At 42.3% G+C, this 119,343-nt stretch overlaps 5 protein-coding genes across 7 annotated transcripts; all 5 read right to left on the bottom strand.

The window, feature by feature from the left end:
* Positions 1-11,147: 11,147 nt before the first annotated feature.
* On the bottom strand, positions 11,148-51,285 carry oxsr1b (oxidative stress responsive kinase 1b). Of its 3 annotated transcripts, none has more exons than XM_075452106.1 (18): positions 50,948-51,285; positions 40,999-41,111; positions 35,931-36,039; positions 28,528-28,669; positions 21,570-21,625; positions 20,872-20,981; positions 20,484-20,585; positions 20,192-20,325; positions 19,875-19,923; positions 18,878-18,943; positions 18,667-18,789; positions 16,254-16,289; positions 15,928-16,098; positions 15,751-15,806; positions 15,556-15,608; positions 14,989-15,057; positions 14,105-14,169; positions 11,148-13,923 (listed from the first exon to the last, which is right to left on the bottom strand). In XM_075452106.1, the coding sequence occupies exons 1-18, from the start codon at positions 51,015-51,017 to the stop codon at positions 13,849-13,851; spliced, it is 1,599 nt and encodes a 532-aa protein (XP_075308221.1). In that variant the 5' UTR covers positions 51,018-51,285; the 3' UTR covers positions 11,148-13,848. The 3 variants fall into 3 exon arrangements, with proteins under 3 accessions (XP_075308221.1, XP_075308223.1, XP_075308222.1); XM_075452108.1 differs by having other exon boundaries at positions 50,955-51,285; XM_075452107.1 differs by lacking the exons at positions 21,570-21,625; positions 28,528-28,669; positions 35,931-36,039; positions 40,999-41,111; positions 50,948-51,285 and adding an exon at positions 21,095-21,561.
* A 651-nt stretch (positions 51,286-51,936) lies between these two features.
* On the bottom strand, positions 51,937-55,402 carry myd88 (MYD88 innate immune signal transduction adaptor). The gene is made up of 5 exons (XM_075452249.1): positions 54,937-55,402; positions 54,324-54,455; positions 53,208-53,385; positions 52,813-52,904; positions 51,937-52,714 (listed from the first exon to the last, which is right to left on the bottom strand). The coding sequence occupies exons 1-5, from the start codon at positions 55,244-55,246 to the stop codon at positions 52,560-52,562; spliced, it is 867 nt and encodes a 288-aa protein (XP_075308364.1). The 5' UTR covers positions 55,247-55,402; the 3' UTR covers positions 51,937-52,559.
* A 287-nt stretch (positions 55,403-55,689) lies between these two features.
* On the bottom strand, positions 55,690-61,239 carry cry-dash (cryptochrome DASH). The gene is made up of 14 exons (XM_075452229.1): positions 61,072-61,239; positions 60,314-60,486; positions 59,836-59,929; positions 59,593-59,723; positions 59,296-59,444; positions 58,809-58,897; positions 58,609-58,682; positions 58,432-58,521; positions 58,249-58,328; positions 58,097-58,156; positions 57,830-57,987; positions 57,536-57,655; positions 57,184-57,360; positions 55,690-56,127 (listed from the first exon to the last, which is right to left on the bottom strand). The coding sequence occupies exons 1-14, from the start codon at positions 61,132-61,134 to the stop codon at positions 56,020-56,022; spliced, it is 1,566 nt and encodes a 521-aa protein (XP_075308344.1). The 5' UTR covers positions 61,135-61,239; the 3' UTR covers positions 55,690-56,019.
* Positions 61,240-62,721: 1,482 nt separating this feature from the next.
* Positions 62,722-100,235, bottom strand: map3k22 (mitogen-activated protein kinase kinase kinase 22). Its single transcript, XM_075452735.1, has 18 exons — positions 99,844-100,235; positions 90,916-90,999; positions 90,235-90,279; positions 83,374-83,483; positions 82,038-82,075; positions 77,238-77,337; positions 76,141-76,257; positions 75,767-75,881; positions 74,175-74,308; positions 73,234-73,307; positions 72,115-72,176; positions 70,621-70,692; positions 69,905-70,057; positions 68,468-68,616; positions 68,223-68,354; positions 67,179-67,308; positions 65,742-65,919; positions 62,722-64,840 (listed from the first exon to the last, which is right to left on the bottom strand). Exons 2-18 carry the CDS (start codon positions 90,932-90,934, stop codon positions 64,612-64,614), a joined length of 1,857 nt encoding a protein of 618 aa, XP_075308850.1. The 5' UTR covers positions 90,935-90,999; positions 99,844-100,235; the 3' UTR covers positions 62,722-64,611.
* A 5,843-nt stretch (positions 100,236-106,078) lies between these two features.
* Positions 106,079-119,092, bottom strand: dlec1 (DLEC1 cilia and flagella associated protein). The gene is made up of 38 exons (XM_075452729.1): positions 118,881-119,092; positions 118,665-118,805; positions 118,427-118,583; positions 118,125-118,241; positions 117,858-118,042; positions 117,316-117,536; positions 116,624-116,708; positions 116,450-116,537; positions 116,092-116,265; positions 115,469-115,605; positions 115,230-115,322; positions 114,880-114,970; positions 114,611-114,773; positions 112,714-112,906; positions 112,520-112,596; positions 112,232-112,394; positions 112,033-112,129; positions 111,770-111,900; positions 111,520-111,681; positions 111,308-111,438; positions 110,524-110,674; positions 110,193-110,309; positions 109,926-110,047; positions 109,639-109,824; positions 109,481-109,548; positions 109,237-109,388; positions 109,016-109,131; positions 108,859-108,929; positions 108,350-108,570; positions 108,072-108,221; positions 107,850-107,972; positions 107,642-107,736; positions 107,396-107,483; positions 107,087-107,284; positions 106,838-106,999; positions 106,598-106,748; positions 106,404-106,521; positions 106,079-106,274 (listed from the first exon to the last, which is right to left on the bottom strand). The coding sequence occupies exons 1-38, from the start codon at positions 118,962-118,964 to the stop codon at positions 106,148-106,150; spliced, it is 5,106 nt and encodes a 1,701-aa protein (XP_075308844.1). The 5' UTR covers positions 118,965-119,092; the 3' UTR covers positions 106,079-106,147.
* Positions 119,093-119,343: the final 251 nt, after the last annotated feature.

The raw sequence follows: 119,343 nt of genomic DNA, 5'->3' as shown, positions 1-119,343 counted from the left end.
TAATTCCTGTGGAAGCAGAGTAATTGCGTTTTTCAAACACTTCTTCTGCATTTTGGGTCAGTGTTTCTTACATAAACAACTCAGTGTAAGATGGCCTGAAGTTGCTGCACATCTCAGGTTGGATTGTACTAATTTCAAGACCAAGTTCCTATTAAATTGACTTTATAAGACATCAACCCTAACCCTAACCCATTAAGCTGTAAGTGTTTTCTGCAATTACTTTTTGACTTGTTCAGGTTAAAATGGACAGCACATCAGACAGATGGAACATGTTGGACATCTAACACATTAACACTAAGTCAACGCTTCGGGAGGAGAATGTGTGAAAGTTGTTTTCTGTTCTTTGGTGGTGCCTCTTGTCTGGTGGTCCTAGCTGTTCCCAAAGGTACCTTTAACATGCTGAGCATAACTTTGTTTTGAAAAAATCTTTTAAAGTTACAGTGTAATGATCCCCCCCATTGTTCTTTAATGTACATGCCAATCTTATGTTTATGGTGAATATTCTTTACCTTTCAGATCTTCCTGTAGTGGTGACAGTCATAGCTGTGCTGGGGAAATTTGCTGCCACAGCCTCCTTTTCTACAGCCTACGTTTATACAGCAGAATTATATCCAACAGTTTTAAGGTATTGTCTATCAGTCTATCTATTTCTATTCAGGATTATGTGATTTTGCACTTGCATACTACAATCCTGTTTAATAAAGCTGGGACACAGTTAAATAGGAAATACAAGAAGCAGCATAATTCCAATCATGTATTCAACTAAAAATGGTACAAACACAACATATCACACAACTGCATTTTAACAAGCTCTCTGGATTTAGCTGCTTGACAGTACAGGGCCTCTATAGTCATTTTTTCACCAAAAGTAACAGGGAGCCAGTGCGGGGAGACCAGCTCAGAGGGGATGTGTTCAAGCCTTTTTGTCCTCGTAAGATGTGTAGCGACAGCATTTTGAACGGGAGATGATGAAGAAGCCCTGACTGATATATCTAAGTATGGTGAATTATAGAAGGTGGAAACAGCAGTACGTCCTTCAACCTAAATAACTGCCCCTTACAAGGGGCAGGAGGGAAAAACAACTCGAATGAGCATTTCCACAGCAGAGCAGGTGGCACTCTCAAGTCTTTCATTTAAGAAGCCAAAAGGTTCTCATAAGGAGGAAGGATAGGTGGTAGGATGGAGCTGCAAAGCACTGCGCTTTCAGCCATGGGTCTTTGTGTGCCATGAGATCAAGACCAACATATGTTCCATCAATAACAAGGCAACACTTTGTTAAGGGTTAGCAAACAATCTGTTAGGCTTGAAATACACTCTTTCAAAAAACAAGACCATCACCATCATGGGCGCCATTTTTCTGGTTGCTTTGGTTACATGTAAACACGACAGGTAACGGAAAAAAAAAAAAGTCCCTTTCTGAACGGCTTTGAAAAACATCGCTTGGTCAAGGTTATCAAGCAATCATGGTTAGAGATGAGCATTCTTTTTACAACTGGACCCGAGTGCTTAATGAGACACACAACTGAGAGGCAGGCTGTTGAGGCTGACCGGACTTCCCTGTAATAATACTTTGTGCTATTCGATGAGGTGCGAGTTCTAGAAGCGTCTAGTCTCCTCTGGAGCCAACAGAAGTAAAAGAGGAAGCTTTAGCAGGTGCTGGCAGAGGGAAATGAATAAACTGCCCTCTAACAGAGCATGGAGATGAGTTACTGCATTTACAACACTAGTAAATGCAGTGTTGCTATTAGATTTCCATTGCACTTTATGTAAATAATTATGTATATTGCACTTCTAGTTAGATGCCAACTGCATTTCATTGGCTCTGTACCTATACTCAGCACAATGACAATAAATTTGAATCTAATCTAACTAGTAGAAGCACCACCAGTCCCTCCCACAAAGAAACCTCATGAACCAGCTAAGATACAAAATGAAATAATTTTTTTTAAAAAGAGCCAAAACATGTGCAAATATATTTTAACTTTTTTTTTTTTTTTTTAAACCATTTGGGAAACAAGGTTGTAGCAGTTACATGGAACATCTAAAGAACTACAAATCCCAATGATTACACTTTATGTTTGAGGGAATATTCTGTAACTTAATCTAATTAGTGGCAGAAGCATTATATGATATTATTTTACAGCCCTCATAAAAAGAAAAACTAGGATATTTAGTGCCTTTGTAGCATCACATACTGAAAACTATTTATTGTGACGTGTAAATTTTTTTATATTGTGTGATGAATACATTGTAATTATATGGCAGTTACTCTTAGAGAACGCTGTAATTTTTGCCACCAAAATAATGTCAGCTTTGACCGTGCATTCTTGCAGACACAGTGGTGTGGGTATAAACTCCATGTGCGCCCGTGTTGCGGGCATCCTCGCACCAATGATCAGGCTCCTGGAGGTCCACCATTATGCCATTCCTATGTTAGTTTATGGCATCATCCCAGTTGCTGCTGGTGGTTTCTGTTTGTTGCTGCCTGAAACCCTCAATGTTGAACTTCAGGACCACGCCGAGTTAAAGTATGAGCTGATCACCGCATCCAATAAGCAAAATATTCATGCACAATGTGATTTGAATTATCTTTCACACTTAATATGTTGTGTTTGTTCCTTCTTGTGTTTCTAATTTTAGAAAACCAGACAACGGACAGAATTTTGTTGTGTTGTCTTAATTAAACTGAAGAACAACTGAAGTGTAACAAACATGCACCACACTCTTCTTTTGCTGCACCTTTGGAGGTCACTAATAGACCGAATGCATTTGCTAGCTCCATCCCTTAACGTTAATCATCCTGACTTAGTTTTTAACTCTAGACTGCACCCAATTCTAAAAAATTATTCTAAGATTAAGCCTTTCCATAAACAATTCAGCAATAAAAAATGCTAGCCAATCAAATCACCTCAATTACATGCCTTCTATTGTGCGTTTTGGGGTAAAATAAAGCGACCTTGAAGAAAGGACTCAGGACTGGTCGACTGTAATAGGTTTGCTGCAAGTAGACTCAGAAGCAGTAAGCTAGTTGTGCTGAAACTTGCACACCCCGTTCCTGTCTTATCATGAATGCTACCGACTAAAAACAAGCCAGCCTGCAAGCTCCTCGAGGTTAACAGCAAGTAATAATAACTCAAAGACACAAGACAAGGGCTGAGTGACTAACAGTGGAGCCCCATGGCAAGAAACATTAAAAGTAAAGAACATGGATGACTGCACACTTTTTAAAAAAAAAAAAAAAAAAAAAAAAAAAAAACTGCGGTAATGACACTTATAGTAAGATAAACTGGTAGATAATTACACAATTAAGCACTGGTAAAACAAATGTCTAACCTTCAGGGGAATATGCTGAGTGAGAAAAATATAATGCATCAGTTGGCAGAGGAATGCGTTTTTCACCTAGTTATTACGAACTCCCCCGCGACACCAGGCCTGCTGACACCAACGCTGAGATTAATCATTTCAAAACTCTTGATATTAGGAAAAAAAAAAAAAAAAGTTGTTTGAGCACCTTTAATTTGTCCTTTTACACATTTTGAGATATTGTTCTTTAAGCTTTTAGGCCTGTGTGTGTTTTTGTTCATTTCAACTTCAAAAATGGAAATAAGTTTAAAATTTGGGAATTTAAAAAGATGAAAGAGTACAATAAGAGGATGAGACCTAGACTGAGAAATCCCATTCTGATTTTTAGGTGACATATCTTAACCTTAATAGCATTCTATTGGGAACTCATTAGATGGGGAAACATTAAAAGAATCATTTCAGTAAAGTTCAGGCTCCAAAAAATAATAATATCTTAAAGCTCCAAAATGGAAACAATATGATCAAAATATAGCCCATTCTGGGATTCTGGTGTCCAGGTTTTATGTTAAACTGCATTCTTGTGAATTTTGAGGATTAAACAGAATTTATGCTACAATACGGTGCCGTTTTATTCTTCTCCACCAGGCAGCAAAACACCTCAGCAGTTAAGAACCACAGGTTGTCTTGACCTCATCTGCCATTTGTAATTTAAAAAAAATATATATATATATACACACACACAGATCCTGTTTCAGTTTTTGGGGGGGGCACATGACTAAAATCCACCACAGTAATATGCCAATATGATGGAACCCATGAGAAAAATTATCGCACTCAACAAAATGGCAGCCAAATGCACACCAGCAAGCTCCTGGCTTCATTCATGTTGGTAAAAGGCAAACAAAAATGTCTTAATTTAGCCCCAGGATAACTCCATTCATCTAGTTATACTTTCACCCAGTGTCAGCTCTTAATCATCCTCTGTCTGTTTGATAATCTGCTGACTCTAAAGTAGCGGCGCCAACGCGGCTTTGCATGTCACTTAGTCCTTGTGAAATATTCATGCAACAAAAATACTAATGTTCATGCAGTTTTGCAATGAAATTGGGTTGAAGGTGGAGTGTTTCAGTTAGGACCGGACAGATTGTACCTGTTGAGGAAGTTTAGATCTTTAACTGTCTGCCACAAGATGATCTTGCCTGCATCTTTTATTTATCTTTTGTGGAAGAGCTTATCAAGGAAAGGTTAAACTGCACCTTTTTTTTTTAGGGTTAACCAGTAAAATCGTAAAAATAAAAGATAAAGTAAAATGCCTTGATTTTATTTATGTGACTTAAAAAGAATTTACACCAATTCACAAGATAAATTAATACAGATAAACTTCCGTCAGTCTCTTAATAAATGATTATCCAGATTACAGATGTTACTTCAGGATATGGGCTTTATTAAGCTCACATTGTACAAACTTGTAATTCAGCTCACCCCGTTGTTCAGATAAATTACAAACTGAAACGCATACTATGATGGGTAGAGAATCCATCCTATAATACAATCATTATGCCAACTTCACTTTCACATAAAAAGGAGTGGAGGAGGGTAAGCTGGGTGAGTCAAAGAGCAAAATGCATTTATACAACTTAGAAAACAAATAACCATTGTACCAGCTGAGAGGAAGCCCATGTAATAGAGACTCAATAATCCCTATGATCATCAAAATTACTATCTTGTGCCCTTTTCTCATGTCATTCATGGTAAATCTCTTAGCAGTCAGAAAAATATAATCATATAATCACAAAAAATATATATATATAAAAAAATTCCTTTGATTTTCTTATAGATATACCAAGTACGGTGTTGTTACAGGTTTGGCAAGTCATGCAATTTCAGCGTGGCCCTGAAGATCAACGTTGAGGGTTTCAGGCAGCAGTACAGAGACCCCCAGCAGCACGAGGAGTGTCTCATGGTAGATGGCCAAGTTGGAGCAATGATGCCGCCCACAAGACGGACCATGGAGTTCAGTCCTATACCATTCTGACTGCCAGTATGTGCAACGAAGTCAAACATCTCATTGCAACTTATGACAGACATCACATCTTCAAAACTGCACCATTCCTTCACTCAGTCGCTCTAAAGTTCTCAAAATACAACTATACAGATATACTGTGCTATTATATCTAATATCAAAAGCCGTTTTCATACATAAACTCTAGACAGTTTTGGAAGAAACAGGTCAGTGCACCATCCTGCAGAATGTTTAGGTGCGAAGTGTCCCATCTGCTGGAGAGTTACTGAATAGCTTAGGTAAGTGGAGGCACCCAGAGCGAGCGAGAGGTATGGCATGACATGAGTGTCTGTATAAGTTAGCTCTTCAAAACTTTGTTTCTCCACAGCTTTTATGAGCACAACAAGAATCATATACACCCGAGACTGTGACCCGTCTCTGTTTTTGCCCAAACAAGCTTATCCTGATAATATCCCGCTGCATATAAGAAGTGACTTCACATTTTGCCACTATGATTCAACTGTTTCATCTTAGATTAGTGGGATATAATTCTCCAGAATAAACAGACTGTGGTAAAACTGGCAGCTGAAGCTAGTTATTACTTAGGGAAGCTCTGCTAAACAAAAATCTTAGTCTAACATGGATAAAGTGTCAAAGTCAAACATATAGATTATTTTGAGATTTCATTGTTTTTAAAGTAGCAAAAGAGACCAAACTGTGCAAGAAGCAACACGATGCATGAAAGTCTACAGAGAAGGGGAGCAGGCCACAGCAAACCCACTCAGTAACTCAAAGTCCAGAACCTCAAGCAAAACCAGTTGCTAAATCATCTGAAATGACAAGCTGCAAACTACTCTTCCAGGAATCTGAACTAGAAATAGATGTCAACTCCATGCAATTATAAAACCTGACCTAAGATCTGGACCACTGCAACACCAGGACTCTTATTTTTCAGACATTCTGTTGTAGATTTGATGCTGTGTTTGGGATCATTGTCCTGTTGATGACCCAGTTTCAGCCAAGTTTTAGCTGTCAGAAATGGCCTCACATTAACACTACAGAGGAGATCAATGTGGACTCCGGGACTGCAAGGTGTCCAGGTCCTGTGGCTGCAGAACAAGCCCAAAATCATCACTCCTCCACCACCGTGCTTGACAGTTGCCATGAGGTAATCTGTTTTCTCCAAATGCGCTGCCATGCATTTTGACCAAACATCTCCACTTTGATGTCATCTGTCCAAAGGACATTGTTCTAAGTTTTGGGGTTTGTTCAGATGCAACTTTGCCAACCTAAGCTGTGCTTCCATGTTCTCTTAAGAGAGAAAAGGTCTTCTCTTGCAATCCTTTCAAACAAGCCACACTTGCTCAGCATTTCTGTCATGAACTTTAACATTCAACATGCCAACTGAGACCTGTAGAGACTGAGATGTAGCTCTCAGGTATTTTACAGTTTCTGAGCATTGCATGATCTGAGCTCAGTGTGGACTTGCTGAAGCATCAACTCCTGGGAAGATTGACAGCCATCTTGACTGGTGTGCAGTTGTGACTTATCCTTCACTATAGAATAATGGACTCCTAATAATTTGGAAAGTACCTTATATTCCAGCTGCAACAAATGCTTCCCTAAGATCATTGCTGAAGTCCCTCTCCCTTGGCATCGTGTTAACGGCCACCAGGACGCTCCAGACCAGCAAACTGCTCACATTTGTTAATCAAGTGCATTTGATTAGTAGCACCTTGCTGCTAAATAGCCACCCGATTCCTATGGAAACAGTAAGAGTGGACTTTTCACTCACTGCTTCTGCATTTTGCAATTTTGTTATATAAATAATGACAGTGTACTAGGTCGTGTGTAGGCGTTTAATAAAGGGTCGTGGTTAACCAACTTTAAGACCTGGTAAGGACCAGAGGATTTTTAATATATTGTATGTGATACTAAACTATAAGATTACAAGTTAATGTGAAAAGTGTAGCTGGTCATTTACTCAATCACGAGCTCCTCCGAACCCGATCGTCACCTGGCAAGTGGGTGTCAGTTGCAAATAATATAAGTACTGACACGTTTAGGAAGAGAAAAAAAAGTCAGTGTGTTCTAGACTTAAGACAGTCTAATCTCCTTTTAAAATAGAGGCTTTGTAGGTTTCAATGTGACAGGTCAGCAAGTTACATACATGTACCAGTGTGCCCCTGTTGGTTGGTCTAGACTCTGAACATTTAGCCTATTTTAAATGGAAAGAATCACGTTCTTGGGTTCATTTAAGCAAACTTATTTTCAAGGTTAAAGGTTTCACAAAAAAAAAAAAAAAAACGCATGTTCTTACCCTCCCTCAAACTCAAATAATGAATAGCTTCAAGATTACAACAAAAATACACTGTAAACCCGGAATTTGTTTTCAATTAAACGTTTTAGTGTTCATTACTTATTCTATTATGTTTTGTAAAAATCTATGTAATTACTAAATCAAATTAGTTCTTTGGATTAGAAATGTGAAAATATACACTGCAATGATCATGTTAAGCAGAGATTACATATAAAGTTACGTTCTGTGAGGGAGGGGCGGAGCCTATTTGAAGTTCGACTGAGAGTCAAGACCCGTCCTGTGTGAGAGCGTGACCAGCTCGAGTTTTGGAGAAAACTGAATTGTGTATTTAAAAATAAACTGTGGATGTTTTAAAGTAGTTTTAACGACACTAAGTAGACGGAAGAGTGTGTAAAGCAATTATTAAGATCGGTCTGGTTGCTAAACGTTTGCTAAAGGTTAGCTTAGGACTGCACCAGTCTTAATTCATTATTGCTGCAGTGAATTATTTGTGTTAATTTTTATTTGTTAATTTCAATGTTTTCTGAAATAAAATAACTTGAACAATTTAAAAGTATTTTTTAATTTCTTCCTTCCCATACAAATTTCTTTTTAAACAATATATTGTGGCGTGCTGTGGGTGTGTTGCCGCATTGCATTATGGGTGCTCTCTGTTCCCCGTTATGTGCTGTATTTAGTGCTGTGGTAGAGTTTGTATGTGTTTTATGTTTATGTTCTGTACGCAGTGACGGTGTAGTACAAGGTTTTTGTTCGTGTTGCATTTTAACTAAATCTGCACCATAACTGAAAGTGGTGAGATAGAAAGTTACCACCACTTGTTCGAATACATGTGGGTTGGTTGAAATTCACTATAGTTCCTGTGAATTGTCTGTCAAGATAAAAGTGCTTACTGCAGGAAGAAGTCTGGACTAAGCCTTTTCTTGCCTCCACCTCTACCATTACTACAATGGTATATACAAACTTTAAATCAAAACAGTATAAGTCATTAATTAAAATTTGAAGACAATACATTACTTATATCAACAAATGATGTTAAGAAATGCTTTTATATATATTTATGTGCATTTGACCTAAAATGGTTGGCTAGACCTCAGAAAAGAGATAAGTTATGTGAACTAATGGTTTTGAGTAAAGGTTACTAATGTAAACTTGAATATGTCTAAGTTATCTATGCCAATACAACTTAAAAGGTTTAGTTTCATGTTTTGTAAAAACTTAAACGGGATAAGGCAACGGGTTTCCACGCGATTTTCTAGTAAACTCAACTAGTTCGGGTTAAGAGTGTATGACAATATGAAAGGATATTATCTTTTTCCTACAGTAGCAGCACTCATTGACAAATTTTTTCTTCCAAAGTTGGTGGGGAGGCAAGTCTCAGACACGTCCAAGAAATTGTACTATCCGAAAGATTTCAGCTTACCTTTTCCTCAAAACTTCTCTAGTGCATCTTGAAAATGTAAAAGCTTTTGTTTCCATTGCCTTTGTAGTGTCACATATCCAACATGAGATCATATGCAGCCGTTGGGATAACAACTAGTTAAACGTTGGAATGTGGAAAAAGAACAGTTGAATCTCAATTACAAGAAGTATACATAACGGCCTCTTGATTTACACTAAATGATCTTGCCAACTTTTACAGTGATCAGTTTATTTGCTATTTATTCACTTTCCCATGCTAAGTTGTTTCAACAGGAGATTTGGCTATTTTCAGGACAGTAGACTACTCAAATCTTCATTCTATGACTTTGCAACTGGAGAAAAAAAAAAAACATGTTTAGTGCATGCCGGATTCGAATTCCCAAGACAAAGTGTCACTCAATAGGATGCACATATCGTTTTCCAGAGTTGCATTTTTCCCTGTTTGTTTTGATGTCTCCATTCAGATGAAACGGATATCTTCAAAAGATTGTTAAGTTCTGCACAAGCCTGCGAATGATGCATTGATCAGAATCAGGTGTGTTGAAGCAGGGAAACATCTAAAACCTGCAAGTCTCCGGCCCTCGAGGACCGGATGTGGACATCCCTGACCTAAACGAAGCAAAATCAAATGAAAATGATGATCACTTACCTCCCTGGTCTAACAAAGCTGGAAAAAACTAATGAAAACAATATGGCCCATTATTACCAGCATAAACTAAAATGAATGTGTAACGTTACGCAAACGCTGTTTGGGAGGAGAGAGAGATGAGAGAGTAGCTGCCATCGTCCCAGGTGTTTATAGGAAATCCGTTCCCCGGTAGCCAATCCTCTGTGAGCTCTTGGCGTTTTAACCAATCAGAGCTCCGCACCTGCGCAATGTAATTTGCATAAAACAGACAAGGCACAGTAGAGTCTGACATCTACGTAGGAAAGTTTTGAAGTCTTTCTGAGGGTCACGACTTTGTTTTAGGGTCATCAACACATTCAGCTGTGTCAACCAAGGTTCCCTCTTTAGCAATATTTTTGTCATTGAAGTCATTTTCTCTTCGCTGCCAGAAACACATGGTAAATAAAATATAAACTAGTTTTTTTAGAGTACAGCGATACCTATGAGGGCCACAACATGTGAGATGTGGTGTAATCTGGTGTTAATAGATTTGTTTATGTGCCACTGAGTGACTGTTTTTTTTTTTTTTTTTTTTTAGATGAACACAGTACTTTGAGCTAATTAAAGGAAACTCTGATCTATTCAAGTTTGGTGGAGGCAAAAGTGGGTCCCCCAACTGCTATGAAGGAAAAAGTCACGTATGCAGCAGGAGTCTAGTTTAAGGACCAGCAGCTGCCATGCTGCAAACAGTAGGAGACATGAGTGATTATCATATATATCTAGCGTTTGGTGTAAAAATCCTCTCCTGAATGTAACCAAACTCAAAAACAGATCGCACACCTACGCAATCCTGAGATTTTGTTATGAAGTTTTTGTGCTTCTACAAAACAGTTTTTAAGTTTTTAGGGATTCCGACACATAAAACAATGCTATCAAGGTGTGACTTCAATATGTTTAGGCAAAATGAAAGTACAACTTTTGTGTCACGTGGTATAGGTTATATTGTTCCTAAACAGTTATATTAACTTAATTAATATGGACGCTCGTGTGTAACTTAAACGCAGCTTTCTGGACTGCGACATGAAAGTCTGAGCCTTGCTTAAAAACCCATTCATCACTACTTTTCGTACAGATAATCTGCTCAGTTTTACCATCAAAAGCCTGCAGAGGAGGTGCGTTTGGGGACATGCAAGCTTTTCCCCATATGATCCACATCAGAAACTTCAAGTCTGCACGTGCTGCTTTACAGATGTGAATACAACCGAGAAATGTTTAAAAAGGTTTGGGCTTTGGGAAACTCTGAGGTAGTTCTTAAGTAATGAGAGTAAAGATCACTAAATGCTGCAAATGCTTGGTGATCAGTTCAGGTGTCGGCGTTCATGTATGACCTTTTGTGCGGTTATTTGGTTCAATTTCTCACTTACTCTTCATTAAAAAGTACTTGCTCCAAAATCACAGGTGCACATATGGAAAAGAAAAATACATATATCCCAAGAGACAGATATGCTTACTCTTTATTGATTAAAAACAATCAAGAGAAACATGCTTTGAACTCCAAAATGATCCAAAAAAGAAAAGCAAAAAAAGCAAATGGAAGAATGAAAAAAAAAAGAAAACAGGTGGAAAAATAATTCAATGTTGATTAGTTATTGCCTGGAGAAACAGGTTTTCTCCGGTCGTCTGTTCAGTTGCTACAGTTTTGTGAGACTGTGTGTGAGCAGGACAGAAGAAACTGTTGGAGGAAGGATGAAAACAAAGCCATTAGATCTTCATCTTTGTCAGTAGTAGGGCTCAACGTATACAACGCGCTCGTGCTTCTCTCTATGCACGCGGATCCTGATCCTGTCCCAGTCTGCTGTCAGCCAATCAGGACACACCGGCACCAAAATACTGCAATTTCCAAACTGAAAGTAACGTCGGCTCACTGACTTTCTTGCTTCCCCTCCCAAGGAGAACTTATTGGCGGGTATATTTATTTGGGGTATCTTCACAACACCGAGGGTCTGAATAAAAGTCCCAAAGTAAAAACAAAAAACAACTACACATGATAATTTTTTAAGGCTCGAGTAATTTAACATCATCATCAAAATACAAAGTTTTCCTCTTAACAATTGATCTGCAAGCAAAATAAATGCATTCAGTTTGGTTTTTATATGGCAACTGGAGGGTCGTGACACCATCACGTGAAATTGGATAGTAAAACCTCGCTGGCATCTCGTGTCTTCGTATTAAAGCAGGATAGAAGATGAGCCTCTTGCTGTGGTTGGTGCCAATAACCGCAAGACTAACACTCCCCATCAGAGCATGTCATTAATGCAGATTAATGCGAGGGAAAAAAGCATCCAGAGAGCGGATTACAGGATGTGCAACATCTGTGTTGAGAACCACCGATTTGCTTCCGGATTCAATGGAAACTTCTGATCAAACTGTTTAGTCACGTGACCTTAATTTTTAAAAATATAAATATATATATATATATATATATATATATATATATATATATATTCGCCATTTAATAAAGTGAACGGCAAAAAAACAAAAGAAAAGAAAAAAACAACTGTGTGCCTTCAGGTGTCGGTTAAAACAACTCGAGACTAAACAGGCTCCGCCTGGGTGGGGGTTCATGACAGCTGGGGGCAGTTTCTCGGGGGATAAACGGTGCACGAGGACAGCGGTGGCTCCGGAGTAAAAACAGAATCAAATTCCTCAAAGGGGCTAAAAGCTGAGGGTTTCTGAAGCGTGAATGGCGAATGAGCGTCATTCGAGACAAAGACGGCAGCGGCACCTGAGGCAAAACGAGGGAATTCGAAGCCAAACGCGCAGCGCCGCCTCGCGCTTCAACCCACGCGGCCGCGTCACGAGAAGGAGAAAGAAAGGCAGAGTGAAACACACACAGTATAAAAACAAATCAAAGCCAAATGTCATTATTTACATACTAGAAGTTAAATCAAGTACTTGTTTTTTTTTTTTCATCCACATAAAGAAATATGCCTTAAGTCTTTTTTTTTTCTCTTAAAGGATTTCTGAAACCGATTGCAAACAGACAAACTAATACCAGACACAAACACGTGCGGCTGCAGCTGTCAAAAAAACTTTCTGCTTCAGTTAATCATCACATGAAGGTGGATTGTTTTTAAGGATTTTAAATTGGGACCTGGTCACTCCAAGGATATCAGTTGGCTCATTTAAAACAGCTTAAAAAACTAAATTATCAATTATCATTTTGTGGATACTCTTATTTTGCCTTTTTTTTTTATTGTCAACAAATCCCATGAAAAAGACCAATGACTAACAGATCACATTATTGAACACTGTCTGTACACACACAGATGCGAATACTTTAGCTTATTCTTTTATACCATAAAACAGTAAATCATCAACAGTAAATCTGTAGCCTTCATTAGGATGTATAAGTCCACTGCTGAAAATAGTCCCCCCCCCTCCCCTACACACACACACACACACACACACTGCATGTGTCTGATAAAAACGACGGCGCCTAGTTGTTTTAGGAAATTATCTCACTTCTTAAAATGACACAACAACAAATCCGTTTTCTGGGTGCAGCATCACAGAGTGACGAAACTTCAGTTGCTTTTGATCCTTTCATGGGATTTGCTGCTATAACCAGCCCTACTGGCATTGCTTGTTGAAAAACCTACTGGAGCTCAAGTTAACGTGCAGCCCACCTCCTGCAGAGATGAAGTAAAAAGTTTGACAGCCGTAGCCATAAATTTGTGCAATCAGGAAAACATTATGCTCCACATGGTAACTGGGGCTGTCCCCAAAAGCGTGCATTCAGTAGTTCTGATGAATATAAGGCATTGTTACATTTATCAGGATTCAAGGGCGTTAGTTCAGATTGTGCAAATGCATCACATATTAGAGAGAAACAAACAGAACGAGGGAGATCAGAACGGTGAATGAAAACAGGTTGTCGTAGATGCTTCTATGTATACACTGTAAACTTGTCGATTCTCACACTGCACGCTCCGAAACTTCAGCCGACTGTCCGATTCAACGAGGCGGTATTTTATAATCCTACGGGTGGCAAAACGGTACTGTTTTCTTTGGCAGTAGTGGTTTCTTTACAGCCATGGAAAGGAAAGGAAAAAAAAAAAAAATGCATTAAACAAATTTTTTTTTTTTTATTTTCACATTTTTTAGGCAAGTCACGGTCCCAGGTAGAACAACAGTTTAACTAATGCTGAGCTGAGCGAAGCCCATCAACTTGACGTCGTCCGGTATTTCAGAACCCTCGATTCCAGAAGCCTGCGAAAAGAAATGGGGAAAAAAAACACAAGTTTTCCTACGTGAACCTGGTTGTCTGGAATGTATATTCTCAAAGTAACTATCAGCTAAGCAGTGGATACTCCAGTTACTTGGATAAAAACGTAATTAACAATGTTTCGTGCGACGACTGAACCACCAGGAAAGACACCAGCGAACTCACCAGTTTGAAGGTGACATTTTTGTTGCCTTGAGGCTCATCGACTATTTTCTGCAAATTTGCAGCAACTGGAAAGAGAAATTACGACTCAGTTCATTGGAAAACAAAACAGTTTCTACTCAGATAACAGGATACTCCGGGGCTTCTGCAGTACTTTTTACTGCAAGGCTTTCTCGTGATTTACTACTATTTCGACAAACCTGTTGTGTTCTGAGATATGCGGCACTTTATTTTGACCTTTACTCAATGGCATGACTTCTTTGCTTTCATGTCCACACACTGTAATGCGCTCCCTTAAAACTGCCTCACCACTGCAGAGTTGCCAAATTTGCTCTGCTCTTCTGTACGTTTGCACAAAGTAAACGCCACACTCGGAGCGACAGGGTTGTATAGCACAGAAACACCGAGGTCTTGCTGACTGATGAACTAAAGCGATAAAAGTTTCCTCGAGCTGGAATCGGCATGTGAAAAAAGAAAAAAACAAAGACATTAGAGATGTTGACGATGGATGTTTCCTACATATGTTTCTGAAAAATACGACACCCCAATTCGTCTATACCCTTAATAAGTATCAGTGGCACATTTTTAAATCGGCCAAAGATGCTAAAGATGTCCTCCCAAAGTGAGAGACCTGGACACTGTCGCAGATAAAGGATTGGTCCAAAGTACCATGGCGACATTGTCATGAACTGCCACTGGTTTACTTAATTTCCAACCCGAAAATACCTGTTTCTTTCTGTCTAAGTGTAACTGAGTGTTTCAGGCAGGAGGCCCAGCATCTGTTCGTACTGCACGTGAAAACGTTAAACGATCGTTTTCAACCTTCAGATGAACGGGATGAGAAAAGATGGTAGTTGAACTAGATTGGGAAAGTTTACCCTACTGACCTATTACCAGGTCCCTCCCGTCCACCAGGCCTGCTGACACCAGCTCCTGGGAGACACCGTCTGCTGTGTCTGAGAAGCAACGACATGACACCACAATCGGAAAAGGAGGAGCAAAACGGGCGATCTTTACGATATATAATATTAAACATCTACTTAACAAAAAAAAAGTAGGAACATTAAATTGTATAAGCGCTTTCTGTTCTCAGCACGAATGAATTCTGAAAAGCTTTCAGGTCTTTGTGTATTTGTTCATCCCAGCCAACGTACTATATGAGGTTTTATAAAATGTATGAACTGTCCTTTCCTCCTACTGATTACCCAGTCTCAGGATATCTTATTAAACTACCTGATGGTGCAACACAGACTCAAACATCCCGGCTGTGCTGCTGGTGGGATTGATGCCCATGTGACATATTACGTGTGACTTATTTTATGGAAGCAATAACATTAAGATCATTAGGGTTTCACAACACAAAAGGCACAATCAGAGGACAGCAAGGGACATTTCCCCAAGTTTTTTTTTTTTTTTTAAACCGATAAAAGAGTATTTAAAAGAGACCCACTTACCTCTCCCAGGCATGAATTCAAAGCGGATGTCATTAAGCTCCTTCTTTGAGTTTCTGAGGGCACGAAGGAAGGAAAGAAATGAATGCAAATGAGGTGCAACCTTTATCCAAAACGTGCCAGGAAAAGGAGATGATTTAACCAAGACTAACAAATCACCTTCAGATTTTCAGATGTTTAAATGCTGAAGAGACATACCTTAACCTTAATACCAAACTAATGGGAGCTTTAACGTCGCCCGAGGCAGCTGGAATCTGTCAAAACAAATTGTAACCGCTGAGTAAAATTAAGGCTGAAGCAGTATTTTGCATTGCTACAAGATCTTTAAAAAAAAAGTTAGGAGCAGAAAAGTGATGGAAAAGTGAGGAGACTAGCCTGAGTGGGAACAGCAGCAGCGGCAGGAACGGCGGGTGAAGGGCTTCCGGCCTGGGCAGTGGGTTGAGTGTTGACTGGAGTGGGCTGCAGTGGAACTTGGCCCGCAGCCTGAGGTAGTTCAGCTTGACCTGCGGCCATCGGCTGGAGTTGAGGCTCAGGAGTCTGGAAACTCTAAAAGAAAAACAGGTTGTTTGACCTATTTGCTCTTATCCAAACATTTCAACGACGGCGGATATATTTAGGTTTTGAAACGACATTCCCCAACTCCCGAGGTTGGACTTCTCTTTTATGGAAATGCACTCAAACTGACCCATATTTGAACTCACCTCTGAATTCTGCGATCCCTCCTTCACTCTCGGTGACTGTTGGCGACGCACAAAAGAAGAAAAGGTCAGAAGAGAACCTGGACGGCTTTAATGAAGCAAAAACGACACGCTAGGATGCAAAGAACACACAAGTGGACAAAAAGAGGCAGACGGATTATAAACGGGTTCACTCGTTTACTTCCCTCGCTTATCTGTGCAGCAGATATCTCACTTATCATTCAGCTGAGGCTGAGCCTATTTTTCTTTCTTTATTGTCTCTGGTTCTATCACAGTTATCCCCAGCAATACTGCAAATCAATGTATAGATCTGATTTATGATCATATTTAACTTAATGGATTTTGTTTGCACTGATGCGGTTAAGAAATTATTCTTAAAGATATTCAATAGACTGAATTAGAAGGACAACAACTGCTTTTACTTAACATTTCTATTCTTTGGGAGAACTTCACTACTGTATGTACACTGATAAGCCACAACTTTAAAATCACCAGCCTGATGTGGTGTAGGTCCTCCTTTGTGCGACCAGAACAGCTTTGACCTGTTAAGGCGTGGACTCTTTGGTACACATGGCTGTTTGTTCACCACCTATCTTTCCTTGGAGACAGTAACATTCAACAAGGCCTGTTGTTTTAGAGATGCTCTGACCCAGTCATCAAGCAATCACGACTTGGCCATGCGTCAAAACTCAGATCGTTACGCTTGCCAAATTTTTCTGCTTCCCGTGGAACAACTTCAAGGGCCTGCCTTTTACCTTGCTGCCAATTTATCTCACCACATGATGGGTGTACAGTAACAACACATTGGCATTCACATCACCTGTAAGTGTTTGTTTTTGTTGTTGTGGCTGATCAGGGTATGTGATAAGGGATGAAAAAAACAAAACAAAAAAAAAAAACCAGCACAACTGAGATGTAAACGAGTGACGGCACATTCTTTACAACTGTTTTTAGTTGGAAAAGCAGAGAGGCATTATAAGTGAAAGCAAAAATCAGCTGGAAGTCACACTAGCAGCAAGTCAAACTGATGAACTGAGAAAAGAAACGAGTCAAATTTAATCCAACTCCAAAGAACGCAGAGACCAACAGAACAGAACTGAACAGAACTGCAGGCTAGATGAAGACAAACTGACGTGACTGAGAGGACACGATGATGTCGGGACTCACATCAGCCCCGTAATCTGCCGTCTGACTCATAATAAGAGACCAGCTTTTCAATCTCTGTTCATCTCCACAGCACAGTCCGACCCTCTGCAGCCACTCTGCCAGGCTCAACTACAGGTTTAAGTATAGTGATAAATAAGACGTGCATTGTTTGAATTATCGCGCATCAGTTTATAGATGTTTTGGCATGTAGCATCTACTTTATGAGAGCCGGTTTAAAATTCAGTTTGCCTGCATGTAGCCCATTACAAAGCCGAACGAAAAGAGGCGAGAAACAGTCAAATTTCCAGTCCTTGATCATTACAACGCTGATAAGTAAATTGCCTTGTTTTCATTAATATATTTGGTCAGTATGAAAAGGTGAGTTAGAAAAAGAAATGGAAATACAGATGGCTTCCAGGAAAGGTAACTCTCACTTCTTTGATGCAACAATACTCTCACAGAACAAAGTAATAATCCTTTTCTAAACTCTTAAGTGAGAAAGTCACTCAAACTTTTTAATTTTCAAATCAATCTTTAAAGGGAAACCTACAATACAGACTAATGGATTCTGACAAAAGGGTCACATTCCAATCGCACGTGATGTGCAGCATTCAGAGTTCGGATTTGCACTCAAAGCAGTAAATCTCTCCTAACGATCCTGTTGCATAACTGTATAATTATTAGTCCTTTTGAGTTAGTGTTGAGATATAAAAACACAAAATTAGCACAATCTGACAGACAGGAGCTTAGCGGTGTGTGTGCCCAGGCAAAAAAATCTAATCTATATTCTCCAAAAACCTCTTAAAAATGACATCTGACATATAAACTACACTATTTTTAAGCGCTTCCAGCATCTGCAGGTTCTTCTGCTGTGCAGCCCTCACACTAATGACAGGCTAACTGCCATTCTGCTCCTCCCAGCTTTCATTGCTCCCCAGCTATCATGTGAGAGTCCTTCCTTGTTAAGGGAGTGCCATCTGTATTTTGGTGGCAGGTGAACAACCCTGGATGCAGGCAGCTCGAGTGGGTAGGCGAAGCGCACTTGTCGCCTGGGGGCACTAACAGGCTTCCCCTGCTGCTCCTTGGCCGTCAGACAGAACATACACACACAGGGGAGACTCAGTGGAGAGACAATGGACAAACATGCTACTGCACAGACACGAGAATGACAATTTAAACACAGTACAGCGACTAAGAGACATGACAATGTGGAGTAATGACAAAGTGTTAATGTGTGCATGAGAGGCACCAACAAGCAGGATCCCCTCACCCTTAAAGCTGCAACAGCCGCTTTGCCTTCTTCACTTTCTTCATCGAGCTCATCGTCGCTCCATTCCCATTCGCCATCTTCTGTTTTATGCAGCCGGCCACTGGAACCTGGCACTCGACGTACCTGATGCACATAAGTGCAAACTGCTGAGCTCAACTTCTTATCGTAGTAATAAAGCACAATCAGTAGAGTTAAACCTCTGCTGTCTTACCCTTTTGGATCTCTCCGTTATTGTGGGAGCCCTCTGAAGTAACTTCTCGTGCAAGTACTCGTGGGTCTGTCATGAGAGGAAAGATATGGGTGTCACTCCCCAATCCTTTGCATATGCTTATCATGTTTCCTAATTAGATATTACATCATTAACAAGTTTAAGCTCTAATGAGCTTTACTAAGACTCATCGCCTTGCTGCTTCCTGTCAAATATGGCTTCTAATCATTTTTACTGCGTTCTGTAACTCTGCTTCACTACTTATCAATAAATTGTTGACCCCAAGAAGGCCCGTGTCCAGGCTATCAGAACTAGGGCTTCTACTTACTCTACCAAGCCTTCACAGCTTATCAGTCTCCCACTGAAAGTCAGGTCCGCAAACATTCAAATGTTTTTTCCTTACTGGATTTGTCTTTATTATTAATTGAACATCATATGAATTATGATGTTATTTGACAGATATTTAAATCCCTCATACAGGCTGAAAGTTTACCATTTTCAAACAAAAAGAAAGCCTGCCACCTGCTGTTCTTTTAAAAGTGCTGCAGTTGTTGAGGATCACATCCAGCCGAGCCTCAGATCTGCTGAGCCTGCACTCTAGTTGTTCCCGTTGCTATGGTATTGGCGTTACACTGCTTATCCCTGCCTTTGTTAGAAACAGCTCTGCACGTTCAATAATGAGAGGAATGCTGCAGTGACGTCAGCTTAGGTCAGACACACTGACAAGTTGAGAAGTAACCTGAATCGCACAAACATCTCAGGGTTCCATCTTTTATTGTTGCTTATTTTCATCTATTTCTACAGTGGACTGCGCTGCAGTTTTTCATAAGGAGCTAAAAAAAACATTAAAATGAACAAGAAGCAGTTTCATTTTAACTAGAACACAATCACTGCTGCGGGCACAGATCTTTGCTCATCGGCTACAGCCTGAAACAGGGATGATGCTGACTCACTGTGTGGCTGATTCAGGGTAAAGTCTAGAAAGAGCTTAAGCACCTACCTTTGCTTTCTGAAAGAATTTATGTTTCAACAACTCTAAGGATGTTGGCCTGAAAAACAGAACAATGACACTCAATCAGTTCGATTAATTGGACCGTTAGCATTCATGTATGATTTATATGAACAGCGCTGAGGACAAACCGACTGCACGGTGCTTTCTTTTACATGAGCTCACAGTGTTAATCGACTGTTCGCATGCTGCTTTACAATAAATAATTAAGAGGAATGGACGGAGTTGGTGCAAATATATCTGCTGGAAGTCATTGTAAAGAAATCTGTGTTGCTTTAGACTTTATGTAAAGCTAACCCAATCAGCACCTTTTCTCTGGGTCCTTCTGTAGACACAAGGAGATCATCTTCCTGAAGGATTTGCCATATTTCTTGAGCATCTCCTTGTCTGTGATGCCAGTCTCCAGAGTTGGTGGGTCATTCTGCAGTGTCAGCATCAAAACCTGAACACACCGGAAACAAAAATGCCACCGATTGTTTTGTTCAGTGTCACTGGTCAATCATAGTAATAATTACTTTAATAACTTTAACTTTAACTTTAATAACAACTTTTGGTTTTTTTGCTCAAGGTTTAGGTTAGACTGGCCCACAGTTTTTGTACCTTCATTGGCGGGTATTTGTGATAAGGTGCAGCTCCTGTAGCAAGCTCTATAGCTGTGATCCCAAAACTCCATATATCTGCTTTGAAATCATAACCCCTCACCTGTGGAGGAGAAAATATATTCATTAAATGTTTCTCCATGCTACTTTTTCATTTCCAAGCAGGCTGATTTGGGATTTGCATAGTCTCTCCCATAGCAGAAGCCAAAATCAACTGGTTTTAAATCATTTTCTACTCGACAGGTTCTATGGTCTTAGTTTGAGGAAGTGCATAGACAACACAGATTTCTAAAATATTAGTATTCAAGGAAACTTTCTGACTGTCCATCTGTGACCATGAATGGGAAGCTTTCTGGGCATTATCGGTTTTTGTGCAAGAAAGGACTGACCTGCTCCATGACCTCTGGAGCCATCCAGCATGGCGTTCCCACAAACGTCTTGCGCACTTTGTTTCGGGTCATGTCACCACCTGTGGCTAGAAAGGCACTGACGCCAAAGTCTGGGGGATGAGAAAAATGTGACAAACTTGAAGGACTCAAAGCAGAGAGTGGGAAAGTATAGATGCATAAATATACTGAAACAAAGCAGCAGCCATCCATCCATTATCTATACCGCTGAATCCGTCGGTCGGGTCGCGGGGGGCCTGGAGCCTATCCCAGCAGTCAATGGGCGAGAGGCGGGGTACACCCTGGACAGGCCGCCAGTCCATCGCAGGGCCACATAGAGACAAACAACCATGCACGCTCACACTCACTCCTACGGACAATTTAGAGATGCCAATTAACCTAACATGCATGATTTTTTGTACAGTGGGAGGAAGCCGGAGTACCCGGAGAGAACCCACGCATACACGGGGAGAACATGCAAACTCCACACAGAAAGGCCCCAGCTGGGTGTTGAACCTGGAACCTTGTTGCTGTGAGGCGACGGTGCTAACCACTACACAACAATGCAGCCCCAAAGCAGCAGCCATCCACAGTAAATGATGCAGAGAACGAGCTTGCAGAACTATCCATTTCCCTACAACTGATCTCGGTCACTGCTGATAGTGGATGGATTGTGGTGGTGTTTTCTTTTGGATAAATACCTGCAATCTGCACAGATCCGTCATCTCCAAGGAGAATGTTTCCAGCTTTAAGATCTCTGTAAAACACAAAATTTTACAGATTAAACAAATGCATCAAAAAGGGAGTAAAAACAACAGCTGTTCAAGCCGATCACACAATGAACACAAACAAGATGTTTAAACATATTAATGAAAATACAATTAATTGAAAGGCTGTGGTTTATTTTTTTTAATCCGAGTAAAACAAACAGGCTCCAAATCTTTTTTCCACCGTTTTCTTCTTAGACTTTATTACCAATGCACAGTCTGTAGTTAATTTGTTCATCCCTGCTCAGCCTCCCCTGGTGGTGATAAGAGGATTCAGCGGGGACAGCTGTCTGACTGCCTGTCTGACACACACAGCGATTCCTGTCATCTCGCCAGCCAGACAGAGTTGTCATGGCAACAGACTTCCACAGACAGATATGAAGGGTCAAGCGGAAGGCAAGGACACAAAAGTCAGGACGGCAGCAGTGTCGCAGAGGACGCCTTACTCCGTTTTCCAGCCTCTTTCCGTAAATGAATGCACATTTCAACAAAGAAAACCATCAGGATGCAAGAGCACAAACCATCACACCATCTTGAGCTGCATGCAGTAGACTTGGCTTGCACAAATTAATCTCAGACTGGTCTTAAAACTGTATGACAGGCAGTGAAATATCTCAGGAGATGCAATCTAAACCACTGAGCAGTTAATGTTGCTGCCACATGGGGGCACTGGAGTAAAAGCTTGCTGCGTCAGGTGAAAGATAAATTCTATTAGATCATTCCAGCAAACAAATTGGGACTGAATGAATGAAAACTATAAAAAAAAAAAAGGGGGGGGGGTTACTCTTTGGAATACTGGTTTGGGGATGAGACATGACACGCTTTAAAAGAAACAAAGGCTCAATTTACTGACCATATAATTCACTCCATACAGACTATAAACGCTTGCCAAACACCAGATACATGGGGGGGCAAATGCTGCAGAGACAACTGTGGTGGTTGGAAAGAATCATAACTTCAAATACATTAAACATTTTATTTGACTCAAAGAAGTGGTATTTGAATTTTCAGAGTCCTCCTAAAGTCTCCTTCAGCAACAAGTTAGAAGTGCAATCTTCACAAGGAGACTCCTCAAGACAAAAAATCTGTTGAAGGGACCTGAATGTTTGCAGACAACAGTTCAGGTCCTCGTTTAAATGCTGATGCATACTCCAGTGAAGAGGCCACTTTGGCTAAGAAATGCTCCAGCAATTTACACAGTCAACAGATCTCACAGCAACCGAGGCAGGGAGAGGCAAACACTGAGTCCCAGAGGGATGAAGCATGTGTGACATATTAGGACCATAGGCTGAAAGGAAAATTTGGGGATTCCCACTTCTGGGATAACACAGCTATGAGACAGATTGGGACACTGCACAGGACAGTGCATTTGTTTATCTAAATAGTGTGCTTTCAGTAATCAGCCCAGACAGGAACAACTGTTTGTGCACTATATATGGCAAACTTTGATGTGCATTCATGTCTAGACAGGTCTAATTACACAACTGTCACACGAGGGATGATTCAGAGGAAAGGAAAGGGAGGCTGAAAAGCGTATATGATGTCCATCGCAAAAAGATTTGTTCAACCACATGCAGAACTCGTCTGAACTCCACGTCTCTGCAGCTTGTGACGCATTCACTTTGCTGCAGTACAGCTAATAGATTTTTTGCACTTGCTGCGTCGTCTTATAGAACATGCTCTTTCACAACCTATGGAGTAACATGTACAGGAGGAAAAACTTACATCAGGTCATTTGAGATGTTGCTTTTTAGAGATTGGAGAGGAGGCGGGTGAGTTGGGCCACTTGAAGTTAGAAAGGAAGTTTAGGGGGTCTCCCAAAATACTTACCCTCATTTCCCGTATCATGTCCTCTGCTGATCGTGATTCATTATTCAGCTTGGGCTAATAATGGACAGTATTTACACTCTGGAACCAGTACGGGCCAATTAAAAACCAAGTTCTGCCAATGTGTCATCTTATAAGATTATTTTATTTTATTTTATTTACATAGGAATCTATTATACTGTTAATAGATATGAAATGGGTATGTAGGGTTTTCCATCTCAGTGTAATACCAACAGTTTTTTGGTACAACACCTTTGCTATAAATTCTACTTTTAAAAAGCGACTACATTTAACTATTAAGCCTGTTGTTTCGTAATCTCCGAAACTTTACTGTTTATTTTGTGTTATTCTATTCCGCAGGTCAATATAAAACATATATCTTCGTAAATTTGCTCAGTCAAGTTTAGACACACTCATAGACACAAAAAAAATTGTGCATTAAGCAAATGGAGGTGGGTTAAAGTGGCCCATTCTGGACAGGCAATGGTTCAATGTTCAGAGGAAGGCGGTAAATGGTCTGCGCCTATAAATCACATTTAATGTGTTTAGGTTCAACAAAGCACTTTACAATGTTTTCAATTCTTATTCTGCAGAAGTCTATTTATGCAGAGCTTTTTCTCCAGAATTACACATCAATAACCACATATATCAGGGGCAAAGTGAGGTTGAGTTTCTTGTCCAAGAACACTTGATGTCCTTGGGCCCACTCTTGGGAGCTCAAACCCCTGATCTAAGGGTTTGGGTTTGAAAATAAATAAATAAAAAGAGAGCTTGCTTCAGTACTGTAGCTAAATCCAGGGAAGCTAATAGTAAGTTGGCTAATCTTTGTGATGAAAATGCAGTATAACTAAGCATCTGTTTAGTTAACAGAGGGTTCAGGTAAAGTTTTTGGCAAATAAATAACTTTGGCAAAATACATAAAGAGGGTATGCACATCAATGGTCTATCTAGACACAACAAACAAACCCACTTGAATAGATGTCGACAATTCAAAACATTAAACATGGTTGCCACTGCTCATACACCATCTTCAATTCGCAGTTTGTACAAACGTCTTGTATCTTATACAAACATTTGTAATAAAAACTGTTGTGATCTCTAATAAGATTTTTCACCAGTACCCCCTGGAGTTATAAAATTAGGAAAACATCTGACCTGTGAACCTGGCAATCAGGATTACGTATCAGGATCTGTAAGGCAGCTTACAGGTTCAATTTAACCCTCCATCAAAACATCAACAATACAATTAAGTTGAATATATTTTGGTCAAACTTTAAACATTAAGTCACTTTCTGTTCAAATTTCACTTGTAAAATATACATGTAATGTCTTTGAAGGTTGTCCTGACAAGCTAACATCCAACACTCATCCAGTGTGCGGCTATTGACCCAGCTGTATTTTTGCTTGTGGCTGTAACCAGGTGTAACTGCGTACAGTCACTTGTCTTAAGACATCACATGCATTTCTTCTATTCAAAAATATTCTAAACAACTATTCTTGATCTTGCCTCTAGTCATTTGGAATTTTTTTTTTGCACAAGTTAATACTTAGATGCGCCAAATAAATGAATGAAGGAAAAATTGCCGTTTTCTACAGCAACAGTATAGAATTGATATTGCTGCAACTTAACTCAATCAATCAAACTGTTTCATTACTAAAATCATAAGCCATTTTAGAGTTTTTTACGAGTTCGTTCTGTAGATGTTTGGAATTCCCACTGGGTGAGTGCATGCTGATGCATTAGATGAAAACACAGAGCAACTGGCATCACAAAGGTGTATACAAAAAGTGAGTAATCATCTAGCTGCTGAGATATTTCAGCCAGCTTTGCAGCCTCAGCACTCTTTCAAGAACTGTGGAGGCTATGGTTCACTGCAGCAGATTGAAATGTTCTGGAAAACAGGCTGCAGAGTGCAGACAGTCATTAACATTCACAGGAGAGGAAGACGAGGGGGAGGAGGAGGTGGTGACACAATGCACCATGCAAGTACAAAGAAAAACTGTTGCAGATGGGGAAGAAACCCAAAAAATAAATCTTAGCCCCAACTCCTTGTACTTATCCCGCCATATGTTAGAACAACAGTAGTTAGCATACTTTTGGCACACATTGTGACGTGCTAAGCCAAATTAAATTGCAAAGTGGAATTGTTGCCAAAACCTAGGTGGTTTTCTGCAAAAGGTAGAAAAAAAATAAATAAATAAATAAAATAAAAAAATCAAGAAAACAAAAAACCAAAAAAATCTGAACAAGATATGTGAGGTTTCTTGTGGTTATGACGTACTAAAATGATAGCCAGCTAGTGGCCAGGTGGGAATAGCCATGGTATGAAACTGTCAGGGAGATTTATCCTTCTCATCTGGCAGGCATGCACCTTGCAGCTCCACCGGGTCACCTCCTAAGACATTTCATCCCGGTGCCAGGCTCACAGTGTCCCTAACAGGATTGTTAAAAAAAAAAAAAAAAAAAAAAAGTTTATTAGATGCCTAGTGGGTCTCCTATGAGGATGAAATACTTTTTCCATCCTCCCCTATTTTAAGAGTACCCCTTTGACCATAAAAGTATCTTCCCCTTGTAATTATATTTTGATAGCTTTTTTCTCCATAGAGCTAAATTCATTTTTCTCATGTGTTCTTCTCTGTTAGTCATTTTGTGTTTAGCCAGCTTTCCTCAAATGCACAGTAAAAGCATCTCTGCTCAGAGAGAGCCTTCACCAGTAATTTAACAGTCAAAGCCTTCCTATGCACTGTACCTCACAAGTCCAGCAAACCTGTAAACCTGGAAGGTGGTTTTCTTCAATGCAGCTGACACTTATGATTTTCATCATGTGTATTATCCACCTGCTGTTAAAGTTAGAAGACAAGTGTCACCTTTGAATCATTAATTTCCAAGCTGCTGTGAATGAGGAGGTGGAGGAGTTCACCGTCTTGTGGTAAATGTCTCTGGTTAAGCCCACAGATCAGGCCTCCACACTCTAATTGCTCTCATTCCTCTGCTGTCTCACTGGTCATATGCGCTGCTTCTACTTTGCACAGATCCCAGTGTTGCCCCTGACATTTAGAAGCAAAAGTGGCCCTCTGAAAATATTCTGAGTGCCACCATACATCAATCAACTACTGATAGGTAAAGTGAGTAACACCGCTCACCTTGTTACAGTGCAATGTTCTGCTGGGAAAACATGCTCAAAAGAACACGACAACGGCCGGTACACACGAACATGGCTATTCTGATTTGTACCGATCGGCCACATGCAAACGCAGTTTTGGAAACCGCAACAGAACTTCTTGGAAACGGCCTAGTTCAATGTTTATGCGTGAACTGGAAAACTGGGGCTTTTGGCTTGCGACGTCAGCAAGCTACGATGAGATCATTTGTCGGTGCTGTCAGAAACGCTGCATCTCACATGATGTATGCACTGGAATACTTGCACCACTGAAAAGTGGTTTCATACCCGTATTTGTGTGTTCATCAGGCCTCAAAACTTCCCAAATGCCAATTTGATGGGATCTGATCTGTGGCATCTCTGGGAAGCAAGCCAAAACTCCAAATAAACCCTCCCCACGACCCACAAGGCCCAAAGGACCCATTACTGACATCATGGGACATAACACTCTAGGACACCTTGTTCTTTGTCCATAGCTTAACTGGTCAAAGGTCTTTTGGCAGCATAAAGACGACCAACTTAAACAGAATGTTTGACAAGATCCTATGAAGAGAACATGTATAATAAGTCAACATAACGTACAGCTATAGTTTAACTGGAGGACACGACGAACCGTTTGAAATAATACTCCCACAAAACGTTGAATTGATCATGCTGTGCCAGTAGGTGGTGATAATGTCTACATCAAAGACACATAAAAATACACGAGAAGAACATTCAGGCCATGCGCAGTGAGCTCATCCTACTTTGGTGAAATCCTCAGAGCCAAACAAACGACAAACAGAGTTGTTGCACAACATGACAGTACAGTACCAGGTGATGAAAGCCTAGAAAAAACAGTATTCTTGTTATGGTTTCCAGTACATGCTCACTGCACTAAGCAACAGTGGGCATGTGCAAAGTAAGTTGGGACACTCCAAACCTGTTTTTTTTTTTCTTTTTAAATCCTTCAAGCATTAACATGTGGATGAGAGGTGGAAACTCAGAAAATAAAGTTTGTTGAGCAAAACATCCGTACAATGGACTAAAAATTGCCGTACTAATAAAATATTGTTTCTAAAAGATTTGAAACAAACTGCAGATGCAATATATGCAGGGACACAGCCTTGCAGGCCACGTCATGCCAAACGATATCTTTTGCGCCAATCGTCTTCCATCGACAGGATTCGGAGCTGTAGGGAACGGGATATCTCTCTACCTCTCATCACGTATTGTTGTTCTGACAGGAGCGACAGCAAAACGTGAGAAGAGGAAGCTGTGAGAGCCAGGATGTTCACACAGAGAGCTGATGGTGTAACAATGTGTTGTTGTTTTTTTTAGGGTGGCAGGGCAGGACCAAGAGCAGCTGCGTAACGAGGGGCTGGTTGGAGTGCCCACTGCCTGCACATGTCTGTCTCCTGCCTTCCATACAAAATAACAGAGGCTGTTGATCTGACACGGCAACTTCGAAGGCAGTACGTTTTGACCTTTAGGAAATTAATGAACCCAAAGAGAGCAGCCAAAGTTTTTACATAAGCATGTCTCATTAAGCTTAAGTATCCCTATTAAATCTATGTATTACAATCATAAAATTATATGGGTCTCATAAAAACATGTAATTTCTCATTCAAATGCAAATGTATTCCTAAAGTAATCTAGTATATAGATGACTTAAAGTGGGTGGGTGTGTTCCTAAAATGGTGTCAATACAAACTCAATCTGTCCACCGTTAAAACAATGTCCCATGTTGTCTAACTGGTAGACTGACACTGTAGTGTGATACACAGAGGAGAAAGTCAGGAGCAGCACGATGCATTTCTCTTTCATAAACCCTCAACGTGAAGCCAGACAAAGCATGTGTACTTAATTGGGATGAAAATCGCCGTGTCAGTTTTATAGTGGTACCAGTACGGAGGGCGACTTACCTGTGGATCTGTCCGTTCTTGTGTAGGTACTCCAAGCCCTCAAGCACATCTTTCAACACAGTGGCTATGCTGGACTCGTCCAGGACGCCCGTCTTGTGCTCACCTCGCGAGATGGTATGCTTGATCACGTCCAGCACCGAGCCTGGCAAACAGACAAGCATAAATGCTTGAGAAAAAAAACAAAAGCCAGCCTTAACAAGTCATGCTTATTTATTTTTCTTTGTTGAAAATGGAACAGAAAGAACAATTTTCCAGTAGTGGACCTCTTCAAGAATGATGGAATCAGGACATTTATGGTAACACATTTCAAACAGTAAATCCACCATTTAAAAAGATTTTACCTCCTACTATTTAGGACGTTTGAAGTGTGAATCAGTGTTTTCAATTAAAATTCGCTTCATTTGAATAAGTTAAGAGCCAAATGTGTCACATTTTTCACTGCAGTTCAGTTTAAGTTGGTCAGTAAAACAAAACCAGAAACGATATATTCCATGTGAATTCTAATGTGGTACAAATCTGACTCGTGACTGGGCCAAGAAACAAAAAAACTGCTTTCAAAACAGGTGTATAGGTCAACATTTTGCGGTTATTTGTCTGTTTTCTTTGTCCTTGCTGAAAGGGGAGCCAGTGTGGCTCTGTGAGCTGACCTGGCCTGTTTGGGGCCAAAGAGACAAATCACCACGTCTCCCCCGTCCTGGCTCCTGCTGCATAAAGGAGCCGTCTCGCTGAAAAGTCACACTGCCGAGAGTTTCCTTTGTGTGACTTTTTCGCAGGATAAAGAGCGCGTCTCTGAAAAGAGGTCCCATATTTGCACTGGGTGTGACAGAAAATTGTGCAACACTGATGAACTGGGACAAAGCAGAGAAACAGAGAGAACGCCGACTGCCTGACGAGCTTTATTGTGCTGCAGTGAGACATCAACTCAAACGTCCCACTGCCGCTCCAAAGATATGTCCTGACTCTCGAACACGCACAACTTAAGCTGCGGCACTTTATTCATTTTTTTTTATGGCTAAGACATATGAAGATTTCACTTTGTTAAACCATTTCAGGATGTCCTCGCCTGCACCTGCAGCACTTACTCCGGCACTCTCTGCCTTAACCCAGAGGAGCAGGCGATGACGGGCCACTCGAGACTAGACACCGTTATTGCAGAGTCATGGACACAGCGAGACAGAGGCAGAGCAGAGGTGAACGGGTTCGTTCTGACAGTGCACGCCAAATAATGTGATTCAGCATCGAGTGAAAACCACAAAGCCATTCAAAAGAACCAGGAAAGGCAGGAATATCATCCTGGGTGCGCGTCCGATTGTATGAATTCTGTTTTCTTCTCGTCCCCCCTTCACATTCTCTATCTGCTCACAGTTCTCTGCACTTTTCTACAATCTTTAATTTCACATTTGAAATGGCTGAACAGAGGAGACAAAGTCACGAAAAGCCAAAGGATGACACTGAGGAGGGCTCATAGGGACAGCATTGTTAAACGGAGCCCAAATTAGGCCGAAACTTTGTCCCGGTGAGCTCACAAATTCATTTAAAATGACGCTCTTTACACTGTGCCCCAGCACAACAGGATCATTTTGAGGGAACAAAAAGTCATCTCAAGACCATTAAAGATATATTTTCAAGTGATTCAAATTAAATCAAATTTGTTCAAATGAGTCCAATTCATGTAATGCCAATTCATACTACCTTCCACTTCATACTACCCAACTATCCTCATATAAAGACTGAAAACAGACAGTAACAGCTGCCCAGTACAAGGACACAACATCTCTTAAACTCATTAAAAAAAAAAAAAACATTTTGTAGCCGACAGAGTCCGGCTACTAATTTTTTCCTACAAAATGTCTCATTTTTCCTTTAAATGCAAAGTAAAGGTATTTAACAACCAACAGAGTACAGTTAACACTTTGAACAGATTATATACAGTAAAGTCTCCTTTAAGTTGTCCTGAAACACACACAAACACACACACAGACACACAGCATGATGCAGCCTTTGGAGGTTCCTTAAATGCCAGCCTTGTCAGCCTCTTACTGATTGAACTCTTCATGCCTCATTAGGCCGTTTCAGCAAGCCGACATTGACTGACAGATTAACAATCCAAACATTAATTTTGCTGGGAAAGGCAAGTTACTTGGTGGCTTCATTTGAATGGTGCATGTTTAAAGGGACACTATGTAATATATTAAGTCATTTATTAGCTCAAATCAACATATTCATTCATAAATTAGTCATCATTGGTGTAAAATGATCTCTGTCAAAAATCTCAATTATCCTCCTCAGTGAAGAATAACTTGTCTGTATCTACATAGAGCGGGCAAGCTCTATGGAGGCTGCCATGTCCTTCCGGTCTATGAAAAACGACGAAGTGCCGAGAGGGACATAAAGCACTTCGCCAAATACCCCATCAGAAGCATCTTTAGCAATGGTCAACACTGGTCAAGATAGGGCTATCCACCAAATGGCTTATAACTGGCGCTAATGGTAAATAGATTTTATCTCGTAAATTATCCCACTAATAATGCATTGATTGTTACCAAACTTCTGCCGTAGTACACATAGGCCCTTAACTCACAAAACAAGGCATTAGAAAGTTTGTAAGTTTACCGGAAGTTTATTTAAAAGAACATTTTTCCAGACAGCAACAGTGCTGCTAACGCTACCGCTGCTAATGCTAACGCTGCGTCGACGTCACTTCCGGTAACTCCCAGAATATGACTAATTGCATTGTTTGCACACCAAAGGCTATGTCAACTTTTGTTATCTGATATGTTATCTGTCATCTGTATTTATAGTGTTATTGTATGTGTGTTATGTAATCCTTTGTACTGTGTGTCTTGATGTCTTTTTGTTTGTATGGACTTTGAGTCTGAAGCTATAACTTCTTGAATCTTGACACATACCGCCTGCCGTAGTTCAAGAAGTTGCAACGCACATTTGAAAACGCGAGGCGCTAGAGAGCAAATTCATTCGACTTTACAAAATAAAATTGTACCTCTAGATGGAGGAAGAAATTACATAGTGTCCCTTTAAAGCCCCAGAGGAAGAGTTTATACAAATCATTGGGCCTCATGCAAGAACCGTTCGTACGCACAGATTTGTTCTTAAATCGTGCATACAAGTGATTTTTTGCTTGTTCTGATTTGCTTTTATTTTTCTATTTTTTTAGCCATATCATATGTACAGCACTTTGGTCAGTGGAAACTGTTTTAAACGTGCTCTATAAATAAAAATGACTTACTTTACTTACTATTTAAGAGAATTTGCACATTCACCAATCTTTTCGTATTTTACGTTTTCTTTCAGGTACGAACAGAATTTACGAGTGATCCCCACCTGTCGTAGGAGTTTCGTAAAATAGTCAGCTGTTATTCAAATCAAGTTTGCTTGACTAATGGATTGTATATTTAATTACTTTGAAGCAAACATAAATAAATATATACATTATACCCCATAATTATGCTGACATTATTCTGTTTGACTTAAATTGTGCACTAATTGAAGGTTCATTTGAATCTGTATATAACAAGGTCAATGGGAAGCGTAACCAGCGGCTGTCTTGCTACTTTTGGATGCCTTAGCGCGTCAGGCTCTTGGAAGAGACCGTGTAGAGACAGACGAAGGGCTGACATCGCGATTAAGATTCCCAAGGACTGTGCTTCTACAAATATGCAGCTTGCTAGAGCCACAACTCCAGAGAAAAACACGCCGATCAAACCCAATTCCACCACATGTCCAGGTCCTCACCACCCTTGGATTTTTGGCCACTTGAACCTTTCAGAGGGAGATTGGAGACAGGTCGGGGGTGTCCCAGTCCTCTGTGAGTCGTGCGCTCCCCTTGGTCATCAAAACTCTCATCAGTTTATCACCCATGGTACATCAAATTCCCATACACCGCTGTCCAACAAGTACAAATTAAGAGGGACTTTCATCCCGTGGCTGGACTGCCAATCATAATTGGAGCACGAGACACATATACGCATCAAAACACCCGTGCCCCTGTTGTGGAATGCACTGAGCTGAAGGCCAGGTGGGTGTGTCTCGATACCTCGTTCATGGTGCAATATTGCCATGAACGAGGGTCTCCACCTGAACCAGCCCAGGCAGACCAGAAGGCGTGGTGCCAGAAGACCCCCCTCATGGACCGTCCCATCAAAGTGCCATCATGATGAGGCAACAACTGATTGCATGGCTTTAGTTGCTGTCATAGAGCTCATGGCGAGACGTTTTTTTTTGTGTTTTTTTTTTTTTAAGCCATTTTCATATCTAGCAGGTCCCGTAATTCCACTGCTGACACTGCTAAAAATGACAGATTTTCCTTTTTGGATCTCTGAAAGCAGAAGTTCAATCTCAGAGCCCCTAAAGTTGTTCTTTTTGCGCCTTGATGCCATTCTCATGACTCAACACTCAACACTTCCTGGCACAGGAGCAAGGAAGCACAGTTCCTAATATGGTATATCTACTATCCTCGTGCACGTGGACTTAGATACGCACGAGTTGGATTCATCATTTACGCAGGTCGTTTACACACTTTTTCCGAAGTTAAGAGCGTTTGTTGAATCTGACGCGGCGTTTTCGTACGAGACCTTCGTACGAAAAAAGTAAGAGAAATTTAGAATAAAAATACGAAAATGTTCTTGCATGAGGCCCATTGTGAGGAAATCAAGTCTTGACAGCGGAGCGCATTGTGGAGAATGCAAAAACTCTGAAAAATGCCACATCATCGTTTAAATTTACGTGCCGGATTATGCAAATTTTTCTGGATTTTTATTTTTTTTTCTCCACTTCACACAGGAACATCAACTTAACAGCCTCTCTGTTCATCTGTTCAGAGCAGGAGCTTTGAGACCAAGGGAGACGATGAGAGAGTAAAAGATGGCAGCGTGGGGTGGGGGTTGGATGAGGAAGCAGATGAAGGACATGAGAGCTCGTGCCAACTGTGTTAAAGGCCTATGTGGCATGCCAAATGAAGCTGGCGGGGGGAAGTGAGGGCGGGGCATGGAAGAAGCTGTAGAAAGAGATGGGTGAAATTAAAAAAAGAAACAAAAATGCTTGGCTAAGGCAAAAAAATAAATAAAAATTTTTACAGATATAAAGCCGAAAACATGACTTTCTTGAGCCAGCAAAGGTAACTTTGCCAGTAGAGTAGAATTTACATCATTCTACAAGCCTGGAGTCACCATCAAAGCTCCCTTTCAGCATTGTGGGCAGGGTTGAGGACCACATATGACACAAATCCAAGCTTGGCAAAGCCTTTGCACATGTTAAATTTAGTCAACAACAACCAGTATTTTGCAGAAATCTGTCGGGAATCCTTTCAAAGTGGCGTTCAGCTGAGGTGTGCAGCAGTGACTGTAGGCCGGGGAAAGCTGCACATTAATCTTCTGGGAATGCATTCCCCTGCCTGCGATGGCATGACTCATATTCTGTCCCTGCGGGTTTCAGTGGACGTCTCTCCGATGTGAACTCGGCAGTGACAGGTTCTGCAGCACTCTAATGGGGCTCTTGTTCACGTGTCACTCTCAGAACAGGAATTTCTTGAAAAGCCCTACGCCTGCAGCGTGCTCGATTCAAAACTCTGCAATACAAGTTTGGCCTTCAATGGATTGGAGTTAAGATTAGAGCTCTAAAATAGCTGAAGAACATAAGACACAAAATCTATAACGCAACAGGGCGGAGGGACCTGGGAATATACACCATTTATGAAGCGTCACTTTTATCTTACCATTTAGAATTAACGGTTCAACAATTTAGTGCCAAAAACGGAGGCAGGACTTTCACGAAGGTGCTCTTAATCACCTGATTTTAAACGTAACAACAGATCACAGAGGCCCATTGAAATCTTGTGTTTGTAAAGCACGCCATTTAATAAAAGCGACATAGAACGAGATAAAAGAATATAGACGATATTCTATGTGGAACAAGTGGAGAAACTGTCGAAAAGATATTTAACACAATGCAATGTCTCCTAAAAAACAAGAGCTGTGCCATCTGAAAATTTTCTAGAAGATCCATCTAAAATGAGAGGATATCCTGACACTGTCTAACTATCCAAGTCCTGGTCGGAGCACCTGTTGCTTAACAAGCGTGAGTAAGTACTGCGGCGTGTAGTCTGGCGTCCTTCTCTCACCAGAAGGAGACAAAAAGCAATGGATCCAAACGGTCCTTAAAAAAAGGATTAAAATCAACTGTCGGTATTAAAACATTTCAGAGCTTTGTTTGACAAATTGTCAAGCCATTCAAAGTTTTTCAAAATCAGAAGAAAGAAGACACAACGAGGCCAGCGGGTGGAGGCCACAGGATAAGACAAGAAGTGGCCCTTTTTCCATAAACTTGACCCCATTTAGGTCCGTCTCCATGGCAGACACAGCCACGATTATCATTTAATTACTCCACATAATAAAACCCAACATCAAGGGATTGTGTTCAACTGGGATAAGGGGAACAAGAGAGGCCATCTCAAGTTGTGCCTGCCCCTGCTGTGAAGCTGGCCGTCTGCTCAAGCGTCGCTTGGCGGGCACGGCGCCCTGAAAACAGCTGCCAAGGGGCTCGCCATTTGAGTGCGTCTGTGGGAGCCAGGCATGCCACCTGGGCATTATCCGTTACAGCGTGACACCGTTTACAAAAGGGGCCTGAGAGGAATAAGGGAGAGCAGAAAGAGAGTGGAGATTTGTGTGTCGATGTCTGGCTAAAACTGTGCTTGTACAATTGAATGTGTGAGACATTGTGGATAGAGATTAATGGCTTTGTTTTGCATCATTAACCTCAGTGCTTCGTCAGGAGATGTTTCATCTGTGCCATTTGTGTCAAGAAGCTCTAACAAGTCAGAAGTAAAAGTCTTTCCTCTTCAGAGAATGATGGAGAACCACATTTGCTCAAACAGCTACTATAGTTCAAGTATGTTGCAGGTAAAAGCCAAATCAAACGGTACAAAAGGGATGCAGATGCAACTGTTGTAGTTGGAGGATTTTTCTCCACGGTGGCCTCGTCTTCATGCTCCTCTCACTTGTTAATTGCAGCGCTGCCACATGGTTGCCATGTGGGCTGTTATTACCTCTGCCCTGTCATTAGCTCCTGCTCTGTACCGAGTTAAAACCCCGGGGAGAGCTGCAGCTTACAGGGGAAACAATGAGAATCAGTGTTGTCACGTTCCCTAAAATAACAGTTAAAATCACCAGCAGCGAGTCATCCAGCTCTTTCTCCTGGCCCGCTTTCATCCCAACGGCCCATGCCAAAATGTTTCTGAACATCTATAATATAACACACAGGACAAACCAAACCTGGTCCTCTTGCCGGGCAAACGATGAGAGTAAATTTGTATGTTTGTGATCTGAACCCCTCTGATTTACAGAGGGAGATTGTGGAGGAAGAAAAGCCCTCAACAAGAATGCACTTACCACCACTGAGCAGCTTCATAACCAGCCACAGCTCATCCTTTACAACGAAGGAGGTGTAGTAAGAGACAATATTGGGGTGGTGGCACTGGCTCATGGCCTGAATCTCTTTCTGTTGGAAGAAAAAGCATGAAGAGACAGAGAAAAAACAATTAATCAGAACTGCTTTCAGCTGTTTGACAACAGACATCAATCGACTGTAATCAGGCAAAACCCCACCATCACGTTGTCATCTTGGAGAAATTGACTGAAACCTTTGAATTGGAGACAATTTTGTATCGGAACATTCGTTGAAGCGGCAAGACCCGTTTTTCAAGCACTTTAAAGATTACGTGACAGCGAGATTTCTGCTGCAGCTATTCTAGAAATGTAGTGCCGCGGTAGAAACCTTAATGACGTCAGAGGTCGGAAGATAAAAAAAATAAATAAATAAAAAAGGCGACGCTAATTTAATGCACAGCTATGCAGAGGCAAAAAGACAGCTAGTGCTGAGCCCTTTAAACAGCCTTAAAGCCTTCTTTATGTGTGTGTGTGTGGGTGGGTGGGTTGTGTGTGTGTGTGTGTGTGTGTGTGTGTGTGTCTGTGCTTAGAAAGCAGGAGAGCTGAGGTAATGCTGGCACAGATGTCTAATCCATCACTTCACCACCGTACCCGAAGTCATTCGAAGATAGTCAAGTTTCCTAAGAGGAAAGGAAATCTAGTTGATTTTCTTCATGATTTGTCTGAAACCACAGCACCTTTGTGGTCATGGTCATCAGGGATTTCAGCGCTAATGATGTCACTGAAGTGACATCTGACAGTGTAAGGAAAGCATAACCGACCAAAGATTAAATTCTTGCAGTTGTCTAAGAATGTAACTGTAAATATGGCTCTTGGTAATTGATGAAAAGGTAAATTTACTGTGCTTTCCTAATCCAGTCGACCACTCAAACTGTCTTTATACTCCAAGCTTCATTCACCCATTGACACGCATACATACATATTAGACACTTGTTAGTCTACACAGTGTAACAGGCTATGCAGTGTTCAGTGTCTTGCCCAAGGACACTGACATTTGGTTTGGGGAAGCCAGGGATCGAACCACCAACCTACCAACTGGCAGATGACCGCTCTCCCTTCTAAACTACAGCTGCCCCTCAAGGCTCTAACTTATGGCAGGCAAATTAGCTCAAGTTGTGTATCAGGTTTGCTACAGTCTAAAAGATCAAATCTAGGCTAATTCATCAAGAAGAAAATTCACATTTTTCTAAAAGCTTAAGATATGATGGAACAGGGTATCAGTAGAGTCTAAACCTGTAAAATAATGTTGAATATATCAGTAAAACTGAAGTATGAGCCTTTAGTTGCGGGGCGCTCTCATTCGCCATCGGCAACTTGGGTTTTTTTGGAGATAGAGGTGAGGTTAAAGGGTGGATGTGACTCCGTACTATGCATGTTCATTGTGAAATGATCATGGAACTGGCCTGAATAACTTAAAGCCTTAAAGGCCAACTGTAAAATATTCTAAACTTAATACAGCAGGAAACGGCCATTTGCTACGTCGCACTTTTCCTCCACTCAATACACCACATTCTTCAGTTAAAAAGACACCGAAATGTACAGTGAACAGTTTCGTGTTTTTTTTTTTCCTGAAGCAAAGTTTAACCAGAGGTCTTTGGAATAGGCAGTGGCCCGAGTGGCTTGATTTTGAATTACTAGCTGGACAAAATAAGCAGTACTGTTTTGACTTACAAGCACCATCAGAATCAGAATAAATCTTTAAAAGGAGGTTTTTATGGTCATATGGATGTTAAATGGTAAAATTACATCAAATTTATCCATGATATATGTGCCAAGTCAATGTTAAAGAGGTTCATTCTATGTTTACTCATGACACCTTATGATAGTCAATACTTATGAAGCCTCCATTATCCAGCTTTTCCCAAACAAGAGGGTCGACCCTCCATCTACAGTCTTTCTTTATTATGGTAACTTTTATCTTTAACCATGACTGGTGCACCACGAGCCTGTCAAAGGACAAACCTGAACACTCGAGCTAAAGGGATTTGTTAAAGGCAGCCATCAAAAGAGGTCTTGGGTCAAATATTGTGAAATCAAGGTCAGATATTCCATCAGCATAAATGCTTAGCCTACACCGTGTGCATTAGCAGCAGAATGACGCCGCTGCGAGGTCATCACTATTGAGCCTGTGGTTCTCAGTCAATGCCTTCACAAAGAAATGGCAGGGCCCATCGGCAAAATGAGTCATAATAAGGGTGGAGACGGTCTCTGCAGGAAACAAAGTCACTGGCCCATGACAGGTACAGACGTGTTTGGCCGCACACAGTCGTGTAGAGGACAACAGTCCTGGGGAGTAAATTCTGCATAACAACTGTCATTTTAGATTATTAGGCATCTCCTTCATCACTCTGACCACAGCTCTGTAGGGTAGCAGACCCAGAGAGGCACAACAATGGGATAACATGGAGGATATGGTAATCTGGCAGTTGGCAGGTGTTCCCATCTTTGCCAGCACTCATTGTGAGAACGAGACAGATTCTTTGTTTAGAGGATTAAGTAAACCTAGGCTGCTGCAAATATCCGAGAAATACTCCCATAACTCGAAACCACTCATACCACTTCTGGGTAATCCTCAATCTGACACTTCGCACTTGATTAAACATTTTACCGATATCATCCTTCTACAATACGCCTTTCCATGCAGTCTTTGCTGCAGTCTTTGAGCGATGGGTGGGTGTTGCAATGACTTCATGCTAGCACACACAGGCATTTAGAGCAGTGTTATTCAATTCAGCCAACTTGCAAAGTGCACCACACACACACACCTCTCTGTTGCTACGCACAAAGACTTCTGCACCACAAATGTTTTCGCTATATCTTGATTAGATGATGAAGTTACAGTCATTTAATAAGCCCATGTAACCTGTGCAGGCCATTAGTGTGAAATGAAATGAGATAATGACCATCTGGGATATGAGCTGCACTTAATAAGCAATATTCCTTCACACTGCTTTTGTACAAACTAAAACTCCCTCATCAATCAAAAACAATTAAAAATAATATATATAACTTTCCTTCATTCATTGTTACTCCGAGACAAACATGCATTTCACAATATTTCACATTTTCACAATAAACTATAGAAGTCTAATACATTTTCTCAAAAGTTGCGATTATCTGTTTCAGAGGAGAAATTTGAACCAAGTAAAATCACAACAAAGATAATAAATGAAAAAGTAATGGAACAAGGAAGCAGAAAGCTCTTTAAAATGTCACTTCTAAGAGATACGGGGCGTCGTCCAATTTCGTAAAAAGAACTGACGGTGACTTATTGCTTCAGTCTTATGATGGGTGCAAAGATTTACAATGATGGCATGCTGAGATGATACTGGATATAACATCCTTTAAGCCAGTTTAACCTGCAAAAGTGGCAAAGCTTTCCCAGGAAGTAGACCAGTCCATGCTATTTGTATATTTCTATATTAGGCCCGTTCTATTTAGTATTTGCCAAGTCTGAGCACTTTGAAACTGAGCAACAAATAAATGACCTATTGTGACAATCTGAATAGAGTGCTGGGTCACAAACTGGTGCCACAGAACCACAGTGATGGCAGACACACAGAGAGGCCTCTATAGAGGCAATGTTGCGTCACTTTTGGTTCCTCAGAGCCTCTCACACACACACACACACACACACACAAGTTTACTATGACTCAATCTCACTGGAGCACACACACACACACACTAAAAACTGCTAAGATGTAAAGAAGGTGCATGATCTGCAAATTATGACAATTTGTACGGATGGGCGATCTTATTGCAAAATAGTTAAAGTTCACAGATATTCAGACTTCTGCCGGAAATACCCGATATTTACCTACAGTCTCGACACTGCATTAAAGAAGCCAATATCAGGAAGACTTTGTGGTCATTGCTGGCTGGAAACAAGTCCCTTAAACATCTGATCCAGTCCTTATCACACAAAAGCACTGGTCCATTTAACTCCTCTGTCTGGAATAAGTAGTAGATGATGACCCTGAAATGTGACAAATGATTGCTTTTCTGGCATCAGAGAATTTCACAGACAAGGGACAAAGACCTGCGGGCTGCTTTAAAACTTGCTTCATCCCTTCTTTAAAGCTGCTTTTTTCAAAGTCAGGCAATCTGGGTTCAATTTAATGCTTCCTTGCCGTTTAAGCGGGCATCCAGCAGGCTGTGGAATTGTGGGGGGGAACCACAGGCAGGAAATCCGATCGCGCTGTATTCCATGTGACCGCCTGCTCCGAGAATCTGGGAGCAACATTTCCACGATTCATCCTCCAGAATTTGAGGGGGGGGGGGTCTGGTCTCTTCCCAGTTTAGCGTTGCGACCGAGTAGTGAGCAACCTGCAAGTGATCTCTGGGCATGGTCTTCAATTTATACATATAAGCTTACATAGTATTTATTTCCAACAGGTTATTCTTTTAACAGACTTTTTTGTGGGTACTGTGGGAAAATACATCACTGCCTGGCTTAAAAGCCTGACCAAAAAACCTGAGATATGGTGCTCAAGTAGGAAAAAGAAAAAAAAAAAAAACGCAGAGCAGATTTTTCTTGCTGTAAAGATGTTTTGACAAACACAAATCCAAGCTCTTTTCATTGACACCGCAGGTACATGGGCCACTAACGAGCACCTGATTACTTCTATCTGCAGGGGAGCTGTCTAGCTGCATCGTAAACCGCATGTCACGCAGCAAACGGTGTGCCGAGCTGCGGGCGCAAGAACGAGGGCATAAAGACAGAAGAGCGTTCAGAAACATGTCCCCCAGAGGTCTAACAGTTTCCTGGCAGTAAGTGGAGCCCTCCTTCAGAGAACAACTAGAATAGTGTTTGAAGCGACGGAGAGGATTGGATGAGGGCTCAGAGAAAACGACTAATGAAAGGCAGAGGTAGAACTAACTCCATCCACATGTGCAGAATAGAGACCTTAAATGAAATCTTGTGCGGTTAAGGAGTCACTGGATCACACATGAATTGTTAACACAGAATCCTGAGCAAAGTGCAGCTGCTTAGCAGCGTTGTGTGGCTTACCAGGAGTTCATCCATACTGGTCTGGCACTTCTCTAGGTTGATACGTTTGATGGCCACCTTCTCATTGCGTGGTGTACAGTAGGCTGCCTGAACCACTGCTGTGGCCCCACTCCCTGCAACAGAAAAACAACATATAATCACTGTGATTATCCATTCATGCATCCTTTCTTTTTCTTATTTTTTTTCCTGCTGCAGTTTGTTCGCGGTTGCAGCAGCCTATGTGAGATGGTCTTTCTTCCCGGGACTGTACTCCCAGGTATTCCTCTGGGTGCACCATGGGGTTCTCTTCCAGTAGAAAAACCCTTAGAAAAAAAAAAAAAAAAAAAAAAAAAAACTCTACTGGAAGATATCCAAAAGGCATTCTTATCAAATGCCCAAACCGCCTAAGCTCAACTGTGTCGTTTGAAACAAAGGAGAAGCGATTTGACCTCCACCTCACTCGAAATGCCTGAACTCATTAATCTAAAGTTTAGTCATGGCACTACACAGAGAAAACTCAGTTATATGCATTTGTGATGTCACTCCCATTATGATCAAGAGTAAAGGGTGGATCAGCTTTATGAAAAGGTTACCAACATGGCTAACCACTCAGTTTAATATTCAAAATAATATTAAATCAAAATGAGGATCAAGATGATCTTGAGTCATTAAGCATATCAATAGCATTTGGGATAAAAGAACAAAAGCTATTTAAGTCCATAAGTTCTACATAGAGTGGTCATGAAATTATAATTAAAAATTTCCATTCTATATGCTCAGTCCTCAATCAAGTGGGAATCTTTTCAAACTGTTTCTCTTCACATCAGAGTTAGCACTGGCCTCACAGAACCGAGGTGGCATCCAGTAACTGCTGTTTTTATTCTGCTGGCTCATGCCCAGTCGATGTACTTGAAATCGATACAGTCCGCTCGGTCCCTAATGGGTCCCGCCGGGTCAGTGTCAACACCTTTAATAAAAGTAAGCACTGAGACTTTCCACGCTCAATGATCAGAATCATCCAAAGAGCATCTGTGCTGTTAAAAGAATTCAACTTTGGAACAAACAGCACAATGATTTCAGTGAGCTGGATGTGCTTAACCCTGCTTAAAAACCAAAACTCAAGGCTACTGCAGGATGTGAATTTAATCTTCATTCCTGACCTCAAAATCCTCCAGAGTTTAAGAGGGTTAAACACTGTTATTCTCTTTGGTAACTGTGGGTTCATCAATTATGAATTAGCTTTCCCAAATCCTGCCTAATGAAGCGGGCCGGATGGAGGGGCGACGCTGCTAAACCAAGTGCAGCCCCACGAAGCTTCGGCAGGAGGCTCATGCCAGATAATAGCAAACGTTGGTCTTTATACTGTTAGAAAAAAATCATTTATGATGGCAAAAAGCCTCCCCGGGAGAGGTACGCCCGTTGTTCTTGCGACGTGTGAGGTGAGGTGCCCCCCACGTCACTAACTGCTCCTGGTTTACGCCATGGACTCGCACACGAGGCCGTTTTTCCAGGCGTATAACGTGATGCTGAGCAGTGCTGGGAGCACGCTTTCTTCTGGAAATGAGCTTTTGTAAGTGTTAAAGTGAGTGTTGAGCTGGTTCACCCCCCAGCAAGCCTCTCCCAACCTCTATTGAACTCACAGTAGCTTTTGGCCAAATATTAACAAAGTGCTCATTGTTTTGGAGTTCTCATTGAGTCAGAGGTGCACTGAAGTTTGAAACAGGGTTATAATTAAAAAAAAAAAAAAAAAGAAGAAGAAGAAGAAGAAGAAAAAACAGATCTCTGATTTTAATTAAAAAGTAAAACCGTCCCTATGGAAATGTCCACTTCTTTTACCCAGCTGCTTTCAATCAGGGTAATTATCCCTTCAGGCTATATGACAGAGAGAGAAAATAGCTAAACTCTATTTAATATATGGTCTGTGATTAAAAACAAACTATTACTCTCTTTAATAATCTAATAAGAATGCAATTTCCTTGTAATTTCCTTTAACTGATATTTTAATCATCCTGAATGAATGCACTCTGTGAATCCTACTTCCTAATGTGGGTACCATCTATTAACTGGCAGCTACTGATAATGTGTGGTTGGCGCTGCTCAGCTCTCCAGCGTTGAAGTCATCATAGATCACCCCACCATCGCTCAGAACTGTGCTGTAAATTTTATTCTCTGGCCCCTCCCGCAGCCATCGATACCAAACAAACCTCTGGAGGTGGGCCAGTGATGGGGAGCTCTGCCCGGGCAGATCCACAGGGACACAGTTTCCCTGTATGCAGCGGAGTGTGAATTCCTACACACAAACAAACAGCCAGTAGCCAGGGAAGGCTGGACGAGCGGGGCAGCAAGAGTGGCTGCACGTCTTTACGCAAAGGACAGAAAAGGGGATTGAGTTTGGGAACGGCAAGGTTGTAATGGAAAAGGTTCTTGAGAGCCAAATAAGACCCAGAGAAACTAATTAACCCATTAATTGGGAACTCGAGTAAATATCGACCTTATGGCTTGAATTTCAGCATGCAGTTGTTTGTGCTTTCAGCGATATTAATCTATTAATGTTCAGCTCGTATATTTAGCAGTGAGGAGAAATAATGCACAGAAACGCTGCAGGATGGCCCGACTTCCGCCCGCTGTACAAGGCGACTGGTTCCTGACGCTGCTGCAGCATCTCCCAGTAACATACCGTATATACATGCAGGTGTAGGTTCTTAAGATATTGAAGGCATAGGTGTCATTAAGTCTCACCATCCAGAGCTGCAGTCCCGTCGCAGGTCTGCTACATTTTGAGAGTCTACCTGGCACTGTAGACTCTCTATGCCAGGTACAGTGCACATTGTGACAGAAAGAGATGGTGGTTGTCGGCATCAACTTGGCCCTGGTGTGGATTCTAAAGGCTAAAGTTGGATACATTCTTGCACAAGAGCATATGAGTGAAATGTATGAAACCCTTGATTTAAAAAAAAAAAAAAAAATGCTAGGAATAGTTCAAAATGGTGGGCAAACTCAAAAGAAGTTGAGCCAACAAAGCAGGAATCGTGAATGATAAGACTTGTGTGTTAAGGCACAGTGTTGTACTCAAATCAACGGTTTATTAGTGAGCCATGCCACTGAAATTATAAGAAGCCACCTAAAAAGAAAAAAAACAAAACATTGATGACTGCTAAGAGCTAAGAGCGACAACATTATCATTTTGCTGGGTGGAGTTCAGAGAAAGCCTAGAGTTGAGAGAAATGTCGAATAAAGCCTTTCCCATCGCGTGTAATAGCGGGTTTGTCATCTGTGCTCTGAGGGCTAAAACTTACGGTTACAATACCTCTGCCTCCCAGAGGACAGGTATGTCGCTATAAGATAAGAGGATGATATCACACCGTGTCCTACAGGCTGTGTCGGACTAGTTTCTGATAATACCATTCTGTGATAATCAGGCTACGAGACAGAAAGAAACACTGATCTCTATATGAGACGTTACAGTTGATTTTTCACATTGCACTCAGGAGCCAAATGTTAGCGGGTGCTAGCAGGTTTATAAAAAAAAAATAAAAAAAGGGGGGGGCTCACGGTAAAAAGATAATGCAGGATCAGGCCTGTAATTGCTGTCATATTAATGTGTATTCATATTAGGCTTTGTAGATTCTATCAAAAGATTTAAATCAAATAAGCATTAAGCATTCAGAACCGGAGATAATCACAGGTTTTTCACATTAAGGCATCAAATACAGACACAATTCAAAACAGATAAACATCAACTTTTACAGAATATGAAATATGCCCGAAGCTGTAACGTCTTCATTGTTCTCAGACAACACAATATCGCAGCCTTTCAGTCTGAATGAGAGGAAGCACACAAAGGAAAGCTCTGCCGTAGTGCCGTAGCTTTGAAGAACTGAGGCCAACATCTGATCAGCTGAGCAGTCTGGCACCGACATAAAAGCAGCACAGAAAGCTGCATCATTTACTCGATTCTCTTTCGTAAAACAATTAATAATCATGGTCAAATACATAGATTACAGCAAACACTTCCGAGGTCTTGCGTTGATGTTTGCCATTTCCAGTGGTACAACAACAAGATCACGCTCGTTTTGGTAGAGGATGACTAAATCGAATCTCCGTATTAAGTTACCTTGTTAGGCAAAATCTAATGAAGGCGATCCAGCTGAAAATATGGCATGCTGACGTGTTATGTAAGCATTGTTGTTTGATCTCCCATTTGTTGCCATGACAGATTTTGTGCTTACAGTTTATTTCAGTTTAATTTTTTATTGTGCCGGTGATATTTCTGAACAGCTGTCGGTACAAAACAGCCCCAAGGAAATTCATTACAAATAACAACTGGAGCCACAAAAAAAAAAAAATCCCCCAAAACAGCTGAAGAGAAGGTTTTGAAAAGCGTTAACGGAACCCTCGTTACACTTTAGTGTTTGTGCGGTTAGACAAGAGCCAACTCTGATGTCTAAAGTAATTTGCAAATATCAGAGACTGTAAATTATACTAGAAAAGAAATTAAGTGCAACTGTGAATTTGTAGTCGAAATGTGACCATCTAGACCAGTCATCCTTCCTAACGTGCACTTTTGACATGCACAAGTTCAACAACCTGTTGCAGCCTCAGCTGGTGAAAAACTAAACAGCCGCAGATGGTGTGAAACAACTCGATCTCATTGCCTGATCTTTTGAAAAAGTGACCAGAGTTTGCTGTAAGCATGTTTCTTCCTAAACAAATCACATCTGACGCGGGAACCCTGGTGAACTTCACATTATAACCTGGTACTGCGTGAATGGGTCATGAAAGACTAGAGATTTCTCTTCACAACGGACCCCCCCACCCCTGCCTGTTTCAGCCTAAACACCCTCCAGTGAGGGCTTAACCCCGTAAGCTAACATGCTCGCTCTTTTGGGAGTCGACAGTTTGCATTTCTTCTGTTCTGCTGCATTTCCATGAAGTTTACAAAGGGAGAAAATAGCAAAACACAAAGGAATAATGAGCTTGGGACACAGATGTGGCAAATGCATTTAAAAAAAACAAAAAAAACACACACACCTCAAATTAATAAAGCATCGCAAACAACTATAAAAAATACCAACAGGCAATTTACCCTTGGAAGGTTCTTCACCACATGGTGTTTTTATGTTTAGTTCCTTGTCTGCATCTGCATCATACAGTTCGTTATGTGGGCCAGATGTATGCCACATTCTTCCTACTTATGATTATTATTAATATAATTAGTCCCAAGGCTTCATTTAACAGCCTTTATGGACCCCTACTCACATAAGATATAGACCAACAACACAATACCTCACATTAGGAGCCAATGTTCACTTGATGGGATGGTGAAAACAGAATATTCACCATTTTTTAAGCACAAAAAGGTACATAATGAAGTAGAATCGTTTCTGATCAGATTAGCCTGGTCTTGAATTAGCTTCTTCACTATGCGAGGCCTCTGTCAATATCTTCCTTCATGAGCTATGTGCAGCAGTTGGGCTCTCAGGTCTCAGTTCCTTTCCTGCCCTCACATGGGCCAGTTTAGTGCCTGACGTCACTCGTCTTTTATTACATTTCCTCTGCATACCTGGTGAGCATTCCACACATTATCCAAAGGTACAATGAGAAATGTCACACATAACTACAAGCCGAGCAGCATCCACTGCCTTTGAGCAGGTAAGCTGATGTGGCCTGATCTGTCCAGTTAACATGAAAACAGAAAGGTTTCCTCGCCTGTGTGGTAACAACTGAGCTTTGTAACGTCGTATAAGAGACACAGCCAGTAACAGCGAGGAGACATGGTTGCTAGTGGATATATAAGAAGTGGGAGCGGAAAGTTTCCAGTGCAAATTTGCCAACACCAATGATCCAAAGTATGATTCAAGATCGGAGAGAGAACAGAGAGAACAGCACTATTTTCCTATGAGCTCTGTCCAGTAGGATCCAGTGCTCGGTGGGGTGAAACGGAGTGGGCGTGAACCATGTAATAACAAGTCCTCTCTGCCTCGGGAAGTTACCAAAACAATAGCTCTGCTGGACAAACTGGGTACGCAGAGCCATCCTCGATAATAGGGCTGAACGATATATTGCATTTGCGATAATATCGCGATATGACCAAGTGCAATTTTCTAATCGCAAAGGCTGCGATTATAAAAATAAATAAATAAATAAATTTTTTAAAAAAAAGGCTGCGATTATACTCTGTTCACGTGACATGCGCGAGTAAAACATGTGATATGATCAAACGAGATTGTCTAACCACAGAGGCTGCACTCTGGTCACGTGACACGGGGAGCAAAGTTATGAAACAGTCTACCGGAGAGGACTCGCAAGCAAAGCTGTAACCTACACAATGGCCTCAGGCTCAACAGAACCAGACCCTGCGGGGATGCTAGTTTCAAAGAGGAACTGCACGTCAGTCGTGTGGGACTATTTTGGTTTTAAAGTGATGGTTCGGAGTAGATTCACCGGGTCATTTGATCCGTGACATCCAGCCAAGTAGCCCACCCGAAGTTTTTCCGATCTTGGCCGAACATCAGCCGAGTTAGCTTAGCCGAGTTAGCTTATCCCGAATAGCTTAGTAGGCTACAAGCGCTAACGGACCCTGGCAGTATCTCCAAAATTACCACACTAAAATCACATGCCATGACACCAAACTTCTACAGTAGTACAAATATGGTCTGTATTGGAAGTTTGTACATAGTCCAGGAGTTTATTATTATCAACACAAGCCTGATAGCTTTTCTGCTGCTAAAGCTGCGTCGACGTCACTTCTGGGAGCTGGGAGCTTCAAAGTAAGATGAGGGTTGATCTACTACTGTAGACAACAAAGCAAGGCTGCTCAATTTCTCCATTGATAAAACAAATTCACAACTCTACAACATAAAAATTCATGTAGAATATAGCATATACTTTGTCTACAGTAGTAGATCAACCCTCATCTTACATTGAAGCTCCCAGATCAAGGAAGTGACGTCAACGCAGCTTTAGCAGCAGAGAAGCTATTAGGCTTGTGTTGATAATAATAATCTCCTGGACTATGTACAAACTTCTAAATGCATCGTTTTGTGAGTACAGACCATATTTGTACTACTGTAGAAGTTTGGTTCATGGCATGTGTTTCCTTGTTCCTTGTCAACACTTTATGCTCAGATGTTTGTAAGCTCAAAATATACTATTGTGTATGTTCAAATATACTGTTTTGTTAAATAAAAATGTCAGTCATCAATTCATGCATCACCTCATGTCATCATAACAGAGGTCTGTCTTCCAGGAAAGAACAGTTTAAAATTAACGTAATGTAGTTTTAGCCATACTGTATGATGTATTGCTTGTCTTTGTTTATTATTACAGAAGACAAAGACCGTAAAAAATAATCGCTTATCGCATCGCAATCACAATATTGGCGCGAAAAATCGCAATTAGATTATTTTCCATAATCGTTCAGCCCTGCTCGATAACACACACACACACCAATTATATATATATATATATATATATATATACATACATATATATACACAGTATATATATATATATATATATATACACAGTATATATATATATATTAAATGATTATAAAGAGCTGGAAGAAAAAAAAAAAAACAACAGATAAATAATGAGCACTTCAAATAGAGAATAAATAGCTGTAAGGATTTTTTTTAATCAAACTAGAAAAATATTTACCATTCAGCTTTTTTTTCTGCTTCTTTTAACTTTGACTGAACCCCTTTTAGGGCTCGAGGCTTTGTTAAAAAAGCCTTTTAACACCTGTTTTCTGGTCCATTTAAAGCTGTCCATTAAAATCACTTGTGTCTCAGAAACTGGAGATGCCAAATAGAAAGCGTTTGATTGGTTAAACCTTCCAGCTTTGATTTAAGATGACACTGACTCATGTTCACCAGTATTTAAAGAACAAAAAATGTTGCCGCATCACATCAGGCTTGACGGGGAAAAACGCATATGTTTGCATCAGGTCTGAGCAGGTTCAGAGATTTAGTACCAACCTTTTACAACCAATCCCCGCCCAAGTAGCTTTTTTAAAACCCTTTTTAACTTTTAGAGAAAAAAAACCCAGAGAAGACTCCAAAGCACTGTTGAGAAGGTCACACTAACGTCAAACAGGAGCAGTTTTCGTACTTATTTGAATGACAAACAAGGTAAATGACCCACTTCAGATTTAAGGAGCACAACTTCTAATCAGCTTTAGCTCATTTGCAAAATGAGTGGAAGGAACTAAGCTAAACGAGCAAACAATTTACACAGATAAGTTGATAATCGTGGTCCTGTGCCCTAAACTCTGCTAAGGTAAGCATGCTGACAGCCTTAGCTGTTTCAAACCTATGTGGACAATTTGTGCTAAACACAGTGTAGCAGAACTGGTTTCTATACAAAAGGGGCTTTATCTCTGTGTGCAGGCTAAATTGCACAGCGTTATCTTGAGGGGTTCCCCTCGTCTACATTTTCCAAGGAACTGCAGGGATATTTAGACGTAGGTTTGAGTGTTTGAGAAGTAAAGAAAGAAGAAGTTGATTTAGGGCCTGCAAAATGCCCTGTAGAGGTAGCACCCACGCCACGTACGCCCTCCCTTCTCCACAACAGAGTCAACTGAGGGAAGGACATGTCAGCCGTTGCTCCGATGAACGAGAAAAGTGGTCACACTGGAAAGGTTTGCCTCAGCAATGGGTTATTTAAAAAAAAAAAAAAAAAAAAAAAAAAAAAACAGCAAGATTAACCCGGCCAAGCTTTAATCCCAGACCAGGTTAAACAAAGTGTTACTGATGAAGCAATGCAGAAAATTGTCAAATCTTTTTTTTTTTGGTCCAGGTTTCGGAGCCCCATAATACTGAATAATCCTCTCAAAAGAGCTCTCGTGTAACTGGATTAATTCAGGCAGTAAAATGGCCCAAAATGTAAGACCCACCCTCAGAAAGATCAGTGTCTGGACCGATAGATCATGAAAAAAATTAAATATAAATGAGAAATAGACTCAATAAAAAGTTTGAAAACTACAGTGGACGCGTTAAGGCTGAACTTTTATTCTTCCGATTTCCCCTGATGTTAATCATCTGAGGGCTCCTCAGATTCAGCTGGTGTCACTGTCCTTAAATGGAGTTCAAACCAGCTCCACCTCAGGCAGACATGTTCAAAATTCAGTATTAATGATTAATGATAAAATCATCTGTGAGATTACATCAGTCAGAGTAACTAAGCCAGTGCTTTTAGTCCTATACTGTAACTGTATTTCCCTGCCAATACTTTTGCTCTTTTACTTGGGTGAGATTTTTCAGGCCTAGTTTCCTCTCATAATGGTGTATTTTGACATTGCTGTTAATATTGGTGCATAAGGAAAATATACTGAGTACTTGCATAAGAGTATGTAGTGTGTTGAACATTGGAGATGGGCGTGAACACACAATCAGTACAAGTTTCAGTCTCTTGTCTTATCTGGCTGCAGAAACGTTGCGGCTGATACTGAAGCCGCAACGAACAGTGCAGTGTCTTTCCTCAAGTGCAACCCGACTGTACATTTGTCATGTCACCAATATTCAAGAAGTATTCTGCTGGCTGGGCTCTGTCTACATAACCAAAACTATTATTTACAACAACGTTTAACAAAGTATCACGCTGGCAGTTCACATTAATTGACGGCATCACAACCAAAGCAGTTATTTTCCCAGCAAATAGTCAGAGCCTGGCTTACACTGTAATGTTTTAAGCCTCGTTTACAGCATCGATATAGCACTATTGGACAGGATGAACGCTCTCAATGGAATCGTTCCACTATTTCCAAGTCATAACACCGCCCGGCTAGGTCGCCAACTTGCCAAACGCCTTTGCTAAAGAGAAAGAGGATGACTCCTGCTCGTCTTTTCACCTAAAAGATATTAAGCTCGCCTTCGCCGTTGTAACCTCCGCTTTAAGGGCGCTACCAGCAAGAAATTCACTTACTGCCGGTTACATACGTTAAGCTAACAAGCTAATGATCACATACCAATCACCTCGTGTAGCTCATAATCATCTTTGTTGATGGACCAGGGTTGGGAGTTCAGGTCCTCCGACATGGCTGAAGATTCTGCTGAGACCGAACTATCTGTACGGAGGTGATGAATCCAGGGACTGTGCGTGAAAAGGAGTCAAAGTAATCCAAACAGAACCAAAAAGGGCGACACTTCCCCTTCTTTGCGAATCCTGCAGCACTCCTGTCATTCCCAAAGTTTGACACTAGCCTAGCAGCCCCGCCTACCGCATTCCTCCTGAGCAAATGTGAACCTTCGTGGCGGACATATTGAATGTGGTACACCGCACGAGCGCCGCAGTCCTTCCGTGGTCAGTTGGAGGAAATTAATTGCCGTTGGTTGATGACGAAGACTTTGCTGCTGTTGAAAGGCAATGCGAAAAATAGAAATATTCCAGCTGATTTATATATTTGCAGCACGGAACCAATCCGGTGAACGTCCCTTATACGTTTGCGCATGTGTATTTTAATTTTCACTTTAACTCGAGGCACTGTCGAAATATGTTTAAATTAGTTAACCGAAGGGTTTTACAATGGCTGTATGTTTTATGAGGATTTTTATTTTACCCAGAGTAACACCTTGCAGGCGTAAGTCACACTCACACACCAAGCTAACTCTTTACATTAACAACACCCACTTCCACTCCTTCCTTATTTACAATAATACAATCAGTTATTTACTTGAGGTTATCTTTCCAATTGGGAAAAATGCCAGCAATGTTTTAAAAGAGGAGTATTGCTCCGGGTGGTCCTGCTCTCTGATTGGACAATATAACACATGCCGCTCTCTGATTGGATACTTTTCAGTTAACTGCGCTGTTCCTTTTTACATCATTGAATGAGAGAGACCTCTGCTGGTGGTGGATTTTTATCATACACAGGACTTTCACATTCATGCTGAAGATTTACAGGACATACTGTGCTTTCATGGCGGCTCATGCGCTCACTCAAGGAATTAGAAATCCCCCTATCAAAACGTACATTTATTTTCAACAAAATCATTCTGACAATTAGAAAATGAGCAAATTGGAAATATAAAAAATAGGAACAGATCAAATTAAAGACAAAGAGGCTGTAAATGAAACCAAGCATGTGAAAGTATCAGTCACCACATCACTTCCTGCCCAGTTAAATCTCTTCTCTGCAATCTATAAATTGACTCATAAGAGGAAGTGACCTCAACACACATACAAAGCCTTTGCAGAGGATTCAGTACATTTTATCTTGCATATAAACAGATGCACTACACGAAGCATAGAAAAACACTGGTAGGAAAAACTTACGTTACTTTTACAATTGTTGTAACATGGAATAGCTTTGTGCAGTGAGTGCTTTGCTAATATTTGGTGCTTCTGTGTAGCTTAAGTTTCATGATGATTATGTACAAAAATCAGTCATCTTAAAAGGAAATGTGAATGGAAGCATTAAAATGCACAGTAAAATCATCAGTGGGTTCTAATGCCAACAAGATGTGGATTACAAGCTATACTTGAGCCTTTATCCTGGCAAATGTGGGAACTGTTGAACATTTCATATTCAATTAAATAGAAAAGGCACTTTTAAACTAAACAAACTGCCTGGTCCTTGATCAGGGCAGGGAGAGGGCTTTGGCGAGCCGTACCCAGAACCAGGCCTGGGTGCAGGGGCGGGTGTAGTCACATACGGTGAGGAAGCGCAAGATGCTGGGGAAAGGCTTCTTCATTGTCTTGTACACCACTGGAATTAGCCGTTTACTTCGAGCTCCTGAAAAAAGAAGTAACGCCAAGTTAGACGCACACACAGGTACACATGTCAGAAAATGAGCACAGAGTCGTTCACCCTCAATAAAAATCTACTTTTACCAGGGCAGAGACTGAGAGCGAACTTGGTCTGAAAGTCACACGCGTCGCTGTCGAGATATTCATCAGAAATCACCACCACCATCCTCTTACACCTGCACAGATGGAGGAGACATGGGGACAAATGGAATTTAATGGAACATATTTTACAAATGGAAAGTATGCAGATTTTAAGGGGGGGGGGGGTTTCCCATCGTTTGGTTCTCAGGTGACTTTCTGTATCTGAATTCAAAATGAGATAGTTTTCTGCCAAGTTAGCCGTCCATAATCCGTGAAACTTTCACATTGTATTGACAGACTTTTAAATTTCAGGGTCACACCTGCTTGATTTGCACAGAAAATCAAGCGTTAAAAAGCCAAATCAACAGAGGACCGGTTTGCATGCGCCCACATCCCACCTTTTCTCGATGAGTTCACTGGTGATGGTCCACACGCAGGCGCCCGGGAGGACATCTCTGTCAAACACGCACAGTTTCAGCCTGTGGTCCGTCTGCTCCAGCTCCCGGATCATTTCGTGGACAAACTCAAAGTCACTCATGCAGTAACAGATGAAGGCGTCAAACATCTCAGGAGCACCTGGATCCAGAGCAGGTCGATTAAATGGGAGTAACACTTTATTCATACCTCAGGAGCCAGTGGTGCAAAAACAGCTTACCACACTTAACACACAAACAAATCATTTTTCCGGTGCAATCGAATGTAGTTTATTCTTGAGAAAAGCGCATAGACTACCCAGGAAACCACAAGCCTGTGCAAAACCAGACGGAGCTGGGGTGCAGATGTACGACTGAACCTGAAGATAGGGTGTCAGATTATGTGCAGAGTTTTTTTTTTTTTTTTCAAGCTTTTTCCTGTGCGATACCGCTGAAGGAGGAAAAAAAAATAAAAAAAATTCTGCGATTTCTATCTCAGGTTCGACTTGGAACAAATAAATTGGCGATCATGAGCGCACTGCAACTTGAATTTCTAAACTGACAAATACTAAAAAACAGCAAATGTCTGAATGCTGCTACGTTGGTAATGTTTTCTGATCCATCGTTTACATTTTTGCTGGTTCAAACTTATGCGTACTGCATGCACGCTTACAATCTCGTTGTCTTTGCGTTGAAGGGGGGAAAAAAAAAAAACACATAAAAACTTGCTGTATGATTCGTTGCAGCTTACAACTGCTGTGGTTGGGTAGGTTGCGGATTTGAAACATTTAGCATATTGTTTTTGGTGTTTACTCCACGTCCGAGTAGAATTTGGCAACTGGTAACCTACAGGACACTCCACAGACGCTGTGACAATAACGCCAATCGCCTCCAACAGAAAAGAACTGATTAGTTAACTTAAGTTGAATAACACATAATATGTTGCTGAAGTGATTCAATCAATAATGGCAACCTCTGGTCGGCAGATTTCAAGGAATATTTACAGCACGCGACGCGGATGAGTGTGCATTTCATGGGTGACTCCGTGTATAGTAAGTATCACGATGAGATTCTTGAACAGAGTTATTACATCATCCTGACCTTCGGGGTCATCCTCGGTGGTCATGCCAAACCTCTCCAGGGTGCGAGGGGCACAGCTGTCAACCTCATGAACCTGAAGCGGGGGCTCAGCTTTCTTCTTCAGGCTCTCACAATACTTCCTGACATCTTCATCTGGCATCAAAACAGGTATTCATAAAAAATTAAAAAAACATCACATATACAGCCAAACAAAGAGGTGGATAAAACATATCTGACATCATAGACGTTTCACTTGGTTTTTATTATATTATCAATTGCAACAGCTGAGATTTTCCGGGATTTCTTACATCCCAGGTAGCCAAAACGGTTTGACCCCGTTCTGCTCAGGTCCAAATGTGGCTAAATGTAGTGGAGCTGGCCAAATCTGGCAACCTTGGCAAACATTGGGCCACAACTGGCTGAACAGAAGTCAGCCGATACCGGAAACACAATGTTGCGGTACTGTGTCGTCCCGATTTGGGCTACTTGGGATGTGAATCATTTCCTGAAACACAGGAACAAAGAAGGGAACGAGCTTAAGTTATTAAGCTGCTTAACGACGAGCCTTTGGGTTATCTATTTAAAAAGTTTTGAAAGTAAGACAGAAAAACGCATTCCGAAGGCAGCGGCGCACCTATCGACTCGCGGAGGTCTTCCACGACGTCTTTTCTCTCCACCTGCGCGAGAATGGACACCAACTTCCCCACCGTCGCATCAGCGGTCCGAGCCTGCCAGTCCTCCAGGACGGCTTTGGTGGGGTCTTTGTACGCCTCGTAGTTCTTTATCTCCAGGTAAGTGAAGCCCATGGTCTCTGCAACGGCCATCCAGTCTGCGGCGACCGTGTGCTTGGGGTTCAGATACAGTCCCAACTTTTTTCTCACCGTCACGTTGAGAGCAACGAGAGGAATCGTCCACAAGTCGACATCCGACTCGGCGCAGGCCATGTTGGCTGGTAATGTCCGCGAGAAGACTGGCACTGGTTAAATGACTAACATTGTTACGGCATTTTGTGGTTAGTTGGGCTCCAACTAGAGACTACGCGTCAACAGACCTTACTAGAGAACGAGGAAGTGATGTGAAACAGGTCTTTGCGGCAGACTGCGTCACACGGGGGAGGAGGTGACCTGTTTGATGGGCAGGGCAGCTGTTCTTTATCACGAGATCCGGCAGGAAGCTGAACCCTAATGCTACTCACAGCTGTAGAGTAATACAGCTCTTAATAAGACGACTATTAGCTGCTCCCGTTGAAAATCAAAGAGATTAGCGTGTTCTCTTCGTTTTTGTTTTGACTCAGTAGCTGACAGAATGACAACATGACAGAAAGTGTGGTCGGCCTCCTTCTTTCCATGATGGCAAGATGAAAGTGGAAATCATGACCCAGATTCAGTTGAAGGTTAATGGTGGAGAACTTTACTGTATTTGCATTTTCTCATGCAAGCTCAGCAGAAAAGCAAAATCTGAACATTGATTTTAAAAAAACAAACAAAAAAACAACCAAACAAACAAGAAAACCACAAGAGAAAATAAGTAGAAAACAGCAGCAGCCATATCATTGTGACCTATCAAAACAAATCCTGACTTTCTTCGCTTTCTTTGCCACCGATGCATAACAGGGAGTCCCACATGCAGTATCAGTTCATGACATTTCTGCATGTCCACACAACTTCCCCATGTCCACGTTTAAAAAAATCTCCGGGGAGTCCGTCGTCTGCGGGGATCACAGGTTTTTACTTTTCGAGAAGTAGAAGTCGATGCCTCTGTCCCGGTGTTGTTTGGGAGTGTGAGATGGGCCTTTCTTCCCTTTTGGTGAGGGCCCCGGGCCTCTCTGAGAAGAAAGAGGGAGAGAAAGGACAACGCATGTCACCCCTTTGCACAAGTCAATGTGGCAGCATAACAATTAGACAAGGCCTGCAGTGCAATCTGTAAATTTACTTCAAATATTAGTCGTGTGAGTGACGCATCCTTAATATGTAACGATTAGATTAATACTTAATACTAATAGTTAATACTATACGAATGACTGTATAAGGGACATTTTAGCAGGGTAGTTCCAAGAAGTCCGTCTCCGTCCTGGAGACTGCTCTGAAGCTCCTCGAGCTGACTGCGCAAATATGGATGTTGCACAAACTGTTGAACAAAATGAACAACACAGGGCGCCCTCTGCACAGCATTAAGAGGCTTCAACCAAAGGCTTCTTCAGCTCCAATGCAGTAAGAATCAGGCACAGAAACAATAATGACTCCGGTGACTGTTTTTTCTTCTTCTTTTGATTATTATTCATTTGTTTTATTGAAATCTTATTTTTTCCTTTATTATACGGCAACAATGACATTTCCCTTTGGGGATAAATTAGGTGTTCGTATATTTAAATGAGTTTAATTACCTCATATGTTGAGGTTGAGGCCAACTATCCATAACTTGAGTGTCAGGCTACATTTCAGGTGTGTGAGATGAATAACACGGCAGAACAGAACAAAATCTCATGCTATATGTTTCTCTAACCTTTGCCTTTAAGGATTGAAATACTGCAAAAATGGACCTTCTTCAAGCGTCAGAAAAATACATTTAAAGACAAGCATGTGAGGAGTTTGGACGACAAAGTCCATCATTTTGAACATTTAATAACAGATTGTATTTTATGAGTTTATGCAAAATATGAATTCCGGTTGAATTGTAAACTGAAAAGTCAACCATAACCACATTTGTGAGAGTAACAAGGTGAAAAGTGACAAATCTTCCTCTGAAATGTACCACTAAACACTCATCTGCAGTGTTCGAGCAAATGTAGTTTTTTTTCCGCCATGGTGGGAAAAAAAAAAAAAAAGGTAAAAAGTAACATCTTTCACTCACACTATCCACTTCCCTTTTCTCAAACACCTACCGGTTTCTTGTTAAAGTGTCTGCTCCATTCAGGCGCTACAACGATAGGGGTGGGGTATGTTTCGCCAAGGGACACGTGAGCACGTGTCAGCGCGGCAGAGCTGAGATTCCAGGGTGTGTGCACATCTGCTCCTCCGATAGTCCTCAGCTCTGTGACCCACTCCCGCACATAGTCGCCCTGAGGCAGATGCATGAGTAATAAGTAATGAATCATTGATTTGTGTTTTGAAATGGGAAACCAACACAAAATATGACTTGTATATATTGTGCCATGGTGCCAAACCCCCAACCCTCAAAAAAAAAAAGGTCAAAGGGAAGTGAAACAAACATTTCATACTTCTTCTCAAACGTACATTACTGTCGTAGTCGAGGCCTTGTTTGATCATGTTGAACTTCCTGTTCTCTCTCGGGTCATTTCCTATGCCAGCGCTGTAAAGCCAGTTGCCATAGTTGCTGCAGACATCATGATCAACCTTTTGAGGAAACATTACAATGATGTGGTCGGAGCATTTGTGACAATAGACATCCGACTACGTGACATAAATATGCAACTATTTTGCAACATCTCAGTGATTGAATACATTCTATTGCTGATAAATAATCACAATAACATGATACATATTCCAGTCCTGATCCACACTACCTACCAGGAGGTGTTCAAACCACTCAGCCCCCATCCTCCAGTCAAGGCCCAGATCCTTTGTGAGGAAGCTAGCTACATTTTGCCGCCCTCTGTTGGACATGAAGCCCGTCATCGCCAACTCTCTCATGTTGGCGTCCACAAAGGGCACCCCTGTGCGCCCCTCTGCAAGTGCAAATGTCACATATAGTCATCTACAAACACAGTGAAAATACTACCTCAGTGCATCTATTTCAGACAGATTTCCGATAAGTGATGTTTCGTTAATACAAACCTTTCCATGCATCAAATAGCTTCATGTCTCTTTTCCACGGCACAGATTTGTCTTGAAGCCCTAAGTTTAAATGATCATGGTATGAATTTTAGACGACTTTAAAGTAATAATAATTATATTAATACATTTAAAAGATCGTGGCATTTTTTTACCTTCGATCTGAAACATTCTGTTTCCGTACTTAACACCAACAAACTTGAAGTAGTCCCTCCACAAAAGCTCAAAAATAACCCTGTAGGACAGAATATTATACATTTTCATTTCATTAAACATGGAATTTTTTTCCCAATTGACCTATAAAAGAGACAAGCATGAGTAGTGATATATTCACTGACCAGTAGGTGCTCTGATTGGCTGTCCGCTCTGTCTCATACTGTTGGATTTGATGGTAGATATACCTGGGAGAAATGCAACCCATCGCCAGCCTGCAGTGTACAAATGACCCATCATCAGAGATCAGTTAGAGAAGAACTACACAGAAGAAGCTCCTCCAAGCATTCAACAACACTCACCAAGATGAAAACTTTGTGGAATAATCCGCCCCGACCAAGCCGTTGCGAGTCTCTTTGTAAGTTGCAACAGCATCCTGCAAAACAGACCGGACGCAGTACAGTTATTACACTGACTCAAATTATAACACAATTAACACAGTCATCGTTTGAGTTTTGTAAACAGCATCTAAAAATCGGTTCGCGATGGATGGAGTACTCACAGTGTCCCAGAAATAGTGTTTAAGCCTGGCCAGGGCGTGACTTTCTCCACCACTACAGGGGAACGCTGAGCGAGGATCAGCCACAGGCTCTGTGGGAATAAGCAGCAGGAGCATTTCAGCATCAAGCTGTCCGTGCATGTTAAACATCCTCTGATGTACGCTGAGACACAAAGAGTCATAAAAGCTCAGTCATATACATGGAGATTCCTCCGGTCTGATCCCTTGCCGGCTTTTAGTGAAGAATATTGTGCTCAGCAGTTTACGTACTGAATGCTGAGGGGGACGCATGCACACGAAGAGCAACCTGTGCTTCCATGCACAAACCTGGCAGTTTAATTTGGACATGTAATGAATGTACAGGAATGTGTATCAGCAGTACATATTCAAACATAGCATTACTAACCTGGCAAATTAAAAGTAAAATCTCAACATAGAAAGGGAGATGGGATGAGTCACACTGAGCAGATAAAACATTTTGATCATTCACCAGGCTGCTGCAGGTCCTCGGCTGTCGGAATGGCTCCCTCTTCCAGCCCGGGGGGAAGGGGGTTTAGCCTCTCAGGAGTCGGGAACACAGGCCTCACCCTGCTCTCGCTCTCCACCACCTTTCTAAACTGAGTGTACACATCAGGCAGCCTAACAGAACAAGAGGAAATATTAAACAGCATTCCTAGCACCTCTTACCAAACAGTATGTCCTCAATTAAAATACTATTTCCTCTCTAAAAGAGTGTGTCTAGCAGAAATCAGATGCTCTGTCACTGTCAAACAATATCCTCCCACACCTGGATATGTGTTTGAACGGCAGATCCTCTCTGTGGTACAGCGTAGAGCCCCAGCAGGTGTGAACTTTCACCTTCATCTGAGCACAGACTTCCTTCACATTTTTCTCAACATCAAGCTCCTCTGGAGCAACCTGGAAAAATTAAAGCAAGGTGTTAACATCTTTGTCCGAATCGACAAAAAAAAAAAGGGCTCACCAAGTTATCAACATCAACACAAATAAGAAGAGGAGAACACAAAAGTACCTCTTCGTGGAAAGCCACACTGCTAACAGAGCCAAGTTGCTTGATGAGGTCAGCAACAACCTCCTCTGGCTTACCCCGCCTCACCACCAGATTGCTGTCACACACACGCACACAAATAAACACACACACACACATTAGTTTCATCTCACACTGTGCAAGGCAAGCTGCATCCTCTGTAGAGGGCTAGTTGAGCGGAAAAAGTAATGGGAACAATGTGTGCAGCAGGCATGTTAATGTAAACATAACCCCTGTAAGTCCAGGTGTGTCCTGACCCTGTTACATCTGTATTAATTCAGTCCTAGAAAGCAGATAACAAGGACTGCGCACACGGTGCGAGTGCCAATAAAAGTCTATAAAGCTTCAGTCTTTTTCCGACCATATAATCATGTTCCAGTACTTCAGCACCTAATCAAAGACATCAAATCTGCTATGTGCATTCAATAAGTCAGGGGAGAGAACCAAATGATAGCTGGATTACCTGCCCTTGTTGAGGAGCGTGCTTCTGAGGTCTCTGACACTCTCCAGTAAGAAGCGCAGACGGAAAGGCCCAGTCTTCGGCACATTGTAGTTGTAAGTCCCCACATAGTGTCTGGGGTCGAAGCAGTACAGAGGAATTATGTGCTCAGCGTTTCTTTGAGCCCAGTGGAAAAGCTGCGTGTCAAGAATCAAATGTCAGAATCGTGATTTGGATTTTCATAAAACTATTTCTACACTGCAGATCTGCCATATGTTGACGTTTAAAACACGTAGATTTAATGGACGTAAATATCAAAGCTGCTCTTAACAAATGGATGTTCCTTTTGCTGTCATTTTTGTAAGAATATTGCCATTACATTTTTCATTTGTAAACCACCAAAAGTTTCATATCGTATTTTGAATTTAAAATAAAATTCAATGTACAGTAACAGGAGGAATAATTTGACATTTGACCTTACATAGAATTTACGTGACAAAAAAAAATAGAACATTTTATTTTGAAGATGAGGCTTTTATTCTGAACACTTTGAGCCGGACGTAAATAGTGGTTCCTGCAGGCGAAGTAATAAATTGTAATTTGATGCGGTGTAAAACCTAAGAGAGATCTTTCTTAACAAATACTAGAAAAAGATTAAAATAAAATAACTGCCAATCTCTGAAAAGTGAAGTACAAACCTTTGCTAAATCAAAGTCGTACTCTGACGCTAAAGTTAAACATGGCCTGGATTAATTACCACACACGCTCTTATATGCTCGTACCTCATTGTCGTGAACACGCAAGTCGTTTCTTAGCAAACATATTATCGTTCGGGTGGCAGACATCGTGGTTTAGTTAACACGCCAGCAATAGTTGTTTCTCAATCAGCAGGAAAAACACCTCCGTCCGCGTCGGTGAGCTGCGTCCTTTGCTCGGTGTCTGTGCTGCGGCTGCTGCTCTCGCGTGCGACCGTCACGTTTTCATACACGTTGTTACAAAACGTCAGGTTTTGTAAGATGTTTTCTAACAGCCTGACTCTACCGAAATTGTACACTAAGTTGTTTTCTGTGTAGTCGTTTTATGGAACATATGACAGTTTTATTCGTGCTTTGTTTGTGTTATATCAACAGTTGTTCAATTGATAAATTAATTTATCGTTTTAACTATTTGTCTTCAGGTTCTTCTATGTCCAGCTTTGAGTTGGTGCTTTTAATTTTTTGTCGTGTCGTACAATCTGTGTAGATTTTTCTCTGCTAGTGCTGGATAGATGGTCTCATCCATACTGTTCCTGAGATGCGAACTACCCCAACAGAATAAACACAATTTTGAAAAGCAACCTCAGGGAGGGGTCTCCTGCTGGTGCCCAGAGTCAGGACTAAACAAGGTGAGGCTGCGTTTCAGTTTTATGCTCCTAACATCTGGAACAGCCTTCCAGAAGATGTGAGACAGGCCTCAACTCTGACAATGTTTAAATCCAGGCTGAAAACAGTTCTATATAGCTGTGCATATGACACCTGAAAGTATTTTATCTGCACTCTGCACTCTTCACTTTTAAATTATTTAATTAATGATTATTTTTAATGGGTTTTTTATTTTTTATTTCTTTTTAATGATTTTATTGCCTTCTTGTGATTTTATGTAGCTGTAAAGCACTTTGAATTACCTTGTGTACGAATTGTGCTCTACAAATAAAATTGCCTTGCCTTGCCATTTCCCCCAAAACACAACAACGACACGAAAAACGCGACGTTTAATGAAGCAATATTTCAGGAAAACAAAGGGACTATTGAGGCAACATTGCAAAGCAAAGGTTTTACTAAACACAAAAAGGGACATTTGCCATATTCAGTAATACGAAAACGATCTCTCTTTATTACAAAAAAAGAGAAAAATAGTCTTCCCCATCCACACATATAAGAAAAGAAATGTCTTTTAAAGTATCCATGTTGACACAATGTTCATAAGCCAGCCTTATAAAACCAGATTTGCTAGGAGTTTGAGTAAAATGTATTATATATTTAATGTGTGTGTGAATTTGTTTTTAATGTTGTTTTTTCTTTATTTGTTCTACTTTTGCTTTGGTGTCCTTTTCTGTGCAAAGAAGAATGGACAACATTGAAGGCTTCGTGGTTTAAGAGTGTGCTTCAGACAGAGGCCTCTTCAGCTCTGCTGCCACAAAAAAAGTAGTACAGGGGGTTCATTCCTGCCCACAGCTTTATTATTTGTCAATATACGCTGTGACAATAAAGTTTCCATTTAGGGATTAATTAAGTATTTTTCAATTTGATTTAGCTTGTTTTCCAATATAATTACCTCAGGGCAAAGTAACTAATATATAATGAAAGTGCTAAGTGTGGATGAAACTGGAATGAGAAAAAAAGCCAAACTTTTCCAAAACCTTTCACCAACATGATAGGAATCACACAACAAAACAGTCTTAGACCTTTGATTTATTAAGTTAAATGTACAAAAGATCAGTGACTTGATACATTACATGTTTCAAGGCTTTGTCATCAAGACCAAACAAATTCTGTCCCAATCAAAAGCCTCCCAGTCTTTTCACACTGCCTGCCGGCTCTCAAAGAGACATTCATCCATATTCCTGTTGAGATCACAGTACAGTCTACTGTATAATGTAGCTATTTCATCAAATTTGTATATAATGTAAAAGAAACTTCATATAAAAGTGCAGAACAACATGTATTTACAGTATAATAGTTTTTTTTCATATAAAAGAAGTTCAGCAAGTCCTGGGTGTGCTCTCTACTGAACAGCTGCTTGCCTAGCTAGGAAGCTCTCCGCTTTGGCAGTTGAACGTTTGTGTTTACAAGCAGTTTCAGGTAAGGCACTGACAAGGGTTAAAAAGATTTGATCGTTCCTTAAGTGCCACTGTATTACAGCTAGTCATCGCTCCTCTGATAGTTCCCTAGCTAAAGTTTTTCGTCTTCATGTTAAAGAATCCAGCGTTCAATTCCAACCTCGATGCTTTCAGACGATCTGTGATGGTATGCTTCAGCTCTGTCGGCGTTGTACAAAGTTAGATGTGCGGGTCAGGTCATAGAGTGGCCTGCTCGAATGGTGTGGGAAGCTTAAGGAAGGCATAGGGGCGAGCGGATTTCGAACTGAACTTGCAACAAATACATAAAACAAGACACTTCCTTCAATCTGCTTTCATGATCGTTGCAAAGCAAGGCGCCGATGCGTCTGATTCGGTCTGTGCAGTCGACAGTGCACACAGCTGCCGTAAAACAGAAAAGGCTGCAGGGCTCTGAGGTGACAAAAAGTCCAATATGACTAATACTGCATGTTAACATCGAGTTCTCTGTCTCTTCTTTTTATTTTTCTTTGGCAACTTGTAAATGGAAAGAGGCTCACCACAAACGACGGTGGGATGAAGGTCCTTGACCCCAACAGCAGTGTTGGTATTGCTTAAAAGACATTGCACGCGAATGCCAAAAAAAGTTTGGTTTTGTTTTTCTTTTACATTGGAATACAGTTCTCACCAGGGGTGTTAGAAAAAATGCGTCGAATAGAAAAATATCTCCTTCGTAGATTATCTTGCATGTGTAAAAGTCTCAATGCATGATATCAAAAGTGCAATGTTGACAATCCTTCTAATAGGGGGTTGTGAGTGCTGTGAAAGCAGGGAAAGGGCAACCCTCTATGATGTTAGAAAAAAACAAAAAAACAAACACATTCTGACTTACAAATTCTTACTGTAAGGCGTTGACGGAAATACATTTACATTTTCTAGGGTGACGATAGAAATCTCATCCGCGAGGATGAATTTGCGTGTGTCCTATAAAAATATTTCACCAATCTTAAGAAGTCAAAACTGGTGTATCGCAGTGTCTACTCAGTCCGGAGACACTGTGCTGCGGCAGTAAATGCATGTAAAGTGAGACCCAGAAAGCTTGAGGCACCACTTCCCTCTAACTTTGGCTACTTTTCCTACTCTTGTTAAAGGAGAGCATTCTGGAACTTTTGAGACTGTCGAGTGTCCTCTCGTCAGCCCCCTTATGTGGGAACACAAAACGATGCCTTGGAGGACTCTGCAGGTCTTGACAGCAATCAACCTGGCGTCGCAGGGAGTTGTCTGGGTTGAGCTGGTTGGTGAGAGACGCAGGGGTCCTGACAAGGCAGACACTTGTGATCGATGACAAGGCTTGGAGAGTTGGAGTGTTGCTGAGCCCTGTAGCCAGGTGACGAGAGGAGGAGGGGACCCTGGGGGCGGGGCGGGGCGGGCCGGAGATGAGGGGACGTGCTGGGACCACAGGGGCCTCGCAGGCAGGGAAGGGGACAGGGATGGTTGCCCACAGGCCTCAGAAGCTGCCCTGGACAAACGGGTGACTGAGCAGAACATCCGCGGTGGGCCGCCATTTCTCCTCCACAAAGACTTGCCGTAGGAAGTCCCTGCACGCGTCGGACACACTCTCTGGAAGCATGGGCTTTGTGGGCTGCGTGGCGATCTTAAAAATGGCTGCCATGGCCTCATACTCGGACCAAGGAGGTTTTTGAGTCAACATCTCAACAACAGTGCAGGCGACACTCCTGAAAAAAAAACACCACAACAACAAAGATGAATCTGTCTGCAGTTCTGAGGGTTACATTTATACACGGTCTCCATTTTGGTCAATTTTATCAAGGATAGATACTTGGCTTATACATTTGAAATATTCTGCAATTAAATGCAACAACTCCAACTATTCAAATTCCACAGTTAAAGTGATATTTATTCATGTATTTATTGAACTTTCTTTCCTTTAGTGGGATTGTGTGAGTATTTATTGTGGTCAGTATCGACTCTCCTCCCCTGGTGGTTGATCTTGTGACCAACACATGCTTGTTCAGGCGGGTAAACCACTCATGGGTGAGAATGAGTTAACACCAGAACACCATCTTCGGTGGAGGAAATAGTGACAAAGTGCACGATTGTGCGATACAGATGTTACAGTGTTCACTACAGATTCACTACAAACAGCATGTGTGTGAACCACTGATATTTTTAAGGCGTTATTGGTTGTGGTTAGATGGTGAAAACTCTTCCCCTGTTCTGAGTAGCTCTTAGCTTCGCTTCCCCATCGAAAATCCACCCCGATTGTTCAAACTGCTGCTAACCACTGACTGCTCATAAGTACTTCACACAACCCTATTTAAACATTAAACATTGCTTAAAAGCCAACACTAACGCTGCCAAACTTGTGCTTTTTACAGTATGAACAGTATGAATTTTATAAATATATGCATACTGTGGTACATTATATCACTTTATATAGATGTTTATGTTGCATTCTTCAGCTGTAATATCTCTGTTGTGTGATTAATTGCTCAGATACAGAGAACACAGATTACACACGGTGCTCTCCACCACGATTGTGTATTTTTATGCTGAAGGGGTCTGTTATCCCCTCTGGGCCTCATTCAACCTGTTTCAGCCTGATCGTAAACTTACCATACATCAGCTTTCCGGCCATATCCCTCCCCATTTATGACTTCTGGGCTCATCCAGTAGGGGGTGCCAGTGACAGACTTGATCCCTGTACCAGAGATGCAGATGGTCTGGAGACGCTTGCTGGCTCCAAAGTCTCCAAGCTTCACATTCCCCGTGGAGTCTCTCAGGATGTTAGCACCTGGTGGAACCAAACAAAATGAGCTCAGCTATTCAAGAGTCTCCGGAGAGCTGTCAATATCTTTTTAAGGGGGTACAGAGCTTGGAGGTACAGTTAATGTGCTCGTGAAGTTCCTGTGCCAGCACGTCAACTGGCTACAGGGGAAAGGTTAACTTTTCCAACGCCAAAATATGGACAGAGTTATTTCTAAAATGCCAAAGGAGATCTTGAAGCTGTTGGTAGAAAAATACTACACTCCTTCGACTCTACAAAATACCGAAGTTTATATTTCCTTTACTTTGGGGAAAATGCCTGGTTGGCTTACACAAATCAGAAACTCAATTACTAAGTAAACTGCTCCACATAAGACAGATCAAGCCTCAACACCCTCTCTCCTCCTTCCTCCGCATTTTTTCCGACATGTAGCCGCGTCCATCCCATTTCCTTCAGGCACACCACTTATTTGATCAGTGACTAATGTGCACCACTTGCCACTCACCCACCAAGGGATTAGAGGGCTGCAAAGTAGAGGTAGAGAGACTAAAACTGCAACCTTTACAGCTCACTTCTCAGGCCGTTTCCACTGTTTGCATAGTTGTTACATATAGAGCATGTAAGCATGCGGGGGCCTTCTAATAAATCAGGGCATTAACATTTCTGTGACTCTTTGGAACATAAAATTTACAGTCATGTGTAATGTCATGGCTGTGATGCCAAGCTCCAGTCAAAAAAACCCACAAGAGCTGACATCCCTTTTACTGCAAAAAGAGGAGCTGTGAGATGAGGTGAGCTCAAGGCGGATTTTACACACGCAGAGCATATTTTAAGTGGAAAAAAATCCCACCCACGCTCCCTCTCATAGAGCCTGGTTGTGTCCCATGTGAGCCACTATCTTTTTTCCCCACCAGACGGTACATTTCCCTCTTTTCTGGCCGGAGTTTGACGAAGCAGCGACTCCCAGAGCTGCGGGCAGCAAAACTAAAGCCTTTTCCGTCCGGTGTTGAGCATTTTTAGACCGGACAGTTTCACCAGCGCGAAGCCTAATATATCTCAAAGGGGTGTTCAAAATAGCACATTTTTTCCAGGCTCATTCTGAATGACCAAATGAGGAAACGTCAACTAGGATAAGAAGAATCATTCTGAAGTTTTCTCAGCAACAGTTGAAGCAGCAGTGACCATATATCTTAAGATGTATGCCGCCGTTCACGTGTGGGTGTTCGTTGGCTACCAATCCAACCAAGAGTCAACTTTGACCTTTTTAAGTTTGCAGTTTGAGTTACCTTTGATGTCCCTGTGTACAATCATGTTGCTGTGCAGGTAGGAGACTCCCTGGAGGATCTGTCTGGTGTATCTTCTAGTCACTTTCTCTGTAAGAGCTCCGTAGGCTTTCAACTGGTCCTTTATTGAGCCCTGGAGAGACAACACGAGAGAGGCACAAAGTCTTCATGAATATTAGTGAGCGTGAGGTTGAAGAAAGTGATTACTACAGCCAGAGCGCCTTCACTACTGACACGCTCAAGTGGAGTTATTTTGGTGTTTGGAAAAAGCAGCCACCAAGCCAATTTTCAAGTACAAAAACCTCATATACAAACACACAAAGTGCGGAAAGAAGTCCGCCTGATACTGAGTCCAAACTGCCCCGATGTGCTGCGTTTCCTTTCATTTCCCGTCTGAAGTTCCTCCCAAGGAAATCTCGGGAGTAAAGACCTGATCCAATAAACCTGTGACGCACTTTTTGGTGAAAACAAAACATCTCCCTTTTAATTTTCAGCCGTCAACGAGACACCTTAGCAGCTCTCTGCCTCTCAGAGGGACGCCCCCCCTTCCCAGCCTCGTCCGCTCTTCCCCCCGGACCACTCAAGTGTTATCGGTCAGCAACAGCAGTGCAGCCGTGTTGCACAGTCATACAAAAAAAAACTTGGCTTCATCGACTCCTCTCTTACCTCCGCCAGCTCTGCTGAAACATAAACATTTCCACTTTCCAGACAATGTGTGACTAAGACACTCAATGGCGCTGAGAAATTAAAAAAAACAAAACAAAACAAAACAAAAAAAAAGCTCAGGAAATAATGAAAACAGGCTCCAGGACACGGTCCACAGGCGACAGTCACTCATTAAAATGCTCATTTAGTGAGAAAGCGATCTCATAAAATGAGCAGTTTTGATCACATTAACCACTGAGTGCAGGTTCGCTGACAGCTGGTGACATTTCCAAATAGCTTTCAAGCAGATGTGGACAGTACGGGTTTGGTCTGATGTTAATCTGTCGCAAATGACTGACAAAAGACAACATGCATGTAGACATTATTCTGCAGAATACACACCCCGGGCATGAACTCCACAAAAATGGTGAGTTTTCTCTGTTCCAGGTCCCGAAGACAACCGTAGTACTGAACGATCCGATCATGTCGCAGATTCTTCAGCAGCTGAATTTCACACTCCAGAGCGTTCACTTCCTGCAGAGAAAGAAATTACTTCATTACTTACCGATCATAAAATCCCTTCGTCTTATGCCAGAAATGCGTGCAGTGAGCGCCTCATTCCAAACAGATGTGAGCACATCGCTCACCTTGCTTGTTTCCTGACAGTCCGGATCAAAGGGCACCTGCTTGGCGGCCAGCTCCCGGCCCGTGTCGGCATCATAGCAGAGGTAGACTTCCCCGAACGCCCCCCGCCCCAGGAGCTTTCCCTGTCGCCAGTTGACTGGCGCCCGCGGTGCTGCAGAAACACAACACCAGATGAAAAACCACCAATAATTCATTTGGTTACTAAGCCCCCAAAGACAGACAGCAACATCATGATATACAGCCTGAGTGTACACCAACACTGAGGCTGTAAACTGTAACTCACAATAAACCTCACCAGACAAGACGTCAAATCCACTGCAATTTGCTAAATAACTCCCACTGCAAACCCTCTCAGACTGGGGGAAACCCTAGATATCACAGACAGGCAGTCAAACCACAATCCGCCAACACAAAGTTGTCAAAACCTAGAAAGATCATCTCGGCAGCTCGCATCCCCTCAGGCCCAGACTCTGAGACTTTGTTTTGGACTTAGCAGGCTTCTTTGTGGCTGTGATAAAACTGTTTGGTTGTGTGTGGGTGAGAAAAACACCAGAGACTGGGACGTCGACCACAGACTGCTGAGCCGAGCCTTGGCAGCATGACAAAGACAGATTCTGGGCAAACGGCACGTAGAGACTTAATGAGGACAGATGTCATCAGTGAGCTTAAGACATGGACCGATCTGGATGATGAGGGGGGAATTATGCCTGCTACGACTTACAGTATTAGTATACATCACTTCTACTCCTTACTCTGTGTAGCTAAGAATTAAAATAGATTTGACAGCCATTGGAAAACAGATTATCCCTTGATTTGCTTCTACCCATTATGGCAGAACACATCTGAACTTATTCACCGTTTCCAACTTTTATCTATATTTTGTTGAAGAAAGTCTTTCCCACCTATATCATAAAATACATCATCACATCCCACATCTTCCACCACTGAGTTATATATCATCAGTCTGTAATGGCTCACTCACTGCAAAGGGAGTAAAATCTAAATTAGAAATATTTTGATCCATCAACAACTTAGCTTGGAAACAAATTCAAGTAAAGGCTCAATAAAAAAGCAAATGTGTCAAATGCTTCCAATTCCAGGTTCAACTTTTTTTCTGTTTCATGTAAACTGAAAGTAAATCTTTAAATACATAAATAAATTTGGGCTGTAATGACTCCTTGACATCTTGGACTTTCGGTAAACTACTTGTTATTGCTTCTACAGACAGCACCGCGATGTTTGACGTACTCTTGATGGGAGGAAGAAAATAATATGATTTTACAGCATTTACCTGAGGACTAAAAGTTAGTGGTCATCCACAATTAACATCAGTCTCTAAAGAGGTCCAGTATGTTAGTATCTTTGTGTTTTCCATTTTACTCTTCAGCACTCTGTCCCGCTTGCTGTAAAAGCTGGAAGCTTCAAAATGAAATACTTACATTTTGTTGTGCCACGCTGGCAGCTTTTGCCCAGTGAGCGCAGGTCGCTGTACTGCAGCGTGCTGTCTCCATTATAGCTGCGTGTACGACTGGAGGGAACCAGCTGAAAAAGGTTCTCCTGCGGCATGAAGCTGCGCGGAAGTGTCCTGCGGCCTGAAAACACACACATTAATTAAACTAAATACATTTTAAAATAAAAACAGGCATATTAATGACTCTACCTACACAGGCCACGGCATCTGCGTTTATATTGTGAAGCTGCTTTCACACAGTTACTTCATACAGGTTGTGCATAAAGCGACCAAGACTTTCGGGCCGGCCAGAGCCTCTCACCACTTTGTCCCGCTTCCCCTCAGACAGGAAGCAGGGCGCTGTGTTTTTATACAAGTTCGGGTTCACCACAGGGAGACGTAAATCATTGCTAACCAAGGTTAGCCCCTGAATAAGCAATTACAAGCAGCTGCCTGGACCAGCAAGGCTGCACTCATTGTGCAAAATTCAAGAAAAATGCCAAAGCAGCCAATGATATTCCACAATATTTCATGAAGTTAAAAAAAAAAAAAAAAAAAAAGGGAGGAGGCTGCCTTTAAAAATCTGCCCAGATGCGGTCTGGTAGTGGTGTGTGTCTGTGTTGTCCTGTAGACATAGTAACATATCTGTTTAAGCTGTGCAATAATGGTGTTGTTGTTATTGCTCTAGTAAAGCTGGTTTCTTACGATCTCCATAATCCTTGCTGCGATTGGGCAACTGGAACTGGCGTGGGAAAGTCCCTCCTTTCCCATGGCGACCTGAAAATGGAGCAATTAGGCACAAAAACGGTATGTCAGAAAACAAATCATGAAAGCTTGAACAATTAGCCTCATATTTCAAATCGACTCTGCACTGGTGGCACCCGGCTTTACGGTCACGTGTTCATACACTTCTCATTTCCATAGATCGCATCTGACACGTGCTATATCTGCTTGTGCTCATCTCTGCATGTCAAATCAAAATTGAGTTCAGCGTCAGAAAGGAGCACAGCTTTTCACACATGGAGCAGAGCTGTTGTATCGCCTCATTGCAACCAAGGCAGAAAACGGAAAACAGCCCATGTGTGCGAGCTCAGTCCTCGCTCTGAGCGCAGCGGAGCAGTAACCAAAGGCAGGTGGGGAGCGCTGCTGACGCATGCGAGCGCCGACACTCGCAGCACACGCACTAAAAGGAGAGGACCGGAGCCACTCGCAATTGAAAGCAGCTGTTCTGTCAGATGATTGCCTCCCCTCGCGCTGTTTTTGTGGCCGTATCCCATGGAGACGGGAGTTATTTTTTTTCTGTTTGGCAGCACGGGATGGAGAGGAAAAATCTACTCACAGGGAATGATAAACAAACACTGTAGCCCTCAGCAGGAAGGGCCACACAGCTTTACATCTGGGAAGGGGAGTGCATGTGTGTATATTTGGCTGTGCAAGCACGTGCACGAGTGCCCAAGTGAGTCCTTGAGTACTGCTGCAGCTATATGGAGCTCTGTGTACATAATATGCAGCAGTCCCTGTTTTTTTTTTTTAAATAATATACAGCAGTGTGTGTGTGTGTGTGGTGGGGGGCAGAGCAGGAGAAAAAGAAATGAGCAGATTGAGAGAACTGCTGTGTTCAAAAGGGTTAATGCGGCGTTATCTATCATTCTGCGCTATTTGATCTGCGTTCTGAAGGAAAGGGAACAGACGGCGACCCGAGGGACAAGAAAAAGACGAGCAGGGGGGGCTTCAAATACCCCACTATTAAAAAGTGGGGTAAAAAAAAAAAAGACATAAAGAGATGTGATGAGAGGGACTAAAGGTAAAAAAGAGGCTATGGATAAAAGGGTCCACAGTGTGTGGAAGATAACACTAGTAGAGTTATGGTACTATCCAACTCCTCTCACCTCCCTGTGAAACACAAGAGATACAACCAAGATGTTAACTATATTCACCGTAGCCTGTAGCTTCTTTTAAGTATATACTCGCAGATGAAACTGTCAAATAGTAAAGTCTCCTTCCCCATTGTAACCTCTAACACTTGTAGAGGGGACACATTTAAAGCAGAGGTTTTTCCTATAAAGCTTAATACGTGGCTATTATTAACACAGAAAAAAAGACAGCTTTGTGATAACGAACAATGTTTCTGTCTCGTACGAGCAGAGCATTAACTCAGCAGCAAAGCGGAGTGACGGCTGCACGTCTGTCCTTGCTTACCTTTGTATTCATAGTTGAGGTTCAGGTAATTATTGTCACGGTTGTTCTGGGAGAAAGGAGGGCTGAAATGACAAAGAGAAAAGGGGGGAAAAGTTGTAAAGTCGTGCGCTATTTCAGTCGGTAATTCCCCTTATCTTCAAAACAGAGCCTGGCTCCAGCTGCTGTTCTGCAACTTCAGAGTGGGCTCGACTGTAGAGAGGCGCACAATGCCTCAAAACGGCTTTTTGCATTCAAAGTAGTTTTCTGCCGGCCACGTTTGATGTTGAAAAACAGAGCGCTGAACTGGAAAAGATAAGTTGAGAACCTCTCTGTATCAGCAATGAAACAATGAAAGTTAATGCTGGTGCTTGGCTGGACTGGCAGCAAAACTAATTGCCCCCCCCCCTGAAACCTCCACTCTCCCTGGCCATTTGTAAGCAACCCCGTCCAGACGATCCGCCAGAGAGTGACGTCTCTGTTGACCGCAGGGCGGCGCGGGGCCACGAGACCCTGGATAAGGGGCACGCATGCCCGTTCGCAGGGAAAAGTTCCATGCACTTGTTTCCTGCCATTGTTCTGCAGCCCGGAGCCCTGATAAGCCTCGTGCAGGTAGAACTGTTTCCGTCCTACTCTCACAGCCTCGCTCTTGCTCACTTGTGCTTTGCCTTTGATTCAGATTCAGTCTTTCTCTGTCCTCCGACTCTCCACTTCACACATTTCCCGTTTTCTGGCTCAGCTTTTCCTCTCATCCAGCATGTTCTTGTTCACTCTGTCACATCTCCCACTCAGTCACTGCTTTTCTGGCCTTTGTGATAACAGAGGAATCCAGGCGTCCAGATAAGAGTTGTGTCTCTATGGCAACAGCAAAATGACCTGATTTCTTTTCCATACAGCAAGCCCAGGGGAGGTCAAAGAGCTAAGCTTGCCTTAAGGACCATTTACAAACTTCACTGAGAAGCTCTGGTTGCTTCTGCGGGCGTGTTTGCATAGCGCGCACATCAAGAATTTCTGTGACGCAATCCGAGGCTCATATCAATTTAAATAACATGCATGTGTTCGACATAATTCCACACAGACGAGGGCCATAACTCTCACACACACACACACACACACACACACACACACTGCGCGACGACTCACCTGTCCAGTGCTTGATCTATTGATTGGCAGCTGCTCGACAGCGAGTTGTCCGCACTCCCAAAGGGATCCAGCATCTGACAAATACAATAACAGAGGGGTCATGGTCACAGAGCGTACAGTCATGTGAGCAGTGTCTGCACAGTAATCATGCCTCTGAAATGCTATTGCACTCCAGTGTACGGAAAGAGATTATACAAGCAAATGTCCCACGGCTAAATGCAATTTTATCAGAACTGTGATAATAAAATATCACTAAAACTAATGGGAAAGATAAAATAAACATATCGAGTAGGTACTGAAGAGGTCATAATCAAAATACCCCGAAACAGTTAAGACTAACAAACAAAATCTAAAAGTTCAGTTTGGGATATTCGCTTCGAAGTTTAAGGTGAAACATTATAGGTAAAACCTTTTTTTTTTTTTTTGCCTCCACAATAGATCAAATTAAGTGGAAAGATAACAAAATATGCATCTATGTTAGAAAACTAAAAATGTTTATTCACCCTTTAGTTTACTGCCTTAAAAATAAAGAATTATTTGATCGGTTTTGTACTCAGCCATGACCGATATGACACAGATCCCACTCAAACATAACAGAAAGGAGCAAAGCGACCACAGAGACATCATCATAATTAGCTATTATCGGGAAATAATTAGATAAAAAAATCAAAGTATCAAGCTCTCTCCAAACTGAGCGCCTATAAGAAAAGGTGGGTCTTTAATAGAGTCTTGAAAGTTTCTGAGGTCTGAGCTGTGTACTTAGCAGTGTACCTTCATGCACTTAGCTTTTCCATTTAAATTTAACATGAAAACACACCTTCAGTAAATCCAAAAGAGTGTTTAGCCTCAAATTAGTATAGTCTATTAGTATAGTTTGTTGGGGGGGTTGTTTTGTTTTTCTAACCTCAAGTATGGCATTCATTGTGTGTATAAACTCTTACATTCTGGTGTGAGGTCTCTGGGATAAACTCCCCTTCACTGTGGATGCTGGTGTAGGAGCCCTGACGGGCGATCTGCTGCTGCTCCTCTGGGACGCTGCCTGGAGGCGGAGACGTCCGGCCTGTGTGGAGGGAACCTGGGAGAGATGCCGTATATAGAGGAGCAAAGTGAGGAAAAGAAGAACGGGGATTAAGAACAAGACGAGAAATTGAGATGTAAAGGTGAGAAAGAAAGGAGGGGGCACCAGGGAACGATGATGAACAGATGAAAACGAGGAAAAGAGGGGGAGAAAGAAAAAAAAAAAGGCGTCACTGTGTTATTCATGGATACCAGTTCAACAGAGTCACGACTACGAGAGATGATTTACTAAACCACACCGCCGCCACCTCTCACCTCTATTACTGTGACAAACGTTCAGCTGGCTGAACTGCAGCAGAGCCTGAGCACTCGTCCTTGTAACACTGAAAAGACCCACTGAAACTATCACTGGCAGAGCTGACAGCCATCCTGAGGCCGAAAGGTACCAACACGGAGAAGAATTTCCCAAATACGTTTGAAGTCAACAGTCAATAGAGGTGAAATTACAACTTTTTATTCTTCAATTTTCGCTCGTCTCTGCCGATATCCTTCACTCCATTCCCTCCCTGCTGTTATACGTCATTGAGGTACCCGAGGTCGCATCACATCTTCACTTAACCATACACTGTGACCGTTCCCCTGTCACCTCTTATCTGCCACCACTCCTTCTACTTCAATCTCAGCGTGTACACCCCCTCCCCTCCTTCACAGGATTATAGAAGGCAGGTGGAGGAACCGGAGGAAAATTCAACTCGAGTTATCTGACTTGGGACGGTGACAGCATTTGCGCGACTGCTGCTACGCGAGATGGATCGTCACTGACAGCAATCGTAGAGGGTTCTCAGCTGCAATGCAAAAATGCACTTTGTCTCCGTTCGTGTCTGGGGTTTGGGATACGACTGAAATACTGACCCTTCTGGACGGACCTGATATAAAGGACGGCAAAAGCTTCTGACATGTCAGACTCACTGTTTCACAGAGCAAAATACACCTTCAGTTAGAGTTGGATCTAAAGATTAAAACTAGAGTGATGTACTTTGTATTTCATAAACTGCCAATGTTTAGATCCACACTTTTAACAGCACAAAGATCCAACCCAGCGGACAAGAATATGCATCTGTCTTCCCAGGTTGCTTGCTGGGAGGACAGATGCTTGTCCTTGCGATGACAAAACGTCTCTCCGCTTTCACTTACTGTTCGCATTTTCTCCCCTGACCGAACACGTCTCTCATCTTTCCATTAACATTCCCCATGAGCGTCCACCATCAGTGTTGTCAAGCAGCACTGACCAGTCATCCTTGGTGGCTCAGGCAGTGAACAAGGAATCCTGGCAACAGCAGGTTTTAACTGTAACCGTCTTGGTTTTTTTGTTGTTTTATTTCTGTCCCCTCTCAGACATGAAGACAGGTACATATTTACATATAACAGCCTCTCGATGAAGCTCTAATGGGTAAAACTGCTTTGCGTGGCAGCACAAAGACGACTGTCTGTGTGTAGCCCTGCATGCTGACCTCACCTGTCGAGTGTTTGCGCACCCTCTCGGAGCCCTTGAGCAAAGACCCCTTTAAATCTCCTAGCGACCGCGATGACTTCATCTCGCTCTGTTTGTCCCTGCTGTTCACCTGTAGATACTGCGGACAAAACACACAGAAGTGGAGGAAAGAGAACAGGATCAGGGCAGGAAGTGAGGACAGCATTGCATGGTTGGAGGAGGTTTGTTTCCTCACAGATTTCAGCAAACACTGGCTGTGCTGCAGCTGACTTCATTCAATTGTCACATGGTTAAAAAAAAAAACAACAACAACAAAAACTATGACTGTGGCTTGCTGTGTGCTGACTCATATCATGGTTGACATGTTTACAACTGTGTGCACATTTTTAGGGACTCACGTGGTTGTTTTTGGGGGTCTTAAGAAGTATCCTGAGCAGCCCGTTGGTCCCAGAACTGCAGCCCAGTGTCAACACCGCCTGATCGAGTTCCTCCTGGGTCTTCAGGGGCAGCAGCAACTGAAAGGACAAGAAAACATAAAGCACATGACCTTTCACGGCCTATTGTTCCGTAAGAATGGCATGTAAATGGGCATGTAAAGCAGCAGTGTTGGGAAGATGTTAGAGGTCAGTTACTGTCAGAATTCTAATAAGTTACGTCAACGTTTGATAAAGAGATTCAAAGAAAAGCAACTAAAGAACATGATATCTGATTACTTTTTGACCATTTTTCTACTCAAAAAAAGTCCCCATCGGGCTTAAAAACCAACGTTAGATGTTGACAGCATTATCACAGCTGGTAAACGGGCTTCACGCTTCAGAGTGTCTGAGCCCCTTTCTGATTTCAGAAGGGAAATACTGTTGAATTTCCGTCACCGCTGTGCATCATTGTCCACTGAAACAGCCACTGGCCTTGCCATGAAGACTCAATAGGCAAATTATGTTCAGTTTTTTTGTGCTTAGTGCTACATGAGTGGAGCCCGACAGCATCCACAGGCAGCTTCCTCCAAGTCGTCCAACCCTGAATTCAACTGCACTTCAGTTTGGTATTTTATTGAATCACGATGAGTATGAAAATGCCAGAAGAAGGGACTGCAAAGCAACTGTAAACTGTTTTTAATCAAAAGGTTAAAATACAATTACCTTTTCCCCCCCCTCACTAAGGGATTATATTACATTTATTATGTAATATTATATTATTACTCATTGCATCATGCAACTACTTACACTGCAAACACTGTAGCTCATGCATGATGCATGGGGTTTGAAGATTTGATGAGCTATCTTAAAGAAAAGTGCTTTTCTAAGTTCCAAAAAATACTCAAAGCTTTAAAAGAATATTATTAAATCAGTCCCACAACGCAGAAGGTAGAAATCTGAAAAATCAAATCAATCAATTTCCTCTCAAATAAATGACACCCAAAATACACCAACACAGAAACAAAGTCAAGATATCTTATAGTTCTTTTTAATAGCACAGTTATCTTCAGCCCTCTTACCTCCTTCTCCATGAAGAACATGTCCATCTGCTGGCCAAAGGCCTCGGTCACTTTCTGCAGCAGCTCCTTGATCTTCAGCGGCCTCTGAAACGGGATGATTCTGGAAAAAAGGAGAAAGCCAGCAGGGTCAGAGGCCAGAGGAAGACGCTTCTGTTGTGTCTGGCGGAAGCTCTCGCCGCCTCCAGACACTGTAGAAAGTATTCAGTCACAGATGAGTATGAAAGGGCCTTTTTTTCTTGTCTGGTCACTGTGGTTATCTGACATTTGTTGGCATTGCATAACCACAAGAGAATTTATTTTTCAGACGTTTTATGATGGCGTTACTATGGCAACAAGAGGAGAAAATGGAAAGGTCAGCTGGGTCAAGGAGAGGAGTGAGCTGAACCAGCGAGATGCTCGTAGAAGATTAATCAGTGCGATGAAAACAGAGAGCACAGGAGCACTCTGATGTAAATGTGGACTATGTCAGATTTAATCTGTTGTGTACGTGTACGAGTGAGAGTGCTCACTTTGTCTGACTGTTCGAGCCTGAGCTTATCAGCTGGTGCTGCAGATAGAGTATACATGGACCCGCGTGTTTGTAAAACTCTACATGCATGAGTGTGTTTTCCAATCAGTGTGTGCATCGGTCGCTGTTTCAACAACGCCGGGCCTCTCCACTAAGCCAGCACAAAGGCAGATGGGAAACTTCCTGAGAGGAAAGGGGGGGGGGGGGAGAAAAAAAGAAAATCTGGAGCGGCAGCAAAAGCAGCAGGATGTGTGTCTTTCCCTTCTCTTTCAAAGAGTGACGGAGTGAGAGATACAGAGACGCAGAGATATTTACAGACTGTGAGAGAGAGAAAATAAAGGAGACAGCCTGAGAAAATAAAGAGAAAGAGATTCTCTCCAGTGTTTCTTCTCCTCTTTTTTTAACCTAAACATCTCCCCTCTCCCTCTGCTTTTGAAGAGTCCGCAGGCCCCCCTATCTCTTTATAGTATCCTGATTAAAGGGCTTGTTTTTATCCCATCACTTCCTCATCAGAGGCCACAGCGCTGCCTATCTTAATGACTGCTCATTGGTCCCCTCATTTGAGGAAGAGGATTCTGGGAAGAGAGAGGGTTAGCAGATCAGAGGCAAGCAGCGGCGCGGCTAAACGCTCTCCGTCTCTGTTTAGATTTAGCGATGATGTGTGTGATAAAAAAAAGGAGGGGGGGGTACGAGGATGCTGCTCCAAAAGATATGGATTTCCTTCCTCTGCAAGCGAGCAAGCATGTGGACACACACTAAGCCACAGGGGGGGAAAACACGTAGATTTGCAGAGTTTAAAGAATGCTTACACACATCCCAGCACGCCTGCTTTCTCTTTCTCCTTTCGCTTGTGAACAAAATCACAGTCACACACACACACACACACGCACACACACACACACACACACACACACACACAAACAAAGAAAAAAGGTCTGGCTCGGTTCCTTCGCGCTCTGGCAGGATACCCCGAGCCCGAGCCGGGGGGAAGAGAGAGACACTCTGCAGCTCCTATTTCCTGCCCCAAACCTTCACTGCTTGCCAATAAAAAGAGAGACCTTCCAATTTTATTCCACTGTGGACGGACATCACGATTATCCTGACTCAGGGACTCCTAATGCCTCGAGTGCGGTGGACGCGGCTCAGATATAACGTGTTATTTTACGCTGTTTCTGCGCAATTAGATTGTCTTTTTAGAGGGCCAATAAGATCTCACTAAAGTTTTCTTAATAATGAAAGGAAAGTTTTGAATTCTCTCTCTCTTTTTTTTTTTTTTTTTAAAATCATAAACGCCAACACAAGCGGGCTTTTAAGGTCAGCTGTGTCCAAGGGAAAGCTTGCTGTTTAATTTTTTTTTTAAATAACTCAGTTGCCTCTTATGAGGTTTCATTATTAGGTTTCTATTTCATTATGGCCTTTGTTCACTAACAGAGCTGAAGGTATTTGCATAAAAGCCAGTCTTGAGGCAGAGGCTAGAAAAAAAAAACCCTGAAAGCTTTTTTGTTGACGTTGTAATCGATGCCACTGTTTGGATCTTGCATTCTTAGCACTTTTTAGGTCAATATGGCAAAGGTGCCAGCAAACGATGGTTACTGCACATCCAGCAGACGTGAAAGAATGCGAGTCCAGCTGTCAGCCAGGTCTCTTGCTGCTAATGCTCCATTATATTCTCAATCTACGGTGCATGCAGTAACATTATCAGAGCTTTTCCCCTGAACACCACCGCCTGTAAGATATAAGCAGGGAGAGTAAATCAAAACTGTTAAATGGTGCGTCAGAAGATCTAAACAATGAGCTGAAAGATCCATAGAGCTGCGGAAAGTGGCAGCAGAAGGCGATCATTTTTACACTCTCACACTTGTAATGATACACTTTGTGGATAGAAAGAAATATCGATTGTAGCCCCTTTAAATTAATATTTGATTTATCCCGATGCTTCACTTGGATATCGATATTTTACTCCGAGAGCTGATAAGACTCTAAAATTAAGAGAAAGATGTCAAAGTTCGGAAGAGTGTAGCTCAGAGAAAGCTTTCTGATAGCACAACAAGAGAGGGATTTTCAAGTCTTTAAATGGTCTCCTCCGACGTGGGCTTCCTTCGCCAAGAGTGCGGTGTGATGAGAAAGAGGAGAGAACCGTGAGACGGAGAAAACAGAGGGAGGCAGAAACACAGTGAGACGGGAACATGAAAAACTTGTCTCTTCCTCAGCAGTAGCCAATTAGGACTGTGAAAAAGTGGAGAGGCCCAGTGTGATGCTGTAGTGTGCTGGAGAAATGTGCTGCTTCCCTTTTCTTCTCACTCCCGCGCGCCTGCAGCTTTCTAATCACCGAGCCAAGGTCTGTTACTTTAGTCTATATTCTAGTGAATCGAGGCAATTATTCTGGTAGGTTCTGGTCAGTTTCCCACTCGGCGTTTGTTGCGCTGCACCAGCACACACTCCGTTTCTAATTATCCTTGTGAGGAGTAATTCTGCGACTTGACAAACAAGGATTTCATCGGCTGCATTTCACATTTCATTCTTAAGAGAATTAGATGTAAACTTGAATTAAATTAGACATGTTTAGCTAGTTTGGAATAAATAAACTGTGCCATTTAGAGTCATCAGAAGGTGGCAGAAAAGCTGCACAACGATAAACTGAACAGGGTGACCAGGGTCCAAACTTACGTGAACTTAAATTAACTTCCTTATTTTAAGACTTATATCAACTTATTAGCTCATCTGCAATTGGCAGGTCAAGTGAGAGGATTTAGAAGCAAATGAGTGCGTCGTATGTTTTTCAATTCAACTGCCCTCGAGGCTGCTATGTACTCTTCTTTAACATCAGTATAAAAAGATGCTAAGAATGAGTAGATGTCAATCAGAAAGATATCATAAAAAATTTGGATTACCTACTGCTTTTCCTCTCATCTTAAAAACATGGACCGACATTGTAGAGTAGATACTGCCACAAAGCGGTGAGCTGCTCTGATCTGGCTAACTGACGTAGGTATAGATGTGGTGGACTGTGCAAGTCAAATTAGTTGGGGGTGTTTATTCATGCTCCTGTAGCCAAAGCTGAGTCCATGGCTTCCCCACCTCAGGCATCGTTCTGCTTATTATGTCATTAGCAGAGACACTGATAGGCCTTTTTAGATAAGAAAGGTTTCAAAGGTAGAGTGAAGCATAACAACATTAAGTGCAAACTTTATGGTACCGCAGTGATGAAAAGCAAATGCCTCACGTAGTTAAGTTTTTTCCATCCAGGGTATATTCTGTGTTGATGTGAACAACATGCATGTAAACAGGGGTTGGTGAATAGCTTAAATTTAACGATGCGGCATCTGAACGGTCTTTGTGCTTTGTGGGGTTTACGCCAATGAGACATTTGCAGCTAAAGAGCCAGGATGTTCAAACTGGGGAAAGCATTAAAACGACCCATATTTTAGAAAGTCAAAATATTTAAAATTTCCAAAACAGAGTCATAGTCACGGCTGAGGGATCATATCCGGTTTAAAAAACACACAGTCATCTCCATTTTGTTCTTATTTGGATTTATACGGATTTAGCAAAATTCTGCAGAATCACTGATCTGATCTTATCAAGTGTAAATCTAAAAAATGGTTACATGTCTGCGTTTATGCGTGCGGCATCTGAGTCCGAGACTAACTGCATCGTGTCAGACATTGCAACAAAGTATCTCAGGATGCAAAACTGAAGGCCAAATCTTAACGGCTCAACAAGCATCCATACATGGGAGAAGAGAGCTGCAATACCAGTCTTGGAAAAAAAAAAAAAAAAAGGATAGAACCCAAAGAAAGTCTCCTCCATTCACGAGATCTGTTATTTACACTGGGTGCTCCCACAGGATGAACAAACAGTAAAGTACCTTTCCATAGTTTCCCTGACTCTGGTCTTTCTTTTGAAGCTGGTGGGGCGAGAGAGAGCAGGAAGAAGGATGAGAAGGACACAGAGAAAGCACAAGGAAACGATGAAATATTAATTTGGGGTGTGCCTGAAAGTCTGGACACTGAACTGAAGCCCTTGGCGCACCCGCCGTCTTTTTGAGCGCTTCTCCTATCCAGCCCTCCGTGTTTTTTTCTTTCCCCTTCTCACAGCGAGTCTGAAACGCCTCGGCTAAATGTCAGAGGAGGAATTTTCCCTCTCCTTATGCCGCTCCGGCATGTAAGTGTGATTTCCTCCCTCAGACACAAAATCCAAGGCATGGCAAAGCATAACAAAAACGGATCCGAGCTACAGAGTTAAGGCTTGGACAGAAGAGTTGAAAAAACAAAACAGAGGTTCCAACATACCGTTTTTCTCTCTCATGCTCCAGCTTGACTCTTAAATCCTGTTGAGAGGAACAATAACAACAGAGGGGAGTCATGCAAGTGGAAAGTTAAAATAATTCATGGTTGTATATTGGATTTGTTGAGATGAATAAGTGAAATTGGACAAGGAACACAAGTGAGAAAAAGCATTAAAACGCTGCATGGTTTATAATACTGTTTCCGCGTGCGGCACTGAGACAACATTATCCCTCAAATCAACCCCACCGATGGCATTCTACTGCATGTATTCTGCTCAAAAGTCATTAACAAAGGGAGCAGGAATCTGGAGGAGCCTGTAAGTCTGCATGAGGTCATTGTGATAAACTAACACTGTCATCATATCAGTGCAGGAGATTGGGTGAAACGTGGGGGTTTTACCCCAGGAAAACAGCGCTCCGAGCGGAAACTCTCTCTGCTCCTCGCTGTTTGTTTACGTCTCATCATAAACACCGCTGCTTTAAGAGGACTCGCCAATTATCATTCCACGGACAGGAAACAAACGGACGGGGGAAACAACTTGTGAGAGCGACACAAGGTGACAGAGAGGACTTAAACATTGGAAACCCTGAGCGTTCTCTACGAAGAGGAATGATAAGCCGTCTGAGAGTGCGTCCCTTTGGTTTCTAATCTGCTCTCACTGAAATCAAAATCATTCAGTCACATCTGATTTACTGAAGCGAGTGGATTTTCACATTTTGATTGGCGGCGAATACAATCTCGTCTCAAATTAGCGTCAGTGGTTTAACATGGCTGAATGAGACTCAAAATAAGCAGCTTTTTGTCTCATGCTCAGCACAACCTTCACCTGACTTTAACAGCCCGCAAACTGTCTGTTCAGCAAAGTAATTACAAGACAAGAAGAGGGGCTGACGCACTTTGTCTCAACCCAGAATGACGATTTAAGGAACCACTTGATAAACTGTAATCGAGAAGGATTCGTGGCAGCTTTAAACTGAAGTGTTGTTTCAGAATCCAATGTCCTGGTTGGCTTGCTTAAACACGTGGTCCCACTGAAGTCATATGAGTCACAGTTGATTCTAAAGGTGTGCGTTTTCTTTCATGCAAATCAATCAACCAGTCGCATGTTTACGTTTCTATCCAGCTGGGTTTTTTCTTCTATAAAATGGACACTAATGTTGCCGCGTTGCACAATCTCCGGAAATGACCACAACACTCGCAGAGGCCCTATACCTAGACATATCCTGGCAAAAACACCAGCTTTTGACCATCAAATCTAAAGCCTTATAGAGGTTTGTGAGTGATTCATCTTGGCACTGTGGAGCAGACAGAGCGCAACACATGTCAGTGCGACGTGTACCTGTTTGTAGAGTAAAGTTCTGTTCTTGGGCTTGTGGCTGTTGTGCTGGGTGTAGCAGCGGCCCAGGGCTGCCAGGTCCTTCATGATGGAGTTGAGCGCCTCCTCGTCGTCTAAGGACAGAAGGTGCACAGCGGTTACAAGAAGACTCCTCAAAGGTTTGGTAAAGGAACAGAAACAGACATCTCTTTAACAGTTTTGAGCTTGCTTGACTGGACAAAGTGAGGCGCCATTGTGAGTGTTTGTTTGCATTTCGAGTGCTGTGGATGAGTTCAATCTGATCTCTTCTCATTTAGTTGGCGCCGAAAGCCTGTGTTGGCTCAGACCGGGCAGCGAGGCAACACCTGGTCTGCTACTTCCTGTGCTCATACCATCTGTGGAGTTTCCACTGATGGAAACAGTCCAGCGGTTTCTCGCTTACCTAATAAGAACAATGTATTCTTTACAAAAATCGAAAAAATACAAGTTTTCTCTGCACAACAGTGTACCGGACATCATCTTAACTGATCTTTATCACTATTTTGGCATGACTGCAGAGAGGAAATCTGATGCTGTTGATTCAGGTAGTAATGCTGACCATTCCTCAAACTCTATATTCTGCGTGCAAAAGCTGTGAAGGAGCAGAGGTGTTCAATTATGCAAGAGGTGTATCTACTGCCTGTCGCACAGGGCAATGTGGTCGCCTGGAGCTCGGATAATAAGCACTTCAATATTTCATCCCGTATCACTGTAGATACTTCAGGAACAGAATTGAGACAAAAACGGAGCCTTTTTTTTGCCAAATTCTGACTGATTCAGAGTCAAAGTAGCTGCAGGCTAGACGAGAAGAGAAAGTCAAAGACGTTTCATATTCACGAATCACACCTTATCTGTAAAATGTGTCAAGTCTAGTGCACGTCAATGCCTTAAAATTCATTCTGAAAGCCAGTTACCAGAGAGCCAAATCTCGGCGTCAGGCCACATTTCCCTTTTTCACTTCTGCACACACAAACTCACCAACACACACTCTGTGCGAGAAAACGCAGCAATCATGCAGATGAGTGTGTCACACATTACCATATCAAGAGACATTAATGGAACCAATTATCTGAGCGCGGTGCTTACGATAAAAAGAAGAGGTCGTTGACCTCAGCCCCTGCGCTGCCTCTCGGATGAATGATGAATGTACATAAAAACAGCGCACACACATTTTTTTCTTTTCCACTGGCCAGGTGTGTGCAACACAGACAGCACCTGCAGGAAATACTACATTCTTTAAAATAACTCGTATATATACATATATATATACTATAATATAATATAACTAATAATAATAATAGACCACTAGGAAAGTCTGGAGAATAGCAGCTAGGATAAAACAGAAGGCACTTGGGGTCTAAGAAGCCATTCGATCTTTTTCCCTCTAGACGCCAGCTGTTCACCGACAGAAGGTCTGTCTGGGTTCAACCCGGGGTCACATGATGCACGTTCAAACGATCAATTTACAAAATGCACCAATTACAGCTTTCTCCCTCTCACAATATTTCAATGACTACTCAAAAACCAGAGCAACGCTTTCTAAAAAAAAAAAATAAAAAAAAATCTAGAAATGTCAAGTAAAGCACTAGCAGCGATACTTCATTTATAGAGTAAATCTTTAAAGTTGGGCATGAATTCCTGAAACACTGCAGGCAAATTCCATTTACTTGCACTACTTCATATTTGCATCCAAATTCTGAACTGGCTCCTAGAAGTCAGACCATGTCCCTTTTTGCTCAACAGTGGTGGATACTGTTAAAAAAAAAGACAAGGCGCTCAATTTAAAAGTGCTTTTGTGTAGACAATCACCAGGCCCTAAGTTTATCGGCAGATTCTGATCAGCTCCTTTTACCCACAGTCCCTGAGGGGAAATATTTGACCCATATGTCAATAAGTCACATAGGCCAAGCAGGACAGAATCAACTTTGTCCGAGGCCTTTCTGTCTCAGCAGCCCGTTCTTCTGCAGGACTTGGCAACACAGCTATCTGCTAGCAAGATCACTTTATGGCTCTCATTCAACCTAGACACGTGTTTTTTTTACATTTACTTATTAGCCTATGCTCCATCTTGCCAGTGGATCTTTGAAAGGACCCAACAGTTGGGTCATTTGAAATGTTGCACAAGAGGGGGAGACATCACCAAACATGTCCCTTAGAGCCAGATATACACGCTGAAATAAATTAAACTACTATTATGTGCTTCTCAAAGTCAAGGCTGTGTCCTTGCATTTAGAAAACACAGAAGCAGTCTTAAAATACGGGCATAGGCCACCGCAAGGATCCCATCCTCAGTTACTCCCAACAAACTAAACGGTTTAAAATAGCCGTCAGCCTGGTACCTAACAGCCATTTAATGGAATACAGTACATTACAATACTGACAACTTTACTGTGCGTACAACTATGGTGAAAAGTAACAAATAACCCAAACGCATTTTGTGCCGACTCAATCTCACCTCCACCTGCACGATCTTTGGTGTGAGCAAAAGTTTGTAGATGATTGGACAACAGGGAAGGTCCTTAAAACATCACTGAATAAAGGGTTAAGCCCTTCAAAGTATCCCTGACGTAACAACTGATCTTTGGTGAGATTTTATGATGTGGCAGCCTTCGAAACGTAGCTGTGAAAGATTCATCTTCAACTTTAGATGCACCTACGGTAATAAGTTTCTCCCAGTCTGACCTTTGTGATATTCTGCTCTTTGCTTAAACTTTCGTTTTTCTGGAAAACAACCCCCCACCAACTCTCTTGGAAGAAAAAAAAAAAAAAAAAAAAAAATACAACTCTGGCCAATGAACCTCTGCTCAGGTCAACCGGCCACCATCAAGTGAGGTCCAGCCACATCAACAGCAAACCACAGAGCTGGAGGTCTTGTTTGGCTTTCCCAACATAGCAGCTGGAGCAGAGAAAGGAATAACACACAGCTCTCCCCCGAGCTGAGCAGCACACTCCCTATACTTCAGAGAAACTAAATAATGCAGAGAGATAAGAAAAGTCGCACCCATTATATCTCGGCCACAAGCGCAACTAGTGGAGTGATGACTGATATTCTAAAAATGACAGGCGGCAATTAAGGAAAATGTATTGGCCGTTTTATTAAGACAAGGCACCAAGATGACATCAAGTTCAGTACAACATGCATTTCCTGTCATGTTGAGAACCTGCCTTATTAGTACACATCATTCAGCAGCAACTTATGATTATAACTGTGGGTGTTTACTTGTAAAAATAACTTGAACTGTGAGACAGGCGAGTCGCCTCTGGTTTCTCCCTCCTTGAGCGTGATTGAGAGATAAGACACATAAACAATAAAGAAGGAAATCACACCAACATGTGTAAACAGCGCGCACACCTCCACGGGCAGAAATATAGAGTTACCTCTCTCCATCGCGCAGCAGTTAAACACTTTATGGTCCGTGCACCAGCTCAGGGAGGAAGCCTGGCTAGATATAGCGTATACAGTCATCCGTGGTGGATGACTAACTGCTAGAGCAAGCCTGTCCTCTCCGAACAGGAAGGAACTGAATCACTGTCTCTGTTCTGAATACAGAGCAAGGCAAACCACGTTATGGCTCCACATCAGGAAAATAATGGATTTTTGATTGACTCAGGACACAAGGGGAAACACTATTTTTCCATTGCCACTCTGATGAAAAGATTTGTCTATTTTCTTTTTTTCTGAAAAACGAGCAATTTATAAATATATATATATATATATATATATATATATATCTTTTTTTTATTCTTTTTTTTTGCTTCTTTTGCAGCGAATTCATTTTGCATTAATGGCCGTTGTTGATAGCTCTGGGTAAACCATAGTTAGAAAGGTTAATCACCACTTTCAGCACTCACCATTCATTCTGTAAACCAGAGACCACTAAAAGCATCTGGTACTACTGCTTGCTGAATGGATTGAATCATATTGCCAGGCTCAAAACTGATCATCAACCAGAAAAGAAATTAAGTCTTGAAAAAATAAATAAATAAATAAAGCAATCAATCGCGACAAGAACGCTTGTAAATACTACCTCCATCCTCACTCCTCATTATCACAGCCTCCCTGGTGACATGAGTTGTTTCAGTTCTGTCTCCACAGGCTCAGAGCTCCAGACTATCCTGTGCACTCGCAGTCAAGGATACAAAACAAACAGAGACATGCACGTGTGTGTGTGTGTGTGTGTTTGCGTGGCTGAGGCCTGCTCTGTAGCCTATGGATAATAGCAGTGAGGGGAGAGAGGGAGGTGTAAGGGCCAGTGAGAGTGTGAGAAATGCGTGGTGGTGCACAGAGCTGGCCTATAAATGAAGTTATTACATCACCCAGGCCTGGTCCTCGGCCTGCCAGCCAAGGCTAACCACCAGCACGGTGGAAAGCAACCAGCTCACACACCAACGTCACGTCCCTGCCGGAGTCATCCTGACAAACCGGCTTCAGAAACGTCCAGGACACCATGTCAATGTGACCAAGAATTGTTTCTGTTATGTCGACACGATGCGATACCTGCAGTTCATTTCCTGAGCTTCCCTTGGGTCTTGGGTTAAATGTGACTAGCATAAGAAAGGGGGGAATTCCAGGAAGCCAGGCAGAGTGAGCAACGTTACACAATGAAGGCCGATTGCGGGACATTGCATCATCACTCTGCTCCTTTTTTTTTTCTTCTTTTGTCTTTTTCACAGCTAATGCTGGGAACTGCGACAGTGGCAGGACACTAAATGGATCAGGAACTCCGGTATAGGACGGCTGACATGCAGATATTCACCTGTAGCTGCAGCTCAAGCTGAAGCAAGAGCGGCTACAACAGCAGTGAGCTGAAGCTGCAGGCACACAGTACTGCCTCAGGCATGTTTGGAGAATAGCTCTGGCTTTAAGAGGCTCGTTCTGCAGCCTACCACCTAATAAATAGAGTGTAGGAATCAGCAAGGCAGCGGCTGTGAGCATGAGTGAGGCAAGCTGTCTGAATGAAGACTCTGAGGGGATTTCCTGACGCAGAGAGACACATCATGGCAAAGGCATCCGGCAGGATTAGCAGCTGGAGCCAAATGTGTCCTCACTCTGTGGCAGCAGTAAGGTCCAATCTCTGACACACAAAACACACGTAGATGCACACACACCAGCTATCACAAGCTAGGCACACTGGAAACCTACATCTCTGCACTACTTGCTGTTTGCTGAAACCATGGCGCAGTCAATTTAACAGCATATGGATGTAATGTTTGAACCTTCTTGGTTAATCTTTCATGAAAACTCTGATGTGATGCAAGGTATTTTAGGCGTGTGACAATAGTTGAGCAATTAATGTTTACACAAGCTCTGTGCTGAAACTCGTTTCATTCAGTGTGTGAAGACTGGGACATTCCTTCTCTCAGCCCGAAACAGTTTACATTCCCACCACAGTGATGGAAAAGTAAGGAGCTGTGGGTTATTGGAAACTATGCTGCAACAACGATTTAATACATGTGCACATTTGCTTCTTTTTTTTTTTTTTTTTTTTTTAAAGAGAGCTATAATATTTTCCACGACTACACAGATATGTATTTCATTCGCTGGTACCGGTCGGAAAAATTCTAACGGACGCCCCTCAAAACAGAGGAAAACTTAGGTGATTAGGTGATAAGTGTCAACTGATGCCAATGCAGGTGACTCAATAGCTACAAAGTCAATTATTGCAAGCATCCCTGACACTTGGTCCGCACATACTGCATTAATAAAATACTACACATCTTTTGTGCCGTGTTCTTGTTGTACAACATACGACACACAATGAACAATGTGAATGCCCTACAGAAACTACGTGGGTACTGGATGTGCTTTGAGTCCTGTACCTCCTAACGGGCTATGCTATTGGAGGCCACTGGCGGTGGGGACTATTGAAACGCTATGCAAATACTCACAGAACTGGAAATTCTTGTACTAACACCTATTTTTGTAGATACCACAACTGAATGAATGTTATCTAAGGCAGCTTAGCATCTAAATGTTAGGAGAGTCAGGAGGTTTCTGGAAAAATAGCTGAGGTTTTCTCTGTGGTGACAGGGCAAAACACTTGTTTTTCAGGTTTCTGCAGTTGTTCGACCTTGCTTCATACCATTTGTGTGTTGCACACGGACATAGTTGAGGCACCTTTTTTAATAAATAGCACAGCAGAAAACTAAAACATAATCTCCATACAAAAATGCACTGATTGTAAATGGTAATCTGATGAGTGAACACACTGTATCCATGGAGCTTCCCTATAATACAACCAATCGTCATGTGGGACTGAATCTAAAAAACACATTTGATAAAAAAAAAAAAAATTAAAAAACTGAACAGAGCAGCTAGCCTGGCTCTATTTCCCAGCCAAGAATACATTTACTTACACCTCTATAGCTCACCTATTACTACATTTTTCCAGCTTATTTGATAATTGAAAGGTAGTCGAGGCTTAGTGTACTTCAGACTAACCTATTGCCTTTATTACCAGCTTTTATAGCTGCTAACATGCTAGCTGTTATCAGCTGCCATTGCAGTGTTTGTTTGTTTTTTTAAATTACATTTTTTTCTGTCGTTGTTGTTCTTTACTTGGCAGGTTGTCTATCTTGTTGTTTGTTTCTTTTTATTTTGGATAAAGCAATGTCAGAAACGTTAGCAGGATTTTGGCTAGGCCCAATGGCGGCAACTTGTCCCTCGTCACCAGTTGTAATGCTAAGCTAAACTGAGTTAAGCTAAGCTAAGCTGTACTAAGCTAACCATCTCGAGCCCTCGACTCCTGATTTCACTCATGTACCTCTGGATGTTCACCAATAAGCCTATTTCACACGATTCCTTTGACTTAATCGGGCCCTTGTGTTTGCCTATTGAGAGCTTACCTTGTGTGTTCCTGTGCTGTCCAGGTCCATTTTGGAGACCGTCATCTGTGGGAAAAAAAACCCACATACAATGCTTTTGGATCACACTGTGAATAGGCCCAAAATATGCAGGCTGCTCATGAATGTTGAATTTTATGGAAAGACCAAATGGCCAAAAGATATTGATCTGATATTTTGCATTTTGTTTACAAAGCATCAGGCTTAACTCTCAGCTCCTCCAGGCCTCTAGGTCTCGTACAAAATATATTGTATTGTATGGAGGAACACAATAAGTGTGTGACTACGTGACTGTTTCTTCTTCTTTTTTTTCTGTTTTTTTATTGTTGCGTGGGCAAGTTGTCTATGTGTGTGTGTGTGTGTTCACAAGCGCTCGCTCGTTTAGTTTTATGCACCTGTGGTAGGTGTGAATCCAAATAAGCACTCGGAATGTCTGATTGGCTGTTTGTGTTCAGCCTTTCAATTTTCAAAAGTGTCCAAATCAGAGTACGGTTTTCAGAATCGAGGGGTGGGGGAGTACTTCCACAAATTACCATGTAATGAAATGGTCCAACTAGGAACAGCCTTACAACACGTTTCCTCGCTCACATGTGTTATTTTTCTCTGCGCTGCTCCTGCCAGAGGAAGTGTGAGCGGTAGGTATGTTGCTGAATGTACAGACTGTATAAGCAACTTGCTACTCACCCATGTTTACTGTCATCATCAGGAAGTGACCCTGTTGAACTCGAGCACAGAGCTCAAATCCTCTCTGAAAACGAAGACTTCACCCTGAGAACGAAAAAAAAAACACAACAGGTTTTCAACATTCCCCAAACTGTTCACTTCTCCTTCAGCTAGCAGCACATAACATTTCTGCGATTGCACAAAAACAATGACAAAACAGGACGCAGGTGGCAGTATCAACACAAAGCTTTTATTTCCACATCGGCGTCCCCGCTTCTGTTATTTTTTTAATCTTTCTTGACCCTGTTCTCCTGAGACGGACATATCCTTTTTTTCTTTGAAAAGCAACAACACAACAGCCGAGAAGCTTGTAATGCAGCGTGTAAAAATGCACCGACAGCCCCACGCCTTTGAGAACCCTGATGCAGCCAGGCAGGTGTGAGTGTTGGTAGGTAAGGACCATATAGGCTTTTAAAGAACAAATACAATGCCTGCACCAAGGTGCTAAAAGAAATACCGGAAAGCTCATTTACTTATCACACAGGTGCGTTTCTCTCGTCGCGCCTAAAAGGAGAATGGAGGAGGAAATGGGGCCGTTTTGCAGATGATGCGCATTTTGCTAGCGTGGAGCAAGCCGTCGCCTCACGCTTCAGCCTGCTGATAAGTGTGCTTGCAGTCTACTTGCAGATATTTCTCACACAAATGCTGTGAGAAACATTTGCTTGCAGGATTAGAAAAAAAGAGGAACAGGAACAACAGAGAACCAGCTGCACGACCATGTGTTGATATTGTGGTCACGAGCTGATGTGTTCCACATTACAGTATCGATCGAAAGGCCCGTACTTTCTGCATGCCTCAGAAAGCCTGTGATGTGAGATGTGAGGTGATACCGCAGATGCCACAGCATCATATTATCTTTAAGATTGCAGCTTATATTAGTGATGAAAAACTTACTGAAAAATCCCCAAGTGTCTTTAAATGAGGCAGATGTCAATTAGATTTCTAAGAAAAATCTAATTATATTTTCATCTTACAGTACAGCTCACTAGTGGCTATGACTGAGTAATCTGAAAAGAAGCTGCTAATGGCTGCCTGTTGCAACACACACTCAGCACAGAATCGCAGCTACTGTTGTCGGTGGCTACAGTCTAACACACTGTAGTGTCTCAGCAGCACTGACCGAGCCAACGGTGGGTGTCAGTGCCGCTGCCGTGACGATATGTCCCGATTCAGTTTTGCAGCGAAAGAAACGCTCGTGATTAATTGTGCCATCTCATTCAAAAGGGGGAGCACGTCGCTGTCAAGGGGAGCAAGGTGACACAAAACTACAAGAACACAAACGAAACGCCAGAAAGAAAACAGAAGACACGACAGCTGAGAAGGAAAAAAAAAAAAAAAAAAAGGAGACAGCAACATCTCACAAAACAGCGTTTCACAAAATCCGGCAAAGCCAGAGAGATTTTTTGAAACAACAATGAAAGAAGAAAAAAAAAGCTACATTTAACAAAACAGAAAACGCAGTAACTGGCCACTCTTGCTGTGTTCTGTTCAAAGTTGTTGGAACTTGCACCTCCCGGCCACAGAAAACACATGATAAAATACAGTGAGAACATAACAAAAAAGAGGGGAAAAAAATGGGGATATGTGCATATTTGGAGGTATTTCAGTAGATTTTATGCGTCAAATCTGCTCGGCTATCTCCAGCGACCTGTGCACATGTGTGCAGCAGGTCTCTCTTACCCCAAATATTCAGCACAGATAAACGATTCAGCTCGTCTCCAGAGACACAGACCCGTTCACTTGCTGTTTCAGGCAGAAAACGTTTCATAAAAGCAATAAAGACAGACACGAGAGCGATTTACAGCCTGAAGGGTCGAGAGTCACGGGATGCCGGTAGAGTTTCAGGGTAACATAGTGTCTGCGCACACAAAGAAGCCAATAAAAAGCTAGTATTCACCAGTGTGAATGTGGTGGTATGGGAAGAAATGGTTCAATGGACTGTATGAAAGCAAAGTGATTTAAATATGTCACATTATGAGCATCAAACTAGATAAACTAGGATTATAAAAGGTAGCATGGTATGAAGAGCCAAATGAAATATGTAACGGCTAAGATCTGCATCAGGCTGTGCTTGTTTGCTGCCGCTGACCACACATAAAAGAGATGAGGAACAGCCACAAGACAGGTGGTCTTCCAACATCATGCCGCCCAGTCTGTTGATGCCATGCACGCACACACACACATGCACACACACATGCACGCACAGGCGGCTCAGTCCGGTGCCAGCAAGTCACCAGATGGTCCATCTGCTTCGCCCCTCTGCCCAGCATGATGCTGGGCAAGTGGTGCCCACTGATCGCCAGCCCAATTGTCCACACACCTCTCGGCGGGTGGGCAATGTGACAGTCCCGCTTGTTGGAAGATCAAATGCTAAATCGCCACCCGCTCGTGTTGCTCAGCAGCCACGCGTCCTCAGAGACCGTGCGTCTGTCCGTGTAAGACCAAACTGCAAACGCTACGCACTTCCAGGAGTGTCTTTTTTATTATTTTTTTCCAGACACCGTGACATACTTAATTGTCTAATATGGTTAAGGTTCACCAGGCGGGCAAATGTGTCACCAGCGGAGGCCTCTCATCTGTCACAACACAAAATGAGCAGCAAGAGTTAACCAAGCAAAAGCAGACGGCACAGGACGGAATTCCAGATGAGCCAGACAAAGCAGAGCCAAACTCCTGAAACCCCAACTGAATTTTTATTTTTGTTGAAATGATTGGAAGAAGATGTATATGCTTGTGAGCATGCACTTAACCTCTTTCAGCTCTTACATCACTCGCTAACCAAGTAAACAGTATGACGTCGGCCCTCATCTCCAAGGGAAACACTCCCTCTTTAGATTAGAGAACTGCTGGGTCTGCTCTCCAGCTGCCAGGTGGCCGGAGCAGTACGACCTCATGTCTGACATCATTCGCGTGGAGTCCCGGAGAAATCACCATTTCAGAGGTCAAGCTCTAAACTTTGTGTGGCTCGCCGGGTTTCCATGGTCAATCAATCGCAAATACAACAGAGGACCCACTGAGGTTTGGGGAGTGCTGCTCCCAAGAGCTCTGATTTTCATTGGAACCAACTGTGGAACATTCATTTTGACAGTTACCCACTTCTCTGACTGCTTAAAGGAAAGCCTGCTTCTTATCAGGGCCAGGGCGGCTGAAACTGCACGACTGGCCTTCAACCATTTAAAGGAGTGCTTTGACATTTTGCCGTGAGTTATATGAGAAAATAACACTGCTCTGAAATCCGTGCAGTAAATAAAGAACCAAAATGAGGGGTAGGTCAGTTTAACTTAGCTCGAGGACTGGAAATCCATCCAAATTTAACACACTCTCCTTAGCTCATTTTCCTCAAAGCTCCATTCATGCTTCTTATAAATATACACCGAAGAAACAAGCTCGTCTTGTGTCATTTTTAACAGCAAGAGTGAACAATTAATGCTGACGTGAAGCAAGCTAAAGAAAGCCCTTTCACATAGAACGAAATAGAGGTCTGTGGATCCCTGAAGTAGCGGATTTAATACATCCAAACACCAAAAGCATGACTGAAATTGTTGGCTGCAATGTGAAGTTATTTATCTATATCAGATGTCATAAGATCAGGTGACAATACCGGCTGATGGGTTGCCTCATACGCTGCAACGCAACTGACGTCATAACACTCAGTGGGCCGCCGGAATTGCAACTCAAGTCAGGAAGCGAAGGGTGATTAGTGAGCCACGGCTATTTAGGTGACTTACTCTTTTAAAAAGGTCAGCGGCGGGGGTGTCCTGTCTGCTGAACGCTGGCCAAGACTGTGGTGTGGCCACCCCACATGAGTCAGAAGGGCAACTCTGACTGATTCTGGGAAGTAAGACAATTGTGCGTCCCCTTGATCACCAAGACGTCCCCTGAAGGCTTTCTGAGCAGGGACACTCCTGAGGACTTTGTGTTATTAGGAAAGTGTGAGCAGGAGGACACGACTCCACGTGGGGGCGCGAGCACTCATTTATCTTAACCTTGGCTCCCCTTGCTTTGTCTCACAGGAGTTATTGCCGAGAGGAGGTCCAAGTTCTTCAATGTTACACAAATGAATTCTTCCTACGGCACATCAAGAGGGTTCTTCCCGTCACCTGGCACAAAATCCATGTTTTATTTCAAATAAAGGAATCTCGCTTTGGAGGTGAAGCCATTATTTATGGATTTGTACCTTCTGTTTCAACTATAAACGGGCTGTCATGCGCTCTCTGTCACGAACTCTTCATATTACAAACTACTAAGCTTCATTAAGGTTAAAACATATTATCCCTGCTGATCATCTCAGGGAAAAAAGGAGAAAAATAAAACACATGGAGGCTGCTGCAGTGCAAACCATGGATCGGTACGGGAGACAAAGGTGACTTTGAACACGGCGTGATTATTTGTCCCAGACAGGCTGGTTTTAGTACGTCAGGTATTTCCACACCAAACCAGGGTTTTGTAGAGGGGGGGGGGAGCATTGCAACCAAGGTATGAAGAAGTGCGTGAAGTGCATATCTGAGCATATAACAAGTGGAACCTGAAAGCAGACAAACCGCACAAGGTGCCACTTTTCTTAGAAAAGAAATGGAAACTGAAGCTGAAGAAGGTTGATCAACATGCATCGATGGAAGATCGAAGAAACTACTATGATTATGAAGGTCGCTTTCTGCGTCAACTTTCACATAGTGAGGGCAGAATTTAGCCTGAACAGCAAGAGTCCGCCCCGACTTGCAGTTATCTAACGGGGTAATAAATCCTTTTCTTGGCACAACTTTAACACCTCGGCACTAAATGAGCTAAATTTAAACGCCACAGCCTGACTGAGCATTGATATGATATCGGTCACTTTATGACCTCATCTTCTTCTGTTTGGTACGTTCGATAAAAAAGTATTCTGCCATGTCACCAAGCTCAGGTCATTCCAGGTGCTCAGAAAAGAAATGCACTGTACTCAAATGCACCACTGAATGCACCAGGACCCAATGAAATCCGGCACCGTTGGGTTGTGGTCGAACGGACGAGCTGCGTCACGAGGGTGCTACAAACAAATCCGTTGCAGGACACGATGTGTAACCAGACAACGCTTTGCATTTCAGCCAAATTCTTAGCAGAGCAACAATGGAGAGCTGTCATCAAATTTGCTGCAGGCGTTAACGGTAAAAGTCGGCATGCTGAACGCTACATGCATGTTGGCGATCTTTATCCAACAGCATGTTGGGAGACACTGTAAGCAGCCACAGAGCTGCCAGCTTAGCCGTTAGGTTTAATCCTGTGGTCTTACAAAAAAGGAAAAAGCACACAATATTCCTAATTGTCAATATCCTATCAACTGTATGCAGATGATTCATCTATCCTGTTCTGGAACAATGCAATTCCACGGAAACTGTGGTAGCGACAGGACAAAGTGGTATATTTACTACCCAAACTCTGTCCAGTGGTACCAGCAAAACTCCACTGTAACAGGATGTTTTTCATTGAAACCGTATGGTTCTGTTAGCTCAGAGACAAGTTGATGTGTCTGCAGTCATCATCAACCATGCAACACCGGCTAAAAATAGCCAGATTGAACGAGCTATCCTCCTGCCGTCCACAATACACCCACTCCTTGGATCACCAGGACCATATTCTCCAACCGAGAGGAATCCGTGCAATCTGTAAAGTAAGCTGTCTTTTCCATTATGAGGTGACGTGCTATTACAAGCGCATTTGCTCATTGTGTTTCTCCACCCGAATGCAGCCATGCAGAGACACAGCTCATAGACTTTAAACCCGTTTCACGAGACAGAGAGTCAGAAACAGTTGTGGTTCATCGGGGAACCAAGAAAATCTTTGAGCTTTGCCACCCGGCTACTTATCCATGAAGAGCGCATCGGTTCTGGGCCTTTTAGAGGCTGAGGGAACGTGACGGTGAAAAAAAAAAAAATAAATCAAAAATGACTCGATTCATTTCTCCCCTGCTGATTTAATCCATCTTCTCTGAAAACTGGCCTCCCTTTTTTAATTCATATATTCATACAAAATGCACGAGAGGCAGCAGGAGCATAGTTGCAATGCCTGGCCTGTGTACACACACTCGTCCTCAGTGTTATTGTATGACCCAGCCTGCCTGTGTGTCGTCTATCCAGCTGTCCTCCAGGCCTCAGGCTCCACTGCTGCTGATGGCATTGTCCTCACAGCCAGACAGGCCGTGCAGACAAAGCTCAATCGGGACAACTTCCTCTGAGTTTCTGGAGCGGCGGGGGCTGGACCTCACTGCACTTTCACAGATTAAAAAAAAAAAAAGAAAAGGTGACCGAGACCGACTCCCTTCGTCCCCTTTCACTTTGTCCCCATTCTGTTGAGCTGTAGGCTGATTTCAAAGCGTACTAAAGCCGGATTTTCTTGGCTTCCAAGCCACATTGCGACATGTTCATTACATGCGATGTTGTTACAGGTTTACTCGGAACATGAGGCGGAAATGTTCCAATGCTCGTGTAAAGCAGTAAAGAAGAACCCCATTTGAAGTAATACACCGTTTTGGATCTCTGAGCAAAACGTCTTTCATTCAAAAATGACATCTCACGCGTCGGTCTACCATAAAGACAGGACTGCTGCATAGACAGATGGTCGTCTCTCTGCCTGCTTCTCCCTTCCTTTGATCCTCTCAGGCTGCCTGTCGACCCACAGAGAACCAGTTTGTACAACAGTTCTGTTGAGAAACCACGCAGCCAGCCGCCAAAAAACCAAACTGATACATTTCAATCATAGCAATAGTTCCACACGGCAGGTGGATTGTTCAAGTTCATCGGTTTGGCGTGCGTTCAGTCACATGGTCAATGTCACCATGACTTCCATTTGGACTGAATGGTAGTTCTGAACCTGTGTACTTTTGGTCCAAGTCCTTTATTTATAAATTAGTACCAAATCAGTTCAATTTTGGTCCAAAGGCAACCCTGGACTTATAGTCACTGGCTTCACTGTGATACCACAGAAACTGTGGCCCACAATAACACAGGTTTGAAGCTTCATTGGACTGTGAAGCGTTGGTACCAATCGTCCTTCATCATTCCTCAGTTTTGGATCCCACTGTCTCATACTTGACATGTTTTTTCTCAAAGCCTCGGTTCTGGCTTAATTGTATTCAGTGTCATGGGTATTGAGATGAAAATTGGAAGAAAATCAAGCGTCCAATGCTGAAACATGGAAATATAGCAGGGAAAGAGCATTCAATCAGCAGCGAGCTATTGGTCCTCGACCACCATATGAGCACAATTATGCACGTTTCTGATTGAACGCAAGAAGACTTTACTGATTGTTTCACACTAAGATAACTCTGCGTGTGTCTCCGCATAAGTAATTCACATATTGTAATAATCAAGGTGCATCGGGCTGGTAGCCTATCTCACACTTAATGGTAAATCTTTGTCTTTTATTTTCTATTCCAAACAAGCAACAACATCTTAAAAAGGCCTTCGATAGAACATATTGAGTCACTCCATATGATTCACTGTAATCTTTGACCAGCAGCTTTCTGGTCAGTGGGCGTCTGGCAAGCCCTCAAGTTTCTGTGAATCCGGCATATGATGGCAACGGAGCCCAGGTCATGTTCACTCTCATTACAACACTCGGCTAATGAACTCGCATCGAAGCTAGTCCTGAAATTCGACAGCAAGGGTGTTAAAGAGAGTTATCGTTCCCTGTCAGGCGGCGGCTATAAGAATATAGCCTGTATGAGAGGCATCTGTAGCACATTACACATTTCTGTGCACTCTCGAACACGGAAAACACACCCCAGGACTTTCCTTATCCTGTCAACCTTTGCAACAAGTCAACCTGCGAACACAAAGTCCAGCTCTTAACTCTTCTTTCAGACCTCTTTCTTTATTGGTACCATCCAAACACAATTAAAAACTCCCTTTATCTGTCTTTGGTGGCATCTGCTGTGGGATCCAGTGCTGTTATCAGCTCCGTGGATTGTTTTGCCAGAGGCACACCAACCATATCTGTGGGTGGTTTCCACCTGACAGTTCCACTCCTGCTTTAAGGCTATTTCTGAGCCTGAGGGCCTTCCAAAGTGCTGATAAACTCATCCATCAGTTTGCTTCTCCGGTTCCGTCTTGTGAGTGCACCTCGTATTGATTTTATTAGATGAGGCCTGATTAAATTAATTTGGCACGGCTCGGTGATCTGCCACCTGAACTATACATGTGCAACGCCGCATCTTCATCGCTTATTCTTTACAACAGCATCGGCACGAACCCAGTCATTACCGACAATCAGGGACGCGGAAGACAAAAATTGTTAGTGGAAAGATGAGTCCACCTTTTAAGAAAAAAAACCTGTTTCGTCGACCACTGCGAACCACAGAGGTCACGGAGGACTTACAAAGAAAAAGGTGGACAAACCATGAATGAGTCTGCCAGCTTGCATGCAGTGATGATGACTCTTTCGAGAAATCAGACAGATCTCCAGACAAGCAGTTTATGTCTTCTGACACTTTCAGAACCACACGAAAACTGCCCTTTTGGACAGGAAACAACCTCTCAAATCGAATCTAAACTTTTCTTCCAGCAGGGAATACATTGAATCAGTTCTCCTCACACAAAAACAAACTTAAAGGGCTGACTATGGGCTTGTTCAAATTCACAATTGAAACAGTTGCACTGAAACCCACTGGAGGCCGTCCAAGTAACAGTTTCCACTTGCAAGGCCTGTCCAATAAGGCTGCTGTCAGTACGTGAACACGTCTGCGTTTTGTCAGCACATTCATTGTAGCACTGATCACACAATTAACAATAGCTCAAATTCTTTCTTTTTTTTATTGTTCAGGCATTTAATTTGCTGTAAACAGGAAACAGTGACAAATAAGTAACCAGAGGGTGGGTGGGAGTGGGGGGGGGGGGCAAGAGAAATAAATCTTACCTTGTTGTTTAAGTGTGTCCATGTTCTGGTTGTGGCTGCAGGATTTATAAAGCTGACTTGGTTTTAGGTTGTAATTTATGACCAATAAACAGCGTAAAAATCCCGACAGATGCGAGGAAAATCTTCCCAAAACAGTGAGCTGGAATCCGGAAACTGTGCTCAGTACTGTAGCGCAGAAACAACATGAACGGGCTGTACTTGGGCAGAAAAGGCTTCTCTTCTCAGAGGTGCATAGTCCAAAGCAGGAGGTCGTGCCTGCAGAGGAGAATACACTGCAGCTGCCGGCGGGATGCAGAGGAAAGTTTTTTTCCGACCTGCGCTTCGCTTGTCTCAACACACACTACAGAACTGAGGAGCTGAGTTTCTCCCCCGAGCTGCGCCTCTGATGTCAGCAACAACGTGAGCTCCAGGAAGTGGTGACGCTCTCCGGTGGTGCGTTACCAAGGCAGCGGTGTCAAAGTGGAGGGAGTGTCGCCTCCCCGTGGACACCTGGTGCTATTACAACCGTTACCTTACAAACCCATTTTCAAATCGCTGTACTCCAGGAACACTGATGGTAGTTTGAACTAAAACACTTTAACATAGAACATTTAAAATGTTGCCTCTGTTTAAACCACATTAATCACAGAGGTTCACAATCCTCTGATTGACAGTATTAAGAACACAGAGTGAAACAAGCCTTTTGTGGAGTGCCACCATTCCAATAGAGGCCTATAGGCTACATTTAACATATTTTAGGCTCTGACTATACTTTAAAATATTCTAATTTGCAGGTTTGAACAGCGGCCGGGGAACCCAAAATTTGATGACTGACAGGCCACTGCGTGCTATGAATTGAATACATTCAGCATTGGCCAATAAGAGGTAAAAACCTCTTGTATGTGATAATTACTTCTTATGTTCGAGAAGAGAATAGATCCAGAAACTCTCTAATGTGTTTCTGTTGTCACTGTGTCTATTTTCAACTGAACCAAACAATTATACCAAGAATGTGACCCGAGATCCATCCATCCATCCATTTTCTATACCAGTTTTATCCAATTCAAGGTTGCAGGTATAACCAAATTTTAAATTTATATACATATACAGTGCACAGTGAAAATGAGTACACCCCTGTTGAAAAGTAACATTTTGAACAATATTTTAATACACACACAAGTTATTCCCAAAACGTGCATAGAGTAAGTTTAATACAACATCTGTTCAGCTTACAACAGAAAAGAAAGGTCAATAATATAACTTAAATGACATATTTGTCCATTTTTGTGAAATTATGCTGGTGCAAAAGTGAGCACACCCCTATGTTAAACTCCCTGAGAATGGGCCGTGTTGGCCCGAAATGTCATGAAATGAAAAGGCATTAAAAGGGAGGTCATCGTTGTGCGTTTCATCCTTGCCTTACATTGAAATTTTACATTTTGAGTCTGCACCAGGCTAAAAGAGACGTGTGTGAGATTTGACTGAAATCCTATGGAGAGTATCATGATCTGCTTCAGTAGTCACAGTACATGTTGACAAGCATGTTTCTTTTGGTGAAATTCAGCTTCCTACTGTTGATGGCATCCATACAGCCCAAAACCATGTCACTCCCACTACTATGCTTGACTTTAAGCATGGGGCACTTTTCTTTGTACAAATCACTTTTTACCACCACACAGGCTTGACACCATCTAAAGGAAATTTGTTCATCTTGGTGTCATCAGATCACAGGACATGGTTCCAGCAATCCATATCCTTAGTTTGTTTGTCTCTGATGAGACAATGATAAACAAATTTGCTTTAGATGGTGTCAAGCCTGTGTGGTGGTAAAAAGTGATTTGTACAAAGAAAAGTGCCCCATGCTTAAAGTCAAGCATAGTAGTGGGAGTGACATGGTTTGGGGCTGTATGGATGCCATCAACAGTAGGAAGCTGAATTTCACCAAAAGAAACATGCTTGTCAACATGTACTGTGACTACTGAAGCAGATCATGATACTCTCCATAGGATTTCAGTCAAATCTCACACACGTCTCTTTTAGCCTGGTGCAGACTCAAAATGTAAAATTTCAATGTAAGGCAAGGATGAAACGCACAACGATGACCTCCCTTTTAATGCCTTTTCATTTCATGACATTTCGGGCCAACACGGCCCATTCTCAGGGAGTTTAACATAGGGGTGTACTCACTTTTGCACCAGCATAATTTCACAAAAATGGACAAATATGTCATTTAAGTTATATTATTGACCTTTCTTTTCTGTTGTAAGCTGAACAGATGTTGTATTAAACTTACTCTATGCACGTTTTGGGAATAACTTGTGTGTGTATTAAAATATTGTTCAAAATGTTACTTTTCAACAGGGGTGTACTCATTTTGACTGTGCACTGTATATAAAACATTAGCAGTTCCCATGTGTATCATATTGTTTATACGTGTGTGTATAGTCTGCAGTCAAAGAGTCAGATAGCATTACATACAGTTCAAGACTGAAGGATCAAAAGTTTACATGCATTACACAATATTTGGCTGAGCTTTGGTCCAGAGGAGACAGCCATGTTTCTGGATCACATATGGCTTCTTCTTTGCATGATAGAGCTTTCACCTGCATTTGTGGGTGGCACATTTAACTGCATTCACAGACAATGATTTCTGGGAAAGTTCTTGGGTCCATGCAGTGATTTCCATGACAGAATCATGACCTTCTTTTAATGCAGTGCCACCTTATGGGCACGAAGACCACCAATACTGGTTTTCATCCGTGTCCGGGATATTTCCACATTCTCTGAATCTTATGATGATGATGCAGATGAAGGAATATTCACATTTTTCATAATCAACATTGAGGAACATTGTTCCATTTTTTTAAATTTTTTTTGCATACTGCTGAACTTCTGCCCATATTTTCTTCAGAAAGACTCTGCCTCTCTATGGTGCTCTTTTAATACCCAATCATGTTACTGACCTGTTAACCTGATCGGTTGCTGCATGTTCCTCCAGCAGTTTTATTTGAGTACCTCTTACTTCTCCAGACTTTTGTTGCCCCACTCCCGACCATTTAGTGTGTTTCTGCCATCACATTCAGGACGAACTAACTGACATTTGAAAATGTTCTCACACTCATTATTTAATGTTTTCAATGTTGCATTATGATGAAAATGTTCATCTATGAGATTTGCACATCGTCACATTCTGTTCTTATCTATAGTTCACACAGCACTCCAACTTTTTTGGAACTTAGGTTTAAAATCCATAGAAAAAAAAATCTTCTTTAACCTCTTTAGCTTCAGGTGTTCTGACATGGTTCGAACCTGTGGATGATTCCAGTCACTGCTCCATTGACAGCGTCAGTAGGCAAACTGATGTCAGTGATGATGGACAGTGACAGAGAGCGTAACTCATAAATGTCACGAGCAGGCAGTAAACATGTGGCACGACTTCTAAGTAGTATCGCTGAGGGACCGGTTCCGTGCGCTATTTTTCTGCTAATTTCCACCGTGCTCCGTTCTCTCATTCTCAGCATTTGCATAATGCAGCGAAGAAATAAGTGCTACGTGTCTCCAAAAAACGTACTTGTAATGAGAACAAAAACGCAACCTGATGATATGAAAAAACAAACGCTCCTCTGACCTTGGCCCCGGCATCCCTCGCTTCGCGTTAGTTCCACACAGCGCTGTTTCCTTGTGATCAGACATGCCCTTGTTCTGTGCAGGACTGCTTGAGTGCAGTGAATATCAATTGGAAATTTGCATCCCTCTGTGGATTTGCAGTGCTTACAGATGTCTGCACTGCTAAATTGTGCTGAAGATGAAACCCCCATGCAGACGTTATGAACAATAACAGCTTCTCCGTGTGTGTGTGTGTGTGTGTGTGTGTGTGTGTGTGTGTGTGCACGTGCGTGAGTCTCAATGGATTTTGCAGCATCACCTGAGAGAGTCTTAAAACACCAGAGAGGATTGAGTTCTCAAGAGAAGTGTTTTATGTAATCAGCTGGGTTTTTTTTCATATTGTGTTAATTGGGAGCATTTAAGCATTTTTTTTTTTTTTTGCCCACTTTAATGTTTGTGGCATAGAGGTTGATTCTGGGGAACATTAATACAAGAGTGTACAAATTCACAAGAGATAACATCTTCAGCGGCAGTGCTGGAAGTGGCACTAGAGTCTTCAAATGCTGGTTAATTTGCTAATGACTTCCAGCAGCCAAGTGATCCCAGGTCTGTGATGAGTCTCCGTTGGGCGTCCTCTGGGCCCGGTGGAGTTGTGTGCGCATGTTTTGGGTATCTAACCTGCTTTTTGGTTTCCCTGCAGTGCTGGAACAAGCTGGTAAGATGAATGTGTTGGAGGAAAATGTTTGCATACTTGTGCTTATCTTTGCAGCTGTCTTTCTTTTTATCTTTATGTTCTGCTGAAAGGGTATTTTTGAAAAATCTATTCATCCTCTGGGGCAAAACAAAACAGACAATCTAAATCTAACAACACTGCTAGGTGTTGGGAGTTTCTCTGTATTCATTTTTTAAAACCTTTTTAAACAGATCAAAAGCTATACAGTAATGGTGGACTTCCTTCCCGGCACACTGTCGCTCCCAGCGGAGACTCCCAGCAGAGGATCCGTCGCCCTGGGCCTTCCTCTGGACCGCATGTCAGGCGATAACTCTCCCCAGCGGGTGCAAAGACAGCAGCTTTTGTAAACAGTTACAGAACTGCAGTGCATTTCTTGGAAAATCATTGCTTAAAACTCCACTAAACGCATCCACGGGGATCTCTTCTTTCAAACAAACTTTCTTGGTATCCTCAAAAAAGTCGCCTTCTGGTTTGATCGCATGGTGTCATTATGTGTGCACAAATGGGAGTTCACTTTCAGGAGGCATGTTCGCAAACGTTGTGGGAACACTTTCAAGCAGCTCCCAACACGGCCTAAAGTTTTTAGCAAGTCGTCCTGCCCTGGAGCCACTTTGAGCTGTGTTTTGTTTCATCATGTTTCATCATGAAACACGTTTGACTTTTTCTTGCGCATCCCAGTCAGCTTTGCAACCTGCTGTTAGGTTCCCTTCCTGTGTTCAATCTGTTGATTACGCCTCCTGGTATAGTTTCCCTTCTGATGTCCCTTGTATTCCATGTGTTCCCTGGCTGTTTGTTTATGGGGTTTTGCAGTGGTTTTCCGTGTATTCTTCAGACTTCTGGACTGTTCATGGGCTGGACATTTCCCCGGTCTCTTATTGGTTTATGGCTGTACTGTAATTTCTGCTGGGAAACATCTGTGTCCTTTTTGAAAACCATTAAATGAGAAAAGAAGTGACAGAAACATTTCATCTCAGTGAGAAGGTAAAGTTGACCCCGTTTTTCTATGTTCCGACTAGTTGATTTAATATACATATATAAATAGAGTCTGTATCCTACAGTGTAGTTAGCCTTCAGTAATATGAAGAATCTTAGTTAATTTAAGTAGAAAATGTCCTTTCGTCTCACATAAATTCTAAGCCAACCCTCTAATAGTGCCTTTATTTACCTGAATCAGCATTAGTCCTGTCTCAAAGAGATGTCCACGCACTTGTTATTTTTAGATTTGTCTATCGCCATTCCTTATTTGGGTTTCTCAATAACTTCATAATGGGCTCCAGCAGATCCTAAGTCGACCTCCCTCACTCTCAGTGCATCTATGCCACTGCAGTGCCGACTTCCACCGACTTTGTGAGTCTCTCTCTTGCAGTTTGTACTTTCTCTCGAGTTTCTGATCTGCAGTCATCAGCCAGCCATAGTGGCCATCGTCTGATGCTGTCTACCTTCTATCTCTCCTCTCTTACTGCCTCTTCACCTCAGTCAGTGAGACAGATGGATAACCTCCACGAGTCCGGTTCTGCTGAAGGTTTCTCTTAAAGTTCAGTTTTTCTCCGCTGTATCCAGGTTCTTGCCTAGAGGAACTAGTCGGGACTTTTCTCATCGTAAAGTTGTGCAACAGAAATAAAACTGAATTGAACAATGTTTAAAAAACACTTACTTAGAAACTCATTTGTAATGTACTTTCTCTTTGCCAGTGCTTATTTATCAGTGTGGTAAAGTTTGTAGTTACTTAGTAATAATCTGATATAGAAGGGGGAGAAATGCAAATCTACTGCTACTTGTCGATCAAATCCACTTTTAACATTTTAGTGCATCAATCACTGAACTTGTAGGCTTTGAATGACGTCACTTTAGTCAAAGCTTAAAACATCCCTTTCATAGTCCAAGTGTCATGACAGAAAAATCAGTAATAAGTTCATGTTTTACTGATCATTAACATTTTATTCATATTCTTACAAAATGACGGCAAACGTGGTGGTGACTGTGATGTCACGTGGACATGTTTGTCGACCTGTGCACCTCATCAAAGGATCCTGTTCCGTGGATCTGCAGAGTGAGAGGGGTCTTCACCAGAGGAGACTGGATCACCACCACAGCCCTGAATTCTCTGTCCTCACTGAAACGCATGACGTGGAAACCTTTGAAACCCAAGCTCTTTGGATATATGTGCCAAATGTTATTTTTTATGTTTTTTATTCATATATTCTTTCGTGAATATGTGTTTTGCTTCAGCAAAGACACCAACCTGGGAGTGAAGCTGATCTGCAGACACTGTCGACAGCGGGTCCTGCGGGCCTCCCCTGAGCCGAGCAGCCCAAAGTCTGGTGCAACTCTAAACACATGAGAGTCCCCTCCACCTGACTCTGAACACAGTGAAAGATCAGTAAACCTCTTGGCTCAAATGATTACTCATGGCTGTGAAGATGGCTGTGTGGTTACTTGTAAGTGATTTCCAGTAGGTGTGGGCTCCATGGATGTATAGGTTCACGTCTCTGGTTTGTGTCTGTCCAACGTAGCAGAACCCAAAGCTGAGGCAGTCCGTGGAGAGACTGAGTGTTGGTAGATCCAAAAGGGCACAGAGAGGCACTGTCTGGACATAGGAAGTAGACACTGTGAGGTCATAGGCTACATTTTGCAATTACATCCAAACAATGGTCATTTGTGTGTTTTATCTCTGACCTGCAGGCTGTTGTTACTGAAGTGGATCAGGAGCTTTTGCTGGAACCTCAACTTCTTCTGACCACTGCCGTTGCGGATCAGCGTCACTCCAGGGGGAACTTCCTCCCCCGTCTGGTCTGCATGATTCAGAAGTGGCAAGGAACAGTGGAAGGCCACCTTCACCTAGCAGTCACAGAAGAGAGCAACACTTACCACTGAGAACAACAGAACATCCCTACATTTAATTTATACTGCCACTCCTAATCTTACCCGCATGTTCTGTTGCGGTTGAAGCACCAGAGGCCGATTGTCACCAGTAGCAGGGTCGCTGGATGAGCTGGTCCAAGCTAGGGGTTGAGGGTTGAGCACTGAAAATGGCGGCTGAGTCCCCAGTCTGAAGTGTAAGGGCATCTCTGATGTGTTTTTCAGCTGAAAGGTCTGCGTGACGTCTAATTCACGGACCACGAGCTGGAGAATTTAACAACAACAAAAGACCCAGTGACTGCTCAGGAACACTGTACACCCTTGAGATCAATACCTCATGTATGCACTGATGATTACTGTTGTAGATTTCCCAACCTCCTTGTCTGATCCTGCCCTCAGTAAATCACCAGCTGAGGCATTAAACTCCAGCACCCCGCCGTCCTCCTCCATCTGCACGAGCAGGCTGCAGCAACAGGAATCCAAGAGGAAGATATGCAGCTTAATCAGACCACCTCTGAGCTCCTTTTGCCTAACCTCAGCTTATTTTAATTTCAGAAACATAAATTTACTTGGATCGTGAGGGATCTGGGGGACATAAATAGTCTGAATGTAATTGCTTACACTGCTGGCTTAACGGCTGCTAGTAGATCCATTCTGACAGGCTCTAAATCCAAACCCTGTGCCCTTCCAACTTTACCTGGGACACAAGCAGCCATCTGTAACACACGCAACCACACAACAAGGGAATAAATTACACCGGAGCAGTCCATTTTTGCCATTTCTAGGATTTCATATCAAAACATATTGTTTTGTGCGCTGAGCATGTTACCTGGGAGTCGAGGCTCATGAAACCCAGTGCCAAGCCCACACATCTGGACTCACAAGCAGACCCGGAGAGAGTCAAAGGGGTGAATGACACATGGATAGTTCCACTGCTCTTTGCTGGAATCACCTTGACAAATGTACACAGAAAAGAAATGCACCATCAGTCAAATGAGGTAGTCGAAGAGTTTAAGCGGTGAAATAGAAGTATGTGGTGGAAGTTTTTAACTATTTGTTGTGGAGTGATACAGTAGGGGTAATCGGAGAGGTTTCCCAGGTGAGGTCTGATGTAAACAGAGAAAAGTTTTTTCTTTGCAGGGGAAGGATAAAGACAAGTTTCCTCTTCATTCTCAGATACAAACTCCTCCTCCTCGACATCCTGAAAGAAATAGGAACATTAGATTTGAACCAGCGGGAGAGGTAAATATGCATTTAGGAGCGTCCACAGTCAACCGTGTCTCAGAGGCCATGTGATAAGTCTTCTCACAGTGTGGTAAATATACTCACAGTCACACTTTCAAGGAAAGCGCTCGTTCCCTCAGAGCTTGGTGTGGAAGCCTCCTCTCGTGCCGTTGGAACGCCTAATTCAGAAAGCCTTAATGCCCCGCTCAGCACCTCGTTGCCATCTGCATCTTTAAGTGGGAAAGCGTCTCCATAGGCCACCACAACATCCACCAATTTACAGTCATTTTGATCTATGTTGTAAGTCTCCCAGTCCACACGGATGTCTGCCACAGAGAGAACATTTAGGACTTCAGACTTTATATGTATGATACATTCCAAACAGGCTAGTGCCTTGCAGTTCACTGACAAGCTGAAAACAAGGTAGAACACTGCCCATGTGACGGCATCTCTTACGAAGTTATTTTGAGTGTACTACTGAGCCAGCATTTGCAACCATGTTGGCTGATTTACTGTATTTTTATTTTTTTATTCCTACAACTGGCTGGCAGAGAGGCTGTTTCTTTAACAGGCAGGAAAAGAGGGGGAGATGCTCCGGTTTTATCAGCACTTACCAAACATGGTGGGATTGTTGATGCGAAGTGATCGAGAAACCGTGTCCCCTCCCGATATGTGAGTGCCAAAGCTAACAGGAAAGTCAAATAAAAAACATAAGACGTCATCATTGATGATACGCAGAGATTTAACTGGAGAAATTGACCATGGACAGACTGTATGATTGGTCCCTGGTGCTGGTCATCTGCTCGTGGGCCCGTCATTTGGAAGTAGAGCGGGCATCCTTTCACAGTCATCTGCATGGGAATAAGCACTGGTTCGAGGTCCCCAACCTGCAGCAGAAAAGAAAAAAAATCCCTTTAATTCACTCATGTATGAGGAAGTGAAGATCAATAACTAATCCTGAAAAAGCTATTACATCACATTAAAAAACATACTTTACATGTGAGGTTATCCCTGTATTCCCCCCACATGTCGCTGTGGGCAGTCACGTCCACAGTCTGAGTCTTATATGGTCCCAGCAGCCCTGAGTCCGGCTGGACAAGGAAAGCTGCACCTTTTCCATGAGCCAAAAGGCTGCTCACAAACTCTGATGAAGGACAAATGATCAGAACCAGTAATGTTGGAGCTTATTGTTGCTTAAATCAAAAGCCTGAACAGTGATTAAAAGTTCGAGCTTACCCTCATGTGCTTTTGCTTCCACTTTCTTTGCCTGTGCAGAGTGAAGCGGACCCTTGACATGTGCAAATCTGCAATTAGGATGCAGCCTGTGTCACCTTTCTGTCACGGTAAAGTTATTCCGCGATCTATTATCAAGGTCAGTGAGCTGGCTCGCTTACCTTTTCTCTGACTGATTATTTGGCTTTGACGCATGGCAGGTGAAATACTCCGCCTCAATGGTGAAAGAGGCAGGGATAGCAGTTTGATTGGTTATTTGAAGCTGCTTGGTTACAGCTCTCTTTAAAGTGACATCATCTCCAAAGTCAAGCATCAGTGACGAAGGCCCAGGATCATCCCCGGGGGGACTAGAGGGGAAATAAAACAGTTTGAGGGGCAATACTTCAGTGTGTGAAACTGACCAACCAGTTAGATGCCAGATACAAGGCTTCCAGTGAATGTTTGCTACCTGACACTGGGCAGCGAGTACAACACACTGAGATTTTTGGGTCGGGGAGCCACAATGCCAAGAACAAGAGGCGAGTTCATCCCCTGGACCTCACAGAGAGCAGCCACGTCGGTCAACTCCAACTAACAAAACAGAGGCAAGCATGAGGTTAAACCACCAATTTAAAAGAAAGCCAAAGCTTCTTTGAGAACATATGTAAAGTAAACTATTTGCCATTCAATCTTATGTGACAAATCTTAAAAGACTTGTACTCAGACTGGTACTTACATCTGTGTGAGAGGTGAAATCCACCAGGATCTCCATGCTTGCGTTAGGTCCCAGAATACCAGAGGAGGGGTCAAAACTGGCTGTGCACAGTGAAGCCTGTTTACCCTGGAGCTGGGGCTGAAAAAAAATAAAAAATTACATCAAAAAGTATTAATAGTCTTAAGAGGTGACCTAATTTTAGTCTCTTTCAAAAAACACGGATCCGCTTCTCTCTGACTATTACCTGAAAACGTTGAACAGAGCATGAATGGCAAACATGGAGGTTAGAGAGACGCTTTCTACAGGATTTGATGTGACCATTTAGTAAAACGTAAAAAGCAGGGGAGCATACCATCCAGCTGAAGTGTGACGACAGCAAAGTCTGGTTGAAAAGAGTTACGCTGCCCCTGCTGAGAACTCCGATGTAAAGTCCAGAGAGTACCAGCGTGGAGTTCAACAAACACACCTGAGGAGACTGCACATCCGCTCGCATCCACAGGTGACTGTTGGGAAAATACAGGAAGAGCTACAGTAAGGTGCAAAACTTACTGTCTCTCTCAAAGACAAATCATTCATTCCCATTTCTTTAGCTTTAGCTTTCTTTAGCTTTATGTGTGCAGTGAAACAGGCAGAAAAGGCTGAGGTATGCCAAATGACACAAGAAGTGGACTGAAAATCAGTGGCAACGGGTCTTACGGAGTGGGAATTGGAGTCATCACGACATAAGACATGTTGCCACTGATTTTCAGCCCAGTTTTCACATAATTTGTCACACACAGAATCCAAAGAAGGACATTCGAAAGTCCTTAAAGAGAAAACTGAAGGAGAACTATTCCTGAAGAGTACTTCAACAAGTTACAACAAAGCTAACCTAAGAGCATTCAGTCTGTGTTTAAAAACAGAGGTGGTCATACCAAATATTGACTTTCAAGCTCGTCAGAACTATACAAATCACGGAATATATTCCCCATTTTCCTGGCAATAAATAAAGAAATGAGGAGTTGTTCAACCGAGCACGATCACTGAATATTACCTGAACTAATGTCATTGCCATGGCTGGTGCCTAATTCCTGCCTAAAAACCTAATTCCTCTTAAGGAAAATAGCCATCGGTTTTATGTATCTGTGTGTTCTCACCATCCGGTTCCATTTTCCACGATCAGCTCCAGCTCCGTCTCAAACTGCTGGCAGAAATGTGGCCTGAAGAGCACGTCCACACTGCAGGAGGCCAAAGGTGGCAGCATACCTTCGCGTGGCTCCACAAAGATCTAAACGGGTGTAAAAAATAAACACTAACCTGCTGCAAACACAACCCTATGTTTCATGCAAAGTCATTACAGCACAGGTACCTGCGTGTCTTGGTGCTCCTGTGGATGAGCAGACCTCTCCTCCAGCATCCAAAAGGCCTCCAGGTGGGTAGTGTTGGTGAGAAGCAGGGAGGTCTGAGTCTGCTCCCCAAGCCTCACAAGCCCAAAGTCCACGCTGGGAACACTGAGAGTCACTGTGGGACCCTTTGAAAGATACAATATGCAATAACATCAGAGCAACAAGTGTTTGAGATGGAGTAGGGACATTTTTTGTTGAGGGGTTTAATCTTACTTTAAAGGAGACTTCAACAGCTAAAGCGACAGGCTCGTGGCGGTGCTGAATGTTGCAAACCAAACCGGTCACGACCTTCTCTGGTCTACCTCCGGTAACAATAAGATCCAAATCAAAACACTCGTTCTCCTCTGGAGCCCCATCGATGGGAAACAATCGACCAAAAAAGAAAAAATCTTGAGAAAAGGCAATGCTTGAACACGCAGTGCAATGTGAACATTAAACCAAAAAGGGCCATAAAACACATTTAATGTGTAACAAACCTATTCTACCAGCAGAGGGCTCTACTTCTATCGTGTGGCAGCTGCTGTTGAACCTCTCCCATTGGAACAAGATGAAGGTTTTACTATGATTCCACATCTGACACACAGACAACATGAAAACCACCATTAATAATGATAAAAATGGTTTCAAGAAATCTAACACGTTCCCTGCCGTGCAAGAAAAAGTGGTTTAAATCACCTTAAACCGTCTGCGAGTGGTCGTGCAAATAAAAATTTCTCCGGGGATCACAACAGCATAAGGCTCAAGGAGGATGTGGTATGGCTCCGTTGACCCCTTGACCTCTATCTCCATGCTGATGACGTTGCTCACCTTGGAGCCAGTCTGCACAGGCTGAAGGACACTAGATTTCCAAAAACGGACACACAATTCAGCACTTGTAACGACGAACTTCTTCGCATTTGACGGTTTCTTCACTCTACCATTTGCAGCTCACGTTTCTGCCACTGCACACACAAGGAAATCTACCTGCTCTTGCGTGGCTCTGATGGCAGCTGGGGGACATCCCTCAGGACCAAGTGACAGACGCTGTGATAATCCTTCAACTAAAGAAAGCAAAAAGTCTTATGTGGAAGAAGAGGAAAAAAAGCAGCACTCTCAAAGCACAGCCAGTAATAATACATTCCCAAGCCATACTGGTCATTTCTTCTAAATCTTCTTACTTCTTTTGGACAGAAGGTGAACAGAAACTCTTGGTCCTGACAGGGAGCCAGGAGTCCCGTCGAGGGGCTGATGTGGAAAATGTCATCTGTTGCCGGGTGAAATTGGATGTAGGAGGAATCGGGGGTTTCCCCTGGAAGCAGAGGATGCAGGTTGGGCTTCATGATCTGCCAGTGGAAAGGTAGCTCCAAGTGGCTTCACCCCCCCACCCCACAAAGGAGAGACAGAAGAAGAAATAGATCTGTAATGTGGTTTTCAATTATCCCAGAGGGGGAATTCTTTCTCTGGTCATGGTTCAGTAAAAGGCCACCACAGGGTCAGAAACAGAACAGAAGTCTTGAGTATTTAAGTTCCCTTCATTTCATTCACCGAGACTTCAGCTATGTGAATACTGCCCACATCGGGGCTGGTGTATGAGTAGTCTACCAGGATTCCTACACATTTTCCCTTTCAAAATTCCATCCTTTTCCTTCCTCCAGTTTATGTTTTGACCATGTTTTCATATCTAAGTAAAAAATATTGATTGAAATCATGTTAAACATGTGTGCTATAATTTGACCATGTAAACAATGATGCTGCTAGACATTTGCCAGAAGAGCGGCGTTCTAGATACTGCGGCTGATGCTGATCGGTTACTTCCAAATCAGTGCAAAAGCAAGTCTGTTCAAGCTGCAAAACAAGAGACAACACAGAAAAAGGTGTAAGTCAACTAGTGAAAACTTAGTCATATTCAAATGGTTTATTAAGACCTATTATCACTGTATAAACCTTAATATTTCCTCTCAGATGAAAGTTTTTTACCCAAGTCCCCTTTAATTTAATTTATGGACCATCGAACGGCTTCTTAAATGCTCCCTCTTAGAGGAAAGCTTATCCATGTTTCTGATCTTATTAATGCTTAATGCTTCACTAGGAGGCGAACTTAGTCATATTCAAATATTGAAGATCTGTTATCATTTATTATACCAACCGTTCTGTTATTAGCTATATTTTTAAATGCTTCCTCTTAGAGGAAGGTTTATCCATGTTTGTTAGCTTTTGTTAGTTTACTCAAATTACCTGCTCTGTATTTCTGTGTTGTATTTTTTCTGTGTTGTATTTTTTATGTCTTTATGTAAAGCACATTGAGTTGCCTGTGGTATGAAATGCGCTATATAAATAAAGATTGATTGATTGATTGATAGTGTTTGTTTGTTTTTCCTTTTTTTTTGGTCTCTTTTATGAATATCACCATGTTCTAAAATGAAATCTAATTTGTTTGTCATGGTATGTGTTCAGTCTTGTTTTTCTCACAGTACCCATAGAATCCAAAATGGTCAGGTCAATAAGGTTTTTTGGCTACATTAAGCTCATTATCATTCAACATGCAAGAAAAACCACAGAGTTTATAGAAAAGGCAGATCAGAAAAGTGGCCTTTGCTCAAGTGCACAGTTAATCGTTTTGAATTGTGAATTTGTGGTCTCGTTAGCTCATTTCAAGCACACTTTTTTACAACATGGAGCTCCTTTTGTAAAACTATGGTATATCAAAGCAGGGTATGCTTTTAAGGCTCGGCCCTTTGCCGCATGTCTTCCCCCATTCTCCCCGCCCCCTCTCCTATCTACTTACTGCCAGGACATTGATGCCCAAAAAACCTGGAAATCTTCAAAATGTGTAATAAACCAGCAGGTAATACGGGTCACATTTATCTTAAATTCATAACATAAATGAAAAGCACTCCAAGAGTTTGTTTTAAGAAAATAGAGAATAGTTCGGAAATACGTTTTTCATACTTATCCATACCTGGAAAATACTAAAGAATAGTAGAAACAGATCACATACTTTTGTCAACAGCATGCTATTATGTGCCTAAAAGAGGGAATGCAATGTGTTTGATCTTACTGTGGAGAGGAACTTACACATTGTTTCTGATGACAAGCACCGTCTGCTGCACGGAATAAGGGTTGGAGGGGCTGAAGCGGACAAAATGCTCCGCGGTGAGGTCACGCACCTCCCCGACCACAGGCGGCTCCGTCTCCCCTGACACAGACACAAGCTCGAGTGCAATCAGCTGGCCCTCACCTGGGAAACAAACACACACACACACATCATTCCACCACACAGTAGTCTGAAAACTATACATCTTTTGCAGAGCAAACCTCTTGGAGACTTTACTAAAAAGACTTACCTTCGATGGAAATGTCTTTCACCTGGCAGTTGTCACAGACAACAGTGAAAGCCTGACGGCTCTTCTCTGCAGCGGTAGGGAAAAAAACCACCTATGCAACATATGCAAAGATACAGAGGACGCTGACACCAGTCCGTGTGGAACTCAAAAGCTGAGAGTGTGTGCGGAAAAATGCTTCCAATCATTTTGACATGAATCGTCTGTATGAATGTACAATCGGTCACGGTGCTGACAGCCGCTTTGATTTGAATCCTTTCACACAAATCTGGCAATGCTGAGCGCTGTAGCAATATTTTGTTGTTCCTTTTTGAGACTGAAATGAGAGAGATGTGTCCCCTTAACTGACTCACCTCCACCACAGTGGCCTCTCCGGGCTGCAGCACAAACAGGGAGGGACCCACTGCAAAAGGTGACTGCTCCGAAAAATATGTGCTGGCTACAGACTTTGTAAACAAAGAGAAAAGAAACCTGTTAGGACACGACTGACTTTTTTTTCTTTGAAGACAACGATATTCGTGCAGGTGTGTTTTTTTTACTATTTCTAAGGTACTTTTATAGTTTCGATGAGGCAACAAATCCATTTTTTTACCCGAAGGTTCGATGCTGGCCACTGATTTTTGGGGATGATGCAAAAGCTCCCAGAGCTGAATCCAACGTTTTGGCACAGGAACTCGACAAATCTCACTCCGCCAACCAGACAATAACCACAGTCCAGCACTTTTGGGACTGCACAGCAATTAGGGAGAGGTTCATATTTTAACCAGGAAATAAAAAAACTCTCAAGACTTTAAATCTCTTTCCAAGAGTGTCGAGACCAAGACATACAGCAGCTCAGACCAGCAGAAATGACACAACAATACACTGTGCATAAAACTAATAAATGCATGTAGATATCATGTAAAGAGAGCACAAAACATCCCAATTCGTCACACCGTTGCAGAGCGGTCAATCGTAACCTGTACAACCAGACACATCTGCCTCTAATTTGTTTAAAATTTGCTTTCATTTGTTTAGTGAAATCCGCTCCTTGAAAGTCAAATGAGTTCGCACCCGATTCTGAGCGGAGGGAGCAGCACATAAAAAAAAATACCATTTTTCCCAATTCACAGCGCGTTTCAAGGACGGATAAAAGATCAATTCTTTGGAACGTGAAACAACAAAAAATAAGCTAGGACTGAATAAAGTACCCTGGTGCAAGTTTGGAAGACTTACGGGTGAGTATAGGAGGAGGTCGCCTTGCTTCCACGGGGACCACAAGTAGGTGCTCAGCCTGGGTCTCCACCACTATAAAGTCCTTGTAGTCTGCCAGGGAGTCCGGAGCAAAACGAAGTGTGTACTTACAACTCATCCCCGGGGCAACAATGCCACCTTCACTGGGGAATCTCCCTGCCAACACATCACAGGGACAAGCTCTTTATTACTGATAACTGGGGTGCAACTTACATTAAGATTGTCTGATGTTTGTTAAAGCTGCTGGTGTTAATATTCACAAACACTTCATGATTCCAACGCTGCATCGGGGAGAATGATGCTGCATCGTGTGACCCAATCAGAGGCAAAAGGAACTCACCCAGGCCGATAGAGAAATAAGGAGTGGTAGGGGGGATGACTCTGACGTGGCGGCATGATGAAGTCACGTTTTTCAGCTCCAGTGTAGTCTGATAGAGGACAGGGCATGTTACTGAGCATCGCTCCTGGAAAGGCTCCCTGCACCGTGTTAGCTGAATAAGTCACCGAGACGAACCTCGTAGAAATGTCCCACGCTGTAGTCCGTAAAAACTACCACTGAGGGATTTGCTATGAAGACTGGGGGAGGATCATCGGGGGAGCTTTAAGGGGAAAAAAAAAACAGCAGTCTGAGATTACACACCTCTTCAAAAACTAATAAAAACTCTGAATCCAGATCCAGATGGACAACGAATGTATTACCTCTAAGTTAAGCAATACCCCAACTCTGGTAAAAATTGGTATTAGCAAATGTATCTGTAACTTTGTTTGTAATACAGCCATCTAATAAACAATTGATACCAACAATGTACCTTCCTTGGCAAAGGTAACAGCATCTGAGTCTTTTGTGGATTCACAATAAAAACAGGCTCACAGGCAGCTGTGGCTTGTTTCATATTCAGATGACCCTCTCCTGTCAGCGTTTGTCTCTCTCAGCTCATGTAAGGACCCATATGAGAAGCCTCACCTTTCATTTGCTGAGAGGATCGAGAATGCAATGTGACAGAGAGAAGAATGCTTCTGCAATGTTTTGATGAGGTGAAACACTGTCTTTGTTGTCACTGCCTGCCCGTCTGTCCCAGGTACAATTACGTAAGGCAAAGAGTATCGGCTTACTCAGGTGTGCCATGCCTCAATGGGTATACAGCTGTTTGCACTCATGTTTCATGGTATTAAACAATAAAAACGGGGCTCAGTTCGTTGTGTTACCTCTGCTCCTCAGAGCCTTTTCTCTTGTGTTCCATCTTCTCTTTGGGTCTGGGCCGAATGAGGGACATTCCACCCTGCTGCGCATTAGGGAGAAGGAAGCGTGGATTGCGTAGGAAGCGGTGCCGCTCTTTCAGCCTCTGAAGTTTCTCCCACGCCTCTGCTCGATCCTTCTCGCTCGGCTCGCTCTTCCACTTTGGTCTGGGTTGGATCTGCTTCAGCTTCTGAAATACACGGAACACTGTTGCTGGGTCCTTATAATGAGTGAGATCATACATCCGCTGATGTAACGAGGTCTCCCTCCTTCAGGCTTGACAGAACAACATCATTCCTCAAGACTTATTTATGGCACTTGTTCCTGTTGTGTCCCGTCTTTCAAGTCTTTTGCCTTTGCTGTTTATAAACTCTTTTTAAACTATTTTGAATATTTCCAATAGACTTTGAAAGAAACACATAAATTCATTCATTAAAAATCAATAGTAAAAAAAAGTAATACCTGCTTTCAGAGTCAGTAGCAGCAGTACATACAGTATCACTCTTTTTACCTCTGCGGAGGCCCTGCTCCTCTTTTTTGTATCTGAGCTGTGGTCGAAAGTTAAGCTGCGATCTAATTCATTCATTTCTAAGGTCGTCTTCTCCGCTGTCAGAATCAGCGTGTAACCATCGTCCTGAGGCTCCCGGGATTTGTGCATGGCATAGGAGATTGTGGGTTTTGTGGGATCGGATTTAACTGATGAGGAAAAATCAAGCAAAATACAGAGTCACAGCGTTCCAGCCATTAATGACTTAACAAAAGAAAGAGAGTCAGGTACCTGCTGCTGGTGCTCGGACTTGTGGTTTTTGTGTCGTTACTAAGTAGTCCTGTGGGGAGATTAGGTTGTGCCTTTTGAGAAGATCTTCGTCTACGCACCAGGAGAAGGCTGATTTGACTGAAAACAAACATGAGTAGTAATTTCACATAAAGAACATTACAACATCCCTGCCATTTTCAAATGAAATATATGTATATAAATTAATATTGGCAATTACAGGCTATCTATCCATGTAAATAACATTCAGTTAGCATGGAGTCTCCTATTACTGTATCAATGGATAAAAATAGATTCCACCTCACCTGTTAACAGACCCCGGTGGTCGGGAACATCTTCCAAACTCTCCATCATCCTATCCAGGTTCTGGCTTTCTTTGGCTGCAGCCTGAGCTCTGGCCTGAATAATATGACTCTCCAGCATGTCAGCCTCTTTTATTCGCTGTTCATACTCAGAATGAGTCTGTAGAGAAAACAGGTTTGAAGGGATTTGTCCAGTTAACCTGAAGCGTAGTGTACAGCTAATGTCCCACTGTTTGGTTACCTGCTGAAGCTCTTCAACATATCTGTCATGATAGGCACTTGGTCCATTTTTTGACTTGACAACGTTGGACAAAGTGTCTCTCCCGATTATGTCAGCTGTGTAAACGTCCTTGAAAATGCTTGCAAAGATGTGAGAAATGTCCTGGAATTACAATTACAGGGATGACGTTTATTCTGATGTATGCTTTAAATCTAAAAGTGGCACACTAAATCATACCTGCGATGTTGCAGAGGCGGGTCTGTGGCTGTTCAGTGAAGGGTCAACACACAAGTGTTCCCTTGTGTCTGTTTCCTCCAGCATTGCTGAAACAGTATCTGTAAGCTAATGCTAATGTTAGCTAATTATTCATTTGCCGAATGGTTTGCTATCACGGTGAAGTCTCGCCCACCTTAAGCGTAGATTCATTTAAGCTTCACTTAGCTATAAGTTGAGGCTCTAACTTCTCTTACTGAAACACTAACTATCTGTCAGCCATGTTTGTGTGGAAATGGTTGCATAGCAACAACGAAAGTTCCCCTTCACAACCGGAAAAAAATCATCGGGGGAGGTTTATAGTTAGTTTAACATAAGGTACAGAACACCATTAAAAATGTTATATAACTTAATATAAACAATACAAAGAAAAAAAAAGAAAAAAAATTTGTTTGAATTGGCCAAAAATTAGGAAGTAATCTTATGA

This window comes from Odontesthes bonariensis, chromosome 20, assembly GCF_027942865.1.
Source record: "Odontesthes bonariensis isolate fOdoBon6 chromosome 20, fOdoBon6.hap1, whole genome shotgun sequence".
NCBI classification, from domain to species: Eukaryota; Metazoa; Chordata; class Actinopteri; order Atheriniformes; family Atherinopsidae; genus Odontesthes; species Odontesthes bonariensis.
Note: the sequence above shows the minus strand (reverse complement) of the source record. Positions and strands in the feature narration are given on the sequence as shown.

Excerpts from the sequence above, each read along its gene's own strand:
- oxsr1b (XM_075452106.1), bottom strand. The coding sequence starts at position 51,017 with ATGTCGGAGGACCTGAACTCCCAACCCTGGTCCATCAACAAAGATGAT. Across the intron at positions 36,040-40,998 it reads CCAGTATGGATGAACTCCTG|AAAGAGATTCAGGCCATGAG; the intron begins GTAAGCCACACA and ends TTCTTCCAACAG. Across the intron at positions 15,058-15,555 it reads TGAATTCATGCCTGGGAGAG|ACACAGCAGACGGTGTCTCC; the intron begins GTAAGTGGGTCT and ends GTTGCTTCTCAG.
- myd88 (XM_075452249.1), bottom strand. The coding sequence starts at position 55,246 with ATGGCCTGCGCCGAGTCGGATGTCGACTTGTGGACGATTCCTCTCGTT. Across the intron at positions 52,905-53,207 it reads AGTGAACTCATCGAGAAAAG|GTGTAAGAGGATGGTGGTGG; the intron begins GTGGGATGTGGG and ends CCATCTGTGCAG. Across the intron at positions 52,715-52,812 it reads CGCTCTCAGTCTCTGCCCTG|GAGCTCGAAGTAAACGGCTA; the intron begins GTAAAAGTAGAT and ends TTCTTTTTTCAG.
- cry-dash (XM_075452229.1), bottom strand. The coding sequence starts at position 61,134 with ATGTCTGCCACCCGAACGATAATATGTTTGCTAAGAAACGACTTGCGT. Across the intron at positions 59,724-59,835 it reads GTGTGGCTTTCCACGAAGAG|GTTGCTCCAGAGGAGCTTGA; the intron begins GTACTTTTGTGT and ends TAATTTTTCCAG. Across the intron at positions 59,445-59,592 it reads CCGTTCAAACACATATCCAG|GCTGCCTGATGTGTACACTC; the intron begins GTGTGGGAGGAT and ends TTGTTCTGTTAG.
- map3k22 (XM_075452735.1), bottom strand. Across the intron at positions 65,920-67,178 it reads TGTACACAGGGACATCAAAG|GTGCTAACATCCTGAGAGAC; the intron begins GTAACTCAAACT and ends TGGTTCCACCAG. Across the intron at positions 64,841-65,741 it reads GGCCGGAAAGCTGATGTATG|GAGTGTCGCCTGCACTGTTG; the intron begins GTAAGTTTACGA and ends TTTTTTTTTCAG.
- dlec1 (XM_075452729.1), bottom strand. The coding sequence starts at position 118,964 with ATGCTGGAGGAAACAGACACAAGGGAACACTTGTGTGTTGACCCTTCA. Across the intron at positions 112,597-112,713 it reads TCACCTTCTGTCCAAAAGAA|TTGAAGGATTATCACAGCGT; the intron begins GTAAGAAGATTT and ends TGCTTTCTTTAG. Across the intron at positions 107,484-107,641 it reads GCAGCCGTTAAGCCAGCAGT|CCTGCTCGTGCAGATGGAGG; the intron begins GTAAGCAATTAC and ends CTGTTGCTGCAG.